General features: G+C 36.9%; 1 protein-coding gene across 2 annotated transcripts; it reads left to right on the top strand.

Annotated features, from left to right (window-relative positions):
* Nucleotides 1-7575: 7575 nt before the first annotated feature.
* Nucleotides 7576-79291, top strand: LOC132111388 (leucine-rich repeat and fibronectin type-III domain-containing protein 5-like). 2 transcript variants are annotated; one of them, XM_059518628.1, is made up of 4 exons: nucleotides 7576-8404; nucleotides 14374-14476; nucleotides 69057-70464; nucleotides 76931-79291. In XM_059518628.1, exons 3-4 carry the CDS (start codon nucleotides 69077-69079, stop codon nucleotides 77904-77906), a joined length of 2364 nt encoding a protein of 787 aa, XP_059374611.1. In that variant the 5' UTR covers nucleotides 7576-8404; nucleotides 14374-14476; nucleotides 69057-69076; the 3' UTR covers nucleotides 77907-79291. The 2 variants fall into 2 exon arrangements, with proteins under 2 accessions (XP_059374611.1, XP_059374610.1); XM_059518627.1 differs by lacking the exon at nucleotides 14374-14476.
* Nucleotides 79292-144179: the final 64888 nt, after the last annotated feature.

Genomic DNA, 144179 nt, shown 5'->3' on the forward strand with positions numbered 1-144179 from the left:
TAAAATCCTCAGGTCTTTACTCATTTTGCCAAAACTTTTTTTCTTCTTGTCTTGGACAGTGGCTGTGCGCGAGGGCTGAGGAGGATATGATGTGACTCAAGGAGATTTCTGCCTGGTTGCTTTCTGCAGGCTGCGTGGAGGGGGAGGTAACCAGCAGGTGGGCCGAGGCTTAAAGGAATTTTCCCGCACATGGAAGAAATAGAACAAAATAGTTCCTCTGTGTCACAGTGAACAAATAGCAATCTCAATCAGAAAGCACATGACCTGTCACACATTCTGAACTTGAACATAAACAAACACACCTAATGCATCTGTACTCATGACATAAATCCCCTTCTTAGCCCTGACGCTGATGCTATAGTGGTGCAGTGATACCACTGACATTTCATGCCAGCAACACCCCTCGGCAACAAGAAGAATTTGTTATATGATATAATTGTATGTACAGTATGTATGTATAATTTAATTAGTATGTATGTACATAACCCAAAATTAAATAAATATGTATAAGATTTTAAAGTAAAAAATAATTGTAATAATAATAAGTATTAAATATTTTTTAGTATATTATTCATTATTAAATTAATTTAATTATCTATTTAAACACACACACACACACACACATACACACACACTCACACAAATAGTAATTCTTTACTAATTTATCTTTCTATCCATTTACAAATTAAGTAAAATAATTGTATTATTCATAAATAGATAGATAAACAGTTAATAGGTTATAAATATTAATAATATAATTGATATAATTATAAATAAAACACACACATACACTAAAATGTATGTAGACCTATATAAACCCCCAAAAATTTTAAATATGTATATACATTATTATTAGAATATAAATATAATAATAATTATATATGGAATTGAAGCAAAAATATTTTTAATTAATATTAAATATTTTGGATAAAACTAATATCTATCTAACTATCTATCTATTAGAGATGCCACAATCTCCATATAATTTTGAACTGCTCGGTATGACATTTATGGTTCAATACGTGCTTATAATTTAAACAAAAAATGCATATAAATCATTTCTGTGACCATAAGTCTATGCTCTGAAAAAGGAACACATACCGATTATCTTCTGCTGTAATGACTTGTAATGAGAAGCATTTCTAAACCTGTTGTCCAACAAAAGAGACAAAGACACACTTAATTATTATAAAAATACCCTAGATGGCTTGAAAAACACAGATAAACCATATATTGTCGAAGGGGTGTGTATTGCCTTCATGTTTAATTAGTCAAAACGTTTCTATCTCTTTTTATTCAGATACAGCTATAGCTGGATGCTTTATCCATATTAGCGATTTCCTGGAGCGTCATCATTTCTGTTACTTCTGTGATCCATATGTGGAGTTTCTGTGCAAGGTTGCCCTCCGGCTTCCAGTATGAATGAAACAGACATTACAGTACATGTGTTTTTAGCACTCAATAATGGCCAATCCATCCTGATTGGGGTAAAAATAGGAAAACAAAAATACTTCTCTTGAAAGAAATTTTAAGTAGAAATATAATAATCCATGACTTTCTTCAGTGTACAGAAGTTTACAGGAGTTTTCTGTGGTTATTTTGTTCTAAAAAAACAAAAAACTTTTTAAATTGCAAGACACTGATGTGACAAGTCACCAGAACCGAACCGAAAAACGGTGGTTTCATATATATATATATATATATATATAATGCCATTATTTCCGCATACTGATGTCTTCTGTTTGGTGCTTTCTCCCTCTGAACACAAAATACTCTTGGGAAATCACTACCATGTTGTATTTCATTTAGAAAAAAATCAAAATCAAAATCCTGTGTGAACATTCGAAAATAAAATAAAATAAAATAAAATAAAATACTCTTTTAAACTGCACTGAAGAAAAAAAGTTTGTAATAACATAAGGATTGAAAAAATTACAGAGGAAACCTTTACAGGAGAAAAATAGCTCTAACATGTAAAGAAAGAAAACCTAATCTTAGACTGTATACTTTTTTGTCCTATTCATGCTGCATAAAATTAGAGCTAGTTACACTCCATTCAGAGTTATTAACATCCTTTGCCTGTCTTTCTAAAAACAGAATATTGTACTGTGCAGATGCATAGCATGATTACTAGAGAGGCAGTCTCAGGAGAGCAGAAGCTCAAATCAGCAGCGTGAAAGCGTCCCTCAGGCACTACAGCAAAGGTGTTTTATTCCTTCTGATGATGTGACAAGATATAGCACTAAAGAGTGCAGGTTATGCGTGTGTAAGCACAAGCACATGGGTTTTGAGTAGAGAACTTCTCACATCTGTTTTTGGATGAAGCGGGGAAAAAGGAGAGTGTTTCAATTATCATATTAGTCATTAAAAAAGAGACCTTGTCTTGAGGGAAATTAAACAGTTACTGATTCTTTCCTTTCTAGCGAAGGTGACCTTCCATTTTTTTTTCTGTCCACTAGGTTTCTCTAATTTGTCCATTGCATCAATTACTTTAGTTTGGTTCTGACAGATGACAGATTCCCAGCAGAAGACACATGGGAATATGGTGAAGATATTTATCAGTAAATTTGTATTCTGTAGAGAGCTGATAATTAAATGAGAATAGGTGTTAGGAATTGACTGCATAGCAACCTACTACTGCCATTTTAACCCTTTGAAAACTCTTTTTATGCTATATTACCTGCTGGATTTAATCTTTTTGGTCAACTTGTTTTCTTTTAATTAATAAAGGTTTTGTATTTCCACTTTCTTCACACCAGTTTTTGAGTGAAAAAAAAAACATAAAAAAAAAAAAACATTTATATAATTGGATAATTTTGGTGATCACAGGTGTATAAGCTCAGATCAGTGATGCCTCAATCAGTTGTAAAGAAAAATACAAAACCTGTGCTAATTGAAAGAAAACAAGAGGATCAATTATTGAATCCAATGTTTAGTAATAATACAGCATTATAAGAAATTTATAATCAATTTTGTAGGCCGGTAATTTTTGACCAGGCACACCAGAAATGTAACAAGGTGGGAGAAAGAAAAAAAAAAGCAAAACTTACACAAATACAGTTTTATTAATGTTTTTTTGGGAGGTTGTTATACCCTGTGTGAACAAAGTCAATAGGTTTTAGTCCAATGCAAAAACATTAACTAGCATTTTCGGGAAAAGGAAAATCTTTTCTGGTTCAAAATGACTGAAACACTATATGAGGGTTAATTAGTCAGCAGTAGCGGCTAATGGGTTTTAAAATAGAGGAGGCACACTATTTGTATTGGACTGGGGATCCCTGCCGAATATTATTATTGTTATTATTATTATTGTTTGCTTATACCCACTTTATAATATATATATATATATATATATATATATATATATATATATATATATTTTTTTTTTTTTTTTTTTTTTTTTGTGGCTTTTAGTCGGAAAACGTAAAGAAAATGACCCATACATCAAGATAATATAACTTCACTTATCTGTCTTATCACTAGACGCAAACATTCATCCCTTCTTAAATGTCTGTGTTAAAAGGGATCTGCCTGTTGTACTATTTAATTAAGACGAAGCTGAGCCTCCCCTGCCTCCCCCAACGGGCTGCCACTTTCAGCCTTTTCAGTAGGCTCCATGAGTGTTATTAGACCTAAAACTTCAGTCCATGTCATTTTACAAATTCAGATCTATTCAATGCAAATTTTAATAGCCTACCTTGAAATGCAATGTAGCTTTTATAATTTCAGTGTTTTGATAGATCGGTCTGCAAACATGGCTTGCATTGGCAAATCAGAATCCTCATAATGGCTTTCAAAGTGAAATAAAGTAAGTGCTAATTCAGCTAAACAAGAGCCTGATTATGAGATGATGAGCACAGGGGCATTTTGTTTTGCAGGCCAGATGCTGATGGACTGGTTAATGCTGAGTGGAAGTGTTTACACTGGAAGGAGAACACCCACAATGAGAGGTAATAAAAAAAGTACAAATAAGGAGATTTCATTGCCATTTTGTAATTCACCCAGTAGAGAAGGCACAACGTGTTTCGCCTTGCTTCAAATAAATGACTGTACTTGAAGTGCTGGACTGAATAATCCATAGCAATATAGTGTTCAGTTCAACAGCTCCTCCATCTTAACAGAACTCATGCATGCACACTGCTTCAAAATAAATTGATCCAGCACATAAAGCAATTTTAATGATATGTTCTACTTTCATGCAGTTACACTGAATGAAAAAAACGACTGGTCATTATTTTACAGAGCGAGCTGACAATAAAACCAATAGTAAATTGCTCAGGCAATCACTCGAGTGAAAAAGTCAAATACCTGTCAAACTCTTTTCAACCATGTACAAATGGTTTTAATGAACGCATGGTGGTCTTATGTAAAAGAAGTGAGCGGATCATTTACGATTCATAAAGTGTTCCTTGAGGACTTCAATGTGAGATTACTTTGTAAGTTCAAACATAAGTTCAAACATAACTGCATACAACTCTTTGTGTTTTTTTTTGGGTGGTGGTGGGCAATTCTTTGTAGTAGTAAAAAAGTAGGCTATTTATACCATTGCTACTGGGGTCCCTATATATAGTATTTTTCATGAGTCCCTTATTAAAAGATACAGTTAAGTTAAGCTGCCAGCGTATTTGAACCCTTTCCAGCAATGGCTGTATGATTTTAACATCCATCTTGTCACACTAAGGCCAACTGAGATACTCATATGCAACTATTACAAAAATGCAAAGTGTTTATTAATTTATTTAATTTATTATTTATTTAAAAAATGTTTTGGGCATTTTTGAACCTGAAATATTACATCAAGACTTAAAACAGTCATGGGCTATATATGGTTTCAAAGTTATGAACAAAAACTGTCGAAATCGCTGTCCATGGTACTGAATCACCATTACCCTTCACACAAACCCGCCTTAAGTGGTTTGTAGCGAGTATTTATGTTTGTAGCAGCTGTTAGACCTGTATTTGCAAACTCGCTTGTAGAAATCCTGGTAATAGTCATGATGACATAGCTTTTAATGGCCATGAAATCAGTGTTTTAAATCAAGGCACATAACGCAAGAGTTGCATGATCCATATCGACAGCTGAAATGTCAAGCAATATGTAATGAGTGAACTCTTGACGCAGAAATAAATGAAGCGTTGACGCTTTTATTGGCATGATCTTAAGTAATCGATCTCCTGCCCCACACAAAACACAACACGAGTGTAGAAGCGGTATTTCAGTTGCAGCTACTCAAAGCTTTATAGCTTAATCAGTTGCAACTACATTCACTGCCTGCACTTCATTCACTGCTTGGAACATCCCTGCACGCGGACCACGTAAGGTTCGTTCTTAATCCCGACCATCTGCTGGATTTCTATGGAAGGGGCTGAGGGTTTTGCATTGAACCGGTAGTCAGAGACAAACAGTAACCTGTCCATTTATGGCAAGCCATTTAAATGTTTATTCCTTTAAACTTACTAGTAGTCCGTCTTTTTTATTTATTTATATCAATAGAAGGCTACTTTCTCATTATACACAATTAGGCTATGTATTCCTTTGCTACTGGTCTATTCCAATGATGACAAGTAACTATTTTTACTGATATTTACAATAAATAATCCAAGTAATGCTGTCAATCTGTGATTTCAACTACTCAGAATGTAATGTATTCCAGTTTAGGCACTTATACATTAAGTAACAGACCTAATGTGAATTGACAGTATTCTAGCTTTACAAGCACATTTTCTACCACTGTAGTCACTATTCCATTAAATTCTGGTTAAAAAATACAAAATTAATTATTGAACTATATAGACACCATTATGAGTAATTATAAATGCCAAGTAAACAGCAATTATATACCAAACAGCAACTGTATACCAATTATAACAAATATGTTATAATGAATTGGACCAATGATGATTCTTAAAGAAATTGCCGGTGTCATTGTGGGAAATTATGGAAATTAAAGCTGGTTTCATAAATTCCATTAAACTATAATGAGGATGCACTTTATCATTCAACTAAAACTCCAAAAAACAAACAAATAAATAAAAAAATCGCCTTCATGTGAGACTCCTGATCACCTTCTGTTGGAATTACTGGGTTTCATCTGCAAGATTTCACCAAGCAACAAAAAATGTGACTCCACCTTAAAGGATTAGTCCACTTCCAGAATAAAAATGTCCTGACAATTTACTCACCCACATGTCATCCAAGATGTTCATGTCTTTCTTTCTTTAGCTGCAAAGAAATGACGGTTTCTGAGGAAAACATTCCAGGATTTTTCTCCATACAATGGACTTAAATGGTGGCCAATGCTTTGAATGTCCAAACTGCAGTTTCAATACAGCTTCAAAGGGCTCTACATGATCCCAGCCGAGGAATAAGTGTCTTATCTAGCGAAACGATTAGTAATTTTCTAAAAAACATAATAAAAATGTATTTACCTTTTAATCACAAATGCTCATCTTGCACTTGCCTTTGCGTTACACATCTGTAAATTCACGCATTACGTAATCACGTTGGAAAGGTCACGCATGGTTAGATCTTTGTCTGTGTACTCTGGTTTTAAAAAGATAGAGTAGGATGAAAATCTCCATCATTTTCTTCTCCAAATTCAAAATTGTCTGACATAGTCGTGAGAAAATGTGCTAGTTAAAATGTGCATTTACCTTTTTTGTAAAGGTCATTTGACTTACTTCCGCCTACGTTACGCTTGACCTTTCTAATGTAACTACATAATACGTCAAGTCCAGCCAGTGCAAGATAAGCATTTGTGGTTAAAAACTATATACAGTTTAATCTTTTTTAGGAAAATTAACAATCGTTTTGCTAGATAAGACCCTTAAGGCCTGTTCATTCCAAGGATGATAATTATAAAGATAACGATAAATATATAGTTCTAAATATTGTTATCAATATCAAAGAATAGAAGAGTCCACACCGCAACTATAATGATAAAGGTACAGTGAAACGATATTGTTGGAATCACTTTCAGAATATTTAAAAAAAAAATCTCCAGCTGATGAACGATAAATAAATTGACAGCCAATCAGAATAAATCCTGCTGAAATAAGATCGAGAATTTAAAGCAGCAGAGGAGCATGTGCTTGGAATAAAAAATGATATCCACTGGTGTGGATGCTAATATAGTTTATCTTTATAGTTATTGTTCTAGGTGTGAACGGCCCTTTATTCCTCAGCTGGGATCGTGAAGTGCCCTTTGAAGTTGCATTGAAACTGCAGTTTGGACCTTCATCCCGTTGGCCTCCAGTAAAAAATCCTGGAATGTTTTCCTCAAAAACCTTAATTTCTTTGTGACTAAAGAAAGAAAGAAATGAACATATTAAATGACATGGGGTTGAGTAAATCATCAGGATTTTATTTTTATTCTGGAAGTGAACGAAACCTTTAATAGTATCAAATGAAAAGTTAACTAGTGAAATTAAAGTTCCCTAGTATAAAACAAAAAAATTAAAACTCTATGAATAAACGCTAAAGCAGCTTGCCATAGTTCGTGGTTTTCTTTACTTTTTCCGTCGTCGAGGGCTAAATCAACAGCACTTCTTACTTCTCAGTTACACACGAATCAAGTATTGCGAGCGTCAGTCTGAGCCAATCCGTCATGACGTCCTGCGTTCCCTCTCCCAATCCAAACAGCAGGGGAGAAAGAACAGCCGTACTGATGATCCCAGGCAGTGGCTGGTGCAAAACTAGTTTGTTTAAACAGCTCGACCGTTATGATGAGGAATTCGCTCCATATTTCCGCCTCATGGGCAATTAATTAGACCTCTCCTTAAATTTTCAGCATCCTATGTGTGTTGTATCGACTTGTATGAGACATTTCGGGTAATAAATCCATTCTCAGTCGCGTGTGGAGAGCGTACGCTGCCTGAGGAGAAGACACTTTTGATACCTTCTGGATGGAGGGTCGGCGCGGAAAGCAGTCGGTCAGTGACTGTGTGGATTAAGCTGGGAGGAAGTGCTTGTAAAGGTGCGGTGGTGAGAAGGTCTGTCTGTTGAGATTTGATTTGACTTCTCGGTTTTAATGCGGACGAAAGCTCGCGCTCGAGCGAGGTGCGTCGACGGGCGGGAGGAGAATGGCACGAGCTTCCGCGCTTCTGAGGGGAAAACGAGTACTTGGCTTTCTTGAGGGGCGTCGGGCACCTTGCGCAGGAATTTGATTGTCCCTTAGAGTTCGTTTTTTGGAGATATCTATCCATTACGTCGAAAGGGGGGAAAAACATTGGATTTTAGTGGTTTTGGAAATGGGCTTTGGGGAGTTGGATGCCTTCATATCACGCGCACCTTTTAATTTAGTGTGAATCCAGTGGAACACAACATGGAAAAATATGACAAGTGAGAAGATTCGGTTCCTCTGACCCTCGGTGCTTCAAGCCGGACTGGCGTTCCTTCTGCTAGGTAAACTTTTCTGTCTGAATATTGAGTGGAATTTCACATTGAACTGTCCCTTCTCGACCTCCTTGAAGAATAGGTGCCGAGAGGCCAAATACCTTTTCAGAGTGTCTGGATGTGTTTTTATGCAAGGTCAATATGTATCTTCAGGAGTAGAACATTTTATTTTGCTCTCAGAAATGAGAAATAAGTGCATTGAAAAGCTTCATAATACCGTATTGTGGAGCATCAGCTTCATGCATATAAGATATAGTCATGGTTTAGTCTGAGTGCTTGTATTGTGGAGATAATGGTATGGATGGGTTTGTGTGGTTGTTGGGCGGTAGAGGGGGTTGTGTTGAAAGACTAGATTGAAATCATTTCTTTCATATGCGTCCACATCCGTAATCTGCTCTGCTATAAGTATTGGTGACAAGAAGAGTGTCAATATCAAGGTGTTTTTGTGGGTTTAATTTTTTTTATATATTTTTTTTGTGAAATATTGACTAGCAGAAGTAATGAAGTAATAGTCTTCATCATTGGCACAGATCCAATCGATGATATAGGAGGCGTATCACAGTCAGAAAATAGCAGCGCTGAAACTTGTATTTTATATTGTGATTTTTTTTTCACTGTAAAAATGTATTTTTTGTGTGATGTACAGTAAATGTTTCATTTGTCTGCAAATGGTTTAATTCTGAATTCCAAGCATGCATAGTTAATATTAATGTAAGAGGGAAGAAACACTTGCATTGCATGTTTGGGGATGTGCACAGCTTTTTGATTATTCTGAATACCTACATAGTAGAAAAATTCTTGCTGCTTAGGTTTTATCGTCATTTGCCGTTCACCTGATACATCTAGCCTGCAGCAATATGAACGGTCTCTATCAGTCTTCATCAGCCTGTCTGTTACCAAAAAAAGAAAAAAAAAGATAAATTAACAAATCATTGTTGTAAATATATCCTTGCATGCTTTACTCTGCAACGCGCTAGAGCATTTAGATTTTTCCAAATGACTTATTTGACTATTTTAATACTTTAGATATTTGAAGTATAAATTATAAATAATGTTTTAAAATTATATTTCAGAATAATAAACCAAAAATGTATATTTTATTTTAAACTGAGTCCAATTCCATCAATTGCTTTGACAGAAATCCTCAATTTGTCTTGGATTATTTGAAAAGAAATGCAATTACTGTTGTATATGTTGTTTCTGAGTAAACACAAACATATGAGATATGTTGTTTGACATAAAGCTGCTGTATATTTTTGGCCACAGTGTTTGAGTTTTAACATAGAGTAGATGGGTAACTGAACTGCAGCACCTCTTCCACTGGCTGGTGGTGCTATAATTCAATTTATGGCTCAAACAGCAGCTCAGAGGCCCAAATGCACTGTTTTCCTGGAGAGGGGTGTGGGAAACTATGGTTTTATCATGCTGACAAGACATACAGAAGGATATTCATGTTTCATGTTACAGAACCTCTAAGGAGCTGCATATATAGTGTTTTTTTTTGTGGAACTGCTTGTATGTGGAGCTCATGGTTAACTGGAACTAATTATTTTAATGTGTAAAATGTGTAACACAGATTCCCCTTAACATAACATTGAAATTAGCATGTTTTCTAACATTGTTGACCGATCCTAGATCTCCTGTGGCTGTCTGTTGTGTTGAATGTGGTGCCAGGATTACAGAAAGTCCTTCAGACTTGTTTAATTACTCTTGCTGAGCTTAGACCCATGATATGATGAGATGGAGCCAAGAAGCCAGCAAGAGCGCAATGATTCCTACAGCTTGTGTGATTGTTTGAGTAAGGAATTGGAAAGGTAAAAATAAATAAATAAATAATGCTCTTGGGTTATCACAGTCATTATTTATTAGGATGATCACACTCATTGAGTAAAACTGAGATTTCCTTGAAATGATGCAGGCCACAGTCACAGCAGACCGGGCAGGTTGTACAGTAAGTGAGTTATAATGGTACAGTAAGCTGTAAGCTGCATGTCTGAGACAGATGTTAAGAAAAATTTAATTGATCAAAAGTTACATTAAACATTAAATTAACTAATATTAAAGAATAATAATTGCTTACCAAATCAGCACATTAGAATGATTTCTGAAGGATCATGAGACACTGAAGACTGGAGAAACGGCTACTGAAAATTCAGCTTTGCATCACAGGAATAAATTACATTTTAAGATATATCTGAAAACCAGACAGACGAATGTAAACATGTCAGAACAGATTAGATACTGTATATGAGGTCAAATCTCAAACTTAAGTGCACGTTAACTATGAGATACACAGCTGATGACCACTCAAGATGTTTGCAAATATTGTCCCTTAAAAGTTACACCTCAGACTCCCCAGACTTTTCTTTTTTACAGGTCCGCACAGGTTAAAATAACTGTGAGGCACCACCTGAATCTTCTGAAAGCTATTTTTGAGTCACAGAGAACAGTCACTTGGATGTAAAATGCAGCCATTCATGGAACATTTGGCAAGAGACATAAACTGAAACAACTCCAGTCAAAACAGTTAGATTTTGAAGCTGCATAAAATCACAACACAGCCACAGTGAGGTCTTGATCATCTCCAAACATCCTGAATGTGGGATTCAGGAGTGCTGGTATACGGAGATGGGGAGAGTGTGGTTGTTTTCGGACTGACAGGAGAGGCAGCGAGGTAAAATGGCAGAGGTTCGAGTGTGAGTCACTTTAGGGGGTGTTTGTCTGTGATAATGAGCTGTCACTGAGGCACCGGTGCCTTGTTTTGATCTTGCCACCCTGCTGCTTTAAGCAAGAGAAAACTGACAGCTGTGGATAGAAATAAATTCTGTGTACAAAGGCCAATGAGGCAATAATGCCATTAGTTATGTGTATGTGTTGGGGAATGGAGGCTTTCTTCTGTGTTCAGACTGCATGTGTGTTGCCCTCTGTCTGCAGCACTGTTGTACTGGATTGTGGTTGATGTGGTCTACTGAGACATGAACACAGAAAAATGATCATGAATTAGAGGCCATCAAGGGTAAAAATAGGGAATAAATCATCAGAAGGAAGAGGAAGTGACAAAAGATGAGTTATCTTATCTAATAATATCATAATAGCATTATCAATACTCTAGTGGATTCGCTACCATTTCCAAGTGCTCCAGCTCAAATGAAACATATGGACTTTATCAAAGCATAATTTTAATGATGTTGAAGAGTATTTGGTAGTATAATCAATATTAAAACCATGCACCACATCTAACTGTGAGATGAATTGTCACATTTCACCCCCAAATTATGTGGATATACAGTAACAGTACATATAATATACTTTGAATTAGGAAAACTTGATGTTTTTAGGAACATTAAAGAGATAGTTTGCCCCAAAATAAAAATTTTGTCATCATTATCATTATCATCAGTTACAAACCTGAATATATATCTTAAAATCTTTTTGACTGAAAGAAATTAATATCATACTAAATGGTTTTAAATTTGTTTAAACGTGAGTGTGTGTGTGTGTGTGTGTGTGTGTGTCACTTGCTTTCAGATGGAAATTATTCAGATGCATGTAATACACAGAGCCGTAGATTACTGACAAGCTGCACAATATGAATCACATTCGATTATGAACACAATTTTGTGTAGCTTGTCAGTGTTAGTGTTTTTATTAATGCCATTTATGTTTTTGTTAATATAGTGTATAGCACTACTCAACTAAATGAATGTAACATGGCAAAGATGCATGCACTTTTGCAAGTTGAATGTAAGGGAAATGTCATTTTGGAATTTCTGTGGTCTAATGTGATATTGTTGTGCATGTTGTTCATGATGATATTTTATTTTATTGCTGTAATTAATTTATCGCATTAACAAGATGACCCGGTGAATTCGTTTTGGAAGCGATAACTGATGAATGTATTTTTAGTCCAGTGCCTTTATACAGTATAAAATTAGTATTGACCAAGTTCAGAGGCTGTCATTTTCGGTTTCAATATGAAAAAATAACTTTCATATAGATTCAATAGATTTATTGCATTTTGAGAAAAAAAGAGAAAAAAGGGAAAAACGTAGGCCTATCACAGATTTATAGAATACTTTTTTTTAATTTTATTATAACCATTAAGATGCTATGTCAAAGATTGAAACAGAAAATAGTGGGTTTCATCTTGCCACTTTCTTGGAAAACAAGGAAAAGGAAAACACATTTTTACTCAAATTGATCAAATGGATTTATTGTGAACCATACTCTTCATATACACATGAAACGAAATAACAATCTAGTATAACGTGGCCACAGTTTACTATTTTGAATCTTTATTATTTATTTATTTATTTTTATTCCTGCATGTCATGCACCATGCTCTGTATAAAATAATTTTATTTAAACAAAAATGAATTACATTCAAAAGAAATTTGAGGGGTTTTATTAGCCCCCGGAGCCGTGTGGATCACTTTTTTATGATGAATGGACACAGTTTATTGGACTTCTATTGGACTATTGAATATCACCATTCACTGCCATTATAAAGCTTGAAAGAGCTAGGGCATTTTTAAATATAATGCTGATTGTATTGGTGAATGAAGAAAGTCATCCTAGTACATCTAGGATGGCTTGAGGGTAAGTATATGGGGTAAATATTATTATTTTATTTTTTTGTGTGAACTATACCTAAAATTAGTTTAATGGGTTTAATTGCTTTGAATATGCCATAACACATCAATACAACTTGTCTTAAATAGAATCTGTTACAAAATATAATAGTATTATTGTTTTTATTTTTATGTAGGAGTGAAATATTCCTCATATTTTCTTTTTAAATATGGGGTGAAATGTGATCTCTGGGTGTATTCTTGACAGATTTCATGATTTCGCCCACATTTGTGTACTCAATTAACACTGACTTCTAAGAAATGTGATGGAGTAGACCATAAAATGAGAATTATGATCAAAAGCACTAATGGAGTCATAGACGATTATAAGATTGTTGATATTCTGTGCAGTTTTTTTTTTTTTGCAGTACCACTGAAAGTCTTTGGTTGACTAAAGCTTCATCAGGCCTCTCCGATCTAGAAATAAATCATCAACGTGAATTAGCTGTCATCTACATTAGCAAATCACCACTACCTTCTGCTTTCCTTTGTATGGAGCAAAACCTGTGTCATCCATAACAAGCTTAATATAGCTTAGATAACCAAATATATCTCTTTATAAAGTAGCCAGTGCATCCATACTGCACTTATTTTAAGACTCGTTTAACAGAACTGGCTTGGAATGATTTCATAAAACATTTCATATTTGTTTTCTCTGATCCTTATTATAGGGCCTTTCAGCAATACCAATCCCCTGTCTAATCTGTTTGCAAATATTAGTTGTGTATTTGCAAAGTGAAAATGGGATAAATATTAGGGTTGTTTTCAGAGAAAGGGAGTGCATCAGAGCGTTAGACCTGATTTTATCTGAACCGATCAGATTACAGACATAGAGGAAGAGCCATCCACAACATAGATGGCCTTAAGCTAGACCTGAGTACCTCATGCTTGGGCAATCTATCAAATGAATGCTTAGGTTCACATGTCAAAGCAGCATAAGAGTAAACATTCCAGAAGTTTACTTGGCTCTGCATATATGAGCAAAACTGAATTGTTATTTAGTATAAATGAGTATTTGATACTACTCTCTAGGGCTGCATTGAACTGATAATCGCAAATAGTTTACTCAGAAATTATAATCATGATAACTAATCATGATTATTGTCATTTTTATTATTATTATTTTAGATTTTTAAATAGGTTTGGCTTCCAGTAAGCAGGGCTTACTGAAGTAAGCAGATATTGAGTCATAAAAGACTGCAGATATCTGCAGCAGATATCCTGTAAAATGAGACAGTTCCACCCAGCATGCTTTTTATACTTGCTTAAGTGGTAAAGAGCGCATTAAAAGTTCTTGCTGTATCCTTGCACCAGTTTCTGGTAATGGAAATGGCTGCTTATCTACAGGCGTACACAAGCACAAGCTGTAAAGAGCAGCTAGGCGATGTGCCCTACGCAAGAAGACCCTAATTGCACTTCACTTGGCACGGCTGATGAAGATAAAGATTCGGTAGGTGCATTTATTACGTCTATGATTACCTCCTCTGGCCTCTGTCTCCTGTGCATATTGACACTGAATGATGGAGTGAAATTGCTGTATGCACATCTGTATTCAGGGTGAACGGCAGACTATAATGGCTTAATGCAGTCTCTCGCCCTCCCTCTATGGCCATAAGAGGCTCAAAGCAGATAGATAGTCTGCCAACAGCTGGGCAGAATACAAATGTACCACCACCTCGCTCTCTCTCATTAGCCAGTGATTTATCACACACCACAAACTATTTCAGGCTAATGTTTAATAGGGGCAACGCCACTGTTGTTATTACCTGTGTGGATCAGGGATTTTTACTTGCATATTTATCTGAAAATATAAACTTTAGGCACTTTCTGCATGGAAAGCTCAAGTTAGGGAAAAGGAACCATGGGATGGCATAAGATTACAGCTAATGAAATATGTTGGCTTAAAAGAGTCATATGATGTTTTTTTAAAGATCATTATTTTGTATATTTGGTGTAACAGAATATGTTGACATGCTTTAATGTTCAAAAAACATTATTTTTCAAATACTGTACCTCTCTCAAATGCGTTGTTTTCTACGAAGTCCCTCTTCCAACAAACGCAGTCTGCTCTGATTGGCCAGCTGACACAGTGCATTGTGTTTGGCCAAAAACCGCAAGCACTCATCAGAAATGTAATGCCCCTTTCCATAATCGCGAGCTTCCTCTTTCAAAATAAATGTAAGACAGTTAATAATGTCCTTAGTTTTACCATCATTTCAAGCCTGAAAGGGGAACAGAGTCACGTGACACAGTGATGAAGCTTGTTTGTGTTTGCAGTACACAAGCCATGGACGTTAAGACAGCTGACTCCACTGTGTGACACTCTCTCTCTCTCTCTCTCTCACACACATAAACACACACGCGTGCATGTGCACACCCACACATGCCTAAATGCAAGGCAAGGCAAGTTTATTTATATAGCACATTTCATACACAATGGTAATTCAAAGTGGTTTACATAAAAGAAAGTAAAATAATAATGAAGAAAAATAATAACAAAAATAAAACAAGCAATTTTAAAACTTTTAAAATGATTAAAACATTTACTTAAAATGCATTTAAAAACAGTTAGAAAATGATTATATATATATATATATATATATATATATATATATATATATATATATATATATATATATAAAAAATGCATCTACTTTCGAAGGCCAAATAAAGTGCTTTTCCTTTTTTTCTAGACACACACAGCATCTCCCTGACATTGCTGCTTCAACACTAACTGCCGTTACTGAAACCACGACTTCTTTCTTTGCGTGAACATGTGGGTGGCATTACGCAAATATTTCCACATAGTGACATAGACATATGGGGGCATGTTTGAATGAGCCTTTTTAGAGGGGTGTGGTAGAGTGTTAACTTTGATAAAGAATATCTCTGTGTATTTGAGACTTTAGTTTTTGCAACTTTACAGATCTTCTTCATGCACCAAGAGCTTGTAACACTCCAAAGAAATCATGCAACACGTTCTGTCATTTGCATAGAATACTTTTTTTAATTAAATGTAAATGTATTATTATTTATTATTTTATTTATTTATTTATTTATTTTTGATTCTATAAATTGTCAAAATAAAATTAAACTACATATAAAAATAAGTTTAGGTACAAGAAATTTAAACCAACACGGTCTGCATTAAATGCTACATAAATCTGTAGTTATATATATACTCACATCATCTTTTTTTTCCTTTATTGAACATTACGATTTAAGATTTTTAGAACTTAGAATTTAACAGCAAGTGTAACTCCACATTTAGAAGCAAAACATTTTATGAATGAGCACTTGAAATAGAGTTTTGGAAAACAACACAATTTAATATGACTGCATGTTTTATTTTTTTTCATTTATTTATGTTTTTTTTTTTGTTATAAAGTTTAATTCAAATATAAAATAAAGAAATAAAATTCAAGCTACCTTGTATTATTGCCCAACAGCAATTACCTCATAGCACCATCCGTAGTATTAGTATAGTAATTCTGAACATGAATACTGCAGCGGTGTGAAAATAATGATATTGTGACAAGTCTAATAATGTGTTGTTTCAAATAATTTTAGGTAAAATATGGCTTGTCACACTGCAGGTCACTTAAAATGCCATGTCACTACACAAATACAATAAAAAGTATAGTTTGCATTGTTTGACATTCATTCCCACTGTACTGCAAAGAGAGAGAATCATGTAGTGGAAGACAGGAAGCTGGAGTTTAGAAAGGCTTTGATGCTTTGTTGATTCTCATTAAGAAGCTGAAAGGTTCAATAGCTGTTTTAGACGAAGCACCTGGGAGGCCTGAATGTAGGCTGTCACCGTGATTACATATCCCAGCATAGGCAGGCTCATGAGCTGAGCAAAAACTGTCTGTCACTCCAGAGGTGACACTCACCGTCTTTAGAGATGCCACAGAGCACAACGAGCACCTAGGAGGATGTAGAGATCCGAAAATGTTTCTGTCAAAGCACTCCCAGAGGTTAGCCAGGCTCTAATAGAGGATAAAAAAGACATCAGATGCTAACAAGCTGTTCTTAATTTGTAAATGATGAGGTTGTAGAACAAAGACTGCTGATGGATCTGCCATTAAAACGCAACTGACTCCGCAAGCGAGTGGCAGTAGACAATATTTTTTTTGACATAAAGTAATAGCATACCTTTTTGGGGAAGTCGTGGACTAATAGTTAGAGATTCTGACTTGTAATCCAAAGGTTGCGAGTTCGAGTCTCGGGCCGGTAGGAATTGTAGGTGGAGGGAGTGAATGTACAGTGCTCTCTTCACCCTCTATTCCATGACTGAGGTGCACTTGAGCAAGGCACCGAACCCCCAGCTGCTCCCCGTGCGACGCAGCATAAATGACTGCCCACTGCTCTGGGTGTGAGTTCACGGTGTGTGTGTGTGTGTGTGTTTGTGTGTGTGTGTCTGTATGTATATATATATATATATATATATTCACTGTTGTGTGTGTGCAGACTTTGGATGTTTTAAAATGCAGAGCACGAATTCCGAGTATGGGTCACTTTCACTGTCACTTTCACTTTCATTCAGAGGCATATAGTGGGGAATACACTAAAAAGTTCCAAACCCAACCCTGGTTCAAATAAAAATCTGCTAACAAGGCTCTTTGTTAGGGCTCAGAGAATTGAGTGAGGGTGAATTTCTAATCAGCCAGGCAGGTGTGAAATCGTTCAAAGTTCACTTATGTTATTCTGCTTGCTTAAGATGTGTTTTTTTGTTTGTTTGTTTCTACATGTTATCTTAAGGGTTTTCCCATTATTTTAATATTAGTTTTTGGATAACATTATAATACTATTCATTTGTTTACTTTTTATCATTGAAAAAAGAAATTAATGTATAGTTGACATTTGAGGCTTAAGTTAATACTATAGAAAATCACTAAAAGTTTTTTTTTTCAGTTAGAGTGTTTTCAGCTTGGTTATTTTCATATAAAAATATGGTATGGCAGTTGCATCAAACAATGGTATAAACAACATTTAATGTAAATTGTGATAATCGTGATTAAAATTTCAAGGGAATTATCGACAATCATGATTTTTGTCATTATCATGCAGCCCTAATGGTGTACCATACTCCAAATTTGTGCTCTGTTTTTAACCAATCCAACTGGGCACAACTGGAGCAGTGGGCAGCCATTTTTGCAGCAGCACCCATGGATCAGTTGGGGGTTCAGTGCCTTGCTCAAGCATCTCACCTCAGTCTTGGTATTGAAGGTGGAAGACAGCACTGCATTCACTACTCCCACCTACAATTCCTGCTGGTACCAAGACTCGAACCTGCAACGTTTGGGTTATAAGTGTGTCTCTCCAACCATTAGACTATGACTACCCATGGAAGTTTAACTTTGTTGTTAGAACTGGTTAGAAGTAATAATAGTGTGTTCAAGTCAAGTTGGAAAGTTGAACGCATGTGAACACACCAACAAAGTTGTAATTATTAATGGGGGACTCTGAACTTTCTTTCATTACAGAGTTTAAAAAATCTTCCCGAATTACGACTTCCCAACTCATAAATACAAAATTTCCTGGAAAACTTGAAAACTCTATAACTGAAATTGCATATAGCCAGCCAATCAGATCAGATTTTGTTATTCTTTACTTATCTCGCCATTTACTGTGTGCAGTATGCGTTAAACGCACTGTAGGCAGTCCTGAGTGATTAACGTTGGTCCAGTAACTGTGAAATAACAATTAAAAAGAAGTGAAAGGAATTTGAAGCATCATAATTACTTTCACGGATGAAGATCTACTGTTTATTATGCACAAATCATACTAGGAACCATTTAAGTGTAGTTGTGAGTGGCAACTGTGTTGCAGTTTATTTCTTCCCCTCAGAGCAGAAAACATTTAATTTTCTTGGTTTCTGCATTATTCTTAGATGTCAAGACATATAAGCTAAACACATGTGAAATGCCTTATGTGCAATATGGCAGCAAGGTACTGAAGTGTTTACTTTTGATTGCTGTGTTTTCTGGATTGTATGTGACAGAGATGGTATGTGATTGTTGCATTACTTTGAGCTGTTTTTGAGCATTAGCATAGCTTTGATGCCACACTTCCCGGAGGAGGTGTGCCATAATATATGCATTGTTTTAAGGCTTCAGGTTATTTTCTCTTCTCCTCTCAGGCTTTCTTTCTCTCTTATATTTTATGCTTTCTCCATTTTTATTCTCTCCTTGAGCCACTTTCCACATTGCTCAGCTGATTACCTTATTTCTTGATTGCTTTATTATAGTGCTTGAATGGCCTCAAAGTCTTATGCAACGTTTTCTTTTCCTTTAGCTTCAGACATATTACATACATATTTTATAGCTAATTTAGATAAGTCATGGATAAAGATAGTGGACTGCAGTGTGATTTCACCTTTGGAGAATAAACTCAAGGTTTGAACAATTCTGTCATAATAGAAGCAGCAAAAACCTTCATCTGTGTTAAAGCAGTGTTAAGTTTAATTGAAATCCACTCAAGGTTTTGCACTTCATGGCTTCTGCCTTGGTTACTGTGGAAACTGTCTTGAAAGTCTGCCCACTTCAGATGTTTCAGTTATACACACAATCACACATGCCTGTTTATCTAAATTGAGACGTATGTTGTTCTTAAAATTTAAATATACATAAATATGAAATTTTTATATGTTTAAATTTTTATAAATATGAAATCCAATTCATTGCATCAAATGGATTAATTGTGCGTTTCCTTAAGGCATTGTTATTATGTTTTACATTTTAGCTTCAGAATCAAATTATATTTTGTCTTCATTATGAACACTGTATCTATATTGTTTTATCTTTTAAGATCTAATTAACTTTTTTTATTAACATTTTGACTGAAAAGTATATAATTTTTCTATAAGATAAATGCCACATTTTCATATTTTAAGGAATAATATTTTAACTCTAATGTTTTATCTTAATTTTGAACACTATATCTAACTGTTACCTTTTATCTATTATCTTTTAAGACCTAACAAACTTCTTTTTGTGAAATTTTTATGTTTTTCTTACAAATAAATTCTACTTTTTTATATTTTGTTAAACTATATATATTCATACATTAAAAAATTTGGCTTACGTTACTATATTATTTGTAGTTTTCATTTTTGACACTGTATTTATTTTTTATTATTATTATTAATATTTTAACTAAAAATTTAATTTAAAGAAAATATTTTAATATTTTCTTTAAATGCACCCTTTCATATATATAGTTATTTAATGCAACGATATTCATACTTTTTAAAGTGTTGGGATCACTGCATGTCAGTATAGCATAAATCAAACTCTGCTAGAACTTTTGGCATCTTACATTTTTTTGTTTTTTTAATTACTTATTTGTGGATGTATCCTCATAAGGATAAAATTAACTGACCTCTGCTGTGTTTATTCAGAGATGTACCACAGTGTCATCTCTCCTAGCCCCATGTGTTTTATACTGTACAAGTAGAAGCAAAATCATTAGTATCATTAAATCCTAATGACCCTGTAATTATCTCCTCACATTTATTGGATAAACCTAGAGGGCATTCATCTCCAGTCACTCTCCATATAGTGCTATGTTGGCTTGATCACCCCTAATTTGCAGCTTGTTGTCTTGACCTTCAGAAGAAGCAAATCATTAGGATGCTGCAGCGTATTGATGATTAAGGGTTTCCTATATTCTGTGTCCTCTGATACCCTCCTCGTCCTGCATATGTGCGAACACATGTATGTGTAATGATTTGAAACTAGAGCGCTTGTGATATGTTATGATGGAAAACGTCACCATGGGAGCGAATGCTTTTAGCTTGTGCTATTTGTCTGATTGTTATGTATGACTTACCAGAGATTTTCTTCAGACACCCACACAACACACACACACATACCTACAAGAATACATGTAATTGCTGAGATATGTCTACGCTGTAAGCCATCAGCTATTACGCAGGAAACACAGAGACTGTGATAATAAAGAAGCTACAATGCACCAAGCAACAGCAGGAAGCCCTTTAAGGGGCCGGTATTTGTTTGTTTTGCCTTCTTGAAAATATACCTCTGTGATTTGTTCACTGTCTAATGGTTCTAGCTTTTCATGTTGTCAGCATTTCCACACACAGTGGCTGAAATCCACGTGGACCCATTCTTTTTGAAATACAGCTGCAATACTGTCCACATGCAGTCTGCATACATAGCATAATCTATATTTTATAGGATTTACAAAGGGGCGGATTGTTGTATTCCCGCGGACAAACATCCCAGTGCGTATTGCATTTGGGAAAGGTAAAGCGTCATCAAATTTGATGGCTTTTCATACATATACAGGGACGGTAAGTGAGCTGAATGTGGATCGTTCATCATCTCAGACCAAGGGCTATTTAACAGTTTCAGTATTAATCATGGGCAGCACTTCATAGCATAGAGTGGCCTATTCAGAGTCAAAAATATGACTGAAGAAAGGCTAAGAACACTGCACTATGAGCCTGATCAATACGCAGTATGATTTTTGAGCACTTTGTGCTGGTTTTTCCCTTGCAGTTACCATTAAAGATGGGCCTTGAGATGCTAGGGCTAGTAGTCATTATAGCAACATATGAATGCGACTTATCGTCATTCACAAAGCAGTGTAAATAGCTACTGTAAGCTGTACTGTAACTTGGAAGCATCAAGACCAGGGGTTTTCAAACTGGGTCACACAAAAAGGTGGTAGAGTGCTGGTGGAAATTTTTTTAGCATAAATTGGTACTATTTTTATATAACTGCTTCATTCTGCTTTCTAAAGACTGGTTGGAGCCATGGAGGTCATGAGTTTAATCATGATCATTTTTAGGGCTACAATGACTAACAATAAAATTGATTATGACACTCATTATTGATTAGTCGGGTCTGCCCACAGTGCATGTACAACTGCAGCTGGTCGCATCAAATTACAGCACTGAATAACTGAATAATTTCTATGGGCAAAATGCTTCTACAAATATTGGAGGAAACAATGAGCTCCTGCAGGAAAAATATGTGATCCAAGCTGCCCAAAACATGATAAATCTATTTTTTATGCTATAATATAATTATTGCAGTTATTTGTGAAAGAAGGGCAGAAAAAAATTGTCAAGTGCTTTATAGTGTTTTTTTTTATTTATTCAGATAACCAAATAGTCAAAAAGTACATAAACAATGCCAGCAAGCATGTGAGGCCATTTTTGTTATTATGTGAATAAATACTATCGAGTTGTTCCATCTTGTTATTTGTCCAAAAAATACAATAACATCTTTAGAATATATAGAATATTCTATATATATGTGGATATGTATATATATATATATATATATATATATATATATATGTGTGTGTGTATATATATGTGTATATATATATATATATATATATATATATATATATATATATATATATATATATATATATATGTATATATATATATATTTAAATCAGATTCCTAAAATATTTGTGTTTTGTCTTATGATAGGTGGTCTTATAAATTGTTAAGCACTGTATGTTTCCATAGCATTCAGTTGGCACATTTGTTTTAAGGACATTGGGCAGAATGTGGAATAGTGTCTTTTTGTCAGTAAAATTAAAATAAAGAAAATGGGAAAAAATAATCGTTAGTTGCAGCCCTAATGATTTTAATTTCAATTCTGTGGACAGCAAGGAATAATAGATACATAAATATATAAAATATGTATAAGAATATAAATATATAAATAATATATGTAATATAAAATAATAAATAATAAATGTACTATAATAAGTAAAAACACATTTTGTGTACTGTGCAGATTTAGTAGACAAAAGAAAACATATCAGGGTTATTATAGTTATTATATTATAGGGTTATTATTAAAAAAAAAAAAAAAAAACTATTATAAACTTACAAATCATTTAAGGCCACTATAATACTATCTTAGTGATACTAAAATAAAGCTGTTGTAACCATAAAAATGTAAAGGTGAATATTTATTTTAGGAACGTGTCCTTGGCATCAAAATTTTAAAGCCCCTAACCAAGACAACAGCAAAGAACAGAATAAAGCAGGTGCACTCTCAGAAATAAAGTTACAATAATGTTCACCTTTCAAGGTACTGAAATGTACCATTTAGATACTAATATGTACACTTTAGGAACCAATATATATCTTTAAGTACTAATATGTAGCCTTTAGGGGTAAACGAGGTGCAAATGTGTAGCTTTTGAAAAAGGTACCACCTCAGTAACAGCTTTTGTACCTTTTATTCTGAGAGTAAGGTAGGGTGACCACCTGCTAATAAGCCCATGGGGGGACAAGGGGTACGTTTCTGAGGGACAATGTGGGACACCCCATGGGCAGACTCACTGATAGTGGTTTACCCATTTCTAGCACATACCACCTTACATGGTATATTAATAATGCCCTATTCCCCTAAACATGTGTAATTGTTGATGTATGCTCATGACAGAATTGACAGATGCACTTCCACTTACGATTTACTTTAGCTATTTTATTAATTTTTCATTACAATTTATTCCCTTTAAATAAATTATAATATAAAATTATAGGATTAAAATGAATTGTAGTTGCTCAACACCACAGGAAAAGTAAAAAAAAAAAAAAAGTCTGACATCACAACTCAAGGGAAGGGAATTCACTCATTCACTAATCCCTATATAGTGTATGGCAGTTGAGTTCACTATATCAGGAAGGAGTGAATAAATAAGTGAACGGATTCGGACAGTGACGTATAACCTACACTGCGCGTGAGACTTGGAGCTGTTGCAAAAACATTGCCATGTGTACTTTTATATTACATCTACCTAATTTTAGAAAATAATACTAATAGCAATAATACTCAAAATTACTTTATATTGCAGTTATACATACCTCCCGCGTCAGCTTTGTGGTTTCATCGATAGTAGCCTATATAGTAATAATAATAATAATAATATATATATATATATATATATATATATATATATATATATATATATATATATATATATATATTGTAATGCTTTTATGTTCATAATCATTAATTGCTATTAAAATAACGTACTGAGAACAAAAATAAACATAAACGTTCATAATTATGTATTTATTACTTTTAGTATCTTGACACTTGCTCAAGCAGCGTTTTGAGCTCAGATAAGATGGTTGTTGAGCGTCCACAGGCGACTGTTAATTTTACATCGGAATACACTATCTGTTATTAACGGAAAAATGTCAATTATCCACCAAATTATCATTTTTGTAAGTTAACAAAGATGCCACCTCAGTAAATTAGTCAAATAGTAAACGGAGTTATTGCCTACATAACATATTTTAATATAAATAATGTAGGAAAAACGTTAAAACAGAAATAATAAAGATGTAAACTTCATCTCTCATTCAAACTCGCTCGCTCCCGCTCTCGCAGTAGCGTGCTGAACTTTCAAGTAATGTTCGTTTGGCTGCCTGGGGCTCGAGGATATAGAGCCATCAACTTTTTTTGAGCAAGCATTGATTTTGCGTGACACAGTCTCAATTTGCGGGACGCATGAATTGGGCTTCAAACGCTGTGCGCGCACGCGCTACGCGGGACGGGTGGTCACCCTAGAGTAAGGTGAATCAGCACAAATTCTTGTTGTTGTTGTGGGCTGATGCTGTTGCTTCCTACCCTTCTCTTTCAAGAAAGCTTGCCTTTTGTATTTGTAAGCAGAGATGCAATCTCTGAATGTATAAGAGCTTTCAGACCGCTAGGTGAACAATCAGCCAGTGAATTTGCTTTTGTACTTAGGCAAGTAGCTCTAATGGACCATACAAGTGATCTGAACGAACCCTTGGTCAGTATGTGTGGGACGGTGACTGGTGGCTCTCACAACAGGATCACTGAGACAGACAAATAATTAAGAGCGACATCTTAGACACCTGTCCTGGCTGACTTCTCAATCTTCTGAGAGACCAATTGTAAGTGGTGTAAGCTTGAAATCCTAAACAAACAATTTTTCTCTCTTTCCATGTCCCAGATATGGGCAAGATATTTTGCTTTTTGTGTGAGCCAGTGGTATATAAACTGTGACCTACTTCTCTGAATAATGGGATTTGCATCATTTAGTTTGGATTGCAGGAGGGAGCACGACCTAAGTTGCACCACCGGCACAGTTGGTGTAAGGTTTGTGCTTGTTAGTGCATGTTTTGTGAATGCCACAGGCAGGTTTAAAGTGAAATGAGTGAGGAGCATTGATCAGAGAGGCCTCAACCTCGTGCCTCGAAGCCAAACTTTGCTGATGAGGAACTAGAGGGGAAACAGTGGGGAATGTATGAGATGGATTAGCCAGACATAGCTATGTGCGATTTAGATTCAAGTTGGAGAGTTGCAAGGATGAAACCTCACCAGGGAGAGGAGGGAGAAACTCCATCTGCAGAGACCCCAGGTGCAGCAGACACAGGTGCTGGAGAACCCAGAGGAGCTGAGACAGCCGGCTTAAGCAGACCTGTCTAAAAAAAAAAAGAAAAAGGAAGAAAATACCAACAGTGCACAAATGGCGACTGCAAAGCTGGATGGACAAAATCATCAATTTTAAAGTGCAGAGTGAATCATTTTTATGCTATTCCCTAAATCGTTTTATAATGCTCTCTTTTTAGTGAGAAATGAGCTAAACATTTTATTTGATCTCTCCAGGAATAGACAGCCAAAAATGAACATTTTGTCATCGTTGGCTCACCCTCATGTCAAAGCAACTCTATTATATTTTCATATTTTCCTTTCAGAAACACTAAAAGAGCTTTAATGCATAATGTTCACAATTCTTTTGTGTATAAAGCAAGTGGATTGTCAAGCTCCTTGACTTAACAAAAAGCAGTGCAAAAATGTAATGTATGTCTCAAATTTTCAGCAGAATTAAATTCAAAGAGTGCAATAGCTTATTATATATATTTTTAAATTTAATTTAAATTGTGTGAAAGTACTGCTGAAGTCCAGCTAAAGATACTGAAGTACATGAGATGGTGTTAAATCAGAAATATTGCAAGTATACTTCAGGTACACTTTGAATATGTTGCATGTAATCCTCATCAATAATGACATTCAGTAGCGTCAGGGTGTGCAGGTGCAGTCTGGGGGCCTGCCGAGCTGGGGGAAACTTTTTAATTGAAACAAGGGAACGAATAGAGCCCTGCATGGGCTACAACTTATAAGAGATCTCGGCCCGAGACCGACTGGATCCCGTGTCTTTTTTCTTTCTCTCTCTTCTCTCTCAGCTATTAAAATAGTTCAATTTATTTATTTATTTTTAATGGCAAAGGGGTCATATTTCTTTTTGTTTCTTTATTAAGTTAATTTAGAAATATGTTTGTAACAGTGTTAAAAAGTTTTTGTTTTTTAAAGGAACAACCAAGCTGCAGTCGCAGACAGAGAGCTGAGCATTATGTTTGATCAATGTGTGCAGAGATTGGAAGCTAAAGCACGCTTTGCAGGACATGGAGGTGCCAGCGAAATCATTTGCGCATTATTATTTATTTTTTTTATAACATTGGAAACTTAAAAATACGCTATCATTTTTGCTCATAAATGTAGGAGTATATATCAATCGGAAATCGCAAAGGGTTTACTTATATTTTTGTGCTCTTACAATACCAAAAAAACCTTGTGCTTTTTTAAACTAAGGAAAACAAACGCTTTCTGTCATCTTGGTCTTAAGCAGGAGCGCTTCACCGATATGATAAATATATCAACAGTGCTTTAAATTACTATTTTAAAACAAAATAATTCAAATCTGAAAAAAAAACTATATCATTATGGTACGGAGCCCCGCACATGACAGAAAAAAAAAAAAAAAAAAATTAAGCGCACAATTTACTAATTTGTTCCCTCGATGTACTAAAACGTTCACACGATTACTATTTCGTTCCCTCAATTTGCTAAATCGTGTGCACAATTTACTTATTCGTTCTCTCAATTTACAAATTGTGTGGATGATTTAGCAAATGGAGGGAATTAATTATCCAATCGTGTGCACAATTTATAAATCGTGGGAATGAAATAGGTTAGTAAACTGTGCACACAATTTAGCCTACTATTTTTTTTTTTTGTGAATGCCACGTGCAGGGATCTTTTATAATGTAATCCGTAAAGATGCATTTCTTTTTAAAGGCATGTCCAATGAGGAGATGGTGAGTATGGTGACAGAAATTTTCAAGAAAATCTATACAAAACTTAGTCAACCAGACGATGAACACTATTAACAGCAATTATTATATGATGCGATCACACTTGTAGCAATATTTGTTAGTTCTGTATGTTGTTTCAGGGTTAGCATCATCTAAGGTCCTCTGAGGGGTCAGCATCATCTCTGTTCTGGATCCAGACTGGAGCTTGGGTAAATCTACATCCCGTGGCAAAACAGAGAAACTAATAGAGACATAATTAGCATAGGTGCTAATTAATCTAGATTTAAACAGAGAGAGTGTGTCTGAACCCCGAACATTATCAGGAAGGCTATTCCATAGTTTGGTAGCCAAATGCGAAAACGCTCTACCTCCTTTAGTGGACTTTGCTATCCTAGGTTTGTTTTTTAATTTAATAATTTTAATATATTTTAAAATCATGTTACATTATGTGAAGTTAATGTGAAATTTCCACCTATAGGCCTATTCCACCAATAAATAAATAAATAAAATAAAAATTCTGTGGCATCCATCATTCTTTTGACTTTGTTTAAAACTCTGACTGATCGATTCATGAGACATTCATTTGTATCAAATTGTTCAGATTTTTTTCAACATGCATTCAAATATTCATGTTTATTTTATGCTGCATATATTAAAGAGGAAAATATTAGGTCTAGGCAAGTGTATTAAAAGACTTGAACTATACTTAGTATGAAATAAATGTACATATTTTAAAAGTATTACTTTTCACTAGGGCAGAGCTGTTATTTTTAACTAAAAGTATTTAAAATGTTTTTTGGTAATTGAAATGAAGCTGAAATTAAATATAAATATTAGACCAATTTAAATAAAATTACAGATGTTGTCTTGGCAACTATTTGAATTAAGTTATAGTACTAAGCTATATAGAAATAGAAGTACTATGCACAAAAAGGTATATAGAATAAAACAGTAAGTGCATAACAAAATGACTAAAACTTACAAAAATTAAAATGAAATCTTAATATATATATATGCTATATGCTAATATAGATGATTCTAGACACCAATTCTGATGGACATTTTGTGCTTGAGGACCATCTTGAATTTTCAGCTCTTAAGGAATAAAGACAAGCCAATGATTTGCCAGAAACAACAGCGAGCATGCTGCAAAACAAACTGATGATAGATCTCGGTGGTCCCTTCCTCCTGATGCCGAGAAGACTGAGAGGGAGGTGGGGTGCTATTCCTACTGATTGTCCATTAGACTCTGCATTAATGCTTAAATGCAAAATCAATACAGAGAGGCAAATAAGATCAAAGCACTGCTGGAGGGAAGGATAGGAGGGAACAGACCCTAAAAAAATACATGCCTGTGCCAGTCATGCTCTGACCAGATATTTGTTCATTTACTCCTCCATGTTCTGTTCTAGCCTCTTCAGAGAAAACAAGAAGACATCTAAAAATGCCTTTTGAGACAGACACAGAGCTTGCTTGAGAGCCTTTTTATACTGTCGTAAATACAAATGAGTATTGAGAGTATAGGACAATGGGATGCTTTGTAGAGTTGTGTGATTTTCAAATGCAGGACAAGACACTGAGGCGGATCAAGAAGTAATGAGCTTGCAGAAAGATGTTGTTGTTGTTATACATTATGTGCTTATTTACGCTTATTTCTCTGAACCATGAGTTTGTTTGTGTACTTGTCCTCTGTTTGACAGAGCTGTGGCGTATCCATCTGTTGTAGGTTTTTATGTCTATTCACGGCTGGTGCGGATAGCCAAGGGTGAGTATCAAACCACATCAGCTCTCACACAGATGGCAATGATCAACTCCACAGAGACATTTAGGGTTAAGCTGTCCTTATACCCGCGAGGAACCATGTGACCTATGCATTTCAAACGCTCATTCGTGAGACAAGAGGATTTAGGGATCAAACAAACAAAACTAAAGCACGATGTAAAAAAATGTTGGATTGTTAACATTTAGCCATCCTCATCTGTATCATTCTGTGAAACCAGATCTATTCGTTGTGCACACGATTCTATGCTTGTATGTGTCAGTGTAAACACCTGCTTCTTTGCATGTACAGTAATTTATTTATACCCAAAGAATTATGATATCTCACCAAATACCACTTTTAGTTGTGTTTGCTCTGGATTTATCGTGCATCATGAGCATTTGGATTAAGCTCTTTACCCTTTGGTGTGTCTATATAAGGCAGTTTGTTTATTTCTTAAGGTCTGGCACACCTTGAGAAGTTCTTCTGGGTCCGGATTAGGATCCTGCTTATTTACATTTCCTGGGGTGAAGGTCAGGAGAAACAATTAGCGAGTCCAGAGCTGCTGCTCGATCTAGCCAAAGCCAGACTTTTGACTATTGGCACGAAGTCTGCTCCATATTGTAGCTTGTCTGGCACAAGATCCACTCACTTATACAAAGCTGATTGTGGTAAAAATAAAAAATTGTTTTTTTTAAATCAATACCCTTTGCTTTAAGATTTAGGGACGAATAGAGATAAAATCAATGATACCACAATAATAGAACAATGTGCAAACTCATTTAAATAAAGTAACAACAGTCTACTGGAAAAATTGTCTAGACTTTGTGTTCAGAATGAAATAAAACTCATGAATATCTTTATGTGATAGCATCAACTACTACGGAACTTCTATGGAATCACTTATTATACATTGCAAAATATACAGAGTACTGCAGTATACATGCGTTTTTGTCTTGTTTTCCAGCATACATTTTTAAGATATTTTTTTTTTACAACATTTTATTGAGATACCTAGCAATTTTTTCCCTATCCAACACAAACCAGACAGTAGTAGATAAATGTCGGTGGAAAAATTATGTGTATTAATGTCTTTCTGCAGTTGAACAAGATACCTTCTGATATTCTTCTGATGTTCTTCCGATGTCCTTCTGGTGTTTATTTCGTGCTATAACTATTAAAAAGAGGAAGGTATGATCGGTTCATGTGCTGCTTGAACTGAGGCAATACAGTGATATGTCACGACACATTAAAGAGTCACAAATGGGAATGTATTGTTTGAATTTCCTAAAAAGTTAAAAAATTTGAAAGCAGAGACTTCATTTCATACCAAAAATTACTTGCTTTGTCTTGTCTGTCGGCTTGTTGTCAGTTTCCTCTTTGCTCTGTAATGTATTTTTCACTGCGTGAGAACATGAAGTGTGGTGTGAGAGTATCATGGCTTGTCAGATATAGCAACTAAGGGGGACGGGTCTTTGTGAATGATCATTTGCAATTTTTAAGTATAAATTTTGTTAGATTTCTTAGTAAATAATATTTAATATTCTATGTTGTTTAAAAAAAAAAGATCTTGAAAAATATCTTAATCTAGGTTTTTATACAATACATGAGTCAGTTCACTGCATTCTAAATTTGTCTATTTTTTTAGTTAATATAGTCAGAGACAGTTTATAAGAGACATGCCACTTCCTCAATACATTTATATAAAGAAAACCCGTAATGGCAAAGATGGCGGTTGTGTGCACATGTCCCACCCCTCCCACTGGAAAGCCAATCATCTGCTTTTAACAGTCAAGCTGGGAAACATTAAGCCTATCGTCTGGTTCCACTGACGTATGCGCACAGTTGAGGAACCCTTGCGCATGCGTAGTAAAGGTATAACCCGTGGGGAAAAAGGCGTTTTAAACCTTATTTTGGGGCAAAGTCATCAAATTTTTTCAGCGATTTTTATCATATTTCACTGCTGTTTCTATACATGCTGTTTTTATGTCCCAGTGACCAGTGAAAGTGCAGTTCTGACTCTCTGCCCATTCGTTTAGATAGGAGCTGGTCTTGTTATTCTGAAATAGCTGCCCGGAGGCGTTGCCAAGATGGCGGCCGAGTGGCACGGCTTGCCTGAAAGGACTTTGATATAGTTGATATATATGTGCTTAACTTGATTTTAGCTTCTACTTAATTGTTAGCAAGTGAAATCTGACAATTTATTCAGTGGATAAAAATAATTATTTGTCACATATGCATTTATTTGTAGTGTAGAGGGTTGAGGTAAATATATATTGTTTAGAGGATGTTTAGATTTTTTTTTTCAACTGGAAAATCATGCAAAAAGGTTTTTTATTTATTTACTTTTTTGCAGTTTAGCAGCCTTGTTACATACATTTAAGCTTTTGACTGGCACATCTGTTATTCATAGTATACATATTCTTTCAAAAGCTAGCCAGTTAATTTTCTTAACAACCTATTGTGATTTTCATAACGTTTTTCTGTTTTTGTGTGCACTCTGCATCATACAATCTGTGGGCAGTCTGTAAACATGGGTGCCTTTTTAAAAACTAAGCCCTACTAGACCATATTGGTATTTTTGTATTGTCACATAGCCAGAGAACTTTTGACCTGTTCACCATTACTTCAGTGGTGCAGTTACATTTTATATTCCTCTTCAGATAAACCACTTTATGCATTTATATTCTTGATCTTAACCTTTTGTAAAGGCTTGTTAGAGTTCCCACATTCTCTGATGGATTGGACCCAGTTATAATATTTACAAATATTTGTGTATACGCTTGAAACAGCATTAGTTCAAATGTCACTGGCGACAAAAGAAGATTCCCTCCTCTTTAAACTCTCCTTTGAGGTGCACAGACAGTTATCCTCTACTCATCCTCCTGTTTTCCACTGGTATTTTCCGGTAATCCCATAAAGCTTTGCCTGGCTGAAAGGGTGATGTAAACGTCATGCATGAGGTAATCACCTCACGTGTTTTCTTTTTCTTCACTTTGAGACCGAGTAAAGCCAAAGAGATAGAGTGAGAAAGGGAGAGGACTATTGATCTTCATAAAGCCTAGCTTTTCCAGCTGTGTATGCCAGGTCTCAGCTCAGAGATGAGATGCTTGCTTCACTTTACATATTTACAGACACTTTAATGGCAAGTACATTCAGGCGAAACACCAAACAAGCACACCCACCCGTGAACATTACAAAAGCAAAGCTTGTTTGGAGGCTTAGAAGTGTGTTTCTGACATAAACTTTGCAATACTGCCTAATTTATTCATTTATGGATCACATGCAGTGGGATCGAAAATTCTGAGCTCACTAGTGAAAATGCTCTCATTTAGTACAGATTTTTTTTTTTTTCAGTCCATAGTTAGGTTTGCATACATAAATAAATTAGGGCTGGTAAGCGAATAAAATTTTTAATCTAATTAATTACATGATGTGGTGATTAATTAATTAATCTAATTTAAAAAATTTTGCACATCAAATTTGGAGAAATTACTATGAAGAGATAATTTAAAGTCATCGTTGTGCAAAGCATCAAACAGAGATTACAAAAAGTAGGTTCAGCGAGAAATATATATATATATTTTTTAATCAAATTTATTACATATACTCTTTTGGACCCTGTGAGTAAATGATGAGAGAATTGTAATTTTTTTGGTTGGGTGAACTGTAACTTTAATCATTCATTTTCTTAATTTTATTATTATTACTATGAAAATATTAAATTATTTCTTTAATGAAATGATAATCTAAATAATAAACTAAAACTATTTGTTTGATTTGTTCAAATGGCTGATTCATTTAGGAGTGAAGTAAACGTGGTTCATTGAATCATTATGCTTGTTCAACTTGAAGCGGATCATCACCATCAGACCGATCGGTGTGTGACATCAAAGAACCGCAAGAGCTTTAGAGAACAGACAACTCCTTGTGTTTTTGAATCGCTCTCGCGTTACTTTGATGTCATACACCGATCGGTCTGTGCACCACTTCAGAGCCAACGCGACTATGGCCAATGGTTCAATGTGCCAAATGGTTCACCCAATTCGTTCAAAACATGGATTAAGGAATGAAATGCTGCTGTGCGTTGCTCGGGGATGAACAGTTCATTTTTGTTTTATATTTTGGTTGGCAAAATTGAGCCAAATGGACAACATGTGTCTAAAATAACACAATATTAACTTCTTAATGAACTGTTGTATAAGATGAGTTTGCACTCGTGTGATACTGCACTGAGCCTACAGCTCGTGTTATACTTCTTAACTATATGATGTAAATATGAGACAAAATTTCAAACAAGGGCATTTTGCACCATATCCTGGATTTTAGGGATATTCTCTAGGCTTCATCACGCAGTAAATTGTTGCCCTGCAAGTTGTATGAAATGGCAGATGATCCACACAGGTCTGGGGCGGGGCAAGTGCGTTAAATGGGTTAATAATTTTAACGCGTTATTTTTCTCCATAATTAATTAATCTAATTAACGCGTTAAATTACCAGCCCTAAAATAAATAAATAAAATCACTTAATAAAAAGTTAAAAAAGTAAAAATTAAAAATAAATAAATATATGTAATTACTATAAATGCAAAAATATTTGTGTTTTCCTTTAATTTGATTAGCAACCTAGTGCAGAATCTGAAATATTTATTATTTAACACCATAACATTTGTTTCTTTTAACTGATCAAAAATATAATACATTTATTTAATTAATAATTATAAAAAAAAATAATAATTAAGACCTAAATTCCCAGATTCTCAATTCACTCATTTTTTCAGAACCCACTGTATTTTTACGGGATTTTGTTTTGATCAGATCTGTCAGATGGGATTTTTATACTCATTTAATATGACAGATTAGTTTTGATTAAAACCTTCAAAATATTTTATTAAAAGCATCTTGGTTTATTGGCATTGAGCCTATTTTAGTTCTTAGCGGTGATTCGATTTTTGTATCTATAATGGATTTGAAATACATCTGCTTGACAGATTTAGCAGAGGTTATGATGATGCAAAGCATTTTCAGTTGTAAGCACTCTTGGTGTATTAGTGATTTATATAACATTAGCAGAAACGCTTACATAAAATCACTGATGTTACACAATTTAAGCCTTAGTGCATTATAACATTGAACAGTGTCTGATGTGCTGTGTGGCTTAAAGCTTCCAAAAAATATTGTCTATTAAATAAAAAAATATATAAAAAGGCCCAAATCTGGATCAATTACTTTGAGTTCTGGGAAAGAGAGATATCTACTGTACACTGCTAAGCCCTGGTGCAATGGATCTGACAGACAGCTCAGGTGGGAAGAATAAAATCCTCATCCCGTAATCGTACACCAAATGGCAGAGAGAGTATTTCAGCCCTGGGTGGTATGTTGGAAAGTGCACATCACAAACATTTTCATCTTATCTACCATTGCCGTTTTGCCTTTGATGATGGTAAGGGCTGCCATATATCTGATTGCACTGCATAGGAGTGCAGGAAATTGAGTAGTTTACTTATTATAGCTACTTTGTAGTAAAAGTATCTGAATAACACTAATAAAACTAAACAATAAGCATTTATGTAGTGAAATGTTAAGATCAATGTCTTTTCATTCTTTGTTGTCCAGTGTTGGTTGATAGAGAGAATGCTATTGTCTGTGCAAATATCCAGATTTCTCGTTTTGTAAAATGAATCATATGATGAAATTAGCATTTGCTCCTTTGGACGGTATGCCTTATTGTGAAGCATTATACTTCTTACACCTTAGGTTGAATCCACTAAGCAGTTCCTCTTTAGAACATGTTAAGCACAAAAATAACTGTTTATTTAGTAAATGCACTTTAATAGCACAGTGATTCAAAACTATATATATTAGGCGGGTTGCAACAATACTCAGTTTGCAGTTTCTTCTGGCACAGACCTCCCCACTTACATTGTAAAAATAATTTTTCGAAGATTATTGAAGTATGTTTTACATGAAATTACTATTTCAGTCTTTCTACTTTAAAATTGTATGCCTAATTTAATGTTACTTTACAATTTTTTGTATTTATTTTTCTTCCAGTGTAGATGATTGATTATCTCACTTACTTGTAAAGCAACCAGCTGGTTTGTTTTTACATGCGTGTAAGCATATCAATGTATATATAGATATATAGGACATTGAACATTTTAAGTTGTCACTTAAAAATGTATTAATTTTTTGTATTAGACACAAAAAATCAACCAACTTTGCATCTGCAAACATATGACTTTAGAGCTTTTCACATAAACAACTTGGCTTTTTTTTCAGCTGTTAATTAATATAAACATGCTCCACAGAGTTTAACAACCAGAAAGTGTCCAAGACATTTGGTCTTCATTTTGAACAATGTATTATTTCATATTTTCAAACATACCAAATATTTTTATTTAGAAGGGTAAATGTCACTTATTTTGATATTTTGTGATATAATGCTAGTACTTTTACTTTTAATTTTGGATTAAGCATCCAAATGCTTTTTCGGGACACTGTTTGTAGATAGATTATAGACAGACAGACTGAGAGAAATAGAGAGAAAGATATAATTTATGTTCATGGGTATGTAGTCTACAAAATTTGGAACCACTAACCTGACAAACTTTGGCCAATCCAGTGGATAGTTTTTCCTCAGAAGTGTGAGTTGTATTTTGTAAAAATGACTTGGTTCATTGAAGCCAGCCAATCAGAAGTGAGCTTGAGGTTTTGCCATTTATGTGTGCAATCAGGTGGTCAGTGAACAGATTGTGGGCGGTCAGTGAGGCTAAGTCTAGTGTCACAGTAATAAGGTGAAGAGGGATTTTAACCTATCACCTTCTGGTTACCAATCTTTTCACACTCGTTTCCCCGCGGAGGTGCTACAGATGCTCTGTTACAGATCAAAGAGTTCTGGGTCCTCTGTTTCAAAAGCAATGGGGTTGTGGTGGCAGTCCAGCATAAGTATCTGGAGGCCTTTCTGTCTGTCCACTCCCGCTGGCATCTCTCCCCTCTCCCAGCTTGAGCTGATGATGCTGGCTCTCTACATCAGTTATGATCAGTGGCCAAGGTGGGCGGAAGCCCAGCGGGGGGTGAAGGATCTTTTAACGAGCTGTGAGAAGCAGGTTACGGGGGGCCGCAAGAAGCCAGAGAGTCACCAGAAAAGGGCACGGGATGTGTGTGTTTTGTGTGTGTGTACGGATGCACTGGGTCAAACAACAGCCAGACAGAACAGAACAGCTCCTGCTGAACTTCAGTCATTTGACACATGATGCCACACATAGACCATATTAACATATGCCAACATGCACAAGCACACGCTTGTCGTCATGTCAAGATGAGTATCAGGTTGCTCTTGGCATACAGTGTTGGCTCAACTGTTCTATGCTTCTAAGTGGTTAGATGCAGTTTCCAATTTAAATCAACAACTCTAAGGATCCTCTCAGGAGATTTAGCGGCTATCTCCATTATGTTTAATTGAGGTATCAACTTTGTTTCTCCTACATTCTTAACAATAAATGTTCTTTTTTGGCATCTATGGTTCCATGAAGAACCTTTAACATCCAATAAAACCTTTTCCTCCCACAAAGGTTCTTTATAGTGAAAATAGGTTTGTTAGGGTGCATTCACACTTGTAGTTCGGTTCTCTTGGATCATTTGGTCTGTACCAAAAAAAAAAAAAAAAAAAAATTTGGTCTGCTTAGCGTTAACAGTGGCATTTTTGACACCTAAAAGGCATAGTGATACGTTCACAGAGATACGATTGGTCAGGTTGAATGACATATATTTCTTAATGGAACTCACTGAACAACTCAACCAAAAGGTGTGTTTGACTTAAACCGGCGCTGCGCAGACTGATTGGTATATGACATCAAAGTACCCAATCGGTCTGCTTAGCGTCGCTTTAAGTCAAACACACCTAATGCCGTCTTCTGGACTAACACACTCATTGCTGCGTGTACTTCGGATTTTATTTTCACCACCTGCAAGCTCATAAGAGCTCATAAAAGTGCTTTACCTCCTTGTTGCTCCACATTTGCCCTCTGCTCATTTAGGGATACAACGCTTGTTCAACACCATCAAATCATGTCGCATAGTGTTGCTGTGTTGATTTTTGTCATTACATCATGTTTTTGGTTCGTTTAGAAGTATTTGGTCCATGTTGTGTTCAGATTCAATTCAAACCACACCAGAGTTCGTTTGGAAGCCGACCAAGCCTGCTAAAAAGATGGTGTGCACCAGGGTTCGGATGGAATATTCTTCTCTGTAACACCGTGTCTACACCTGACACAAGCGTTGTGGTATGACAAAATACAATAGAAAATTTTATGCCATCTACATTGGATGTAGACACGGTATAATAAAGGCAGGAATCTCTGTGTGTCTGTCTGTCTGTCTGTTTGCATTTTTATTATGTCGAGAACTGTTCATCCAATTGACTTCACCGGGTGTGTTGCTGTGGACCCAAGGGAGTACAAGGTCGCATTTTGATGCAATATGGACATGCGACACATGTTCAGAATGAAGAAACTTTTAATAAACTATAGAACATCACGAGCCAGAAGCGGCTTGCCTCACGCGAGCAGGGCTTATATGCTCAGAGAATGAACACTGTTCTAGTGATACAAAACACACAGGTCTGTTAAAGGGGTCATATGATGTGATTTCAATTTTTCTTTTCTCTTTGGAATGTTACAAGCTCTTGGTGCATGAAGAAGATCTGTAAAGTTATAAAGACTAAAGTCTCAAATCCAAAGAGATATTGTTTATCAAAGTTATGACTCTGCCACGCCCCTCTAAAACGGCTCATTCAAACACGCCCCCACATCTCTATGTCATTATGTGGAAAAATCACAAGTCAAAAATAAAAAATCATTCAAATCATATTCACAAGTATTTTCCATGTAAATTAAGTGCACATTTTTTATCATGTGTAAAATTACTGATCAACATGATGGATAAAAGCAGCTATTTTTTTACACCAAAAATATACTATAGGCATACTAACAGAACTCAGGTGATTTCTGATGTGCTGATGTGGTAGGCCAGTTTCAAATCGCATATTTGGCACACTGCCTTTGTCTTGTCCTCACTCAATTTAAAGTGCTCCCACACAGCTGAGGTCTTTCCATTTTTGTCTTCTCTTCCAGATGAACTGAATCATGATGTTCACTCATGGGCGATTTATATTCAAGGGCGAATGAAAAACATTTTGTGGGGGATGCCAGGTGTTCGAGAAAAAATAAGAGTATTAAAGTTTATCATTTGCACATGTTTGGTCTTACCAGTTTACACATTCAAGCAATTTTAACTTGCACACTGTTGTCTGTGTACTCAGCCACTGCCGAACACACCCGAAGCGTGCACATGCAGAGAGAGACACACCGATTCCTCTTTCACATACACACAAAGATATGTTAAAATACCTGATTTGGCTAATTTTCTAGTAAACTTAGTTATGTCTTAAGTGAACGTAAACAGCTGAGAAAGAAACCGAATGTGTTTAAGTATTAGGTCCATGCATTTGGTCTTAAAGAGACAGCAGCCAATACCTGTTTCTTTCTGCTAATCATATTACACTACAGCTTTAACTAAGATGAATCTGTATTTAACTTATGCATTGAGCACTATTGTGTTATTTTACACTTAATTATTGCATTTCTGCACCTGAATGATACTGTTAGTGACTTTATTTGTTACTGTGTTTTGTTTTATTCATCTATGCTTGTAAATTGTAAAAGATATACTGTATGCACACCTGTGACTGCACATCAGTCAAATACGATAGAAATGAGCCAAGTTGGTATGTTGCTCGGCAACCATAAATGTCCTATATTTAGGCTAATTAATTATTTAATTATTTGATAGGAATTTAAAATTAGGAACAGTATTTCTCATTTGTGAGTCATTGGTGAGCTGTTTTTATATATTTAGCCTTTCATTTATTTATTATATTAGAAAATTATGATTTTAAAGAATGTGTTGTGATAGTTATTTTTAACAGAATAATTAAATCATGGAACATTAGTGTTATCATGTTGCTGTGGCCATCATTATATAGCAGGATTTTATGAAAATTAAGGGTAATATGGTAAAACCACTTAAGGCCTTCAGAAGAGTTTTTTTTTTTTCACAGGTCTCTGACAGACTAAAGTGTTCCTGATCATACTGTCTGATGGTATTGACACCTACTTATAATAAACAGCTAGAGTGGCATTAAAATGTTCAGTGGGCCTAGCTGCATCTGCTCATGCTAATACACCAGGGACTGCACAGAGACCAAAAGAGAAATGAGATTCCCCTGATAGGATCTGTCCTGTTACACAAGCTTTATTAAAATTCATCCCATCGTATGCAACGCCAAATTCATTTTCTCATCCAATTAAGTGACCTGCGTGCCAGCTCTCTTGCTGTCAAGCTGTTGTTCCCATCTACGACACGCACACACAGTCACACAGTCTTTTCCTACTCAGGGTTTGATCAGTGCTGAACAATAGGTTATCTTACAGAGCACAGATTTATCATGATTGCTGCACTATGCTCCTCTAAAGCGTAACTCCAGAAAATTGGGTAAAGTTGGCAGAGCAGCAAAACATCTTTTTGTACAATGGTAGAAGAGACAAAATGGGGGGGGGGGGGGGGGTGTTATGTACTAAATCACTTAGACAAACTTAGAGGTTGTTGACTTATAGTATTTATGAGTGTCTCTCATAAAATGTAACGTTATGTGGATATTGTAGCTCCGAACATTTGGTTTTGAGAAAGTTTAATGAAAAAAAGGGAAGACAACATTGTTTAACTTTTTAATAGCTATATACTTTGTTCCAGTTTACAAATGGATGAAAAATGTATTTCATTACAATCCTATGGAAGTCGATGTACCCATAGAAAAAAAAAAAAAGTTAAATTCTGACTTTTTTTTTATTTTTCAAAATTACTCGATATAAACACAATTGTAAGATACAAACTCTCTCTCTCTCTCTCTCTCTCTCTCTCTCTCTCTCTCACACACACACACAAACACACAAAGAACTTTAGATTTAGAATTAGAATTAGAATTAGATTACTGAGGTCTTTTTTTCTCAGTAAAAAATTCTGACAAGCAGGAGACTTCAAATTCATAATGTAATCTTATTGCCATCTACAGTAGAAGAAACTGTTGAGAAAACAAAGAAAATTATTATGATTTCATTTCTCTATTCTATGTGATTATTGATATATACCCTTACTTCATAATATAGAGAGATTATAGGGTATTTATGTCAAATAAAAGATCTATGTTGTAGCAGATGTTAGCAAAGCATTTATTTGATGTCTAGAAGAAGTACCCGACATATTCGAAAAAGATCTCTTTTTTTTTCTTTTTTTTTCTGTGGGGGAGGAAGCAAAAAGTTAGTAAAGGCTAGAAAATGAGTTGAGGAGAAAAGGCTAAACAGAAGGAAATTATAGAAAAGGACGTAGTGAATGCAGTAAGAAGAGATGTTTAGTATGGATTCTGTCTTATTGTGTTTCTGTGCATGTGTGTCAGTGGGAGTGATGCTGAGGCTGGTCATTGCTCCAGGCAACTACTGTGGAAGTGTTGATGTTTCTTTTTTCCCTTTCTCTATTTCAATTCATCTCGCTTAGTCTGTACCCTTCTCTCTTGTATGGAGATTTTAGCACTCTGTTTTGCCATTAGGTGCTGATTAATCTTGAATAAGCAGCCTGAAAAATGCCGCTGCCATCATTTAACGTGAGGAAAAAATGCAGCTCAATTTCTCTTCCTGTTGAAGTCTGGATCTACATCCTCTAGAACAAGTCAGCCTCCCTCCCAGCCGTTGGAGAAAAAGCCTCCACATTTTTCATCAAAAACATCTTTAGGCTGACATCTGCAGTGCATCACTGTTCGTAGTGCAAATGGCCCCGAAATGGGATTTCACATTGTGCCCCCATTTTGATTAGTGGTGTTGTAAATACAGTAAATATCCAAATGGCTCTGATTTTTTTTTAAGATTATCATCTTGTGCAAACTTAGATGAACCTGTAAATAGCTAGAATTTACCCTGCAAAATGGGAGGTAAGCAGGCCCATCTTTTATGACATAAGTGAAAGTGGGAGAATGTGTACTGTATGTTTGACCAGTAAAGATTTGTCTTGGATTGTCCTCTTGGATCAAACATAGACAATGTTTGTTTTACATAATTTCATTTCATATAAACAAGTTTTTAAAAATTCAATTAAGTAGATTTACAGTGTTCACTTAAAATTGAAAACCACTTTAAGTTGTTCCAAACCAGTATGAATTTCCAACCTAACAGTTGCTGGTCCCTACTGATTTCTATAGTATATAAAAATAAAAATAAAAACCCTATGGAAGTCAGTAGGGACCAGCAACTGTTTGTTTGCATACATCACTCTAAATATATTCTTTTACGTTCTATAAAAGATAGAAAATCTAACAGATTTTTAATTTTAGTGTAAGCTATCCATTTAACTAGATTGTACTCTGTTTTTGAAAAAAATAAATAAACAATTGAAATTATTTTGTAAAACTGTTATGTCATCCATTCATTATGAATGAAGTATGGATGTTATACCTTTGAATGAAGTATGGATGTTATACCTTTACGCAGATATCAAAAACCTACTTAATTGGAACAAAAGACGATCATACATAAATCTTTGTGATTTATATGTTTTTTGCTGCTACATTTTGTTAGAATACACAGCTACTTATGAATGGCTGTCAATGGAGAAGCATGTTTCTTGAGTGCATTTATGTCATATACCAGCAGGGATTTACTTACATTTTACATTTCTCTCTCTCTCTCTCTCTCTCTCTCTCTCTCTCTCTCTCTCTCTCTCTCTCTCTCTCTCTCTCTCTCTCTCTCTCTCTCTCTCTCTCTCTCTCTCTCTCTCTCTCTCTCTCTCTCTCTCTCTCTCTCTCTCTCTCTCTCTCTCTCTCTCTCTCTCTCTCTCTCTCTCTCTCTCTCTCTCTCTCTCTCTCTCTCTCTCTAATTATCCTGCTCTGCATCTCTGCTGTGTTGACATGTCTTTAATATTTATGATAATATTTTCAGAGGAAAACATTTCCTTTTAGAGCTTTTAAAAATGAATGTGTGTAAAATATGACCAGTGTGAATTATGGAGCAGTTTTCATGTTTTATAATATGAATGATGCATGATAATCATGGAATTCTGTATCATGTCTTTCTCATTCTCGCAGTCTCTCTCAGGTCAACACATAGTTGTTACATATACAATACCAGGGCTCCAGACAAAATAAATTAATAAATAATAATAACTTAAGGAGCCCTTGGCTCCTATAGAAACAGAAAATAGACCAAATTATTTTTTTTAATGGCCACAGAATGAACATGTTTCATTTATAAATGTATTTTTTAAACACCTTAACATTTCAGTCATTCAGTCTTTTCCAACTTGAGAACTATATACAGTCCTAAAGAATTGTTTATTACACAGAATATGTGCCTATTTCATGGACCATAACTATGTCAGCATCACTTGCCCATTGAGTGTAGTTTGGGCTCCTCCTCAATACAAACTATAAATAAGGGATGCACCGAAATGAAAATTCTTGGCCGAAGCCGAACAAAATGAAACACTGGGCTGAAGGTTGAATACCGAACATGGTTTTTCATGTTTTCCCTCATGTAAGCCTATTTTACCATTTCTTTCACCACTGCATAAATCAAAATGTGCTTTTTAAAGTTTTATCATGCTTTTCAAATAAAAAAATCAATCACAAAATAACAATTTAAAAAATATTTGCTTAGCACTTTTTTAACATTCTAGCAGACATTATACCAACAAAGCACAATTTTTTGAGGCTTGAATCAAGTATGTATTTTTTACTGTACAAATAGTCTGGAGCCCTGAATACACATACATATGTAAAGGGGAAAAAAAGAACTCAACAAATTGGCCATCCTTATTCTCCGCCATTTTCTTTTTTTTTCTATCCATGGCAGCAGTTATGTTGTCAGGGTAATGTTTAGAAGTTTTTATACAATTCAGGACATACTCAATTAATACAGTATTCATTTGTGGGAATTGTATTTCTGGACAGTATACAATCCACTCCAAATCACCCTCGATTGAAAAGTTTTTTTTAAATGGTCCATATTTTTACCTGAATTATTATTATTTTTTTTCAATTTTCATTATTGAAAAGTACTATTATGAATTGTGAAAAACAAATGGATAGCATATTTGTTTTTTTATCATATAAAGTTTTATGTCCACTATGTTGGATATTTGGAATAGTATGAAAGCTTTTTTCTGCCATGGTGTGTGTGTGGGGGGGGGGGGGGGGGGGGGGGGGGAGGGGGTATTATGTGACTTTTTATCTGACAATTCAGACTTTTTCCTTAATTCTGATTCTTCATTTACACTTTTTCTCTCTCTCAGTTCTCATGACTTTTGAGATAAAAAGTTGTAATATTAACTCACAATTATGAGAATGTCTGAATTAAGAAAAACATCAGAATATTTAAGTGCCAGTATTATGGATTTTTGAAAATTACCTTTCATGCAGTGTGTAACAGAGCTAGCTCTAAGTGAATGAAAACATCCTGCAAAATTTAAAATCTGAAAGTGCACCGTGTATAAAGATATTGTCTCTCAAAAGAAAGAGTCGACTCTGAATCATTGAAACGAGTCATATTTGAAAGGAATCCCTGAAGTCAACATGAAACATTAGTATATTGTCCACCCACAGACACATGAAATCTTGCCCTGCGTCTCAGTGTTCATAATATCCATCCTAAATAGCATGTGAGATTAGAATAAATAGTATCTTGAAAAGAGTATGCCAAAAGTCCTCGGATGGTCTACTATTTCAGGTCGATTTTTGAAGTGTGGATCTATGCACATTCTAATGGCTAAAAATGCCCACAATCCATTGCATTTTGGTGAAGGATTTGGTCCAGAACTACGAACAGGAATAAAACGCGTTTGAAAAACTACAAACGTGGTTGATGTGCGCGATTGACGGTTAGGTACAGAGGTTTACAAAAAGGGGTTTGAGTTAGCCTACTAATCAACATTTAACCTTGTACAAAGGTATTTGTTTATTTATTTATTGTTATCCATGTTATATTTCATCTGCTACAGCTATGTGAACTTTTATAAACATTCATTTGGTCGTTAACTTTTAAATGCATCATTATGCAGAAGAAATGAGCAGAGTTCTCCGCATGAAAGACTCGCGACTGGCAGATCAACAAGCTACTTCTTTTCTCTCCAGTATGGTAGGAAGTTAAATGAAATGAAATGTGGAGGAAGTTAACTGTGACAAGATGATTGACAGGTCAGTCTACAGTGACAGGATGCATGTAACAGGTGCGACAGAGCGGTCGTTTAAACACGCAGTTGTGTGACGTGATAGTAGGTTTCAAAGCTTGCCTACTCTTCTACTACACACTCAAAAGTGTGTACTTTTTCTTCACCAAAAGAGTACAATGAGCACAATGAGACACAGGGTTAGTCTGAAAATGCAAATACATTTTTTACCACTAGGTGCCACTTTTGGAGCTGTAAAAATAACGGTTTCCCCGGTAACGCTGTAAACAAAGCAGTACTGCACTCACAAACACTTAGGCATTACAGGCATGATGTAATGGACATCGACCAATCAGACCAATCACTGCAGATTAGCATCACAACAGGAGGGGTTTGAAAAAATGAATAGTTGAGCAAATCGTTTGAGAGTCATTGAGCAAGTAAGGTAAAAATAAATGCATATTATAAGATAATGAAAGTGTTTTTTTGACCTTGCATGCATGTCAACCTGTTGTAGGGGACTCCCAAAACCAAAATACGAACCTTTAATTAGCCATATTAAGGGCACTTTAAGATAAAAAATAACAATTACCTTTTTTTATTTTAGTATTTTTTCCCCACAACAATACATTAAAATACTGTAATAAGAAATATCACTTTGCAATGTCAAGCAGCATAACAAGCTTTTTTATACAGCTAATAATAATTAAAAGCAACTCACACTGGAAGCTTTGCACACTACAAGTTACAAATGGATTAAATACATTTTGTTCATTAGTATCGCTGCCTACGTAATCATAAAATTATATTATAATATATAAATAAATTATAAAGTCATGAATATAAAAAATTCTATCAGATTTCATGTGCAATATGAATGATTGCAATTAGCTATTTAACATCCAGAAATTGTGAATATTATTATTATTATTAATCATAATTAATTACTAACTAACTAAACATTATTTGTAAAGTTTCCTATCTCTTGACTGAGGTGGATTCACACCCCTGCATAAAGAACCACAGAGGAGCTGTGGGGCGTATGTGTTATGGTTTAAACGAACGCCTCACTTCATTAAGAGCTGTGGTGGGGTGAAACATCCATACTCTCTCAGACATGCTTGATTAGCGTTTGTTTGTCTTGGGGCTGCTCTTTGCAGTGAAGTACATGGCAATTGCTTCCTGTCAAAGTGACTGACATCACTCTTCAGCTTCCTCATTACAGTAGCTATCATTATGCTTTTCATAAGTTTTTGCTGTGTGTGGCATCGAAAAGGTGAGTTTCGTTATTCTGGACTCAATTATAATTACAACACCGACTACGCCACCCTGGGAATTTCACCCAGGGAAATTATCGTCCAATAAGGACACACAGGTTCGTTCCCACAAAGACACAGCAGAGACGTGAATATAGAAAATAACAATAATACTTTATTATAATAACTAGACTAAAAGCTCGACACACACACACACACACTTCCATACACCAGGGGTTAATGTGGCTTCAGAATCAAAACTAAAGAAAAATAACAAAAATCAAAAATAACATGTCGGATGGCAAGGAGAAATAACAAACCTACCCAATTCCATTTCACTACAAGCACTTCAAACGTACAGTAGTGTACTCACTTCACCACAAGCACACGTGCATTCAAGTGACAGGGAATTCAAAAGACTCAAATCACTCAGTGAACAAGGGTACCCATTAACTTGGACCTAGAGTGGTCAGCACTCCTTCTCAGCCGGTCCAACAAAGTTAACAAAATCAATGTCAAATTGTCACAAATCAATAAACAAGAAAAAAAAGTACAATAATCAAAATGATCAAATCAACAAACAAGAAAAGAAAAATACAAGTTGATCAACAAAATACAAAACAAAAACAACAAAATAACAGATGCAAATCACATTACACCTTGTCCACTAACAATACACACACACACACACACACACACACACAGGATGCATTTAAAATCACACAAACTCACAACCATTAATACTTATTTCTCACGCTCGCACACTCGTACATATACACGCTCACACACACTTTCAACAATAAACAGCACACTCAAACACTCACATCAACTTTGAATTCATCCACACAACCATACAAACCCCACAGACACAATCTTCCAGTTGAAACAGTGCGGAGGTGGCCAAACGGCCACACGGATTAATACTCGGGTCTCACAATCTCCCGATGTCAAGTTCACTTGATGTGGACAGGTCAAGCAGGCGCAGTTGAGTTGAGGCAAGACGGAACGTCACGGCAACGCACAACGACAGTAGTCTATTCAAGACAACGAAGGAAAAGACCAAACAGGAAGGAAGGGGAAGCCCGGTCACAGTCCCAATCAGCTGTCATCACACGTACATATTACCGGCTCTTGGCCTCTTTAGCTACAACAGAAGGGAACACGATATAACAAATCCTTTCGCGGATATCCACCCATTAAATCAAATCATTTACCCACCTGATTATTAACAAATAAGCCCTTCCAACGTCAGACCACGATAGATAAACAGCCCAGGATGCATACCAAATACTGCGTGGCACAGCTCGAAGATCCCCATAAGGGAATAACTCGAAAGAACAGCTTTCGAGCAGTCAAGAACAGTTTGCAGCAGTCAACGCACGCCAACAACGCAATAGCTTCCTTATACACACTCACGCACCTATAGCGCACCTGTATCTAATTAGGTGATTACCATTCATTTGTACTAGGGTTGTACCAAAATTAACGAGGCAACTATGACTACTACAATCTACCCCCCCCCCCCCCCCCGAACTGGATCGACGTCACGGCGATCACATGACAACTCATATCCATGGCCTAAAGACTGCTGTGACCGCATTAACTGCCCCACTTGGCCCAATCGCTGCCCTAGGGAGGCGATTCACGTTAGAATGCTGGCCCGCCGTAACTCGACTGGTCTTTCTAACCGTATTTACAACCTCACCAGGTAAATCGACTGGTTCAGGCCTCACCTCTCTCTCAACAAACACAGGGGTTTCTACTTGCACCACATCTGTCCTCAGAGGTGGAACAATATTTCCCAAGGGATCCTGGGAATGACCTTGGCCCGCAAGCTCGGCACTCCCAACGCCTACTCTAACAACCCTCACCAGATCAACATCTTCCTCCTCCAGATGAAGGGAACTTTCCTCTAGAGGAGGGGGATTCTCCTCTGGATCTGATCGGTGCTCACATTCATCTGGGGCCTCTGCCTCAGACCCCAATCGACCCTTAATCAAGGAACGATGTACCGTTCTTACTTGGGTCAAGTCATCAGCAGGAGCAATAGTGTACACTACACCACCTTCCTCAGGTGCTCGCAGGATCTGAAATAACACAGGGCTCCAAAGATCACTGATCTTATGACGCTATCGGACCCCATAATTGCGAAGATACACCAACTGCCCTACAGTGAGCGGGGCATCCCGAACTAATAGATCATGCTGCTCTTTACGCTTCTTTGCTGCAACTCGCAACCGTTCTCGAGCTCCCTCAAAAGCTACCTGTAGTCGAGTTTGGTGCTCTAATACCCACTCATGTATTTCACCTTCTATGGGCTCCGGAACGCTACCCAGTAAGAAATCTACAGGCAATCGTGCCTCCTGGCCAAACATTAAAAAATGTGGTGACTCTCCTGTAGTCTGGTGGAGGGTGGTGTTATAACAAAACACCACTTGAGGAAGGCATGCTACCCAGTCTCGCTTTCTTGAGCTTGGAAGGGTCCGCAAAAGATCGTGGAGCGTACGGTTAAACCGCTCGCATTGCCCATTTCCAGCTGGATGGTATGGAATAGTTTGTGACTTAACAATCCCATAAAGGGCACATAACTGGCGAATTAAACCGGACTCAAAATTTTGACCCTGGTCCGAATGAAGACGCGCTGGGACACCAAATTTACAAAACCATTCAGTCACTAGCAGTCGTGCCACTGTCTCTGCCCGCTGATCCCGAGTTGGGACAGCAACTGTGTACTTACTAAAGATGTCAGTTATCACCAGCACGTTCTCCACTCCCGAACTAGATGGTTCTAGAATCGTAAAATCAATAGCAATGATCTCATTAGGGCAGGAAGCCAACAAATGGCCCATAGGTCCCCGGGCCAGTGGCCGTGTATCTTTCGCTACTTGGCAACGTTCACACCGCTGGCACCAATTTGCCACCTCAGCTGCTTCACCAGGCCAGTAACATCGTTGCCAGGCAAGTCCAAGGGTGCGTTCCACACCTTGATGGCCATGGTTTTGATGGAGTTGGGTCAGAACATCAGTCTTTAAAATGGTTGGCAAAACCAACTGCAGTGCCTCCTCCTTACCATCGGGACGCATCACCCTTCGGTACAAAACCCCATCTCGCTCTACCAGACGTTTCCACTGCCGTAACAGGACCAAACCATGTCTCGACAGCTTCCGTCGTTCTTCCGGACCAGGATATCTCCTGCGTTTCCAGAATCCCAGGACTTCGCTAATCACTGGGTCAGCAGCCTGCAAGGACGCCAGCTCCACAGGCGAATGGCCAGGGAACATAGACATGGCACACTGGGTGGCCGCAGCTACAAGATCCACCCCCATTGCTCTCCTCAACACAGATGGTATCGTGGTGCCAGAGCCTAAGCCCCCTACTTCCACTGGAGAATGCAACCTAGACAAGGCATCTGCATTTGTATTACTCTTACCTGACCTATACTTGAGGTCGAAGTCAAAGGCAGCTAATTGAGCAGCCCACCGCTGTTCCGTAGCACCCAGCTTGGCAGTGGCCAAGTGGCTGAGGGGATTATTATCAGTGTACACTATACACCTATTTCCCAACAGATATTCTCTAAAGCGTTCGGTCATAGCCCACTTGAGTGCTAAAAACTCCAGCTTCATGGAGCTGTAGTTTGACAGGTTCCGCTCATTAGGTCTAAGACTACGGCTGGCGTAAGCAACTGGTCGTACCTTACCATCCCGCTCCTGTGAGAGGACGGCCCCGAGCCCTCCATGGCTCGCATCCACCTCAAGGACAAACGGTTTGGCAAAATCAGCGTATGCCAGAACAGGGGCCGTGGTCAGCCTACTCTTTAACTCCTCAAAGCGGTCTTGACACTCTCTACTCCAAGCACTAGAGAATGCCTCCTCTTACTGCCTTGGCCTACACTTGCTTCCAGTCAGCTCTACTACCAGCCGATGTAAAGGGGCCGCCAACTTTGCGAACCCGTCCACAAAACGGCGGTAGTAGCTGGCGAAGCCGAGAAATGAACGCAACTCTTTAACGGTAGAGGGCCGAGGCCACTGTATTACCGCCTCAATTCTGCAGGGATCAGTAGCGACTCCCTCACTTGAAATAACGTGGCCTAAGTACTTTACCTCGGGCTGGAAAAAGGCACACTTCTCCAGCTTCACCTTCAAATTCTCCCTCTCCAAACGCCTGAACACTACGTCCAACCGCTCGAGGTGCTGGCTAACAGAAGACGAAAATACTACAATGTCATCCAAATACAACAGAAGAGATTGATATTGTTGGTCTCCAAAGATCCGCTCCATTAGTCGCTGGAATGTGGAGGGAGCATTGCAGAGCCCGAATGGCATCCGATTCCACTCAAATAGTCCAAACGGGGTGCAAAAAGCGGTCTTTGGCTTGTCTCCCTCACTGACGGGAACCTGATTATAACCACTGGCCAGATCTAAAGTGGAGAACCAGCGGGCTCCCGACAGTGCATCCAGCGACTCCTCTATGCGGGGCAGAGGAAAAGCATCTCTCCTGGTTTTAGCATTCAGTTGACGGTAGTCTACGCATAAGCGTAGACTACCATCCTTCTTTTTCACCAAGACAATAGGGGACGCATATGGACTGCAACTCTCCCTAATGACTTGGGACTCCAGCAACTGATTTATATGTGCCCGGACGGTCTCGTACTCGGAGGGTGGAATACGTCGGTGTCGCTGCCTCACAGGGGTTTCATCTATAATCGGGCCGCTACGAGCAGATGGAACACGGGATGAAGGTCTTTGCAACCTTGTGACGCTTTGGGTGAGCTGCTCGAGCTGCTTCTGCTGTGCCTTAAACATCTCTCTTAATTCACTCAATTCAGAGCGTGGAAGTACACCCCCAACCCCCGTATGTGCACCTCCCCCCACTCCATACTGGAAGCCTTGAACCGACGGAACTGAATGGCTACGGCCTCTAGCGCCCCCCGGAGTCCCTTCTTGTTCCCATCGTATAGCTTCACTTTGCACTTCCAGCAGGGTGGAATTTGGCTGACGACGAACGAGCTGCTTTAATTCTCGACGGAGGCTGCTCCCATGAGTGCCAAAGAAAACTCCAATAGGGTTTCTCCCTCATGCTGTCTCCTAGAGAAAAATGCTTCTTGCAAAGCCACATAAGACTGGGAACAACCGTACAATTCGCGCAATGCAAAAATTATCTTCTCTGGGTCTTCCCGCTCTATCGCTGGGCGATATCGAATTTCTTCCCGAGCTTCCCCTTCCAAATGATCGAATAAAAAGAATGCGCGATCGGCAATGGACATATGACGAACCCTCATACAGGCCTCCGCCTCGTCAACCCATTCGTTTATACCCATTCCCGCCCTACCATTAAATTTAGGACACTTACGATCTCGTGGTATAAACACAAACCTCTCTGCAGCTGAAATACCAGCATTTACAGGCGGAGGGTCAATAGAGAATGATGACGCATTAGACGGACCAGGTCTGGGTTCAGCTGCATCTGTGATCGCCCGATCCTGCCTCAACTTCTCATTTTCAGCCCGCAGCTGTAACACTAGATCTCGTAGGTCACGTAATTCCTCATCCATCCTTAAGAAATTAGTGAAACTTACCAAAAAAGAGATAGGACGTTCAGTACACAACACCGCCCTGTTTCAACAAAAAAAAAAAAGAATAAAGAATCACAACATTCACCCCACACAATATAGAAAAAAAAACAAATTCACGTCTCAGCCCAAAATCAATGTGGAACCCTGCCGACTACGCCAAAATGTGGCATCGAAAAGGTGAGTTTCGTTATTCTGGACTCAATTATAATTACAACACCGACTACGCCACCCTGGGAATTTCACCCAGGGAAATTATGGTCCAATAAGGACACACAGGTTCGTTCCCACAAAGACACAGCAGAGACGTGAATATAGAAAATAACAATAATACTTTATTATAATAACTAGACTAAAAGCTCGACACACACACACACACACACACACACACTTCCATACACCAGGGGTTAATGTGGCTTCAGAATCAAAACTAAAGAAAAATAACAAAAATCAAAAATAACATGTCGGATGGCAAGGAGAAATACCAAACCTACCCAATTCCATTTCACTACAAGCACTTCAAACGTACAGTAGTGTACTCACTTCACCACAAGCACACGTGCATTCAAGTGACAGGGAATTCAAAAGACTCAAATCACTCAGTGAACAAGGGTACCCATTAACTTGGACCTAGAGTGGTCAGCACTCCTTCTCAGCCGGTCCAACAAAGTTAACAAAATCAATGTCAAATTGTCACAAATCAATAAACAAGAAAAAAAGTACAATAATCAAAATGATCAAATCAACAAACAAGAAAAGAAAAATACAAGTTGATCAACAAAATACAAAACAAAAACAACAAAATAACAGATGCAAATCACATTACACCTTGTCCATTAACAATACACACACACACACACACACACACAGGATGCATTTAAAATCACGCAAACTCACAACCATTAATACTTATTTCTCACGCTCGCACACTCGTACATATACACGCTCACACACACTTCCAACAATAAACAGCACACTCAAACACTCACATCAACTTTGAATTCATCCACACAACCATACAAACCCCACAGACACAATCTTCCAGTTGAAACAGTGCGGAGGGGGCCAAACGGCCACACGGATTAATACTCGGGTCTCACAATCTCCCGATGTCAAGTTCACTTGATGTGCACAGGTCAAGCAGGCGCAGTTGAGTTGAGGCAAGACGGAACGTCACGGCAACGCACAACGACAGTAGTCTATTCAAGACAACGAAGGCAAAGACCAAACAGGAAGGAAGGGGAAGCCCGGTCACAGTCCCAATCAGCTGTCATCACACGGACATATTACCGGCTCTTGGCCTCTTTAGCTACAACAGAGGGGAACACGATATAACAAATCCTTTCGCGGATATCCACCCATTAAATCAAATCATTTACCCACCTGATTATTAACAAATCAGCCCTTCCAACGTCAGACCACGATAGATAAACAGCCCAGGATGCATACCAAATACTGCGTGGCACAGCTCGAAGATCCCCATAAGGGAATAACTCGAAAGAACAGCTTTCGAGCAGTCAAGAACAGTTTGCAGCAGTCAACGTACGCCAACAACGCAATAGCTTCCTTATACACACTCACGCACCTATAGCGCACCTGTATCTAATTAGGTGATTACCATTCATTTGTACTAGGGTTGTACCAAAATTAACGAGGCAACTATGACTACTACATGTGCATACATCATCTACGTGATATTCAGTGTGGTCACTTGTCATTTAGAATAATGCAAAGTGGCTTTTTGTTTGGTATGTTTAAAAAGACTTAAGAGGGTTTTAGTAGGATGAGTGATTTTTTTTACATCACTATGTGTTTGGATCAGAAGCTTGCATTTTAGGAGGGATTGTTGTTTCATTAGATTAAAGATTATGTAAGACTGTATGTATGCCGGATCCCATTCATGGTTTATTTAACCAAACAAATGCAGATTACACATCTTCAAATAATGTTCAACCTTACAATATGTATATTCTTAGAAATATGTATTGCTAGCACTATTTTTCGTTAAATTATTGTACATAATAGACATTTAATTTGCATTTAGATTTTTGTGTAAACATGTCTTAACATTAGGTCTGATAGAATGAGTCAAGAAAGACATGCATCACATCTGATATTACCACTGATTCATCCATTACACTGGTGCATTGTGGGATGCAGTATTCCACACAGTTGCAAATGTAATGGATCGCCTGGGTATTCTATGCATACAGAATGTGTGTACTGTGCACAGTATGCATATTGCAGGAATATGCAGCATTGGTAGTATTATGTTTATAAGCCTGGAATCAATTCCAAAATAAAAGTCATCACTCTATTCAAGATATTGCACAATGACTCCGTCCAAAATCACATAATATCTCAGTGGGCACTTCCTTTGAGTCAGTAATTGGTTTGTGACCGTTAAAAGGTATGATTTATAAGAATGTTTGAAGTATGAATGTAATCCGGATGTACTACAACATTCATAGTGTTCGTAGTGTCAGTCTGCTACTACACGTAGAAGAGTCAGTTGTGTCACTTCACTGCCATTCACAAATCCTCTTCTGTGGCCTCATAGAATAGTAAAGTGCCCATCACATGCACACTTCAATATCTGACTGGAAATAGTAGGTAATCCAGGTGCTTTTCATCTACTCTTTTTTGAAGAATAGCTGTGTCCCAAATGACGCACTATACAGTATGCACTTATACACTATATACTATGTTTATATACAGGTCCTTCTAAAAAAAAATAGCATATTGTGATAAAGTTCATTATTTTCCATAATGTAATGATAAAAATTAAACTTTCATATATTTTAGATTCATTGCACACCAAATGGATTTCAGTTGGTGTGCAATTAATCTAAAATATATAAAAGTTTAATTTTTATCATTACATTATGGAAAATAATGAACTTTATCACAATATGCTAATTTTTTGAGAAGGACCTGTACTATGTATAACTATATGTATGATTATTTTTTCATTCAGCATCAGAGTCTGATAGCCCCTCCCGCTTTGCAGCGCAATTAAAGCAGTGATAGTTGAATGCATGAAGAGTTTTTTTTAGTTCGTAAACTGCCTCATCCAGGCACTTTTTTTTACTTGCTGGAATTTTCAATATGAACACACTACTCACACTGTTTATACTACAAAATGGCATATAGAACAGTGCATAAGTACCTTAATCGGGATGCACCTTGTGAATTCAGACATATTACTATTTTCACATACTGTTTCTCACCTACTATTTAGTAGGGATGCAACGATGCCATTTTTTAGAACCGATCCGATCCTGAAAATTCTGCCGAATATCTGCTGAGTATCTGCCGAAACTGATCCATTACGATAATGGCACAAATTTTTTTTTAAACAATGTATAATTTCTATATTAATCTGTGTTGACCTGAGCACCACTCTTTTGTATGTTTAACAAAATGTACTACATATAAATAAGTTCATTTTAATGAAAAATAACAAATGAAAATATATAATCAAAATCTATGGCAAAAAATACTATTATAAACTAGGTTAGTGGATAATTCAGAAGCAAAAGATACTCTAGAGTCTAAAAAAATCATGGGTGCACATTAATTTTATAAAATCTAGTGAAATATTTTATTTACAAATAAAAGTGAATAAGTCTAAAATCTGGTCAAATGTTACACATTGCTCTTTGTATTGTTGTAAAATACATTCGTGAAAAAACAAGTATATACATCTATATAGAAATGTAATAGACGTTTCTTTTAAATGTATAGAACAGTAAAGGTAGAAACATTTGATAGATAGGACAGAATAAGAAAGGCTAAGGCAGAAAATTATTATAATACTAAAGGCACCCATATAGAGTGGCACAGAGCGCTTATGCGCATCCTGTGTGCAGAATTATGAGCTTGAAACAACACAGTGCGCAGGGTGTGCAGCCCTCCAAGTCCACATATAAAAGTTAGTACAACGCCCATGCTGCTCTGCTCGTGTCACGGCTTACGCTGCTGGAAGGAACACGGAGCCGAGGGATAAAAGAAACAAGGATTTATTAAATCAAACATAGGCAAGGTAAGTAGCAAATAACAGGTGGCAAGTGGCAAGTGGCAAGTAACAGGTAACAAGTGGACAAGTAGACAAGTGGACAAGTAACAAGTAGACAAGTAACTAGTAGACGAGTAGACCCGACAAAACAGAACTGAAAGGACAAGGCTTTTATACAACGGATAATAGGGAAAACACAGGTGGATGGAATGACTAAATTAACAGGGACATGGAACACATGGGGAAATAGAATAGACACACCTGGGAACTAATCAAACCGAACACGGAAGACAGAAACTGGGTCAGAGGGGCAAAAACACACAAAATGAGTCCAGGTATGTGACAGTACTCCCCCCTCCCGGTAGGTGCGTCCTCGCACCGTAGAAAAAACAAAGGGAGGCCAGCAGACAGGGACCACAGAGGAAGGAGCCAGGGAGGAGATGACGGAGGGAGGAGACAGGAAGGATCTGAAGCAGGAGGCACCCAGCAGGACCCAGGCCACAGCCATAACGGCCCAAGGTGGGGCCGACGGAGGAAGGAGCCATGGAGGAGGAATGGTCACTGACTCCAGGGACTCGACCCACGGCAACGGAGCAAGTGGAGGAGGAGCCCGAGGCGGAGACGGAGAGCCGAAGAGCCAGGGTGACGGGGAGGAGCCGGAGGTCCTAGGTGGAACTGATGGCTCTGGTGACTGACGCGGCGATGTGGATCCGGAAGGCCGCGGTGAGGCCAGAGTGACCGAGGACTGAGGTGTAGCCGAGGGGATGAAGGAGCCTGACGGAGCCGGAGGGACGGAGGGATGAGGCGAAGCCGGAGGAGTGGAGTCCCGAGGCATAGGATGGACGACGCCAGACCAAGGCGGAGCCGGAGGGACGAGGGAGCCAGGCAGAGCCTGCGGACTGCCGGGCCACGGCGGAGAGGAAGGAGCTAGGAGCCATGGTGGAGCCGACGGGTCAACGGGCCGAGGCGGAGTCCAGGCCTCAGAGGCTGGAGGCGGAGGTGAGGGAGACGCCGACCAAGGCGTCGCTGGAGGATGGCGGTCCCGCTGAGCTCGCACCACAATGATGGTAGGCTGAGGGCGAGCAGAGGGGCAGCCAGACGACAGCGGAGGAGGAGGCAGGAGTGGGTGGGAGGGTGGGAATTTTGGAGGAGCAGGCATTGGAGTAAGCTCTGGGGCTGGAGCCCTTCCTGGGCTTAACGGAGGATCAGGAGCCTGTCCTGGGCTTAACGGAGGATCAGGAGCCCGTCCTGGGCTTAACGGGGGTTCAGGAGCCCGTCCTCGGCTTAACGGGGGATCAAGAGCCCGTCCTGGGCTTAAAGGAGGATCAGGAGCCCGTCCTGGGTTTAACGGGGGAACAGGAGCCCGTCCTGGGCTTAACGGGGAATCAGGAGCCCTTCCTGGGCTTAACAGAGGATCAGGAGCCCGTCCTGGGCTTACAGGAGGATCAGGAGCCCGTCCTGGGCTTAACGGAAGATCAGGAGCCCTTCCTGGGCTTAACGGAGGATCAGGAGCCCGTCCTGGGCTTACAGGAGGATCAGGAGCCCGTCCTGGGCTTAACGGGGGATCAGGAGCCCGTCCTGGGCTTAACTGGGGATCAGGAGCCCGTCCTGGGCTTAACTGGGGATCAGGAGCCCGTCCTGGGCTTAACGGAGGATCAGGAGCCCGTCCTGGGCTTAAAGGAGGATCAGGAGCCCGTCCTGGGCTTAACGGAAGATCAGGAGCCTGTCCTGGGCTTACAGGAGGATCAGGAGCCCGTCCTGGGCTTAACGGGGGAACAGGAGCCCGTCCTGGGCTTAACAGAGGATCAGGAGCCCGTCCTGGGCTTAACGGGGGAACAGGAGCCCGTCCTGGGCTTAACGGGGGAACAGGAGCCCGTCCTGGGCTTAACAGAGGATCAGGAGCCCGTCCTGGGCTTAACTGAGAAACTGACATAGGTGAATTGGAAACCCCCTCATTTTGACCCATTTGGCGCTCCACATTTTGCTCCCTCGTGGTGGGCAGTGTCGCCGGCTCTCGCACCTGGTCTGACGGGTTGCTCTCTGGCTCTCCGTCATCGGTGGGCTCGGGCTTATGCCTCGTACCGTGGGGAGATTGTAGGCTGGGCTCTGGGTCCAGAGTGGACCTGGCGAGATCCTCCATTGGGCCGACCGTGAGAGGTGACCCATTTCTCACCAGATTCCACTCTATGAATGCGGCGAAATCCTCCCGAGGACCATCTTCGGGCGACAACGCTCTGCACCTGGAGTTCAGGCTGGCGTGATAAAAGGTGCAGAGCGCGTGGTCCGGGTAGCTGGTGGCATTAGCTAGCCAGAGAAACCATCTGGTATGGTCCTCGAGAGACAGTCCCTCCTGCTCCAGCAGGAGGAGGAGGTATTCGGGGCGATAGAGGGGATCCATGACACACTACGGAAAGAAAAAAGACTGTGAAAAAACGGAAAACAAAACGGAGGGAAAACACGCAGTTTTTAACTTTTTTGGTCGGGTCTTCTGTCACGGCTTACGCTGCTGGAAGGAACACGGAGCCGAGGGATAAATGAAACAAGGATTTATTAAATCAAACATAGGCAAGGTAAGTAGCAAATAACAGGTGGCAAGTGGCAAGTGGCAAGTAACAGGTAACAAGTGGACAAGTAGACAAGTGGACAAGTAACAAGTAGACAAGTAACTAGTAGACGAGTAGACCCGACAAAACAGAACTGAAAGGACAAGGCTTTTATACAACGGATAATAGGGAAAACACAGGTGGATGGAATGACTAAATTAACAGGGACATGGAACACATGGGGAAATAGAATAGACACACCTGGGAACTAATCAAACCGAACACGGAAGACAGAAACTGGGTCACAGGGGCAAAAACACACAAAATGAGTCCAGGTATGTGACAGCTCGAGTTCATCTTCATTTCTCTCTTCACAGCAGTTGAAGTGTACTGTTGAGTAAATGAATTACTCCGGGATATTGGTTCATTTCGATTCAGAGAGAGTGTCAGCCACGTTAAAAAAAGTGAATATTTTAAGTCATTTGTGTATTAATGCTTACTGGAGACACGAATTGGTACAAATGATTCAGTACGATTTGTTGAACTAGTTCAACCGGTTCACTAAGAAGAACCAGTTAAATCTAACGATTCATTCGCGAACCGGACATCACTAGTACAAAGGGAAGAGATATGGATACGTAGTGTATTAAATCTGTGCGTTAGTTTATTGAGCCTTTTCTTTGAATGGTTTTAAACCTCAGTTACTGTGCACTTTTGAAGTGAGTTTCATGGATTTGATTATTGAATGGAGGATGACAGAGAGCCTCAGCGGAAAGAAGAGTTTATGTGAACTGAATTTAATGACTTCACTATTAATCTGTACCTCACTTTGAACTATAGAACAGCTTCAGAACACTTGAAAACTTGAAATATGTGCACGAAAACGTTTTGGTGCTTTATAATGTTTTTTTTGCCTTTCGTGGGGCTCAACTATAATACAGAATAGCCTAGTCTATGCACAATACCGGATTTGGATCTGTCTCATCTGACTGATACCTGATCTGCAGAAAATGCCAGTATCAGAGCCGATACCGATCCCGAGTATCGGATTGATGCATCCCTACTGTTTAGTAGGGAAGTATGAGCTTTTGGATACAAAATAGTGTCTGTAAATGTGCTAAGAACCCTCCTCATAAACATTTACTGATTCAACAGTTTTATATGTGAGGTGAAATAAGTTATTAAAAAAGTGAGTTTATTTGGGTCATCCAAAAAGAGGGATTCTCTTTGTGCTTGGTAAAGTATGAAAAAAGTTTTTAAATGGAAACTATTTCAGGTGAAAGTTGTGAAGCACTCATCAGAACGTATAAAATGAAAATGCTAAAGAAATGTATTCAAAATGGATTGGAAGAAAAACAAAGTATTAATGTTTTTGTTGTTGTTGTTATTGTTGTTTTTAGGCTGGTAGTATTTTGTTTTTTGAATATTTTTATCACTTAGATGCCCTTAATGAAGCATGTAATGTGCAGAATAATTAGGCCTATTGTTCAGTAGTTTGTCTCTATTTAAGTTTGTAAAACAAATTTAGTATTCATAAGTGATAAAGAAATGTAATGAAAGAGAAGATTTCTGTGTGTTGTAAGCTTGGATCATAAATTAACACATTTTAGCTAGTCTTTGGTGCTCTTTACGAATATTTGAAGAGTTTCGTTGCAAAACGAGATATATCCATTTTGAGAAATGTTGGTTATTTGACATTATTATTTAAGACATCAACAGTCAAGTTCATTCACAATTTTTTGTACATTAAACTATTACTTGAGCTCAGTGAAGGCCAGGGACACAATATTCTTCAAATCCAGGATATTTTTTAATTAAATTTTATGTCCATAAATAGTTCATAAATAAGTCAAAAACCATGCCAAAATGCAACATATTGATCTTAACATTGTCAAACATCTTAAATTGGTTAAAAAAACAATACATCATAAATATATGGAATAGTATATACAAAGATTGATTAATAATAATAAGATTCTAAGTTAGTTTTGGCCAGAACATACACACCATAACATTTTTTATTTTTTTGCAAAACGCTATATATCCACCTTAGGCTATATTCTACTACTGTAATACCATTTAGAAAAGCTAGTGAATCAATGTTTTGTTTGTGTGTGTGTGTGTGTGTGTATGTGTGCTTGTGCTTCACATAGGGACAGTGGGCATTAGAAAAAAAAAAGCACCAGATGTTTATCGTTTCAACCATCCTTAAACAGCTTCGTACTATTTGTGATTAGTTACTGTACAATTTAGATAAGTAAGATTAAGTTAGTTAGATAAATGACTTGTAGCTTGTTACAGAAAGAGTGGATCATACAAACCTGTATGATCAGAGCGGGCGGAGCCGCGGTGTCAAAGTTCTTGTCTCTGTTGCACCGAGTCCGCGACACAAGCTCGCCTCGCCCCGTCATATTTAATTAATTATTTCACTGTAATAATAATAATAATAATAGCCAATTAAATGGTAAACGTTTTTTTAGTTAGCCTATTGAATCCTCTTTTTAAAAATATATGTTTTTTGTTTTGATATTATCGTTAAATCACTGAGCAAACTCGGAGCACTTCACCGGCGGTGACTCTCTCCTCGCGTGACATCCTGAGCTCGCGCAGCATCCTGAACGTTCTATAGCCTAACTGTTATATCGCACTTTGTAAAGAAACTGGGCTGGCGGATATCGTGTTTTGTGAAAAAATACATTTTGTAGTAGGCTTAAAATGTACATTTTTAAATCTTATTAATGGCAGAAATTCACACATAGATTAAGGTACATCTGAACAGTGATTTCCAATAATAAAATCCAAATGTCAAAAAATGGCGTTTATCGCGTTTTGCAACCGAACTCTTCATTTGTCACAATTTAACATGTTTAATCAATGTCCATGATAAAGTTGTTATTTTTAACAGGTGATGCCGGAAAAACTGGCGGAACAGCATCTTAGATAATTGCTGTTAACTACTGGGATTTGCAAGTACCTTCCCAAGCTGCTTTAGATTCCCATACAATCTGTGATACTCTAGTTTAGGATTTAAGAGCATATAGGAAAAAAATATTCTGAAATATAAGAATGAGACTGTGTCCTATTATTTCATAAAGCAGTAGAAAAAGTAGAAAAAGACACTGATCCTTGCATAACCATGTGGCTTGAACACATGATTCAGTTCATCTTGAGGCAAAACATAACATACATCTGCTGAGGCCTCTTATGCTTTACTGGTGAAGAGTCAGGGCTCATGAATCAGATCTACTGGCATGAATCACACTCTACATACTATTCCCTGTTGTTCATATGCACAGCACATCAGTCTCCATTACGGGATCATATTTCTCTGTCTCTCTCACTATTTTCTTTTTCTTTCCCTTTCTATCTTGCTTACTCAAATCTCGCTGCTCCGGTCTGTCCACAGAGTGGAATGAAAATCAATAGTGAAGACTTGCAGTGTGGGAAAGAACATGATCTTTGCATTTGCTGTGTGACTGGGTGGCAGCATCAGTTTTGTGGGACTCTTGTAAGTTTCCTTTGTGCTGAAGATAGTTTCACTGGATGATTCTTTCACATGAAAAGGAGTATTTTATCTCATCCAGCCATGTTCGAGAATCATCTTTCCATCAAATTTTTCACTCAAAGGAATGCCAAACATAAACTCAACCTCATGTTGTTTCAAACCTGCATGATTGTCTTTCTTCCAAGAAGCACAAAAGATGATGTTAGACGTGATATTGACACAAGACTAAAAACTACTGAACAACGATTTTGTTAGCTGAAATAAAAATAAAATATTGATTAAAAACTTTAAAATGTTAGAAATGTTCCTTTGGCAACTCAAAAAGGTGAAGTACTAAAATTGCACAGACTAAATAATGTCTGAAATAAATAAATTAAAGCTAAATAAATATATATAAAGATTAAATATACAAAATCATATTTACTAAACAAATGGTTAAACTAATATTAAAACGAAAACTGAAAATATAAATATATATTAATAAGTAATATAATAGTAAATTATGTAATAGTATAATAATATAGAAATAATTATAGCACTTTCTTGTTAGTAGTCCTGTTCGTGATTATTAGTAGTAACTGTAGTCCTGTTCCTCATATAGCTACATACTATGTTATTATAGTAATTACAATGTACTGAACCTATCCCTAAACCTAACCCTACCCCCTGTAGTTATTCCATGTACAACCCGAATTCCGGAAAAGTTGGGACGTTTTTTAAATTTTAATAAAATGAAAACTAAAAGACTTTCAAATCACATGAGCCAATATTTTATTCACAATAGAACATAGATAACATAGCAAATGTTTAAACTGAGAAAGTTTACAATTTTATGCACAAAATGAGCTCATTTCAATTTTGATTTCTGCTACAGGTCTCAAAATAGTTGGGACGGGGCATGTTTACCATGGTGTAGCATCTCCTTTTCTTTTCAAAACTGTTTGAAGACGTCTGGGCATTGAGGCTATGAGTTGCTGGAGTTTTGCTGTTGGAATTTGGTCCCATTCTTGCCTTATATAGATTTCCAGCTGCTGAAGAGTTCGTGGTCGTCTTTGACGTATTTTTCGTTTAATGATGCACCAAATGTTCTCTATAGGTGAAAGATCTGGACTGCAGGCAGGCCAGGTTAGCACCCGGACTCTTCTACGACGAAGCCATGCTGTTGTTATAGCTGCAGTATGTGGTTTTGCATTGTCCTGCTGAAATAAACAAGGCCTTCCCTGAAATAGACGTTGTTTGGAGGGAAGCATATGTTGCTCTAAAACCTTTATATACCTTTCAGCATTCACAGAGCCTTCCAAAACATGCAAGCTGCCCATACCGTATGCACTTATGCACCCCCATACCATCAGAGATGCTGGCTTTTGAACTGAACGCTGATAACATGCTGGAAGGTCTCCCTCCTCTTTAGCCCGGAGGACACGGCGTCCGTGATTTCCAACAAGAATGTCAAATTTGGACTCGTCTGACCATAAAACACTATTCCACTTTGAAATAGTCCATTTTAAATGAGCATTGGCCCACAGGACACGACGGCGCTTCTGGACCATGTTCACATATGGCTTCCTTTTTGCATGATAGAGCTTTAGTTGGCATCTGCTGATGGCACGGCGGATTTTGTTTACCGACAGTGGTTTCTGAAAGTATTCCTGGGCCCATTTAGTAATGTCATTGACACAATCATGCCGATGAGTGATGCAGTGTCGTCTGAGAGCCCGAAGACCACGGGCATCCAATAAAGGTCTCCGGCCTTGTCCCTTACGCACAGAGATTTCTCCAGTTTCTCTGAATCTTTTGATGATGTTATGCACTGTAGATGATGAGATTTGCAAAGCCTTTGCAATTTGACGTTGAGGAACATTGTTTTTAAAGTTTTCCACAATTTTTTTACGCAGTCTTTCACAGATTGGAGAGCCTCTGCCCATCTTTACTTCTGAGAGACTCTGCTTCTCTAAGACAAAGCTTTTATAGCTAATCATGTTACAGACCTGATATCAATTAACTTAATTAATCACTAGATGTTCTCCCAGCTGAATCTTTTCAAAACTGCTTGCTTTTTTAGCAATTTGTTGCCCCCGTGCCAACTTTTTTGAGACCTGTAGCAGGCATTAAATTTTAAATGGGCTAATTAAGTGGATAAAAGTGTAAAATTTCTCAGTTTAAACATTTGCTACGTTATCTATGTTCTATTGTGAATAAAATATTGGCTCATGTGATTTGAAATTCCTTTAGGTTTCATTTTATTAAAATTTAAAAAACGTCCCAACTTTTCCGGAATTCGGGTTGTAGTTACCAGAACTTTCTCTGATGTCTCGATTTTGATGGAAGGAAAGATTTACAAAGATTTCATGTGACTTTGAATGTAGCACGAGTCGTATGGACGTCTTTTACTGTAAACGTATTATTCTTTTTGTCAGTTTTGGGCTGTAACGGCCCCTCACCACTATTCACTTTTCATTGTATGGAATGTCATGAGGATACATAAACAATAAATAATTGGCATATTTGAGATATACTATCCTATTAAGAATGTCACCACCAAGAAGATGACATAATCAATTAATGATCATGCTTCTTCAAGTAATTACAGCTCTATTGCTCAGACAGTCTCCTCATGATTTCATAGTCTGATGTCAGCTTCTCTTACCATTTAATGATGGCTGTTTGTAATGCAGAGTTTTTAGACCCCGTATTGTGTCATTACACACTCAACTCAGCATAATTATATAATTAAATATAAAACAGTTGCCCCATGTGTCAGGGTCTTGTAAAACCATCCCCTGTTCACACACACAGTCATTATGAAACAGCTCTTCTGCACACCCACTCAGTTCTACCGGAGAGTGAAGGACTCTACAGTACAGTTTGTGAAAAAATACATTTTGTAGTAGGCTTAAAATGTACATTTTTAAATCTTATTAATGGCAGAAATTCACACATAGATTAAGGTACATCTGAACAGTGATTTCCAATAATAAAATCCAAATGTCAAAAAATGGCGTTTATCGCTTAGTTATTCCATGTACAACCCGAATTCCGGAAAAGTTGGGACGTTTTTTAAATTTTAATAAAATGAAAACTAAAAGACTTTCAAATCACATGAGCCAATATTTTATTCACAATAGAACATAGATAACATAGCAAATGTTTAAACTGAGAAAGTTTACAATTTTATGCACAAAATGAGCTCATTTCAATTTTGATTTCTGCTACAGGTCTCAAAATAGTTGGGACGGGGCATGTTTACCATGGTGTAGCATCTCCTTTTCTTTTCAAAACTGTTTGAAGACGTCTGGGCATTGAGGCTATGAGTTGCTGGAGTTTTGCTGTTGGAATTTGGTCCCATTCTTGCCTTATATAGATTTCCAGCTGCTGAAGAGTTCGTGGTCGTCTTTGACGTATTTTTCGTTTAATGATGCACCAAATGTTCTCTATAGGTGAAAGATCTGGACTGCAGGCAGGCCAGGTTAGCACCCGGACTCTTCTACGACGAAGCCATGCTGTTGTTATAGCTGCAGTATGTGGTTTTGCATTGTCCTGCTGAAATAAACAAGGCCTTCCCTGAAATAGACGTTGTTTGGAGGGAAGCATATGTTGCTCTAAAACCTTTATATACCTTTCAGCATTCACAGAGCCTTCCAAAACATGCAAGCTGCCCATACCGTATGCACTTATGCACCCCCATACCATCAGAGATGCTGGCTTTTGAACTGAACGCTGATAACATGCTGGAAGGTCTCCCTCCTCTTTAGCCCGGAGGACACGGCGTCCGTGATTTCCAACAAGAATGTCAAATTTGGACTCGTCTGACCATAAAACACTATTCCACTTTGAAATAGTCCATTTTAAATGAGCATTGGCCCACAGGACACGACGGCGCTTCTGGACCATGTTCACATATGGCTTCCTTTTTGCATGATAGAGCTTTAGTTGGCATCTGCTGATGGCACGGCGGATTTTGTTTACCGACAGTGGTTTCTGAAAGTATTCCTGGGCCCATTTAGTAATGTCATTGACACAATCATGCCGATGAGTGATGCAGTGTCGTCTGAGAGCCCGAAGACCACGGGCATCCAATAAAGGTCTCCGGCCTTGTCCCTTACGCACAGAGATTTCTCCAGTTTCTCTGAATCTTTTGATGATGTTATGCACTGTAGATGATGAGATTTGCAAAGCCTTTGCAATTTGACGTTGAGGAACATTGTTTTTAAAGTTTTCCACAATTTTTTTACGCAGTCTTTCACAGATTGGAGAGCCTCTGCCCATCTTTACTTCTGAGAGACTCTGCTTCTCTAAGACAAAGCTTTTATAGCTAATCATGTTACAGACCTGATATCAATTAACTTAATTAATCACTAGATGTTCTCCCAGCTGAATCTTTTCAAAACTGCTTGCTTTTTTAGCAATTTGTTGCCCCCGTGCCAACTTTTTTGAGACCTGTAGCAGGCATTAAATTTTAAATGGGCTAATTAAGTGGATAAAAGTGTAAAATTTCTCAGTTTAAACATTTGCTACGTTATCTATGTTCTATTGTGAATAAAATATTGGCTCATGTGATTTGAAATTCCTTTAGTTTTCATTTTATTAAAATTTAAAAAACGTCCCAACTTTTCCGGAATTCGGGTTGTAGTTACCAGAACTTTCTCTGATGTCTCGATTTTGATGGAAGGAAAGATTTACAAAGATTTCATGTGACTTTGAATGTAGCACGAGTCGTATGGACGTCTTTTACTGTAAACGTATTATTCTTTTTGTCAGTTTTGGGCTGTAACGGCCCCTCACCACTATTCACTTTTCATTGTATGGAATGTCATGAGGATACATAAACAATAAATAATTGGCATATTTGAGATATACTATCCTATTAAGAATGTCACCACCAAGAAGATGACATAATCAATTAATGATCATGCTTCTTCAAGTAATTACAGCTCTATTGCTCAGACAGTCTCCTCATGATTTCATAGTCTGATGTCAGCTTCTCTTACCATTTAATGATGGCTGTTTGTAATGCAGAGTTTTTAGACCCCGTATTGTGTCATTACACACTCAACTCAGCATAATTATATAATTAAATATAAAACAGTTGCCCCATGTGTCAGGGTCTTGTAAAACCATCCCCTGTTCACACACACAGTCATTATGAAACAGCTCTTCTGCACACCCACTCAGTTCTACCGGAGAGTGAAGGACTCTACAGTAGGAAAGAATGAGTCACACCTTTGTGAGAAGTGTGAGAAAGTGAGACAAGGAAGATGCCCTTGAAATCAAAGATGAAAAGAGCATATTGGGTTTTGAATTAATTCATGTAGTTCTTAATTTAACGCTAATAAACTGAAGTGTTCCTATATGAATAGTTCCTGTAGTATGCATGACGTTTGTTAGTCATGTGTTTTGCGTGAAATAAACTCTTTTAGAGACTTCACTGATATATTTAGAGCAGTGCTGCCATGAGCACTTGTTATAAGCTACTTTGGGCCTGTATTTTTATAAAGTCGCTTATAAATATGGGCAAGTGGTTGCATTTTTGGGCCTATTTCCAGTCATGTATTTGGACTAGCTAGTGATTTGCTGCCATATCACAGTAAAGTATGACTAACCACTAATCATAGTTGTCAAATCTCCCCACTTGCTGTTCAAACCACACTTTATAGCATTAATTTTATCATCATCGAATATATATATATATATATATATATATATATATATATATATATATATATATATATTCATACATTTAAAAATTTGGCTTACGTTACTATATTATTTGTAGTTTTTATTTTTGACACTGTATCTAATTTTTACTACACACACATATATATATATATATATATATATATATATATATATATATATATATATATATATATATATATATATATATAATTGTTTCAGGTTAATTTTCAGGAATATATGGCCTCTTGGCCAATAGTCCCATAAGATTACAATGACATGGCAGATACGTTTTTCTTCATTTCATGGTGTATATATATATATATATATTCAATGCCAATCTCCATGCATACTCTGAATCACAAACACTTGACACATCAATACAAGGAGCAGTCATACAAGAAATGCTTCTCATCTTCTTTGTTTCATCTGTTTTTAATGACCTAATGGGAAGCACATCAGTTGACAAAAGTTGTAATTAATTGTGCTATATAAATAAATTGTCATTGTCACTGTCATTGTCTTTCACAGAAATATTTGATGTTAACTTACAATAATTACTGATTCTCTCTACCGCTGGTGTATACCAACTCAATTTCCCTGTTTCTATAGCTAAATGATGACTTGATAATAAATAAACACAATGTAGCTCTCTTGTACTAATAAAATTTGTAAGATTGTAAATATTCTTATTATTTTATATAACTGATGTATACCATGCCTTGTGTGCTTTTTCTGTCAGTTGTTGGTTAAGAATAGCTGTGAATGTTCTTGTATCACCTACACTTTAAGCTTCCTAAGCAATAGAAAAAACATAAAAATAATGCAAAGCTCTAATACGAGTAACCCATGTTTATCTACCCACGATAATTAGACATAGACACTAATTTTATCCAATACATGATACATCTTTTTATATAAGAAGTGGACAGTGCAAATCTACCCAAATCACCCAAAACTGCTACATTGCTCACTTGCAGCTAATTTTATGATTATTAACAAACCTTGCTAAAAGTTGTTGTGTTTTCCACCCTGACAATTTTGGTGTAGACTATCCACCTATTTGTAACAATTAACTTCAATCTGCTCACCAGTGAAATACCATTTTTACAATTTCACTCTTATACCATAAAGATTACAGAATTTTTCCAGCTGTTCAATCTGTTTCTGTAACCTTCCAATGGTACAACCAAAATAGTCTGTTAGAAAATTGGCTGTTATTACACATGATTTAAGTTTAGAATACAGTACATGGATCTGAATACACTAAAAACCTTTCCACCAATGCCATTCTTAATGAGAGTGAAATGCAAATGACTATGCTAGACATTTTCAATAAAGCTTTAGAAAAATATGTAAATATACAATGCATCCTTCCTTTTCACTTTATAATATATTTCTGAACAGCTGACTGTAAGGTAAAAATATATATTGTGGAATAACCTGACATATACCTTGGTTGTTCTTCATAAAACCTATGATTTACTTATACATTAGAATTAGATACTAACCCTCTGTTCAAAACCTTTGTACAGAATTTATCAAATATCAATGAGATCCCTCTATATTTCCCTACATCGTTTTATCAACATTATTGTCGATCACATACATGTCGAGCCAAACTTCTCAAGACAGCCACGTCATCAGCTTGAGATCAGTTTTATGAGATCGGCCTTTTCAGAGAATTCCGATCAATCATCCCAAAGCGATTATAGGCCGATTGTGATCAGTAGCCAATCAGTCGGGCCATCCCTAATATATATATATATATATATATATATATATATATATATATATATATATATATATATATATATATAAATTTTTTTTTACTACATTTCAATTTTTAAAATATTGACTCTGATTCTGAACAAGCATGCTCTTAATTAAATAATGTTTATTAATTAATGTGGCAAAAGAATGATCTGACAAAAATTGGTTTGCTTATCTTTAGTGAGTCATTTATTTTGGACTTTTGGACATTTATTTTCTTTTGAGATCTAGCAGCACCGATTTTGAGACTGAGAATGTTACTGCTGTGTTACAAAACTGCTGATTTCTTACATCTGACATGGGGTTTTGTTTGTGCAAGATGAACTGTTTATCACAGTTCCTGAAATGACTGGGGGATAACCAATGACCTGCTGTTATCACATGCATTCTGGCTGTACTAACCACTAACCAATGATAAACATCTACAATTGCAATTATGCTCTAACTAAAAAAGGCCTGATTTGCTTAAAATTGTAGTTCAAAGGCACAGTAGTATATTAATCAAACCCTTTGTGTTTTCCACCCTCTTTTTCCTAGGTGTAAAAACCTGATTTACAATGGAAAAACTGCTTGTCTGCTTGTTGGTTATCGGAATGGCAGTGAAGGCCCAGATCTGTCCAAAGCGCTGCGTCTGTCAAGTTCTGTCCCCCAACCTTGCAACACTCTGTGCCAAAAAAGGGCTGCTCTTTGTTCCGCCCAACATCGACAGGCACACGGTGGAGCTCCGGCTAGCTGATAACTTTGTCACCAGTGTAAAACGGAAAGACTTGGCCAACATGACCAAGCTGCAGGATCTTACTTTGTCAAGGAATACAATAAGCTACATCACTCCACATGCGTTCGCGGACATGGAGAACCTACGAGCCTTGCATCTAGACCATAACCGATTGACACGAATAGCAAATGATACCTTCAGTGGCATGTCTAAGCTACATCACCTGATTCTGAACAACAACCAACTGACCCTCATCCACATGGGAGCCTTTAATGACCTACTAGCCCTCGAAGAACTGGATTTATCCTACAATAACCTGGAGACCATCCCCTGGGAGGCCATTCAAAAGATGACCAGCCTACACACACTTAGTCTGGACCACAACATTATCGAATACATTCCTGAGGGGACTTTTTCCCTCTTACAGAAGCTCAACCGCTTGGACGTGACCTCCAACAAGCTCCAGAAGCTTCCGCCAGACCCACTTTTCCAGCGGGCGCAGGTTCTGGCCACATCTGGTGCATTGAATCCCTCCTCTTTCGTTCTGAGCTTTGGAGGAAATCCTTTACACTGCAACTGTGAGCTGCTGTGGCTTCGGCGGCTCAATCGAGAGGATGACTTGGAGACCTGCGCCACACCTTTGCACCTCTCTGGACGCTATTTCTGGTCCATCCCAGAGGAGGAGTTCCTCTGCGAGCCACCCCTCATCACCCGCCACTCTCACGAGATGAGGGTCCTGGAGGGCCAACGGGTAGCATTGAAGTGCAAAGCTAGGGGAGATCCAGAACCTGCCATTCACTGGATATCTCCTGATGGGAAGTTGGTTTCAAACTCGTCACGCACGCTGGTTTACAACAACGGAACTTTGGACATCCTCATAAGCACAGTAAAGGACACGGGCTCTTTTACATGCATCTCCTCGAATCCCGCTGGGGAGGCCCACCAGACTGTGGAGCTGGTCATCATTAAGCTTCCACACATTACCAACAACACTAATAACATCCAAGAGCCTGACCCGGGCTCCTCTGACATCTCCACTTCGACAAGGGCAGGAGCAAACGGCAGCAACCACACAGGCGATGCCAAAACCAGCTCTGATAAGAGGGTGGTTATGGTAGAAGCCACTTCATCCACAGCACTCATCAAATTTAACTTCCAGAGGAATATACCTGGAATACGCATGTTTCAGATTCAGTATAATGGAACCTACGATGACTCTCTTGTTTACAGGTGAGCAGTACTTGTTACATTTATGCATTTACAAGACACATAAAGGGCGTTTACCACCTTCTGTACTCCTAAAGGGTGCATAATAGTACCTTAAAGTAGTAATATGTACTCGTATTGCACTTATTATGCACCCATCAAGGGTAAATAACAAACAAAGGTGTCAATTTGAGGGTACTGGCCCAGTGACTAGCAGTTGTACCCCTAGAGGTGCAACTTTTGAAATTATTTACTGAGAGTGTACAAAAGAGATTTAAGAGCAATTTGTCAAAGAGCCAACAATATTCATAATATATAATGCCAGGTTTATTAGAAAACTAGATTAGGAAGCAAGCTAGTTGTTTAGCCATTTCTTGCAGTGGATTTTGAACAGTTATTGTTAGTCATTGTTTTTTGTTGTTGCTGTGTCTATGTGCATTTTGCTTGTTTGGATTTGGTGACTGAAGCCCCACCACCATCATTTAGAGAAAAGTTGATAAGGACAGTTAGCTTAACAATGACAACTTATTCCCACTGTGAAACGACCAAGGAGTAAAACTTAGGAAAGAACTGAATTAGAATGTGTATACTATACAGTGAACTTAGTATTCCACACATGGTATGACATTGCTTTAGATCTATGAATGAAATGGCCACAGCTATGGTTTGGCTAAGCTTATAGACCCCTTCTCGAACTCCTCTCATTTCAGATCGAATTTCAGATGTTAGCATTTCTGATTTAAATTATAGTACACAATTATTATAATAGCAATGTGAAGTAAACACTGTCAATACTTCATCCAATGAATCCATCAAAATTTCACAAAATGTGTACAGTTCTGAACATCATGTTTATCACGTAAATAATACAGCTCAAACATTTGGAAAAAAGGGCTGATATATCAGTATATGGTTTGAAATGAGTTGTAGATTGTAATTTGTAGATTGAAATTTAAGAACCTATCTGACAATAGACTCTCAGACCAACCGGCAAGAGGAGAGCAAACAATCTGATTTAAAAGGCAGTTGAAAAATACGATCAGTCTAGATGCATGATTGAACTGACTTTTGCCCTTTAAGTCAACAGCAAGGTGTTAAGGGGGCCAGCTGAAAAAAAAGGACCTTATATTTTGTACATTAGTGAAAAATCCATCACTAGTTTGTGTTGTTCTAATGGATGGGTGAATCAATGCTGTGCTGTATGTCCATGTGAAATGGTAGAGTAGAAATCCATTTCTAATGTTCTCTTAAATGAATAATGCTGGTGTTTTTCGCCGTTCTAGTTTTTGCAGCCTGGCTTTTAGACTGTGCAGTGCTTTTGTCTTTTTGTGGTTGTGATTAGTCATATTGTAGCCCAGCTTTTTATTAGCATTACATTTTAAGTTAAATTAAATTAAGTTTTTCAGTGTTTATATCAATAGTGTGAGTTTGGGGCAGGACTGACCAATGACCAACTGACCAGTGGCAGACCAGGCAAATGTTTGGAAGACTTGGGCACCAGAATATTGGATAATATGGTGCTATTTTGTCATTTGTTTTCTATTGCAGCTATTTCTGCTGAAAGATACTGCTTAAACCAGCCTAAGCCTGTCTTTCCTGGTCTGGTTTGATGGTTTAAAAAAGTTGAAAGAGTGCTTGGGAGACTGATCAAATTTAATAATCACTATAGTTTATAGTGTTGATAATATTCAGAAACCATCATGTGTGTTAGTCGATCTGTTTTAGTACTCTCAAACAGTATTTCATTTCACGTACAGTCGTGGCCAAAAGTTTTGAGAATTACATAAATATTGGAAATTGGAAAAGTTGCTGCTTAAGTTTTTATAATAGCAATTTGCATATACTCCAGAATGTTATGAAGAGTGATCAGATGAATTGCATAGTCCTTCTTTGCCATGAAAATTAACTTAATCCCAAAAAAACCTTTCCACTGCATTTCATTGCTGTCATTAAAGGACCTGCTGAGATCATTTCAGTAATCGTCTTGTTAACTCAGGTGAGAATGTTGACGAGCACAAGGCTGGAGATCATTATGTCAGGCTGATTGGGTTAGAATGGCAGACTTGACATGTTAAAAGAAGGGTGATGCTTGAAATCATTGTTCTTTCATTGTTAACCATGGTGACCTGCAAAGAAACGCGTGCAGCCATCATTGCGTTGCATAAAAATGGCTTCACAGGCAAGGATATTGTGGCTACTAAGATTGCACCTAAATCAACAATTTATAGAATCATCAAGAACTTCAAGGAAAGAGGTTCAATTCTTGTAAAGAAGGCTTCAGGGCGTCCAAGAAAGTCCAGCAAGCGCCAGGATCGTCTCCTAAAGAGGATTCAGCTGCGGGATCGGAGTGCCACCAGTGCAGAGCTTGCTCAGGAATGGCAGCAGGCAGGTGTGAGCGCATCTGCACGCACAGTGAGGCCAAGATTTTTGGAAGATGGCCTGGTGTCAAGAAGGGCAGCAAAGAAGCCACTTCTCTCCAAAAAAAACATCAGGGACAGATTGATCTTCTGCAGAATGTATAGTGAATGGACTGCTGAGGACTGGGGCAAAGTCATATTCTCCGATGAAGCCCCTTTCCGATTGTTTGGAGCATCTGGAAAAAGGCTTGTCCGGAGAAGAAAAGGTGAGCGCTACCATCAGCCCTGTGTCATGCCAACAGTAAAGCATCCTGACACCATTCATGTGTGGGGTTGCTTCTCATCCAAGGGAGTGGGCTTACTCACAATTCTGCCCAAAAACACAGCCATGAATAAAGAATGGTACCAAAACACCCTCCAACAGCAACTTCTTCCAACAATCCAACAACAGTTTGGTGAAGAACAATGCATTTTCCAGCACGATGGAGCACCGTGCCATAAGGCAAAAGTGATAACTAAGTGGCTCGGGGACCAGAATGTTGAAATTTGGGGTCCATGGCCTGGAAACTCCCCAGATCTTAATCCCATTGAGAACTTGTGGTCAATCCTCAAGAGGTGGGTGGACAAACAAAAACCCACTAATTCTGACAAACTCCAAGAAGTTATTATGAAAGAATGGGTTGCTATCAGTCAGGATTTGGCCCAGAAGTTGATTGAGAGCATGACCAGTCGAACTGCAGAGGTCCTGAAAAAGAAGGGCCAACACTTCAAATACTGACTCTTTGCATAAATGTCATGTAATTGTCGATAAAAGCCTTTGAAACGTATGAAGTGCTTGTAATTATATTTCAGTACATTACAGAAACAACTGAAACAAAGATCTAAAAGCAGTTTAGCAGCAAACTTTTTGAAAACTAAAATTTATGTAATTCTCAAAACTTTTGGCCACGACTGTACACTGTACCCATTAATACATTATCATAATTGCGTGCTTTGCAGACTCACTTGGGGGAATCAAAAAGAGATTCATTTTTGGGCTTACTTTATCTCAATGGGCTGTTTTTAATGAGCCACAGTCAGCTAATTGCAATAACACACTGACCATGAATGTTCACGTTCAATGAGACACACTGCAGAAGCAAAGCCATTACCTCATCATTTGTGTAAAGAGCACATTGTTTGGGAAGCTCTTTTCACAAATGATGAAAATGAAGCCCACAAAAAAAGACTACTGATATATCTCGACCTATTTTCTACTAGAGAAGCAGCTGGCTGATACCCCATGTTGTTATCAAGTTCTCCCTTCTCAGTTAACACATTTAGCAACAGACCGGTCGCAGTGAAACACGCACTATAATCAGATTTTCGCCACAAAAACTAGGCCAGTGGAATTTGTTTCTGTGATAAAGCTGCAGAAAAGTGCCATGAACTTATAAAAGAGACAGTCCCTTTTAAACCTGGGGTTAAGTTTCTTGCTCATGGGCACAATGATGGCTGTTATCTTGATTCTTCGAGTTCCATAACCTTCCGACTACCACTCCTGAGCTTAAAGTCAATATGAAATGTCATTCACATCTTACACAATGTATTTCTGAGTTATACAGAATATTCAATGAGAGATTGATTGGATCTCGCAATGTATGTTAAGTAGTCTGGTGTAAGTGTCGAAAAGGAATGCCATTTCACAGGAGAAGCATTTTGATAAAAGGATTTGGACACTAATAGTAAAAACAGAATTTTTACTTCGTCAAGTCACATTGAACATTAATATATTCACTCAGTTACATTTGTAAAGGCAGATAATCATGCTTTTTTAATCCTTGTAAATTCATTTAGACCTTCAATTTACAAAGTACACAATTCACTTCTCATTAGAATCTGTGTTAATTTCTCAGATGTGTAAAATACTTGAGTTAATTGTGCTTAATTATTTTATGGGAAACTGTTACTCAGTCATATTTCTAAGGCAGAAAATCATACTTTTAATCCTCGTAATTTAATTTATACCTTCAAAATATAGGAAAAAAAAACATTTCACTGCTCATCATGACACATATCTATACTCTTTTTGAAAAATAAGTTCTATTTTGTCTGTCCTACTGAGTTAGCAAGTCCAGGCAGTCTCAATTTTTTGAACTTCAAACTAAAAAACAATCTGGGTAAAATGTAATTGGCCAAAACTGTGGACATTCATCCTTGAGATGAGACTTTTTTTTATTTCAGTCAGTGTAGAGTTTTTAATCTAAATCAGTGCATGTTATAACCCTAAGCAAATCTGGTTTGAGATGATCATCGATCAGTCCAAGAAACACTAAAATATCAACAAGATTGTGATTAAAAGGAATGTCCTGCAGAGTTGAGAATCAAAGTTACTTTAATGAGAAATCCCATGCTGGTTTCATCAGTCTTTTTCAAAAACAAAGTAGTACTCTTTAGGCTACTATTAAATATTAAGTACAGTTAAAAAAAAATATATATATATTTTTTTTGGCTGAATACTTTGACTTTTAATTGTGTAAAACATTGACAATTTTCTGGTAAAAATACCTTACCAGAAATCTCTCTGTATTTTTGTATAATCTTTTTTTTTTTTTACCCAGTATTTGTTGTCATTGCCAAGCATTGTAAACTTTTCAACCTCTTCACGTTAACAATGCCAACTGCCGGCTAGTATCAAGAACCTCCTCCACAGAGGAAACTTATGCTATCCAGACATAGTGACACTAATAGTGTCACAGCAGTGAGCTAATTAGATGTACATTTAACAATAAAGCATCCAGAAATGGGAGGATATATTCAAGTCTCACTTCATAAAATCAGTAGTTACTCAAACAGTAGAGTCATGCAAATATCTTCAGCCATTTTGTGAAATGTGACCCGAGCAACTTAACACCATTATACACACATTCAGTTACTCAGAGCAACCCTGCAATTAAAATGCTTGCCTCATTCATATATATGTATTACGGCAGACGCTCTCACCCAGCATACTGAAACACTTTGACTGGCTGTGGCACGAGACCACTTCTACTGAGAACCTTTGTGCTCCAAATCCAGTCAGTTTGCATGGGAAATCACAGAGCGCTTCTTTCAGCAGGCTGAATGAGCTGAATGTTTGCCAGGCTGCAGAGGAGGCAGGTGGGGCACACGGGGGAGGATGATAAGCGATTCTATTGTTCACGTCTGACGCAGACCCCAGGCTCCTGCAGGTACAGCAGGACTTCCTGTAGATACAGAACCGAAGAAGATTTACCACAGTTTCACAATTACTCTCTCTGGATTATGTGATTAAACATGACTGCAGCAGAGTAGACACGCTTCAGATAAGAGATAGTCCTGATATCAGAGTTTGTTTTACGTGTTTATTGTAACATGCTCAGAATATTATAATACGTTCTCCGCATGTTCCGTGCTTGAGCCTGCTTAACACATGAAAAGTATACTTGAATATTAGCAGATTTATCAATAGCTTAGTACTGGGGTACTCTGTACAGAGCCCTGTGAAATCTTTTACATTTATAATGTTGCAAAGTTGTTGTTTTTTCCAAAATAAATGGTGTCCTGAAAATTAACAGTGCAGTTTTAAAGAAATATTAAGCAGCACAACTCTTTTCTACATTGATAGCAAGGTCCAAATCATCACATTAGAATGGTTTCTGAAAAAAATAAAATACAAATAAAAAAATCTTGCCACTGACTGTTGTAATAACTGCTGAAAGTGCAGCTTTGCAATAGATAAATGAAAAAAATTATTAAAATGAATAAATATTTAGTATTTTTGAACAGATAAATGCAGCCTTTGTGGGCATAAGAGACTTCTTTCAAAAGCATCAAAATATATTTTATGAACTGTAACTTTTGAACGGTACTGTATGCATATAATATTATGCATACACTACCATTATCTATAAGAATTGACAAAAAAAAAATGATTATGTAGTATGTTTTTCTTATGTAAGAATCTATTACACTCTCAGGGCTGCTGCTGAGCTGAAAAAGATGTAAATTAAAATTTAGCAGGAACTCGTACCACTCATGAGGTAGATACCAAGCCTTACGACTGTTTAATAAATGAATGATGAATGAAATGTATCATGATTTATTCTAACACTGTTCTTTCCTTCACCCAACAGAATGATTCCCCCAACGAGTAAAAACTTCCTGGTGAATAACCTGGCTGCTGGGACACAGTATGACCTCTGTGTGCTGGCTATTTATGACGATGGCATTACCTCCTTGACGGCTACGCGGGTTGTGGGCTGCGTGCAGTTCACCACTGAATCTGAATATCTGCGCTGCCACTTCATGCAGTCCCAGTTCTTGGGCGGCACTATGATCATCATTATCGGGGGCATAATTGTCGCCTCCGTCCTCGTCTTCATCATTATCCTCATGATCCGCTACAAGGTGTGCAACAGTGGTGCCGCCGCCAAGGGGACCTCGGTCACCGACGTGCACTCTCAAACCAATGGGGCGCAATCCCAAGGGTGTAACGTCACACCATCTGTCTCCAAACAAGGTGCTTTCAGCTTAGAGGAGGGTGAGGGGTGCAAAAAGAGCTCCGCCGCACCTCTTCCTCCCCCTCCAGATTCCCAAACCCACACCTCAGAGACCTCCATCCAAGACTGCACCACCTCCACTTCCCTGGTAAGCCAAAGCTGGGCAACTCCTGGCTCTTCAGGGTCACTAAAGCCAAAGCGCAAACCAGCGCCAAAGCCTGTCCCGGCGTCCGGCGCCGAGCCCAAAGTAGAGGCGCTACCCAGTCTAGAGACGCAAAACACCAACCGCAACAACTCCACCGCTCTTCAGCAGCCAGTCCCAACCCCTCCATCATGCTTCAAAGACACTCCAATTTTAAGGAGGGCTCGCCCGTCTTCGTCCAAGTATATGACACTGCCCGTGGAAGGAGCACGGGCTAAACGCAGGTACTCTTTGAATGAGAACCTGTCGAAACATCACTGCTACAGTGGCTCGCAGAAGCTGGGCAATGTGTTTTACAAACGGAGTATGTCCGTGAATGGAATGCTAGTCCAAATGGCGAACTCAAATCTAGACAGTGAGAAAAATGCCTTTTCCAGTTCAGAGTGGATCCTAGAGAGCACCGTGTGAATGTACGACTGCTGGAGACAAGATGGAGTGCCTGCATCTCATTGTGTATGTGCATTCGTGTGTGTGTGTATGTGGGTGGGTGGGTGTGGGTGTGTATAGGTGCTCAGAGTATATAGATGTGTGTGATCGTATGAATGTGCACATTTTGCACCATTTCTTTTGTTTCCATCTGCAAATCACATTTTCTGCTGTCTTTTTGTTAATGTTTTTTGGAAACCCATGGATTATTGTGGATGTTTGCTTTGAGGGAGGTGTTAGAGCCACTATGAGCAGGATCCACCACACGAGAGAGACACACCTCCATCTTCACTGCACACAGCGAGCATCACGGTAAGAGGAAAGCATTGGTGCCTTCCTTTGACCTCTTACCAGGGGCTCCTACTGGATACAAGCTTTGTGTCGGTTACCCGGATGGAAGGAAACAGGAGATTTTACAAAAAAGCCTTTCTACTCAAGGAAATGACATTTCCTGCATATTATAGAAAAGCTCTTATTGAAAAAAAAACACTATATGAGGACTTGATACTGGGACCTGTTATTAAATTGATATTTTTAAAAGAAAATCAAAGCTTTTTCTTTTCAGTAACATTGATTTTGCCTTTGTTTTAAGGCACAAAAAATCCATGTACAGAAAGACAACATATGCTGTGTTCTTATGTTGTGTAAAATAATAATAATAAAATAAAATAAAAAAAAAATATATATATATTCCAGTTGTGGCATTATCACCATGAAGAAAAAAATGGTCAGGATAATGAACACAGCCCTGGAAGGTGTTTTTTAATGCTTTGAAATCCCCCATACTGCCTCAATCTGTGTAATCAACAAAAAATACAGTGATGTTTGAGGTATTATGGAATGACATTGTAGGATCTGTATATTTTTAAGAGTTCATAGCCATATTCAATGTGACCCTTAAATGTTGAACTATAAAAATCTTCTTTGAACATGCATTGAAAAAACTTCTTTGAACAATGCATTGACAAATGGTCAAATAGATCACATGATTACAGATTGTCAAAATTGACCTTTGCAAGAACCACATATCAGAGAAGCAATAAATGCCTCTAAAATAATGCAGTAAATTACTAACCAAATGTAAAATTATTGTATACTTAACAGATAATAAAGATTAGAAACCGTATCTAAATGAGATAACCATTTGATTTTGCACAGACATCTGTCGTATTGCTGTGCAATAATAATTATGTAATCTAAACTATAATTTTAAAATTTTAAATATAGATTTTTTTTAGCATTTTTATATAGTTTCAATGTAAAGTAAATCAATAAATGTTTTATGTAAATTAATATAATTTTTCTGCATTATTTTCCACTAAAATTACTATAGGCCTATACATTGTTTACTGTGCAGCTTTGCTGCCAAAACAGATATTGTAGTGTGATGGTGCTTTCAGTCTGTTATCCTCTCATTGTGAGCTTCAATCCAGCTCAAGGATAATGTGAGGAAATAATCACCTTGGTAACAGAACCTAATTCTCTATGGTTCATCATTCATTAAAGCATCTGCATTATAAGATGATTAAGATGACAACGCATCACATCATTTTCACACTGGCGTTTAAAACGTGTCGGGAATGTTTGCACAAAAAAAATTAATAATTGTAATGTGTTAATGACATAATTTTTTATAGGGAGGACACACCAGTTTTTCAAAAGGTAAGTGACATCTTATAAAAACTTTAATACATTAAGAATTGTCCTTTAGGTCTCTGATCAAAATGAAAGCCAAAGTAGAATGGCAGTTGTAAAATGTCTCTTTCACAGTTCAAACATAACTTAAACATTCATATAAAGGGTTACAGTCCCTTACAACGGATCTATAAACTATAAATAAAATTGTCCTTGCTCTAGCTCTTTAAGCCCTAGACTCTTAATGTTAAGTAGCTTTGGGAAGATCTCTTTGACCACATATGGTCTCCGGTTGGTGGGTCCAGAGGCGTTACGACCTTCTCCAGCTTTATTGTCTCGTAGAGAGACTCACAAGTCAGAGCACCCATGTGTCTCTGCAATCAAGATTTTAACAACCCTCGCTCCACTTTTCTGTCACGAGTCTTTAAACGACATGTGTCAGCTCATTAGAGGGAGGAGGAAAGGCGAACACACAGAGAACTGCAGCTAGTCTACACGGGAAAATTAAAGCACAGTCATTAATCACAGGGATGTCTACTCAACTTTGGCACAATGAGCACAATTCACTATTTTATTATGTAATACAATATAAAAATATGTTATTTACAACTAATATTTATGATAAACTTACTATAAAAACATTGTTTACAAATTGTTATATATTCATAAACATGGAAATGAAAGGTTAAAAATAGAGTTGCATATCATCTGCATACTGATAACAGATGGAATGTCAAGAAGTATTTTTTATGTTTATAATACATACATAATATATACATAATTCACTCTGACGTATGTAAATATGTACATTTCACTAAACCAAGAAAATTCTGAATTACAAATCAACAGATGTCTTTATAATCCACAGAGTCGTTTTGGGAAGATGTGGGATGTTTATTGTCCTTTGTTGATTTTATGAAATAATGTTCGAAAAGCTGGATTTGCAATTTTGATGATGTTTATTTTACAGTTCCACTGAAATTTTAAAAAAGCAAGTCAAGTCAAGTCAGTCAAGTCACCTTTATTTATAAAGTGCTTTTAACAGTACAGATTGTGCCAAATAGGAAAATAGTGTGTCAGTGCAAAAGGACAATAGAAATCATTAATACATTTTTAGTTAAAGGCAGTTCATCATTTAATTCTGTGATTTCATTGTCCTGCTTAGTTCAGTTTAAATAGTATCTGTGCAATCAAGTCGACGATATCACTGGAAATTCAGTTTACCCAACTAGGGAAGCCAGTGGTGAAAGTGGCAAAGAACCAAAACTTCATCGGTGACAGAATGGAGAAAAAAAAAAAAAAAAACCTTGGGAGAAACCAGGCTCAATCTGGGGGCCAATTCTCCTCTGGCCAGACGAACCAGCAGGTTGATCCATGCTGCAGCAAAGTTTTATTGTGCAGAGGCCTCATCTGGTTCCGTGGTCTTGTTCTGATGGAAGGTAATCAATGGGGATCCGTCTCTGGGGCCCATCTAGTTGTCGTGGTCTGGGCTGGATATGGACTGGATCTGGTGGCTATACAGTGACCTCGGAATCAGAAAGAAACAGACTAATATTAGTGTAGATGCCATTCTTCTTACTATGTAACAAGAACATTGTGTGTTATTGGAAGTGTTCCCAGTTCCGGGTGACTTAATTAATGCAACGTAACAATCCTTTAATGGATTTGAATAATAAGAAATGAGTGTGTCTGCCTCCTGAACAGTGCTAGGTTGATTGTTCCAGAGATTGAGTGATAAATAGGAAAAGGATCTGCCGCCCAGAGTTGATTTTGATTTTCCAGGTATTATCAAATGGCCAGAGTTTTGAGAACACAGCAGACGTGGAGAACTATAATATGATAAGAGCTAGCTGAAGTACTGAGGTGCCAAACCATTTAGGGCTTTATAGGTAATTAGCAGGATATTAAAATATGCATGTTTAATAGGGAACCAGTGCAGTGTTGACAGAAGCGGGCTAATATTGTCATACTTACTGGTTCTAGTAAGAACTCTAGCTGCTGCATTTTGGACCAGCTGGAGTTTGTTTATTAAGTGTGCAGAACAACCACCCAATAAAGCATTACAATAATCTAACCTTGAGGTCATCAACGTTTCTGCATTTGACATTGAGCGTATAGGTCACAATTTAGATATATTTTTGAGATGGAAAAATGCAGTTTTACAAATACTAGAAACATGGCTTTCAAAGGAAAGATTGCTATCAAATAGCACCACCTAGGTTCCTAACTGATGACGAAGAACTGACAGATGCAGCCATCAAGTGTAAGACAGTGTTCTAGGTTATTAAATGTGGAGGTTTTAGATCCGATTATTAACACCTCTTTTTTTATTCAGAATTCAGCAGTAAGAAATCACCCGTCATCCAGTTTTTTTATATCGACTATGCATTCCATTATTTTTCAAATTGGTATGTTTCGCTGGGCTACGAAGAAATATAGAGCTGAGTGTAATCAACATAACAGTGAAAGCTAACACCATGTTTCCTGATGATATCTAAGGGTAACATGTAAAGCATGAAAAGCAACAGCCCTAGTACTGAGCCTTGAAGTACTCCATACTGCACTTTTGATCAAAATCAAAATCATCTTCATTCACTGCAACAAATTGATGGCGGTCAGATAAATACGATTTGAACCAATGCACTTACACTAATGCCAACATATTTTTCTAGTCTATTCAAAAGAATATTGTGGTCGATAGTGTTGAATGCAGCGCTAAGATACAGTAGCACTAACAGAGAGATACAACCATGATCAGATGATAAGAGCAGGTCATTTGTAACTCTAATGATAGCAGACTCAGTACTATGATAGCGTCTAAATAATGACCGGAAATCCTCACAGATACCATTTTTCTCTAAGAAGGAATATAATTGTGATGATACTACCTTTTCTAGTATTTTGACAGAAAAGGGAGATTCGAGATCCATCTGTAATTAACTAGATCTTTGAGGTCAAGGTAAGGTGTGTTTTTTATTTATTTTTTTATGAGAGGCTTAATAAAAGCCAATTAGAAGGTTTAGGGGATATATCCTAATGACAATGATGAATTAATAATAGTCCGAATAAGATCTATGACTTCTGAAAGCACCTTTTTTAGGAGCTTAGATGGAACATGGCCTAATATACATGTTGTTGGTTTAGATGATTTAACAAGTTTATAAAATTCTTCCTATCCTACAGTAGAGAATGAGTGGAATTGTTTCTTACGGTATCTATAGCACACTGAAAGCAAGAAGCAATAAATAAATAAAAAGCACAGTAGAGTACAACACAGCCTTTTAATGCATGTCAGCATATACTCTCAACAACATAAGAACAAAAAAATATGTATTTTGGTCCAGTCACATATGTTAGGTTTTGAAATTCTGTCAAGGCTTGTGTCAGATGCATTTTATACAGCATCTCTGACATGAGCCATCCTTGACTGCAATTCGTTTAATCACAAATGCACAAACACCAAGGAATCTCTGCTAGCTGCTGGAGAGCTGAAAAATTCTCTCTAATTAGAGATTCAATGGATCAAAACATAGTCTAATTCAGACTCTCTGTCTATATGCCAGCTTTTTAAGAAAATGGCATATAGGCAGCTATATGCAAAAACGCTATTAAATTGCATGCCAAGTTGAAATAGCTATTGTGTAATAATATGTAGGAAAATGTCAGTGTGCTTTGTCTCCTAAATAGTATAGCATCCTTACATAAACTGTTTTAACTTAACCGGGAATGGAGGAGAGATAGGTCTGGCTTACGATAAATGATTGACAAATGTGTAAGCTAGATTTAAATTCTCTATAGCTATGTGCCCTATATTACTGGACAGAAGATGAACTCTGCCATCTGGATCCTTAAAATCCACATGCATATTACACTCTGAGCTTTGTATCTGTATCTGTGCATCAGGGAATAATGAACCATACACATGCAAGTGTACATGCACACATTAAGAGTGGCATTGTAAGGTTTAAAAAATCTTGCTTTTCATGGTTAAGCAACATTAAAATAATTGCTTTGTATTTTCATAACAATTAAGGCAAAAAGGATTTGGGGATGAAATGCATGGAAGCTTGCTTTTGCCATTGAATAAAATGTTAAACGTGCAACTTTAACTTAAACCATCAGTTTATATCTCATAATTAAGACAATTTTTTTTTTTTTTTTTTCGGAATTAAAAGAAAAAAGTCTGAACTAGAAAGATATAAACTTACAATTCTGAGAACAAAAGTCAGAACTGCAAGGAAGTCAGAATTTAATATATTTTATTTGACTTTTCTCAGAATTACAAATTTATATCTTGCAATTCTACCTAACATTGCTAATATTTTACTGCATGCCTTTAGTAAATCCCGACGGTAGTTTTTTAACGTCAATTAAGGATTTGCGCTGGTGCAAATCTGGCCCTTGTGTTTTTAATGACGTTTTTGGTAAGAGTGACAAGGGGTTTTTATTAGACTTGGATGAATGCATTTATTTAAAAAAATATATATATTAATGAACATTTGGGAAGCCCAGACCAAACTCCCAGTGTACCTTATCAAATATGCCAAGGCTATTAACATGTCTGAATAATGGTTCTTAATTTCTGAATAAAAACATATCAGCACATATATATATATATATATATATATATATATATATATATATATGTGTGTGTGTGTGTGTGTGTGTGTGTAGTAAAAAAAAAATAGACACTGTAGTGACAAAGCAAATATGTTTTCCATTTATTAGTGCGGCTGAAAACCAGAAGCTGCTATGTGATGATTGTCCCCAAAGCTTTGACTGTTTAAAAGCCCCCTCTTGCACACTTCAGCAAAGTAGTTTGCTTTTTGTCTGGTGTGTCGTGTCCAAAGAATAGGGAGACTAATGAGAATAGATGCATGTAGGCGGTCTGATTCCTCTCCATTAGCATTGATTTGCACTTTAAGGAAAGTGTAATTTAACCACATTCTTCTCCATAGTCTGTCTTGCGTGGAAGGAATGGAGGATGCAAACATCAGGAAAGGATCAAAGGCAAGAGAGCTCTGTGCGTCAAAGAGACCTTCAGCATGAACACACAGGATCCACGTTTGGTGAAGTATGCCAGACAGCTGAGGTGTTGCACTGTCAGTTCCTCAACACAGGAATGTAGTTATGGTGCAAGTCAGAATTTTCTGTTCTCAGGGAGTCAAAAGTAATCATAAAAATATATTAAAAAGAAAAAAAGGTTAGACATACAGTCTTAAAATACAATAGCTGAAACACATCTAGATCTTTCTTCATTTCATATTTATTCTATATATATACATATATAGTACAGACCAAAAGTTTGGAAACATTACTTATTTTAATGTTTTTGAAAGAAGTTTCCTCTGCTCATCAAGCCTGCATTTATTTGATCAAAAATACAGAAAAAATGTGATATTGTGATATATTATTACAATTTAAAATAATTGTTTTTAAATTTATTATACTTTAAATTATCATTTATTTCTGTGATGCAAAGCTGAATTTTTAGGATCATTATCACATGATCCTTTAGAAATCATTCTAATATGATGATTCATTATCAAAGTTGGAAACAGTTCTGCTGCTTAATATTTTTTCAGAACATGTGATACTTTGATGAATAAAAAGTAAAAAGTAAAAAAAAAGAAGCTATGTTTTTAAAATATCAATATTTTGTAATAACAATATACACTACTGGTCAGTAATTTGAAATCAGTCGGGTTTTTTTTCCAGTTTTTTTTTTAAATAAAATCAATACTGTTATTCAGCAAGGATGTGTTAAATTGATAAAAAGTGATAGTAAAGAAAATATATTATTAGAATATATATTGTTAGAATTTTTATTTTATTTTGAATAAATGCAGTTCTTTTTAACCCTCTATTCATCAAATATATTAGACAGCAGAACTGTTTCCAACACTCATAATAAATCAGAATATTAGAATGATTTCTAATTGATCATGTGATAGACTGGATGTTACATGTAACACTGAAGGCTGGAGTAATGATGCTGAAAATTCAGCTTTGCATCACAGGAATAAATTATTTTTTTTTAAGTATATTCAAATAGAAAACTATTATTTTAAGTTGTAATAATATTTCACAATATTGCTGTTTTTTCTGTATTTTTGATCAAATAAATGCAGGCTTGATGAGCAGAAGAAACTTCTTTCAAAAACATTAAAAATAGTAATGTTTCCAAACTTTTTGTCTGTACTGTATATATATATATATATACATAATGAAAGAAATGGCCAGCCTTAAATAATTTGTAAGTTCGTTACATTTGGTACTGTTAAATGAGAACAATGATAGTTGTTTTTTAATGAGCAGACTTTAATTAAGGTGGAGGGAAATGAGCTCTTTCACTTGAAGAGCGATGAGTCATAGACTTGAGTCTTGAGATGCAGCAGACTTATATGTGATATACGTGATATTATTGCATGTGCACCATCTCAACGTTGAGTGACTATATCACTGTGACACTGCCCTTTTTTCTCAATGCATGCGTACGTCTACCGAAGGGGAAGCATTTCAGTGCATCTGGATTACTGTCAATTTTGATTGACATCGTCAATAATCCTGACATAAGCCAACCTCCCAGTGATTGGCATTAAGACTGCTGGTTTGGAATCTGATGAGGAATCTCCTGACACAAATACAGTTGAGGCTGTGAAGACTGTAGTGCTGTTCTAGGCTTATTACATCACTACAGTTATTATTTTATGACCACTAGAGCAGTCAGTTATCCATAGTGAACAGAACTTTCAATTAATAGTTTACAGTTTTGAATCTGCCTATGATGGGGCAACTTGTTAACTTGTTTGTTTACTTGACAGTTACCATTACTTTTCCAGTTACAAGTATGTTCTCAGTAAAGGTGTTAAAGAGGCAGATTCAGCATCAAGCAAAGCTGTTTTTCTGTCAGTGACACTGCAAAAATAGAAACAAGCAAATTATTATGTTGTGTAACCTCGCAGATGCTTAGGATAACTTTACACTGGTCTCTGGTCTCTTTGTTACAAGGTTGGTCAAGGTTGTAAACTTAAATTAATTAATAATAATAATAATAATACAATTAAATAAATACAAATTAAATAAAGTAATACATCAATATAAACTTTTTTTTACATGGTAAATATAGTAGGTCAGTTCACAGCATACATTTCATAGTTTATCCTTCCATTATGACATAAAAAGCACTGGAATTAGACTTATGTACAGTACGTCAGTTGTCGATGTTGATTTCACAGCGGTTTGCTCATCCGTTTGCTCATCCAGTATGAAATACTGTATTGACAGGAGAAATTCAAACTGCTGATGAATGTCTGAAAATGTCTGAAAGAGTTTCGTCCTTGCCATTTAAAGACATACAACATGAATGAATGTCATGTTCTCTTATCAAACCCCACAGTGGGTCAAATGCTCACTTACAGAAGATTCATCTACATTACCTCAAAGCCAGATATGAATCACCAACTGGAGCCAAAGAGAAGCAATGCAAGTCATTAGAGTGGCTACAAAAGCAAATGCTCTCCATCAGTGTCACTGCAACTTCCCCAGATGCAGTTCAGACATGCAGTCAGGCTGTGCTTGATTTTCCACTTCTGCTATCAATCACATGCCACCAGCCTTTTTCTAGTCAGACAGTTGTCACTCAGCAAGGGAGCGATGCATTTATTGCGGGTGAGGGTTTATCTGTCAGTTATACACATTTGATGAAGGTGAACAGGCCATCATGGACACGCTGCAACTTTTAGATACACGCTGTCTCAGAGACAAGTGAAGATGATAAATCCATTCAAATACAGGAATCACTGCAAGACCATTACTCTTAAGAAAGCTGTTTCTTCATCCTTACATATGTTAGTCAAGTCAACCGAATGAAAACCTGAGCTTGGTGAGGAAGCATAATGTATGTTTTTCTTGAGGTTATTTACCATTCTTTTATCCTCTTTGAAGTCGGCAGCATTTATACATGTTGAAGATGCTTCTCTGTTATTATTTTTATTTTTAATGTTTGTTATCTTAAACCCATGATCTGGGTGCTGATAGTGCAGCTAACACTATGGGATAAAATAATAATAATATATTAAAAATGATGAAATAATGTGCAGTTTGCTTGTGCAACTGCCACTATACTGCGATAAATAATAAAACAAATTAATAAAATAAATTAAAATATTAGAATTAAATATAAAATAGAATTAAATATAAAATAAAAAATACTAATATGAATGTGAATTGTGCAATAAAAAAAGCCTTCAACTATACTACAGACCTATTTTATTTTTCAAGATGGTCAAAATGTAGCCTAGTTAGTCCTATGTTTCTGATGTTTCTCTGTTTTGTAGGACTAAAGGGCTTAGACAGTTCTGGGTGGAGATCAGGCCGTCCCATGATGTACTGGGCAGGATTAGGGCCTGAACACTGCCAGCTGTGTTTCCATTTGTGGAGATTAAGTGCTAAGGCTGGAGGTTAGGTTTGGACTTTGAGTTAGTCTCAGCACAATCTGTCCCAAGCTCAAGCAGCTCAGAGAGGTTACGGGCGACTCTGGCAGTCCGTTTTCTAGGGCTGGACGATTAATCGAAAAATAATGAAAACCGAAATTCATAACCTCTAACGGACGTAATTTTCCCATGTCGGTTATTTCGGTTTTTTAAGTCAAGTCAAGTCAAGTCATTTTATTTGTATAGAACATTTAACCGAACAACAGTTGACCCAAAGTGCTTTACAGGTTAAAACAGAAAAAGGCAGAAACAATATGCCTTGACAATACGTAAAAATGAGTACAAGACTCCTTGAATAAACTTAAATAATTGAATAAAACATAAACATAAATTATAAGGCTATAGAATATAACATATCAAAAACAACAACAACAAAAAAAAAAATAGATAATAATAATAATTTTTTAAAGAGAATTAAAAGCAAGAGAGTAAAAGTATGTTTTCAGATTTGTCTTAAAACTGGCAATTGTATTACAGGACTTAATATGAAGTGGGAGGGAGTTCTAGAGTTTAGGAGCTATTACAGAAAAAGCACTGTCCCCTCTGGTTTTAAGACGTGTCTTGGGGATAGCAAGTAGCTGTTGGGTTGTAGACCTATTCTTTTTATAAATAAAATAAAGATTAATCAAGTAAAGTTATTAAATATATTCAGTCAAGATCAGTGAATGATTTTCTTTTGTTCTTTGATTAACATTAATGCAGGCAGCGCGTTTAGGCTGTTGTCTCTTTAAGCAAAAATACTGCACATGTGTGTTTTCTTTCTCATCTGTTTATGTTCACGTAAGACAAAAATGGCTGCGTTTATGATGATATACTGGTGTAACGTTATTTTTTTTTGTATCGTAATTTCGACTGGGAACAACCTTTTCTACAGTTAAAATACACAGAACAGTCCGAGAACGGACACAAACTGGGAACCCGCAGCGCGACCGCCGACCGCTGCTCTCTGTGCACGCGCTTGTGCTTCATGTGCGCTGCACACAAACATGCTATAAGTTTTGAGATTCTAAGCTACTTTAGTGATAAATCACAGGACAGCGCTGAAAACTAGTTTCTGCGTTCCTCTGTGCACTTCATAGCTACTGTTTATATGAGTTGAGTGTTCGTCCCACAATGCAGCTGCGCAAACATGGTAGCTCGATATAAGAATACACATTCGTTCATCTAATCGCTTGAATGTCCAAACCATAAAACAAACACAACTGACAAAGTTTAGTGAAGACGCAAGGCTCACCGCTCACACCGCTTTGCTTTTATGCCACTGACTGGACGGGGCAGAGTCATGTGGCTACACACGCGCTAGTATGCTTTTAATGGGGAAGTGTTAATAGGATTAAAAAACGAAATAACCGACATGGGAAAATTACGTCGATTAGAGGTTATAAATTTCGGTTTTGATTTTTTTCGATTAATCGTCCAGCCCTAATCATGTCACTTTCATCAAATGTACGATACAAGATCACAGATTGGACTAATGACATGCAACATTCTAAACAATAACAGGATTCAGTGACGTAAACGTAAACATAAATTAAATTGACTTATTTCATCAGGCTTCCACAAGCAAGTATACATCATCTTTCTGAAAGAGGCTCTCAAAAGACAGGAAGAATGCTATTTTGGTCTGTAGTCTGGGAAATCTTATTATGATAGATCTATCTCTATCTCTCGCAGTCTTTGAGATGAAATCCTTTTGAGTGGCCTGAAATCATTTATTCTGTGTTTCTCAGAACTTCAGATGTGTAGTGAACACCATCATCATGAGATGTGACGGGAACCCAAAACTCCCATTCACAGTTACAGCGTTTCTGTAAAAAAAAAAAAAAAAAAGAAAAAAAAAAAGCCTTATTAATAAATAATTGGGCGCAATCACATAGCTTTGAGAAAACTTTCATGTAAAGTTATTTGAAAAGAACATTTAAAAGTTGAGCTTTTGGAGTAGTAAGCACTTTGAAACACATTAAAAAAGATATGCAGGTGTGCATTATGCAAATAACTTCTTCTCTTAAGCTTTCGGAGCTCTGAACTGTTTCAGCCACTGTAATGGCTTTCAAAGGAACCCCAGAGGTCCATTATACAGAATATAATAGTCTATTTGTCCTATTCTAAAACCAACCTAAATGTGACTTTTTGCCATCAAACGGCATACTCGTTAACAATGACTTTAATAGACTGTATGAATAAGTCTTAAAGTGGAAATGTTAAAATAAAAGCATAAAAGTTTTGATTCACAAATTTACTCTGCAGTTGGGCATTTGCATATTCCATTAGCACCAAATTAAATGAGATTGAATCACCACATGGGTGTTTCACTTGTAGCACATGCACTCGTACTGTATGTGTGCAAATGTGCTCATCATGGTATTTTAAGTGCTTATTGAGTGAAAGTTATCAAGAATGTAAAAAATGAAAATCTAATTCAACAAGAAAGTGTAGGGTACGTTCTAATCTGTTCTGTTTGGTGGACTTTGGACTTTGGCGATTGTCAGTGAGAAGCCAAATTAAAGGAAGTGCTTATGTTTAGTCTGAAGGTTTTCAATAGGCATCATCAAGTGAATATCAATACATTGCCTCAGAAATTAGACAGTCAAGTTCAAATTCAGTTGCACAAAACATCAATAAAACACAGTTTGAATGAAATAAACATATAGACATGGACATACATAGGGAGGGAGGGATGGATGGATTTTTATTTATTTTTTTATTTTTATTTTTAACTGAACCTATCTACTAGTTGTGAAATGCAAGCCAATCTTCAGTCTTCTCTATCGAACACTGTTATGAGCAGCCTATCTTTGAAGGATATCATATGAGTGGAAAAAGATAAATAGATATAAACAAACAATAACTATATATACATCACATAATAATTCTATAAATTACTAACATAAAAGTATGTATTGCTTCAGAGGCTTTTCTTGTGTAGAAACTATTAATTAAGTTGTTGTTTGAAAAAAAGAGTGTAAAGACTAAATTCCGTGTAAACAGCAACACCACATGAGGTGTTAGGCAATAAAATGTTTAAACTAAAAGAAATTTGTTAATCGATATACATCTTTGAGAGCTGGGAATGTAAGTTTGCAAATGTGGTGAGATCCAAAATTTTGCGCATCCTGTAGTTGCAAAAACAAACACAACTTGAGGACAGTAGTGTTATTTAATTAACATATGACTCATTTGAGCTGATTCTTTTAATGAATCATTTTCTCTTACATTGCTGGTTCGAAAATTCTATCACTGAATGAACTGAACTGTTACTGAATCTGACTAGCTTACTGATCTTTACTAATGCTGTCGTGCAAGTATCCATATACTAGATAAAAAAAAATATTTAAAAAAGTAAGTAAATAAATAAATAAATAGCTAAAGTTAATAAAATTCATTGTCTGTATGTTTTGCATGCACTGTGTTTCTTCCTCTAGAAAAATGCAAATTCTTTTTTAGGATGAGAGACAAAATGAGTTTAGAAGTGTCACATACAATGACTCATCTAAAAAAGGAACTAAACATGAAATACATTAATAAATGAAAGAAACTAAATTTGTGCAGTGCAAATAACAGGACATAATGTAAAACATCTTAATCTCTGAGCTGTCATCAAAAGATACCGCTCAAAACTCAAAACAGACATCTATTGACTGATGATGGTCTGCATCTAGGTCTCAACATAATTTTCATAAAGTGTTTTTTTTTTTTTTTTTTTTGTGAAATAGAGAGCAAGCTGCATTACAGTGTCACAATGCATGACAAAGAGCTGACATGTATTGCAGGTAACTTTATCCAATCTATTTTATAAAACTTAAGTGAATCCATGAAAAGGAGAGATGACTGTAAAGCACAATAATGAGGCAATAATTATCAAAATTATGTAATTAAAACCAGTATTTGAATTGATGTGTATACCTTTGTCCTAAAGGAAAGACAGGCAAGGAAGGAGCTCATTACTCATTCATGAATGCGGTATCAGTGAAGGGTGAGTACATTTTACCTTTCTCCATTAATTATTGAAGCGCTTCCTTATTACGCCGTGCTGACAGGTGTCATTCTCCTGTGCAATAACCCGGGTTTGAATACCTGGGTCCTGCTCTAAAAATATCAACCTGATTTTTGAATATATTAGTATTAATGGAGCTTATAAATATACATGATCTATATTAAAGGAGATCTCCTGCTTGGCTAAATGTGCTGAGTGACCGTTGGTAGAGCATCTATGGTGCCTCGGCAGGCCTCTGCATCTTTCAAAGCCTTTCTAACAATAGAAACATTTAAGAGGCTTGTTGGCCTTTAGATGAAATACCTCATTGATATCCAGTGCTGTTTCTCAATGCTGCAGTGACATTTGACAGAGCACCTCTGTGTTTATTGCTTCCACTAAGCAGAGCCTCAAGAATATGTCAGTCTTAAAACATTAATCTCCAAGATATAATAATAACTTTGATCAAAAACAAGCATTATTAGTCATGCTAGCAAAGCATATATTGCTCATAATGTTACTTTTCTTGTGTTTCGGCTCTATAAACACAAATACATTGTATTTCTCATAATAACATTGATTTGTTATATAAAATCTTGTTTGCGTTTTGAGACATAATCCATCACATTCAGTCTGAAAATACAGCAAGTGTTTAGATAACTTTTTAAGGACACTAATATAACAATGATCATCATTAAGAATTTGTCATTCTGTCCTACGCAGAATGGTGTTTTATGATGGGGTACAGCAGCTTTTGGGGGTTTAAACAGTTCCTTTATAACATTTATTAAGGACAGCTAATATTGGAAAGTACGCATTCAGAATGCCCAGTTATCACCGTCAATAAATGAAAATTTGCTGAAAATGTATTCTCCCTCAGGCCATCCAGTTTGTTTTAATGAAACTGATTTGGAGAAATTTTAGCATTACATCACTTCCTCTGCAGTGAATGGGTGCCGTCAGAGTGCGAGTCCCAACAGCTGATAAAAACATCACAATAATCCACTAGTAATCCACACCACTCCAGTCCGATTAATGCCTTGTGAAGTGAAAATCTGTCTGTTTGTAAGAAACAAGTCTGTCATTAAGATGTTTTAACCTTTAAAGGGTTAGACTACATAATAACACTTCCTCCAGTAAAAATCCACTAACATATTTGTTTTGAACTGTTTTTGCTTGTAAATCTGCATATTTCAGTCGTGATTTAGATGAGATGACTTTTTCACTGGAGGAAAATAAGTCTTATGGATAGAGGACACCTATTTTTGCTGGAAACAACAGGTTGAAAAAAAAAATTGTGGATTTGTTTATTATGGAGTTTGTGGATTGTTGTGATGTTTTTATCAGCTGTTTGGACTCTCATTCTGATGGCACCCATTCACTGCAGGGGAATAGTGAGCAAGTGATATCATTTCTCTAAATCTGTTCTGATATAGAAATAAACTCATCTACATCTAGGATGGCCTGGGAGTGAGTTCTTTTACAGTAAATTTTCATTTTGGGTGAATTATTCCTTTAATATTTAGTTACAGTCAAGGTGGTCGAGACCTCTCAGGTGGGACAGGCCAAAATCACATTTTTTAGGATTTGTTTATATACCAGCACCTTGGCATGTTACACCAGGGGCTCTGCCAGGAATTTTGGGCCCCATGACAAAAAAAATCTAATTGGGCCCCCTCTGTGCAGCTGTTGTCACCACATCTCTAAGACCTAACTGTCCCATCAAAAGCTTTACAATTACTCTAATCAAAGGCTTGCAACTGTCTTGCTGCTTGTAGTTCAATACTAGTACTAGCACAATATTTACTGCTGGTGATTTGTAAATGCAAATCTGCATACAGTATGCAGTTCTCTATTTGATGCAAGATTAAAAGCCACCATAAAAATGTCCTTAAAGCAACACTATATAACATTTTTACCTTAAAATAATGTTTCCAAAATCATTTCAGTGGATCATCAAGTTGTAACAGGGTGAAAGGCACTTATGCCTCCCTGGAGTCCCTGGAATGATGCCAAGTCATTAACACAGTGGTAGCTAATTTGTATGTAGTTTTCAAATTAAAATAATCATTAATTCTTCTCTCTTTAGACCAAATCAATTAAGCTTATGAGAAATTTGAATCAATTAATACATTTGGAAAATCTTTAACAAATTATGACAATTTTCATTTTTTGGTGAACTATCCATTTAACAGAAGTGAAAAAGGAGCAACTTATATAATATATGCATATATGTATATATATATGTATATATATATATATATATATATATATATATATGTGTGTGTGTGTGTGTGAGTGTATATTAAGAAGCACAATAAGACAAATACATTAGAGATACAAATTAAACTCATTTTTCAGATACTTTAGGTTTTACTTAACATGTATACATTTATTTAACGTCTTTTGTTGGTTAAAATAAATGACATAGGTATTTAATTTGGAATGCGGTTCTTTTCAGACGGAAGGCAGGCATCAAATACTGACTCACGTTCAGTTTTCACACACCTGTTCACGTTCACTTAATACATAACCGACTGTATTTACGTGAGATACTCTACACAATAAACATCTGGACTGTTGTGTGTGTATTTGAGCGCTGAGAACTGATCGTGTGCTGTATATGAGAACTCAGGAAGCGCGCGAGAGAGAGCACTTATATCAGCGTGATTCCGCCTTCATTAATTTGAAGTTAATCGACCACTAATTGTGACTCCCGGGAAAAACGGGTCGTCTGGTCACCTCATCCCTGCCCCTTCGGGTGCTGAGGCCATTGTTTCAGATCGCTAGTTCGCGTTTTATTATTTATTAGCGCGCCGTGCATTGATTGACTGTTTGCAACTAACTAAAACACCGTCACTCACTGATGAGTGCAAGTGCGCTAAGGCAGGATCAAACCATTTCATGCAGATACAGGGAGGTGGTCAGTCAATATGGATGTTTTATTTTTTGGTCAATGGTGATATTTAACTTTTATTGCCAAAATAAGTAAAATCAAAGACATCATTCATTTTATTATTATTAGAAATATACTCAATGATGATGGTTTATATAGTGTATAATATAATACAAATTTTAAATTAGTTTTTACCTATTTGTTGGGCCCCCTGTCAGCCAGGGGCCCTTGGATTTGTCCTAACTTTTCCTCCCTATACTGCGCCCATGTGTTACACTCTTAAAAATAAAGGCGCTTCACGATGCCATAGAAGAACATTTTTGTCTAAACGGTTCCATAAAGCACCTTTAACATCTTAAGAAACTTTCTGTTTCCAAAAAGGTTCTTTGTGTCAAAAGAAGGTTCTTCAAATTATAAAAAGGTAAGAAATAGATGTTTTTTTAGAGAACCTATGGCTGAATGGTTCTTCGCTGTGAAGAACCTTTCAAGCACCCTTATTTTTAAGAGTCTTAAGTTAGTGTTATATTAGATAATAGTTTATCTAACAGATCTCGTGTAAAAAATAAAAATAAAAAAATAAGACAAACGAACCGGGACACCAGATTGGACTATATTGGAGTAAAATGCCATGTGTAAAAAGCACAACTTAACTATTGTGGCCAATCTACACATCAGTGGGCCTTGAAACTTTGAAACTTGAAACTCATTTGAGCCCAGGATCAATTAAAATCCAAATATAATCTGTGGCCTTCATTTTAACAATCCCATGTGCTGTGTTTGTTGAGATATTCAATTTAAACAGAGGAAACCAAAAGCCCTGCACACCCACTCTCATCCACCTACTAACAGACTCACTTCACAACACATTCACCACTCATTATACAATGTCCAATTATTCTTTTATTCACCGTTTCAGAAAACACTAGTTCAGCGACACAAAAAAAGGAGCTGCCAGGGCCTAATTATAGGTGACTGCAGCATAGTTGTTTCATAACTAGCTTCTTGCTCCGCAGCACAGGTTGTTTATGCAAATTATTAGCAATTTGTCATTCACCTGATAGACAGCAGCATCTAGTATCAGTAACACTGTTGGAATGCACAAGCCCCTTGTGTTGTTCTTCCTCATAGACTCTGTATCCGGTCTTTTGAACAAGTAAATAATCTGCTCCCGTCTCTGCTCTCCTGGTGAATCTTAGTGTTATTTCTTCCATGGTCAAGATATAATTTATAGTGTCACCTCTCATTTTATATCATGATGGCCCAAAATATTAAATGCCTGAAGTAGGACATAGGTGAAGGTCACCACACACCAATTTGTAGTAAATAGACAAATAGACAATTAATTTGCCTATAGGCTGACTGACTATAGGCTGTTTGTGTTTACAGTACACTAATGGCAGGTATAGGACATCCAGTCAGAATTTAGAACCGGAAATACATGATCATGCTCAAATTTTATAATTACATTATGGTAGTTTGAGTCACATTCTGCTTTGTCTAAATATAAGCAGATGAAAAAAACAAACTGATCAAAAATACAATTTGTGTCTAGTTTAGAAAGAAACACATACACACTCACACACAAACAAATTTAAAAATTTTATAATTAAAAATAAATGAAGACACACACACACACACCTTTAAACAAACATGAATTAAATTAGGTAAGGTTTCTTATACAATTAGTTAGTGTGATGGCTACGGCCAAACTTAATGAGCACTTAGTTTACTTTGAATATGAAGTGTTATTTTGTTTGTTTTAGAGGATTAATGTATTTGTCTGTTTATTTACTAATTATGTTGTTTCTTTAAATGTTATCTACCCAAACGCATGTCTCTTTGGTGCTGTAAATCCCAATGAGCAACAAAGTCAATCACTTATTTCTAGAGTGCACGCTAGTGAGTAAATGAGATCACAATCAAGCTATGGGTTTAACATTTTATTTAAGTTTGTTTAAATGTGTACATCTTACCCGTGGCTCCACCGAGGTTCATGACTGCAGCATGGAACAAAGGTTTGGAATTAAAAGGGCGCGGCCTTTCCTTGTTTCCCTTATATATTCAGTTGGGAATTATGGGAAATGTGGTTTTTGGGACAATATGTTTTAGGGGATGGTGTGTTCATTTGAATGTTTAAAAGATGTTTGTGTGTGTATGTTTAAGTGTATTCTCACTATGGCTTTATGATAAATGTGATTTTTATTTTGTTTATTTGAGTTTGTGTAGAGATGTATTTCTTTCTTTCTCTCTTTAAGCTTGATGGAATTGAGAATTTGTGAGACCCCGGTAATTAGAAGAATGGTTTGGTCCAGCTTGTTAAAAGGGCTTCATTTTCTATGGCTGAGTTAGTTCTGGTGAGGGATACCTGTGAAAACATCTGAGACCCAGAACTCAGTTGTGGGTTGATGCACAATTTATGAGTCAGGGTTTATTTTTATTTTTATTTTTTTATTCTGCACAAAGTGTTGTCCATACGTAAGTCAATAAAAGAACACCTTGTTGACTTCATGCATGTCTCCTGAAAATTTAATGGAAGAACCCTTACAGTTAGGATTAAGGTCATTATTCCTACCTGGGCACATATGTAACAGTGAATTAGAATAGGAAGTATTGTATTTCAATAACAGAAATGGGCCCTATTGAAATGACTTTTGCAGTATTCATACTGCAGTTTGTATATCAGTGTGGAGTCTCTAATGGTTAGTGTTACATAATTGCTCTTTACACAGTATAATCTGGAAATGCTTTAAAAGCTTTTAAAGAAAAGCACTGCATGTTTAATGCATGAAGTTTGATAGTTATGCATGCATACAGTCTTATCATCCTTTCACCATGGCCCATTTATGTAAACATAGCATCTTTGAAGTCTCTAATAGCCAATCACACATTTCACAGTTTTATGAAAATATGATTTGCATTCAATTATTATTATTTGATTTACATTTTACATTTTTATTGTACAATTTTATACTATCAATGATATTATAATTCTGTGTATAACTGTGTGTGTGTGTGTGTGTGTGTGTGTGTGTTTGTGTGTGTGTATGCATGTGTGTTTATTATACAAAATTACAATACTACTAATATTATGAAAAATAATATTTACAATTTAAACTAAATAAGAAATAATTTATTTAATAACATTTTTAAAAGATGATATAAACAATAATTATTTAATCAAAATATGTAATTATTAATAATAACATTTTACTTTTATTTAAACAAATCTAGAGTTAGAAAAGTATAATTATGTGAGCTTAACTTTAAAAATTTAATTAAATACACTCGTTTAAAATAGTAATTAAAAGTTCATCATGGTAATATTTTAAAAGAAGGAAACTATTTCAATAGTATATGACATAGTAATAATAATATAATTAAACATTATTTTAAGTTCAAATCATTATGACTCTTAAGTGTATTGCATATGTATATCTCTAAATATACATCAGTACTGAACTGTTAAGCATTATATATTTCAAATATTATACAATTTTACCAAAAAGTTGTTTGTTCAGGCTTGGGGTAAGATGATACTGCTTTCATCTATTAATTACATGATGCTACATGCGCAGCTATGATTCAGTTTCGGCTGGAGGATAAACCCCCTCCCAAATGAAGTTGGCTCCATATTTTAAAGCCCCTAACTCCCATACGGAGCGTGACAAATACCGCTGGGCTGAGGAAGTCCCCTGAAGAATGGGCTGTAAAATAGATCACTCGAATATTCATTCTAGCTCATCTTCTCTTCCAAAACACTATTAAAATACAAACAGTTTAAACACTTTGCCACCTACCATTAAAACTAAATTATATGCACAGAATGAAGTGGCCGGCTGTTCTTGAGTGTGTCTTTCCAGGATCATATTCTGTGATTTCTCTAGAGCATTCTGCTAACCCTTTAGTGGACATGATTGAAACTCTAAAGATCCAGCTGTAATCTGGGCCATGTTCGATGCAGAGGTAGTGTTCAGTTTGTTCGTGTTGCGCCATCGTAGGGTCACATTTCCAATTGCATCAGGCTCGCAGTGCTCACTTAACAACATAGTTTTGCACCCATGGCTGGATACTGGATACTCATGGCCAGGAAGGGCTGGAATCAATCAATGGTATCTGTCAAAGGCCTCTCAGCCACCAACTGTATCTTCTCATTTGTTGTCAATTGTGTTTTCTTACCGTATAGCACATAAGCTGCAGTACATTATGAGCATTGTGAATGCTGGGATTAACATAGACTGGTTTCTAACTCCTTGATTGAGGCTCTTCAACCCAAAACACGTCGATATGTCGTTATAAGTGGGAGGTGAAAAGAAATTAGCAGAAAATGTGATTCTGTTGGCCATCGTGTAGCTAAAGAAATCGCTAAATGACATAAAAGAAAGGTCAGTCATTTAGAGGAGTGTGGAGTAGAGGTCTTCACAGTGCACCCGAGACCCGTCGACCCAGGACCCGTACGGGCTCGGGTCTATATTTTAAATGATCAGCCGGGTCCGGGTCCGGGTCGGGTCCGAATCTATTACCTCGGGTCCCGGGTCTGTTTAACATTGTGTGTAATACTAGTGCGATCAGAGTCATCGGAAACGGAGAACACCCGGCCGTGATCAAAGACTGCTTGTGTTTTTTGTAACTTGCAACTTGTTAAATTAGGAAAAGAAAAGAGTGAGCCAAAAAAAGTGATCTCTCTCTCTCTCTCTCTCTGAAGCAGAGCGTGCAGACTCAGAGTTAATACAAGTGCACGCACGGTATTAATGCTTGCAGACATGACACACTCATATTTAATATATTTCAAATCAGCACCACAATCTGAGGTGAACTGTCACATGAATGTTTTCTATGACGCTCAAATTGCGTTAAAGCATTTTAGGTTGATACGGCTAGCACGCATGTGCAGTCTCGAGCGCATTTCATGTTTCTATGGCAACCAGTGAGGGACACTTCGACCTCCAAACCGCGTTTTACATTTTCTCCCATTTTTATAATATTATAAATGAACCGTTTAATTTTAAAGTTTTAGTGGTCAGATTCAAACTCGATGCAGAGCAGAGAGCACAGAGATCAGATGATAGCAAATAAATAACGTCAGTGGCCATGGCATTGCACGAGCGATCATTATTATAGTTCAAAAGGGCAAACAGTCTAAGTTATTATGCGAATTAACTCGAGTCAGAATGTACATGTGCACAATTGCATTTGTCATCCGTCACCGTGACATCAAGTGGACTTTTGAAGCTGAAATAATGAGTGGATTCAGCTTGGACTTGGAATAACGAGAGGAATAACATGAATAACTTTCTTGTCGGAGGATTGTATATAAAGGTAAATCAGTAGGAAAACTCGAGAGGTTGAAGATCTGATTGTGAGAACTTGTCATATTAATATTTGTATTTGTAAGTTAAAATTAACACTCACAGCTCTGATGTGAAAAGTTGAATCTTTCAATTTGCACACACAGACAATGATCAAAACACCCGTGTTTTGAATTGGAAGTTGTAGATTAATAGTCATAGTAATAGTCATAGTAATAGTAGAATGACATTCACACAAAGAAAATGACATACACACATGTTTACGACATATTTACTTTTGCACTTTACTTCAGTTTGGCTGCACAACGTCAAGTCGGCACTTACAACCTCTCAGATCTGGAAGTACAAGTTCAAATCCTAGCGCTCTGACTTTTGCTACTCTTTTTGCGCTATTCTGTTGCAAAATTCACTTGTGCACTTGTATATGCAGATGTGAGAGAGCAGAGCTGGGGGCGGGGCTTTGGTGCGAATGAAGACATTTTATTGGTCGATGCCCGACCAATGAACAACGCCAATTGTTTTCACTGAATATCCTTAGCTTTGACAGGATTTTAAGACACTGCATTCATTTTGCCATTCAGGTATTATCTAGTAGACAAATAATGCAACATATTTTATATGTATATCCCACTGCATATCACTCTACCAGAGTTGCAATATAATGCTGTTTTTATTATTTTTATGTTTTGTAAAAATAATTTTAACTTCTTCATTGGGTTAAATTCCCAATTTGCTTGTCTGTAATGAACCTTTTTAAAGGCAACATTATTATTATTATTTTTTTAATAAAAATTGAGTGTTTAATAATGTCTAAATGTACATTAAACAGCAAACCCTAAAAAATAAGCACTTATGACCAGAAATACTGTTTTGAGCAACTAGTAGAGCTAAATACATGTATTTATTAAACATCAACAAGGCCATCTAATGTTTAAGCAATGGAATAGCATATGAATATTATCTTTCTGGCCACCAAATGCCTCTAATTTAAAGCGTGCCTCTTTGCACTGCAATTTAAACCTAAATACTACAGTTATTGTAGTATAAATAATAACCATATTAGAAAATGTTATATTTCAAATGGTCATTCATGGATCATAATTATTGCGCATATTATTTAGTACCATGATCTCTTCAAATTAACTAAACAGGACTGAGTTAACATGTAGTACAGTTATTTTATTGGTTAAAATTTACACTTAATTGTTTACTTAGTCACATTTAACTGCCAAGGAGGAGTATGAGAACATAATGCTGTTCCATTTTCCAGTATAAAATGCTATTGTAACGCATAGTCATGAGTCAATGTAGTTATCCATGCATAATCAATGCACTTTGTGTGTTACAAATTACTAGAAATCGCTGCAAATATAATGAAACTGCTGTCTGTCCCAATTAATACATTTCAAGCATATTGACAAAACGTTTAGTTTAGTAGCCTACTATTGATAGCTCCATGAACCACGTGACCGCGTGGCGGTGAGATCAAAGCAAGCTCTGGTACAGCAAGTTTACTCTGCAATATGCAGTGGGATATACATATAAAATATGTTGCATTATTTGTCTACTAGATAATACCTGAATGGCAAAATGAATACAGTGTCTTAAAATCCTGTCAAAGCTAAGGATATTCAGTGAAAACAATTGGCGTTGTTCATTGGTTGGGCATCGACCAATAAAATGTCTTCATTCGCACCAAAGCCCCGCCCCCAGCTCTGCTCTCTCACATCTGCATATACAAGTGCACAAGTGAATTTTGCTAGGATTTGAACTTGTACTTCCAGATCTGAGAGGTTGTAAGTACTGACTTGACGTTGTGCAGCGAAACTGAAGTAAAGTGCAAAAGTAAATATGTCGTAAAAATGTGTGTATGTCATTTTCTTTGTGTGAATGTCATTCTACACATTTGTGACTATTAATCTACAACTTCCAATTCAAAACACGTGTGTTTTGATCATTGTCTGTGTGTGCAAATTGAAAGATTCAGCTTTTCACATCAGAGCTGTGAGTGTAAATTTTAACTTACAAATACAAATATTAATATGACAAGTTCTCACATTCATATCTTCAACCTCTCGAGTTTAGCTACTGATTTACCTCCATAATTGAAATGCATCACAGGCAGTCAGGGACAAGGAAGAGAGACTACGGCACTTTAAATTAGGTAAGACAAAAAGCTGTATTTTTCGCAACAGGTTTATTGACTTGTAATAGCAATTTATGGTGGAATATGTGACGGGTCTGTGTCTTCCCGGCGTGTTCGGGTCCAGATTTCAAATAATATACGGGTCCGGGTCGGGTCTGGGTAGGCATTTCTCGGATCTACACGGGTCCGGGTCCAGCTTTTGAAATATTAGACGGGTCCGGGTCGGTTCGGTGTAGTACATTACGGGTCTCTTTAGGGTTCGGGCACGAATTTTTGGACCCGTGAAGACCTCTAGTGTGGAGTGCATTACATAAGGCTGCTGATAGCCACCTAATAGAATGTCAAACAGAATATAATTAACATATTGATCTGGAAGACATTAAAGAAATTACTTATTTCCCTAGATGTTCCTACTAACACTAAGAAATTAAAGATAATCAATAGACCTGATTTGGTTTACTTTCATTTAAATGCTTTTTAAACAGACTGTTTTTTTTTGTCTGTGTAGATACACAAATTACATTTCCAAGACGTCAATCTTTAATTGCAAACATGGAAACTTAATGTGTTAATGAAACTTTTTCAAAACATTTTCATTATCTGATATATATATATCTTTCATTATATATATATATATATATATATACATAAAAAGAATATAAATTAAATAAATGTAAAAAATATGGAGAAGTTTTTATTTCAACTAGTCAGTATTTCTTATTTTAAATAAGTTTAACATTTACAGACAAAATCAAAGAAACAATTAAAAGCTGTATTATGCATGCCAGGCCAGTAGTTGGCGATGTCACTTTGGAAAGAATCACTGCCTGCACACAAACCTACTGACTGAACATGAAATACTGTTTTCACAAGTTCACGTATACACATTTGTGTGCAGTATTATAGCAGAATGAATTCACGGTCATTCTTTAGCTTAAACACGCTCATATGTAAATTAGGCTCATTATAAAATTAACCTTACTTATAGAACTCTTCACATTTGTCCCTGGTGTAATTAATGTCTTGCTACTTACAGCACACAGAAAGCAGTCGCTAAACAATTTTATTTAAAAGAGATGTTTATGTGCATTTTCTAGAGATTATGGAGAGGGTAATTTACCAAATGATGATCAAATGATGGAGAAGACAACATAACTGGGGATATATCCAGATGTGTGATGTATTTGAGTGCATTTTGTACATTGGAGAGATGCTGGCAGTCATTCTGGCGGAAAGTGGTAGTCTGCTGGATCCTTCACAATGTACAACTCATGTGAGATTGGGAATTGCAAATTGCATTCAGCTCTAAATTTTTGTGGCATTGTATGATTTGCATAATTCCTTCCACGAATCGGGTGCTAAATTAAGGTAATATGCATGTGCGGATTAATTGATTTTTAGCAAACTCCCCACAAGACTTCTTTAAATTTTAACATAACAAACATTGTGTTCACACATCCAAGCTTAATCTGCTGTTCACATGACTAGTGAACTAGAAAGAAAGAAAAAGTCCATTCTTATCTTCAGAGGGCACAGGCTCATTTCAAATAAAAACATCTGATTCCAGAATTTAATTCAGCTGCACTAGAGCACAAAGATGTGAGCATCGTGTGCATAATCATCCACCTTCAGAGTGAGAGAAGACCTTCAAAGAAATCGCCTTTTTTTCTCCCATCTTGGTCTGAGATTGCTTTTCTGAATGGATGTGCATATGAAAGTAGGTTAATGAACTGTGAAAGAAGGTCCTAGCAGAGATAGGGTGCATGTTTAAAAAGAGATGCTTCGCCATGTGGTTTGTCTCTCAAATCACCTTTAACTATAAACTTTAAGAGTTTCTTGTGTTTTGTTTCACAAAAAAGGTCCTTGGTAAACAGTGTGTACAATGGAAAGTATACAAAGGCAGTCATTTTCAAAATAGGTAATTGTTGTAGTTGTTGTCATCAGGGTTGGGACATTGTATAGGTCATACAGACAGTCAACATAAGTGTACTACAGAATGCTCTATAAAAACAAGCATATAGCTATATATTGAAATATAGCTATGTTTAACAGTAACATTGTAAAATGACAATAATTACACACAATATTAAAAATACTACAATACAGTATTACTTTTCAAATGTTAGCTTTCACTGAATGTTTCTCTCCAGAACTATTTCTGCAGGTTCACACAGTGTGTGAACATTAAAAATTTCCACAAGCTAAAACTACTGTAAATGCTAGGAATGAAATGATGTGATATCTGATATCTGCCAGTTTGTTCTGTGTTAATATATGCACATCTTTCCCTCTGATGGCTTCACATTACATGTTCCATATTCTAGTACTTTGATTTTGTGATAAAAAAAAAAGTTCCTTTTCTGTATCATGTTATGTTAGTTGCTGTAATAAAGCCCACGGCTGCATGTGGATGACGGGAAAATCTGCTGAGGTGTCAAGCTACAGGCCTGACCTTGAAAGAAGACAGAGAATGGGAAAGAACGAGACAGAGAGAGACAACAGTGGTCTGGTCAGCATTCATCTGTAATACTATCACATCAGGGTGCCACTGAATCCAGGCAGTTTTTTTTACGTGAGGGGCAAGACTTAATCGGCTTTGTATAAATATAAGAATCAGTTCCCTGGTGACTGAAGCAGACGGGTTAAAACCCTCTGACATCCTATAGCCCTTCCATTAATGTACTGTATGACTGTATGCAGAAGCAGGCAGCTGTCAATGTAATTTTCAAGAAAAGTATTTTCATTTCAATTAATTAATCAAGCTAGTGCTCTTGACTAAAATAGGTTCAAGATGTTTACTAGATGATTGCTTTAGATTAAGTTCATAAAGCAGTCACATAGTATCTCTAGCAAACACTACTAATTTGATGAAAATTCCATAAATAGTTCCATTATTTGTGAAATGGTGCCATCCAATTAAATGTGAAAGAAAGAAAATGTAAATTATATATTATTATTATTATTATTTAAGCAGTTTAGGAAACTTTTTTTTGTATTTTATCTTAAATTACTATGATAAAAAATCTTATACATACAATTCAGCTCAAAGTGCATTACGTGACAGGGTCCTCCATTGTTTTTGTTTGTTTGTCTTAATTATTGGTTCTCATGCATTTGTATTAAATATAAATAATTTAATTAATAATCAAATTTTATATAAATGTATACTTTCATTGGAGCACGTAACCCCACCCCACTCCACTTAGAATATTAATATATATATATTTTTAATAAATCATGATGGTAGTTGTATCTGCCCAATATATATTGTGTATTATTCACAAATGGTAGGTTTATTGGCAGGGGTTGGGTTACCTGCTCATAAATGTGTCAATAGTGTAATATATATAAAACTGTTGTGACTGTTTACATTGAAAAATCTCACCCCAACATATATGCAATATTTGCCCAATATATAATTTATTCATGACAATAAGCCTTTTGCTTTGGCATATTGACGCTAAGGGAATCTTATTTAAATCAATAGAGGACCGTGCACATCGAAAAAAGCGACGCCAAAGTGTCCTGACCAAGCGTCAATATGTGATAAGTTGGAGTGAGACCATGTTGCAATATACAGGAACATAATACAATATATATTTTTTAATATTTGTAACAATATACATATTATGAAAAAAAATATTAATGAAAATGACAATGCTTCTCATCCATCCGTCTTAATTACCTATAATAATTCAATTTTATGGAAGATTTTCTTAGAAAATAAATCAGCTTAAAGGTACAGGTTTTAGGACCTGCCACTAGAGGGCGCACTACCTAAACAATGAAAATTGCGTGGTTTGATGACGCTAAGAAGGAGCGTGGAATGATGGGATTTTTTGTCTTCTACTCAACTGCTGACGTCCATCAATCAGACGGAAAGATAAATCATTGATTTAGCGGATCAGGTAACGTTTTATAAATGTTGTGTTTGATGTCATAATTTTATTATATTGAATTAGACTCGAGTAATGGAAGGTTTACAACTAAATACATAACAAATGCGAGTTCAACGATTTGCGTGAGTAGATTAATGTTACATATGAAGTCAATGCAAAGACGCGATCAGACTATGGATCAGACGCGTCGTCACGTGGGTCTAGAGACGCGATGCACCGCGTTTGGTGTGTGTGCCCCATAATACTAATTTTGCTGATCGTTATAATAGCATACGTTTTCTGTAAAGACACGAATCAAACAACTCACCTGTCGAGTAAAACACAAGCGAGATCGGCATCTCTTTCTAGTTGAAGTTTGTCGTGAAGCTCTCTCCATCTAGAAAATGCAACACCGATATTGATCCTCGCTCTTTCTCTCCTCTTGTCCCAAACTCTTCTTTGGTCGTTTGGTTGGCCCGTATGCTTACGTTTACGGGAGCTGTCGTTGTCGACAGAACCAGCGGCAGATGGTAAACAGTAATTATGTTCCATTAATAAGTAACACAATCCACCATAAAACGTGCAAGAAGTAAATAAGGAACTGCTTGAAGCAAGCTAGTGGTTTGCTGGACGCTAGACACTACTTCCGCATTTGTCCATGACACTGTTGTCATGTGGTTGACAACAAAGGGTAACTAACATCATTGACAGGCGACTGCACTGCCCCGTGTCACTGTTAAGAAAGGTAATTTTCTCATGATTTACAAGTAGTTGAAAACATCAGACATATTGTTAATAATCAGTTGGACAAAATATATAACACTAGCCTAGTGGTTTTTGGATATTTTACTGCAAATATCTTTTGTACCTTTAAACAAATTGTACCTTTAAAGTACAACACATATACACATAAAATAATTAATTAAGAAAGAAAGAAAGAAAGAAAGAAAGAAAGAAAGAAAGAAAGAAAGAAAAACAATTTTCCAATTCATTTTTTTGTAAATAAAAATCAGAATTTTTCAATATTGTCTCAGACATTTGGTTCACAGTGTATCTCTTATATTCCAAAGGAGATGATCTAAAGATCCTTTCAACACCGAACCAAAGCCAAACATAAAACTATAATTAGAAGAAAGCAATAAAAACATGTCTGAATCATTCACACATCCCCCTATGCTACCCCCCTCAAGATGTGAAGGGTATCATCCCATGTGTCATACTTGGAAAATAAGGAAACCCCTGCACAGAAGCCTGGTCTATGGGCTTAATGAGAGGAAAAGAAGTGTAGCTTTCAGAGGAATAATCCTAGAACCAATGATCAGTCATTCAGCAACTCTGCACAAACCCACAGACTCATGGCTATATTTAGCTCAAGATCACTGCACCTCCTGTTGAAGATTAATGGCCTGTAATGGCAAGAGAAACTGCAGGTGAAGACATGGCTGGGATGGATAGTGAACAATTGTCACTCCATAGCGCAAACAAACATGGTTCCTCATTAGAGGCTTGATCCAGTTCCTGTTCACATCTCTAACTTTGATAAAGACCCATTCAAACAAGTAGGTCACATTCCATGTTCTGATTAAGGAGACTATTTGTCAGGTAAAGCAGGTAACACCTGCATGGGAGGTTATTACAAAAGACACATAGGAGATTGAATATTGTACAATGTATATGACACTTTTCTTAAGTATTTAGCTCACCTCTGAGCACCGTTTGTTTCGTGGCATTTCTCAAAGTAAATTTAAAATAACTGTCAATATAATTTACGCTTCGGGATGTATGCATATTAACTTTTATAATACATGATTCTACTGTTCAGAAGTTAAGATGATTTTTATGCTCAGCAAAGCTGCATTTAGTTGATCAAAATACGGTAAAACCAGAAATATTGTGAAATATTACAATTGAAAATAACTGTTTTCAGTTCAAATATATTTTAAAATATAATTTATTCTTGTGAAGCAAAGCAGAATTTTCAGCAGCCATTACTTCAGTAGAAATAATTCTAATATGCTGATTTGGTGTTCAAGAAACATTTCTAATTATTATCATTCTATGTGATACAGTTTTTCTCAGTTGCTTTGGTACATTTCTCGAATCATCCTTGAGATTTGTAAAACAGTAAAGGCATTTCTCAAAACAACTCGTTCAAATAGCAAAACACCATGGATTACCTGCAAAAGCCAGTCTCTTGCTCAAAATCCTTAGTTCATCTCTCAAAAATAAATATCTGTGTCAATGAACATGTCAGTGCCATCGAATGACAAGTCCTTGTGTCATAGTTTACGGATAAGACAGTCAAAATGCTTAGTCATGTTGTCAATATAACAGTGTACTCTGGAGGGATGTTCTGATGCAAACTATGGCAACATTTTAGATGACAGTCACTGTATTGAACAGTATGCCATATGCTTATGTATGCCATATATCCATTTCAAAAGTACACATTTACACATTACGGTATGTGGGATATTGATTGAAAGAGACTGGATAGAATTCCCAGTTACACTTTTACTAGTGTTCTAAAAAATAATAATAATAATAAAAAAACCTTTACAATGTCATTGTAATATAGAAAAGGAAAAAGAAATATGGGCACAAAGATGAAAATAAGACAATTTTCAGAATTCATAACTCGTGTTGTCCTCTGTCTATACAGTATAAACTTTCCAACTGAAGATTCATGAGATGAACCTTTGAGCTATTTCAGAGAAATGGTTTATCATTGGTTTATCATCTACATTCTCTTCATTAGTAAAGATTCACTTGCACAATTAATGCCAAATTGACAAAAAGTCTAATAATGTGTAAAAATAAAAATAAAAAGTGTGCTTGGCAGTTTATGACAACTAGATTAACCATTTTGCATTTAATGACTTATACGATGAACTAAAGACTAGATGTTTTGAGGGGTAAGACTATTGCACAGAAAACTGTATAATACATTTTGAGCAACATGACATTAGCAAATGATAATGTAGGTAACCGCAGATAAATGTGCAAAATCAATTACATGAATGTACAAAAGCAATCGCAACTTGTTTAAAAGAATGAGAATCGTCTCGGTTACGTACGTAACCCTCGTTCCCTGATGGAGGGAACGGAGAGTTTATGTCGAACGACATATGGGGTCTCACTTGGGAGGCCAATCATCTCTGAATTTAAGAGAAAACGCCAATGAAAATTGGCTAGTGGATTAACACACCTGAGCCACTCCCCGAGCCACGGGTATAAATAGGGCGACAGGTGCATCCACTCATTAGGTTTTACGCTGAGGAGCCGAGAACGTGTCCCGGCAACAGCGAACGGTTCAAGGTTGTGGCATGGAGACATAACGTCTCCGTTTCTTCCATCAGGGAACGAGGGTTACGTACGTAACCGAGACGTTCCCTATCTGTCGGTCACTACGAGTTATGTCGAACGACATATGGGGTCCTATGGAAAACGCCACAACCTGAACATCGTCACAACCCTGTGGCGCTGCAATTGTCGACAAGCCCTGGCGTGCCACAAAAGCTACGCTTAAGGTCGTAACCTTCCCAAAGCCCCAGCGCAAATTCACTGACCTTGGTACCGAAGGGGCCAAAGGGTGAGTACATCGCTGCTGGAGAAGGCCACGCTGCTGTTCCGCCCACATAAGTTAATGGAAGGGATTTCAACCTTCAGAGAAAGATTGCTTCAAATCTTCCCTATTTGTTCTTTCAGCTTCGGCAAGACAATGGGGAAGCGAGCCTAGGAAAAGGTCGCTACGGAGACCACATCCTACCCGTAGGGAGGTGACATGTGGATATACCGATATGGACTGACCCAGGAGGCAGTACTACATATGGAAGGGGTCTCTGAGGCAGGTCCTACCTTGGAGTAGGGATGGAACGGCTGCCAGAAGAGACTGACAGAACGGGTCTGTCAAGGGAAGACACGGGTTTGCCAAGAGGGAAACCTTACCGTGGAAGAATACCCATATGGGATTACCCGTAGGGAACCAAGCCATATGAACACCTAGCCAAGTACAGGGGCTGACCGGAACTCCGGGCATGCTAACACCAGTACTGGGCCTGGCGACAGACTGCTCCGCCAAGTCTGACTGCCGAGGGTGCTGGAGGATGCTCGACCAGGGTTCGCCAACCGGGGAACTCTACTGGGAGAAGAAAGGCGCTCACATCCCCGTGTTTGGGAGAATGGCGCAGCAATTGTGACACCCAGCCAGCCCTTCCGGCCAATTACCTGTTACCCAACACACGGGAAGAAACTGGCTCCACACGGAGGTTGTAAACCTCGCAAAGGTGTTAGGTGTCGCCCAGCCCGCAGGTCGACAGATGTCTGCCAGAGATGCGCCGTGCGCCAGTGCATAGGAGGAGGCCACACTCCGTGTGGAGTGGGCCATCTCCCCCCATGGGGCACGGCTCGCCTTGGGAATGGTAAGCCAATGGTAAGCCATGCCCATCTCGAGACTCGGGAGTGCAACCAGTGCTGAAGTGGCCTCATATGAAGCAACCCGAGCGGCGTGACTGCAGCATGTCCCTCATCTCAGCCAGGTTCAGCCAGAGATGCCGCTCCTGGACCACCAGCGTGGACATCGCCTTCCCGAGGGACCGCGCCGTGACCATCGTCGCCCATAAGGCGAAGTCAGTCGCCGTGCGCAGCTCCTGCATCAACCTCAACCTCTTCATGCACCTCCGGGAAGAAAGGCACCGGAGCAGAACGAGGTTGTGAGCCGCGTCCCGCGCCGAGAAACCAATCATCCAGCCGCGAGGGCTCGGGACTGGGTGGTGTAGTCACCTCCAGCCCGATACTCACGGCTGCCCGGGCAAGCATGGCCGACAACTCCAAGTCAGATTCGGCAGCAGCGACAACACCCGAGGGGGGCAGCCCCGCCGAATCCTCATCCTCAGAGGTCGATAACCCATCCCCCGATGCAGCGATCGACATCTGATCTTCGGGCGGCGCACCGAAAGACATGCTGGGACCGCCGTGAGACGGCCCAGCAGAATCAATCGGCAGCTGCACGGGACAGGCGCTGCGGGAGGAGTGAGAGGTCCGTGGGGCGTGGCCCGGCGGAGAAGCTCTCACTGTAACCCTCAGATCTCCCAGAGCGCCAGCCGGCGGTCCTCTGCTCGAGCCAGAGAAACCGGGACGGGTGGCGACAGAGGGGTCTGCTGCACTCCCCTTGAGGAGTGAGAGACGCGATCGCAGCGCTGCCATGTTCATACGCCCACAGTAGACGCATGAATCATCCACGAGCGCAGCCTCAGCGTGTTGGACGCCCAGACACTGCAGACAACGCTCGTGACCGTCCACCGAAGACAGGAAACGACCGCATCCAGAAGGACACGGACGAAACGGCATCTTGAAAAAGACGCGAATCGCCCGTGATTTGCTCTTTTAGAAAACTGTCTATTTTAGCCGAATCGCCCAGGGGAATCGCCGTCAGCGCGGACACCGCTGTACCGCGCATTCACACCGACCAGGAACAGCTTCTTTAAAACAAAGATGAATGGCTTTGTAGTGACTGCTCTCATTACCTACTCGGCTCCGAAGCAAAAATCTAATGAGTGGATGCACCTGTCGCCCTATTTATACCCGTGGCTCGGGGAGTGGCTCAGGTGTGTTAATCCACTAGCCAAATTTCATTGCCGTTTTCTCTTAAATTCAGAGATGATTGGCCTCCCAAGTGAGACCCCATATGTCGTTCGACATAACTCGTAGTGACCGACAGATAGGGAACTAGTTTTATGATGCGTATAAATGACTAGATGATGTGGAGGTTGTACAAGTAGTTTTGAGAATTTAATTTCTGATTTGAGAAATGTACCAAAGTGACTGAGAAAAACTGTAAATAGTATAATCATAACTTCATATTTTTTCAGGATTTAGAACAGATTTATTGCTCCATGTAAGTAATTATATTCAATACGTAAGATTTCATGCCAGTTCTTTGAATGAGTGGCATTGCTAATCCATGGGCAATTAACCAGCTGCTTTAGCTGTCAGTATAAATCATCTAAACAGGACTCCAGTAACCAACAAGCTGCATTCCATACAAACTACACATAAACTCAATGATAAAAAAGGTTGTCAATCTTTCTGACTATGTACCCAGTATATGTTCTGCGGATTTGTGACTGAAATTCTCCTTCCTCCCAAAATGGATATGCTGATAGCTGTCAGAGCTTTTTCTCTGCTCTCTGACTCACTGCCACAGAAAACCTCAGTAATTAGAGATTCACAGAGCATGACATTAATTACAGTTTAGATAGGAAAACAAACTTTCTTTAACTTACTTGTCTTTAAATGCCCATCATCGATTTTGTATTTTAAGCAGCATAAGCATTACAATTAGTCTGTATTCTGTTTTATATTCATCATGGTAGAAATCCTAAATGCATGTAAAAGACATTTAGGTAGACAGATAGATAGATAGATAGATAGATAGATAGATAGATAGATAGATAGATAGATAGATAGATAGATAGATAGATAGATAGATAGAGATAGACAGACAGACAGACAGACAGACAGAATGTCAGAGAGAATGACAGAATGATAAATAGATATATGGGTCAATAGATATATAGAAAGAAATGGAAAACATCAAACAGAAAAATCATCAGACATACAGTAGAAAATATGGTACTTTGTTCTATCACATGATGTCACAACAGATCTGAAAGAAACAGCTGGTGCTTTATGTAATTTTAATGATATAACTTTATGAGATCAGATTTACAATGACAGGCCTTTTAAAGTAAAAAGCAGACATGCAACCACATCCTCGGCTATTTCTATGTAAATGACTACAAATGACTTTGTAAATCCTAATTCTTCGTTAAAATACAGTATACAAAAAAAAAAAAAAAAAAACACTACTCCCTGCACTATGACGAGCCCCCTGCAGAAAGGTTTATATTGTATGCAAAGCTGGAGTTTAAATCACGTAGGGCTGTAAAACCCCAATGACTGCCAAATGAGAACATTTATAACTGCAATTCTGAGTTAGAAAAGTAGTATTACAAATAATTCATATCCCTGAGGGGCTTGTTAAAATGGACTTAAACAGCACATCTACAGGTGTTTAACTGAGAAAAATTTGAACAGCCTCTTTATGATGTGGCTTTATATTTAAAGTTTCCCGTTTTTCGTGCTTTTTTGAAGCTTTGATTGTGTTTACAGTGTGCAATATAACATGTGTTCATGTTTCGCGTGTAAAACAACACAGTATTTTTCACACAATTCACCTATCTGTATACCGCTGTTTTCACTGTCATAAAAACCAGGCGGCAAGGAAGTCGACCGGAAGTTGAAGTCGGCCGCGTGCCGCCATCTTGTACACGACAATGTATAAAGGGCTCCATTACCTTCTATGTTACATTATGGCCCCGTAGAAACAGTTTTTGTAAAAATAGGCTAACGATTGCATCATAACCACTCGACTCTCTGTCGCATTACCGTACAGACAGGAGGAGAAGCTCGCAGGCAATTAACTTAATATGGCATACTGGCGTTACATTTTAAAATACTATACAAAATAATTAATCAGAATACTTACTCCTGCTCACTCACGCCAAAGAACTTCCCGCTCAAGCTCGCCGTCTCTGCCAGATTAACGATGGCAGTTTTCACGCACAGCTACTAGAAGATTTACATCTGTCAGACAGGTTGCTGACGTCATCATGCTTAGTTTGAGTCTTCGCGTCAGAAACGGAAGTGCTAAAAAACGCAAAAAATGGGCTTCACTTGTCTCAATTGAGTTCCAGTGGGGTCGCTGTGTCCATTTCTTTTACTGTCTATGATAAAAACGGGCTGATGACTTCCTTGTTCGATAAAGTCCCTCCTTCAGAAATACGTAACGAGTTCTGATTGGGCCAGCGGTTCCTGTGTTGTGATTTGACACCAGCTGAGCGCATGCTGTCCTCCTGGAAACGCGCGATTGGACTAGTTTTGAGAAGCAAGTGGGCAGGAGCATGTGCTGGAGATGTACTTATAATCACAGGAGCGTTTTTACTGACAAGTAAAACAGCATTGCCCTTTGTGTAATAAGTTACAGAAACTGTTAAACGCACCAACTTAAATAATAAAATACACTTACCGGTTGTGGTCCATAAACAACGCCTTCTCCTGACAAAGAGGGAACTGCTCCATCTTTCAAGAATAACCTTTGTGCGAATCCAGCATTAAACTGATTGAGATTGAGGAAGTTGTCCTCAGCAAGCTGTCCTCAGCAAAATGTGCTGCACATAGTTTTACATGTGGATTATAATTTTCAGGAACCGAGTTAAACATAAATTGTAACCATTAATCTCCAAGTACAGTGTCCCTGGGAAGCCCAAACAAAGATGATTGAACTCCGAGAGGAAAATAACAGCATTTCAACGACATGGCGACAAACACAAATGCAGCTCTTCCTCCTTCTCCGTCGGAGCGCAACAAGACCACGCCCCTCTTTTTGTGAATTCATGTGGGCGGAGGTTAGTCAAAAAACTGGTTTAGTGACGTCATTACTGCAGGAACTAGAGGGTTGTAGTCCAAACGGGTGTTTTTTGTAGGCGAATTCTGTTAAATAAAATATCTCACTTGGCATTGAACTTTGAGCTTTAGAATTTTACAGATATTATTTATACTCTAACAAGAACATTACACACTAAAGTTTAAAACATGGGATCACGAAGAAGGGGACCTTTTAAAGAAAGACCTGCATTCTTTGTGCAGTGATGTATAGTGACATATAATGAGCTTGTAGTGCACTACAAAGAGTTTATTAAATAAATCATTAAATGCAAGTTTTATTATTTATTTGAATAACTAACTTCCTCTTAGGAGCTGCATGAACAACACTATAGTTATGGTCTACAGAACAAGGTGTTGAGAAGCAAAAGAATGCAGTCAGTGCTCAGCTCAAGTGTGCCTAATTAATGTGCATGGATCAACGAGATAGATTGGTGAGGGAATTTTTCATCCCCAGACAAATCTGCATTCATATAAAGTGAAATAAAAGCACTCTTGGGTCAAACCCAATGGTCTTTAAATCTGTTTTTTTGTATTGATATCAAATTAATGCAATGGCTGAACTGTGCTTAATGACTTGGGATAATAGTCCATTCAATATGGCTCATAAGTTTTAACATCATTGTAACCACAATAGAGCCTTCTTTGGATGTGGGATACAGTATGTAGAAGTTTGTTAATGATGTATTTTCCAACTATCTGAAGTGTCTATTATGAAGATAATGAATGCTTATAAAGAGTCATTCTTGATTAGAAACAGAGCCCACTAACAAAGGCTGTATGTTGAAATGATTAGAACAGCATTTGGGTTTGAACCAAATGCATTATCGGTGAGATATATTGCCGAACAATTGCTGCCCTGGCTCTATGCTGTTTTTAACCTGAATAATATTCGGATTTATGATTAATGGAGCTATTTTAGAATCTATTTAAATTCACTTAAAATAAGTCCTTGAATAGCGCACATCTGCAGTTCTTCATAGAGTTCCATAATCTACCTTTAATACAGATATTTATACTTGAAGCAAAATCAATTTTTACAAGTTTGGAGAGCTTTCAAGCAATAATCCACTAGAGGAAACCCACAAATGGAAAGAGAACAGTCTGGAGGATGAAGATTAAGCCTTTTGGTTTAAAATAAATAATTCATATATATATATATATATATATATATATATATATATATATATATAATGTGTAAACAACCTTGGCTAAACAGCCAAATCTTGACCTTTTACTGTAGTCAGTGCTGATTCACTTTGATTGTGCATGAACATTTTCATTTTACTAAATTACATGATTTTCGCCCAGTTGCCAGCTGTCTTCTCAAAACACCTAATACTGAAGCCACGTCATTTATACTCAGAGAACAGCAAATAAGATGTAGTTCTGCTCAGCTAGTGAGTTGCAAACATTTCATTCACACTGTTTCCTTGTAGCCTTCAGTACCTGCATCATCAGCAAGACCTCATATTAAGACCCCAAATTAGCAACCCATGACAGTGCTTCCCATGAGCAAGCTCTAAAGTGTTATGCCAGTGGGTTATTTCTGTCTTTGTCTGATAATGCTGTGTCCCTGATGAGCGTAGAACTTTACAAAGGCAACATACTGTAGGAGGAACTTGTGTGTGTGTGTGTGTGTGTGTGTGTAGGCAGCACTTCTTGTACAAGAAAATGTACGGAAGTCATAAGATGACTGAACTTAATTTAAATGAAGCATATCACAAAAATATCATATCTTTTAAGTTAAAAATGATCATTACACAATGAAAAAGTAACTTTGAGAACTTAAAAGTTCTTAAAAAAGTTGCTTATAAAAAAAAAAAAACTAAACTAAAATCTGCTGTTTTTGAAAACTATTAAGATATAATATAACTATTAAGATTATGTGTAGGCTTAAATAAATACATTTTAAAAAATGTAATTCAATTGACCCCTTTAAATATGTGGAATTTTCTATTTATTTTTCAGATATCCTCTTTGTAAATGTCAGATTACAAATTAAAACTTTAAAGAAACAGCTCAAAAAAATAAAATAAAATAAAATTGCTGAAAATGTACTCAGGCTATCCAAGATGTAAATGAGTTTGTTTCTTTGTCAGAGATTTGGGTAAATTTAGCATTATATCACCAACTGATCCACTGCAGTGAATAGGTGCCTCTTATTCTGACGGCACCCATTCACTGAAGAGGATCCATTGTTGAACAACTGATGCAATGCTAAATTTTTACAAATCTGTTCCGATGATGAAACAAACGTATCTGTATCTGTGATGGCCTGGGAGCCAAAACATTTTCAGCAAATTTTCATTTTTGGGTGAACTATTCACTTAATACAATTAATAATTACAGTTCTAAGTTCTAAATTTCAAATGAGCATGCTTATTAAGAGCTGCCCACTTCTTACTCTGAGTATTTTTGGTGGTGATATTTCACCCTGCACATGACACAAATAGACAATGAAATGTCATAGAGAGTGACGATGTCCCATCGAGTCTGGAGGGCTGAAGCATCAGGGTTAATAGACTCATAACATTTAAATTAGCACATCACAGCCTTGTTTCTATAGACCGCCAAAGCCTCATTTGCCCTAATCTCTGATTGAAAATACTTTCCCCCACAAAACTACACAGATCTAAACTCAAGAAAACTCAAGTGGTAAATGGTTAAAATACAAGTGCAGTGGGGAAATTTGAAAATATATGAAACCATCATTAATAGTGCAACATAAATGCACATTTATCTTGATTGACAGCTGTTGAGTTCAGCTGTTGAGTTCAGCTGTTGCAAGATACATCAGCTTACACTTTTACTAAGTAATGGCAAAACATAACAGATTTACTGAGTAATATGATGTTTATTCTGATGCTTTTGGCAAAAACCTGTGGCTTTAAATGTAACGTTTACCATTTAACTCTCTGCATGTGACAGTTGCAGCTCAGTTATGATTAGATTTTCCCAAGCAGTATCAGTGTCTTTGTTCCTGTGCAATAGAGCATCATGGATATTAATGAGACTGGAGATATTGGAAGCATAATGCATTCGTGTATTTAAAATTTCTTATGCCTAGGGAAGGTAAGTCAGAAGGGAATCTACTTTTAATACATTACCATTAAAAATTAAACTGACATGGGTAAATTTTGTTTTTTATTTAAATTTTTTAAGTATTAAGTATTGTATGTATATATATATATATATATATATATATATATATATATATATATATATATATAAACTCTATTAAATTGAGCATGAATCTGAAAGGAAGCTTTGCCCTATTTGTCCTTTGTGCCACAATTAACTGATCTGCATAGAGACTCGTGTGAAATAAGGAGTTTGAGCTACCGTTAAATCCTTCAATTCAATTACGTGAAAAAAGAAAAGAAAAAAGAGAAGCTATTTATGTATAATCCAGTGGAAATTAAGCCCCATAAAAGCATTATGGCTTTCTCTGCAATGTCAGTGGTGGTAATCTGCTAACTGTAATTTATACAACAGTTAATCAATCATTTACAGAGAGGAGTAGGGCAAGTTTTCTAATAGAATACACTAAATAATAAATAGAAGCACTTCTTTTCTCTCTCTCTCTCTCTCTCTCTCTCTCTCTCTCTTCGGAAGCAATGCCTGACCAGCTGGAATCAAAGATGCAGAGTGTTGTCCAAGAGTGATGAAAGATTGAAAGCAGAATTACTGACTGTATATGTTGTCAAATAAGTGCTGACTAGACATGTGCCGGCATTCGGTAATACGATATATCACGATAATGAACATGCAAAATATTGTTATCGTGGGCACTTCAAAATACAGTGAATAATTATGTATTACCCATTATCCCATCAACTGGTCACAATGCACAACACCACTGTGCTCTGAATGAAAGCGCACATTCACTCTCTGACAGCAGGTGGCGCTGAACAGCAGAAATGCAGCTGTTACCATGGAAACCCTGTAAACAAAGCAGTTGCACAGCTATTTTCTTTCCATTTTCTCCCACTATTAAGGGACATAACACCATTTTGAACAAAAAAATGAAAACTTTTTATGCGTTTTGGACATTCATTTAAATGACAACATTGTTTTGGGGGCCTGAAAACACAAACTTTTTTAAAGATGTATTTTTGTCTTTTTGCTGACAGGATCAGAAATGTCTGCGAACCAGAACTCGAACTCAAGACATCCAAAATGTGACAGCGCTATATGTTGGTATATGCTGGCATGCTGTCCACAAGGTTATCGGCACCGATAACACAAACTCTTGAAAATGAGCTTCAAAGTGCTTGTTTTTGAAAATTATATCGTTATCGTCTCAGTGTAAACAGAGAAAATTTGTGGAAATGGTGACTCCATTCATGTTTTTTTCAGTCTGTAGGTGCATAGTGTTTCTATTCAAAGTTATATCATGGCGTGACCCTTCATTTATTTGTTTAATTAAGATGAATTTGTGATGAAACACAGTGAAGGAAGGAAGCCAAAATGATAACGGCATTTCACAGGTGACGACACATTTATAAGAGTGAAATGTTGTTCACGAAGTGTAGACAAAGAGAAAATTATTTCCAACCTCCACTGGCCTTTGATTAAGTAAGACTGAATTTGTTATCCACCAAGTAATATTTTCCCAGCTTGTTTCTGACTGTATACTAAGAGCAACAGTATACTGTAGATCATTAATAGGATCACACACTAAGTACAATAACTGAAAAACTAGATTCAGTCAGTTTTTAACTACATAGTTTATTTCAAAAACCTATTTTCTGAATACACGTATAAAATGTTACATTTTTGTGGGTTCTCGGCATAAACTGCGTGGCATGAACAACTTTACTGTATGATTACGGTTATCACTGTTTTCTTTTTTAAGTTTTGCTTTTTGTTGTAATGTTAAGAGTTGAACTTTCTACATTTATTGACAAGATTCTAAGACTATATCTCAGATATGTGTTGCTTTGTAAGGTGATTGAACCTTCAGAAACAAACATAATTAAAGCTGCAAGCAGCGATGAAAGGGCCCTCGCACCCGGGCTCACCACCACCCGGTGCCCATAGAAGGAACAGTGAACGTTGGGCCATATGCTTATAAAATAGTAAATATTTGTGCCACATTTCCTACTGCCAACAGGTGGCGCTATGATTATAACTGAATATCGGCATGTAAATGTCTTCCGGCCAGGACTCCTACCAAACATGCAAAGTTTCAGGCAGATCAGACATCTCATGATTAAGTTAGTATTAAATAAGTCATTTCCTGTTGCCAGCAGGCGGCGCTATACTTATAATACAATATTGGCCTTTAGTTATGTTCAGGCCAGGACTCTTATAAAACATGTGAAGTTTGGGTCAGATTGGGAATTGTATGCATGAGTTACAACAACTTCCTGTATCATAGTATTAATAGCATCCTTTAGCACATAGTAATTGTTGCTAGAATGTTTGAAAATATTTCTAGCATGATTAGCACACAATGGCAAATTTTACTGTGTTGCAAATAGTGCATAAAAGTGTTAAACATGACACTTCCTGTTGCCAGCAGGTGGCGCTATGACTATAACCGTATCTGGGCATGTTGATGTATTCAGGACAGGACCCTTGTCAAACGTGTGAAGTTTGGGGCAGATCAGACATTGTTAGCCTGAGTTACAGCACCTTCCTTTTTCACTGCATTAGTAGCATGCTTTAGCACTTAGCTAAGTGTTGCTAGCATTTTTTAGTATGCTTCTAGAATTTTGCCAGCCTATTTAACACTTGTTGATGCCTTTTATTATTTTGTAAGTAGTCCATAACCATGTTAAACATGCCACTTCCTGTTGCCATTAGGTGGCGCTATGACAATAATCTAATATAGGCATGTTGATGTGCTCAGGACAGGACTCTTATCAAACTTGTTCAATTTGGGGCAGATTGGACACTATATGCCCGAATTACAGTAACTTCCTGTTTCACTGCATTAATATAATGCTTTAGCATTTAGCTAAGTGCTGCTAGCATGATTCAGTATGTTTCTAGCATGTTGACAGAACATTTAGCACTTGCTGACGCTTTTTAATATGTTGCTAGGAGTCCATAATAGTGTTACATTTGATACTTCCTGTTGCCAGTAGATGGCGTCATGGCTATAAGCAAATACGGGCATGTTAATGTGTATAGGACAGGACTCTTGTCAAACGTATGAAGTTTGGGGCAGATCGGACATTGCTTGCCTTAGTTACAGCAACTTCCTTTTTCACTTCCTTTAGTAGCATGCTTTAACACTTGTTAGCATGTTTTATTATGTTTCTAGCATGTTGCCAGCCTATTTAACACTTTTTGACACTTTTTAATTTGTTCCTAGGAGTCCATAACAGTGTTAACCTTGTCACTTCCTGTTACCAGCAGGTGGCGCTATGACAATAACTTTATTTGGTCATGGGTGTTTGTTCGGAGCAGAACACCTATCACACGTGTGAAGTTTGGGGAAGATCGGACATTGCTTGCCTGAGTTACAGCTACTTCCTTTTTCACTACATTAGTAGCATGCTTTAGCACTTAGCTAGGTGTTGCTAGCATGTATTAGTATGTATCTAGTATGTTGCCAGCCTATTTAACACTTGTTTACACTTTTTAATATGTTCCTAGGAGTCCTTAACAGTGTTAACCTTGTCACTTCCTGTTACCAGCAGGTGGCACTATGACTATAAATGAATTTGGTCATGGGTGTTTGTTCAGGACAGAACACCTATCACACATGTGAAGTTTGGGGAAGATCGGACATTGTTTGCCTGAGTTACAGCAACTTCCTGTTTCACGGCGAAACAAAATTTGTCAGGCCACCACGAACACACCCCTTGACGAAAACTCAAAACCTTCGCAATTTAACATCACAAAGGTCTTATGATGACCCTCACCAATTTGAAGATAATCCGATTAAAACTGTAGGAGGAGTTCGTCAAAGTACGAGGCATGGAAATGGCAAAAGTAGAGGCCGGAAAAGTTAAATGTACAGTACATATAAGGAACAGCTGGAGGACCAATTTGCAATAGGGTTAACAAATTCCCCAAATGCTGCGACAAAAAATAGTGGTGCAATATCAGAAAGGAGTTTCTCAGAGAGAGATTTAAAAGAGTTTGAAGGTATCATCATCTACAGTGTATAATATTATCCAAAGATTCAGAGAATCTGGAACAATCTCTGTGCGTAAGAGTCAACGCTACAGGAATGCTACTGTAATGGAAATCACAACATGAGCTCAGGAATACTTCCAGAAAACATTGTCGGTGAACACAATTGTGCCACTCACCGTTGCCGGCTAAAACTCTATAGGTCAAAAAAGAAGCCATACCTAAACATGACCCAGAAGTCCAGGCGTTTTCTTACAACATCATGGCTGCATAGAAGAAGGATCCGGGTACTGAAATGGCCAGCCTTGCAGTCCAGATCTTTCACCAATAGAAAACATTTGGCGCATCATAAAGAGGAAAATGCGACAAAGAAGACCTAAGACACTTGAGCAACTAGAAGCCTGTATTAGACAAGAATGGGACAACATTCCTATTCCTAAACTTGAGCAACTTGTCTCCTCAGTCCCCAGACGTTTGCAGACTACTATAAAAAGAAGAGGGGATGCCACACAGTGGTAAACATGGCCTTGTCACAACTTTTTTGACGTGTTGACGCCATGAAATTTTAAATCAACTTATTTTTCCCTTAAAATGATACATTTTCTCAGTTTAAACATTTGATATGTCATCTATGTTGTATTCTGAATAAAATGTTGACATTTGAAACTTCCACGTCATTGCATTCTGTTTTTTATTCACAATTTGTACAGTGTCCCAACTTTTTTGGAATCGGGTTTGTACATATTTTGTATCCTTATAATGTATTTAATGTCACTTGTGATCAATTTAATGGGACCTTGCTAAATAAAAATGACAAAAACCCTATGAATTAAAGTGTCTAAAATAAATAAAACACAAACACACACACACACACGCACGCACACGCTTGACCCAATGATCAAGACTGTTATATAATTCATAAGGATATTTTTATGGGCAAAACAGCAGACATTTGGTCTACTTGGTTATCTAAAAAAATAATACTGTCATCATCAATATTCGTATCTTTCACCACCACCTCCCTTTACTCAAATAACATCTTTTTAATTGTGTGGAGGTGGGAGTATTTTCCCTGCAGCCTCCAGTGGCCCCCAGTAGGTGGGTGTACGACAGGAGACATGACCACTGAACATGAAGGAGACAAACAAGTGTCTCTGTGCGTGCTAAAGCAGAGAGACCTCGCTGAGTGAAACAGTGTGAAGGCAGAGTACATGCTTAGTTCAGCTGCTTAAAGCCTCCCCATCATTATAATTCTGTACTTTTCAGTTTCACTTATAAAAATTTGAGGAGAGTGGATAGAAATATGGCATGCTCAATCCGCCCTTAGGGAAACAACTAAACAAGTTTTCACTACAAAGCTGTCGGACTTTAGATGTCTCAAGGTTACCTACATTATTTATACACAAGACTTCATCAGGAATCGGGACACACACACACAGACACACACACACATATATATATATATATATATCTGCAATTCTCCAGCTGTGATCTTTGGAGTGTTTTTGACCACTCACACTCTCCTCACTGCGCATCAGGACAATATAGACACAGGAATTTTACCTTTGTATTCCTCATATTTATTATCCTGTGGAACAGGAAGTCATGGCTGGACAATTTCAGGCTTCTAGTCATCCCGGTATGCTAAAAAAGTTTAAATGGGAATATATTTCAGAGATATTTTACTCATAATAATTTCTAAGGGTGCCAATAATTGTGGCCAAGATGCATTGGAGAATAACACTTATTTCATAATGAGAACACCAACCCCCTAATTAAATAAAAAACATTTAATTAAAAAAATTAATTTAATAAAAAAAAATAAAAAAAAATTAAACACATTTACTCCCAAACCAATTTAGCATTTAAATAATGCAGTGCATGACCAAATTTTTTTAAATTAAATATTAACTAAGAAGGGAAAAACTTACTAAAAAGTTATTATATTTAACAGTGATAGAATTTAAATGAATGCTTTTTTTAATAGATTGCATCAAGAATATTTCACAATCAAACTATATTAAAAATTCAAATAAGTAAATTAAAACATTTATTATATTTTATATAGTTATATATAAGCTAAAGAATTTAAAGATATGTTAATAGATTGCACATTTAATATTTCTTAAAGTATATTCAAAATGTAAGTACTGTAAGTAAATAGGGTCAACTGTGATATTTATGTTAAACAACCCATTCAACAAGTCTGGAACAAATAAATAATTTTTGTTTATGCTATTTTAAATCTGTATCAGTAAGGCAAGTTGTTTTTCGGCCTTCCTCAGAAAGACCATTGTTTACTTAGACACATAGAACACATCATTAGTAAAGAAGAATGTTAGATATTGTCTCCTGAAGAGGCCTCTTTCATTCTCAGATTGCTTATTTCATATGCTGGAAAAACTGGTGAGCAAACGATTGAACAATAACAATCTTCCAAACTGTCTGAGGATAAAAGACCTCTCTAATGGCTCACATCCTGCCTGTCCTCATGGTACCTCAACCCACTCAAACTGAATAAATGTACTAAATCGTAGGTAGACCGGTATTTACATTTCACTTTATGAATGTTGGTGGTCTGGGTGAATGGAAAAAGTTCCCTCATTAGTAATCATGACTTATGCAGTCAACACATCAGCAAAAGCAACAGCTATTAGCATATTGCCAAGCTAAAAACAAAACCAGGACAATAAAATATGTCACAGTCAGAAATATCAAATGTCAACAGCGCTCATCGTGAACATTTACAGAAAGCTTAAGGCATAGTTCAACCGTAGTCCAGCAGTTTAAAAACACTTGAGAAAACCTGACACTTCAGAATGCATAAGATGGAGGAAACAATCTATCCCAGCATGCAGTTCGTACAAGTTCATGCATTTCACTTCACTGGCCTCCTTTTTTCTCACATTCATCTTCCCTGTCGTGATTGACAGGTTGGGAGCTGTCAGTCAGCTCAAATGAGAAGAGCCATCTGTCTAAATCAAACAGCTTCCAAAGCACTGGCAATACATGACGCACAGAGAGGAAGGAGCAGCGACAATGCTTTCCACCAGGAAAGAGCAGTGAGAAAGTGCCCTGTCAATCTGTGCATTAGAATCACATTATGTTCGATACACCTTTATTGATGTTTCTATCATAGATGAAGTTGTAAGTTGATGGGAGAAGTCTTTTTTCCTTGAAAAGCCAAAAGTATTTTTATAAGCTTTTCCAAATCCTAACTATGTTATCATTTACAATGTTGGTTTTAGTTTCTTGCACTATATTTATTAGGTCGTTAATTTACAAATTAAAATATTAATCATAACATTCTCCATATAAGTCAGTGTTGTTATTGTTAACAAAAAACTAAAACATGTTGGGTAAATAAAATTAACGAAAAGAAAAGAGATTAGATGAATAAATAAGATGAAATGAATAAGTTCATGTTGAAGTAGTCAAATTGTTAGTTAAAATAAAAATAAAGATACAGAGAAATAGGAAAAAAAAAACCTATATAAAAAATGAAATGTATATATACACACACAAAATAAAAAAATATATTAATATCAATAAATATTACAATGGTTTACAAATAATATAAAAATAACTTACATGTACTGGTCAAAAGTTTGGAATAATTTGAAATAAGTCTTCTATGTTCATCATGCTATGTTATGTTACATCAAGACAGCATTTTTAATCAAGAATACAAACAAACAAAAAACATGAATAAATAAATGAAGCAACTAATACATCAATCAATCAAATAATCAATCAATCCGTGTGAAATACTGCAACTGATAATAACTGTTATATGGAGTAATATATTAACATATAAATAAATTATATATTAAAATATATTATAATAGAAAATATTTCAAGATACGCAATGGAGTAGACCAAACTAAACAGGGAGGGAGGGCAAAACACTCATGCAAACAAAACATATCGGCCGCGTGATCAACTCACTCATCCAGATGTCCAGTCCGCCCCTGAGCGCAACTGCCCGAGCGCTTTGGAAAGAAAGTGTGTGTGTGTGTGTGTGTGAACTCACTGGGCGCGTTGACACCATAGACAGTAAAAGAAATGGACACAGCGACCCCATTGGATTCAATGGAGACAAGTGAAGTCGTTATCTCTTTATTCCCGGGACAACTTTGCCATCGGAAAGGGTGTGTCTGCCACGGGCTGTCCACAGGCTGCGCTCCAGACTGACCACACATCGTGACATGTTACATTCCTTAAATAAAAATTGAAAAAAGAAATTATCGCGGCCGAATTATCGAGCTCATTTTTTTATAGTGCGATTAATTGATTTATCGACTATCACGACAGGCTATTTACATCATTAAATTAAAGTTTACAGAAACTCGTTTTTCCTCGTCAATCGTTCTCCATTCATAAACATTATTCAAAAAGGGCGCGTCTCGTGCACGGTAAAACTCTCTCCAATATATCATATGATATATTTACATTATAATGCTTGATCTCTAGATAAAAGGCTGTGGATTTGCATAAAATGACTTTATTTTGTGTATTTGTATTTTATGTTTGTTGCTGTTTTTAAACGACTCGCTACCGTCTGTCTGTTAGATCACACACATCACAAGGACTATGAATCGGCATCAAACGCACAATAACTGGAATTTAAAACTGTGAAGAAACAAATGATCAATAAACTGTTGGATAGATATACATTAGGATTTGTGCGCTCGACATTTCTTTGCTTTGTGCCGTGAACTTTTAAATGCCCACTTGAGCAGTGCAGCGCTGCACACCGTGACTCCATGTTGCTTTGAGCACATCATTCTGCACAAATATGGATTTTAATAGTTCTATTGAAATATTACTTAATTCTTATTATTGTTACTATTAATCTTGTTTGTGGTGTTTTAGATGTTATTGTTAATTTTGTTTATTTGAAAAATTCAAACATTTAAATGTTCTATTTATTATTATATATAATATTTTATTTAAATGTTATTCTATTTGCTCGATTTCATTTAAATTATATATAGGCTGTTGTTTGTGCCTCTTAAACTCTGGTGTCAATTAAAAATGTTTCTTTGAAGGTCAGTGAAAATCACTTTATCAGTCTTCTTATTCAGCAAGTTCATCAGTGTGTGTTCGTTGAACTGTACTGCCATTCAGCTCAGTGGTATCATAATTTTCCTTTTAGACATCAAACATGGAACTCAACTCAAGAACTCAAGGTCTTTTATTGTCATTCTGTACATGTTGCCACATAAGAACAAAATACTTACTCAGGACCAGCAGCGTAAAAAAGATAATTAACATACAGCATACATAGAATAATTTAAACATAATTTAATAGACTAAAAAATTTAAAAATAGGGGGGGGGGGGTGATTTGTCATGACTATCATGCCCTTAACCATGGTAAAATTAATGTAGAATCACTTTATATTGCAGTATGCATAGCTGTGAAGGTTTAAAGTGAGTACATGTCTATTGGACACATGCAGTCCCACCAATAAACCATCTCTGCGGCCTGTCTTGCGTTTCTGAAAAGAACCCTTGTGAATATTCTGTTGACGTGTTTTCCATGCTTCTTTCACACTCGCAGAACTCACAGCAGTCACAGCAGTCAAACTCCTTAACAATGCTACATAATTAATCACATAATAGTGCCCATTTATCCAGCAATTGCAATCATCAGACTGCCAGCACACAATCACTTTAATTAGCGTGGTCTTGGACTTACTAGGATCATCTGCTGACTTCTGCTGGTCTATAGAGATGCTGTGTATATAATTGCTTTCTTTCTTTTTTTTTTTTTTGATTAGATGATTACACCTTGATCGCTTCTTTCATGTTTCAGAAAAGTGTGTGACTTGCTTTTGTATGCCATTTAGTAAAAACGAAAACAAACAATCTGTGCACTGTAAGTTTGAAAACAGCTTAACCCATCATTGTTTTCTCTAGAAACCACACAAACAGTGGAAAATATGGGACCAAAATAGTACATTACAGTAATTGTATATTACAATAACACTATGTGTCACAATGTAAAGAAGACCGGAGATAGTTGTCACATAAGGAAGAAGTTATAAGGGCTATATCTTACTAAGTAGAAGGATTTGTCAAAGGTCTGTACCAGTTTTGTTGTTTTGGCTCCACATTATTCTTAATTTATTTGTTTATTTATTTTATTTTCTGAGAATTCTTAAACGTAAACATAAAACCATGTCTGCATTTATGTTTGGAGAAACGACAAACTGCTCAAAATCTACACTCCTCAAAACTGGTGTTTGAATCGTCAGTGGCAAATTCTTTTAATATGTAAACGTACTTACAGACTGTGAGTCAGAACAGTCGGCATTGTAGTCTACTTTCCCAGGATCAGGAAACAGTCTTCCATAAAATGCACTGCACACATCTAAATATTTGGGTTGAACTGTTCTGGAACAGTGTTGTAAATACAACTTGACCACTGTTTTCTAGTTGTGTTCTCTTTTGGAAGACCAAACAAAGTATTTTTGCTTTCTCAACAAAACACTCAGCATCTTCACAACATGGCGGCGGTGGTTGCAGCAACAATAAAGTTAAGTTTTTTTATTTATTTGCGTGGACCAGTATTAACTTTTATTTAAAAAAAAAAAAAAAAAAAAAAAATAGCTCTTTGGGTTTTAGACTTTAGTCTTTGCTACTTTAGGGATCTTATCTATTCACAAACAGCTTGTAACACTCCAAAGAGGAATATATTTTTAATATAAAAAATGCATATATTTAAAATATATATAAAAAATTTAGATTTATACAGACAAGTGAATTTAGACATCACAATTCTTATGTACATTATTTAAATTGAATAATTTGTTGCATTTGCTACTGATTGCATTCAAATTAACTGTAAGTGAGCATTAGATGTTAAATGAATGAATGAATGAGGTTCTAATTCAGTCTGATATAATGACATCACTAAGCACATGGCGCTGCTGATTGGGTTGTTTTCACATCAGCAGCCCATGAGCTTGCTGTTTAACATTGCAGCACTCTTCAGAAAATCTCCAGCTGTATAGTTCTGCTATGGGGTAATTCATGACTGATATATATGGAGGTTATTTTATATATGTTATAAATGGAGCAGGAGTATTTCTAACATGCTCATAGCAGCATGTTTGTGGATGTATTGGCAGTGTAAATATATATACCGTGCATCCCTAAAACAATATTTTGTCTTGGTCTTTACAACTCTTTCTCCCCATCTTCACAATATCAAAGCCATATGAGCTTCTCTTGTGATTTAATTTCAACAAGGAATTAAATGTTTGTAAAATGTGGTTATTGTAGTGAATGAATAAAAAAATGGATGAAGAATGGTAACTTTCTCAGGAAATTAGTTGTCTTGTGTTGACGGAGACGCCATCTGTTTGGGAAACAGAAAGTGAGGTAAACTAATGAAGTGAAGAGCAGTGAGCTGGAGAAATCTACTGTAGAGAGCTGCCATGTGTTCCAGTGTGGTGTGGCGGCACCTTTTCTTTTCCAAGTGAAATATTCCTGTGCAGCTTTGTTTTTTAGCACATAAGTATCACAGCTTGAATCTATCTCACGGTGTATAAGCACAATGCTCAACCAGAACATCACCTCAAAGTGCATGCCAACACCTCATGTTGTTTTTGGGATAATTTCAGTGAAGAATCACGCACGGCTCATGGGTAATAAAAATTTAAGTGTTAAACAGCAGTTCGTGAAGTTTATTATATTAGCAAGCTTGTGAAAATAACTCAAAAACATTATTGATAAGCAAAGCACTGACTGGAAAAAGTGGCTTTAGATGTCAATACATTGGTGTTTTATTTCAGTGGCATTAAATCTAAGTATTCTTACCAGTCCAGGTTAAGTGGCATGATTAAAGGAATCACAGTCCAATGGTTCAATCAAACAGGGGTGCGTTTCCCGTACAACGACGTAGCTCACAGATTAACCACCATAGTACGATGCATCGTTATGAAAACGAACGACCTAGTCACGACTGTTTCCCGAAACCATGGTACCGGTGTCGCAGATCCATGGTTCAAACTACGGCCCTGTCCCAAATCGCGCACTTCATGTGGACTTTCGGTCTCGTGGACTTGAAATGCGCGTGCTCGCCGAGTCTACGAGCCCTAAGGCCGTCCCATTCAGCATTTTAACGCTCCGAAGTGTGCTCAGCAGCGCCCCCTTTGTACCCTTGAAGCGGTCTTCCGCGAAGCCCGCATAGAAGCAGGCTCCACGCACTTCAACTACCCAGGAATCCTTGCGAAAGACCAATCAGACAACAGATGGGAGGATATTTCGCTCACGGACTGTAAACATGGCTGAGAAGAGAATATTTAAGTGTAAAGGTATCAATGTTTTTTATGACATAGGCGTACATTTTACCAGTTGTTACTTACAGTTATACAAACATTATCGACCAGTTGATATCTCAAACATAATCATAGCGCGTTAAATAATACGATCGCATTATGATTCATTACATAAATAGAACCGAATGTCATGGCTTTATGAGTCATATAAACGTAGTATGAATATTGAAACCTATACATTTTTCTTAAACTCATTTTAATTTTGTGTTAAAATTTAACATTATGTATTATTATGTACAAATGTATTTATCATTTAAATAACCATGACATCTATTCTAATGCCCAGGTGGCATTTACAATTATAGAACTGTAAAAGCAGGCCCTAACCCTAAACAACAACAACAATCGGCAGCATATCGACCTGCAGCTCCAACAACAACAACCAGACCTTCTTCCTGTTTCCGGCGTGACGATCGAGTCTGTCCCAAAATACCTCTCAATGCACCCTCGCGGACTCGCGCTAAGGGCCCTATAGGTCTGCACTACATGACGTCACCGAAGTGTGGACTCTGAGGAAGTCCACAAGTCCGGAGTGTGCCATTCGGGACAGGGCCTACGTTGGTTTGAGCCGTCGTTCTTCTTCTTCGATCTAATGGCAGACTGGAGACATGAGCACATACCGCCACCTACAGTAATTTGGTTTTATTTTCTCTTTTATTCGACTCGACCAAGCGTGCCGCACAAGCCCTGAAAAGTGAAGCCAAAACGTCTCGATCGCCCCCTGGTGAGTGGTCCTAGTATAGGTCATAAACCCCGCCTCCCCATGTTATTCAATGGGACGCGAGACCAACTAAACAATTAAATTACCCTTCAAATATCTTTTTTCCGAAGCTGTTTTTTGTCATTTACTGTAGTTTGTATCACGCTAATGTAAATTCAAGTGTTCGTTTTTAAAATAAGTTGTTTTTTAGATAGTTATTTAATGCTCTAAAAACGGTGGTGTGACGTCGTGATTGACAGCTGTGATTGACAGCTCTCGAGGAGGCACTGAAGCGTCAACAGGCTTTTTTCATGATCTTCGGAGGACTGAGGAGATTGTATTTACCTTATTTTAATGAGATTGGAGTGGAACGGAGCAGACAGAGTTCACAGGAGCAGGACTCCACTTCCAAAACAGTGCAGATTACGGTATGTGCATTCTGCGAGGGAGAGTGAGGGCGGGGCACAGGGGCGGGGCCGTTGATTTCGCGGCTTTAAGGCTTTACTTCCTGCTTGCTACTGCGCATAGCTACTGCGCAGAACTGGTCCCTAGATCGCTATCTGCGCAGGCGCAAGTCCAAGATGTCAGCGCCATATCGGGACACTGGCGGCTTCAGTTTTGACCAATGGAAGAGAGCGAAGGCGAGTCGTCCATCTTTTTTTACAGTCTATGGACTCGACTTACACTTTTGAAATGACGTTACGTAGGAGTCGGGTAATAACGAATCATTCATTTGTTCTGCAATACATTATATACACACAGTTAAAATGTGCTCTTTTCTGATCCCAATGTCAATAATTTCACAATTTCAGATAAATACTATTTCTTATGTAATATTGATAGGCTACTTAACCACAATTGAAAAAAGATGGGTTTTGAAAAACAGTAATGTACTGTTGTGGTTTGCTTATTTTGCTCAATCTTTCCTATTTATGTCTTATTGCCATTCTGACGTGTTAATGAAAATGACACGAAAACCCCAATTTTCATAGCTTGAAATTGCAGTTCTTTTCGAGGAGGTGGAAAATAGTAAAGTCCTGCTATTTTCAAAGCTGAAAAATAGCATTACAAATGCTGACAAAAATAAAATCTGGGCAGAAATCACTCAATAAATAAACGATGCTAGCCATGGATATGGACAAAGCCCAGACGAAGTCAGGAATAAGTGGAGGGACTTTGCAAGTGACAAAACAGAGGGCTGTGGCACGTAAGAGGGAAGCAGACAAGACTGATGGGGTATCAGTTCAGTTCCTCCTGTCCCTACAGAGGAAAAGACAGTTTGGGCCATCCTGGGGCCTGTTGCAATGGTCATCAACCAGGCCTTTGCCTTCAAAGTCCAGGCCTCCAACATCAGGCCCTCTCCAGTCTGGCCCTTTAAAATCAGGCTTCACATCTTCAGAGGGCAATAAGAAGAAACACCGCTTTAAATTCAGTTGTTAGCTACACTGCATTATTATGATGTTGGAAATTTATGGAGGTGGTGGGTGATGGCCTAATTGGTGAGTGATGGAAGCGCACAAGACTCTTTTGTGTGGGCCACTTCTGCAGTTTGCAGGTGGCTGAAGAGGATGCATGGCTTTGGTGATAGCTGGCTGCTGGATACATGTCCTGTCACCAAACCATTTGTTTAATCTGACATAATTTCTGTTAAATATTTGGTTTCTTTGCCAATATGCATTAAATGAACACTTAAAAACATAAAAAAAACTTTTGCAAACAGTGTATACGGTCTCTCTTTCCATATATATACACACACACACAAACACATTTGTAGAGTATTCCATATTCTAATTCTGTAAACTCATTTATACATTTTTTTTTTACTTCATTTAGGTACATTCATTTAAAATTAAGAATTAATTTACTATAAAAATACTGTAATTTGAGTTGTTACCAATGGGCCTCTTCCTTTAAACAAGGGGAGACCAAAAGAAAATGAACTACAATGTTCCCAAAAGATTAAACAAATTTATTGGCAAATAAATCGATAACTATACATATAAAAAAAAGAAACTACATTGTAGAACAAAAACTCATTCCCCCCACGAAAGATGTAAATAGCCAGCCAACCTCTTATGGACCCCTATACAATCCCAACTTTAGCACACACCACAATTCCAAGTAAAGTTACAAAGTAAATGACACAAACCCCAAAATCATATTAAATAAAAATAAAACCTACTCAGACCAACACCAAGAAATCAAGTCCACTGCAAACTTAAGTCTCATGCAAATAGATAGTTTGTGTGATTTAAAGCATCAATATAGTACAAAGAGTACAAGAGTTGGCTGGCAACACGAGGCTGGGAAGTGAGGTTCAAACAAGAAAAAAATAAAAAGAGGAAACAATCCACTAGCCAGTACGATTCACAACATCTATACACTCATAGCGCTGGAGGCATACAGTGCACACCTATCGGTACTGGCTAGATGGGGAAATCAAAACAAACTCAAGAAGAACAGCGATCAACTAAACCTAATACAAAAACATAATTAGCAATACAAATTAACAATACACAAAAATAACCACAAAACACATTTCTTTAATCTTGTTAGAAAATAAAACCAAGACACTTACAAACACTATAAAAAACCCTCAAATGACCTGCAACACCACCACTAATCCTGGACTAACTTAAATAATTAAATAAAAGTCTTCATAAATATGAAACGAGTTTCGTACAAAAAACAATCAATATTTGCTTGGACTACCTTCTCAACCAGACCACGTCTGTACACCAACACACCAGGGAAGGCTACAAAACAGCACAATTCCACACAACAGATTGGACCTCCTCTCTAGGCCTCTTCTTCTTCTTCTTCTTCTTCTTCTTCTTCTTCTTCTTCTTCTTCTTCTTCTTCTTCTTCTTCTTCTTCTTCTTCTTGTTGTTTGGCCGTTCACTCCATAGGAGCATTACCGCCACTCTCTAGGCTTCCCTAGAGGTGCCCGCTTAAAAACCCTCTACCTACCTGGCCACGCCCTCTACTAATTGCCACCTCACCGGCTACAGAGTGTTAACATTTTATATAAGTGAAAACCTCTAACACACTGTTTTACCAATATTGTTATATGAGACGTGTATTTTGGAATGTTTTTACAAAGATAACTCACTTGATAAACTCACCGTTTCTTCGCACAAACGAAACAATGACTGCGTTCTAATCGGCAAGATTAATGCTTTCAGAGGGCACTTCGAAGGGAGAATAATCGCAAGGGCCACGCTGCTATATAGTTTCAAACTGAATTTGTAATAATAATTAAAAAAGGCGAATTATGTAATAAACTTAAACAACAACTTTAAGTCTTTTAAATCACTCAAAGTGGATAGTGAAATCTTCTAAAGGAATAGGGCATAGGGTCGATAACTGTGAATAGAACACAGCCCAGGTGCGGCGCAATCAACGACGTCGACACAGCAAACTAACAACGAACTATGCTTCTAACCACAGATGGAGAGCTGTCGTTCCAACGACACAAGTTTGCGAATGTTCGTTTGAACTATGGTTTCGGGAAACACCGAATCGTTGAACTACGTTGGTAACGACGGAACTTGCGACGATAGTTGGCTAACCATGCTTTTGGGAAATGCACCCCAGTCCAATCTGAAAGCACTCTGATTCGGTACACAGTTCTGCATACAGTGTTTGCACAGCAGGAGTTTGTGCTGTGGATGCTATTGATTGCCACACTTCATTTGCAGTAATAATCTCTGCTACGCTCACAGCTGTTAGATCAGTCATGATTGCAAACATTGACTTTCTCTTACAGGGTAAGATGAATGCAAGATGGGCTTGGTGTTTCTGATGTGCTTTTCTAAAGTCTAAACCGTCTATTTTAGCTTTCTTAAGATACATTTATTATGGCTGTAATATGAAATGAAAACATATTGTACATAATATATAAAATAACATTTTCATATGTATTTGTAAATATTTTATGTAGCTATATTACAGTACCAGTGTATATAATAAGGATTATTTTTTTTTCAATTGTTTTTGAAAGATGTAGGCTATTTGATAAAAAAACAAAACAATAACAACAAAAACAGTAATACTGTGAAATACTGTTAAAGTGTTTTCTATTTGAATATCTTTAAAGTATAATTTATTCCTGTGATGACGAATTTTCAGCAGTCATTACTCCAAGTCTTCAGTATCACATGATCCTTCGGAAATATTTTTTGTGGAAAATGTGATATTTTTTTCCCCATGAATCTTTAATGAATAGAATATTCAAAAGAATAGCATTTGTTTAAAAAAATATATATATTAAATGACATATTAAAATATATTTTATGACATTATTATAAATGTCTTTACGGTCACTTTGGATACATTTAATGCCTTGCTGAATAAATAAGTCTTTCTTTATTTCAACAACAACTGTTTTCAACATTGATAATATTAAGAAAATTTTCTTCAAAACCAAATCGTTATCTGTGTCCAAACACATACACACAGAGAGAGGGAGAGAGAGAGTATTAATTATATAACAGCTAAATAATAAATGTACAACAGTGTCCTGATCTTCTCTCAGATTTTGACTGGCCAGCTATAAACCCATAAAATTATAATATTGAGCCAACAAAATGAAAAAGGTTTCATCTGGTGAGAGTTAACCATCATCCACAAGTCTCTTTTAAAGAATAAAGCCGCGTATTTGTCCTGAGAGTGGATTCATCAAAATATGTGGGCACCGGGTGAAATCTAATTAGATTATGTTTTGATTACAATTATATAATTAGTCCCATGATGATTATGAATGAAGGAGATCATTCTGAGTTTAACGCACTGTGTGTAGGATGCAATTTGATGTGAAGAAATGGTTTTTATGAATGGGTATTGCATCAATCCTGCCCGGGCTGTAAAAGAGCAGAATAATCAGAGAATCTTGTGGTCTCCACTGTAATGTGTTTTTCATCACCTCCGTCAAAGCGAAGTCCCCTTATCAAAGACTCATGAAATTCAGATACGCCAGGCTTCTCATCATAGCCACATTATTCCCTGTAAAGCCTCAGTTGATTTCACAGAAAGACTACAGTATGACTCCTTGACACATTCACATCCGCTGCCTGTTTCCTTTGTTAATCTTCTTGGCAAATGTCACCATCTGTCAGTCTTTGTGAATCTACTGCTTTGATGGATGTTTTTCAGCTCAGAAATGAAAATATGATTATTCATCCATATATTGAAACACACTATAAAAGTATTTACTCTACTAATCTAAGCACACAAACTGTGAACACTGATGACTCACATTTGGAATGCAGGTTTTGTTTTCTTTGTCTCGAAAAAATACAAATAAAATAAAAAACGAGCGCAATAGGTTTTGGAGCCATAAATACTACAAATTATATTAATGAATATATTGATTATATTAACAATTACTATCCATACACCTATTGACTACATAAAATATGTTAACAATATTGCCACAAATGCTGTTCCAACTTGTGTTCTTTGTATGTAGTTAATGTATTACATGTTTACAGCTTCTACCATACATTGCAGATTTATTTTTTTATTATTATTATTAACAATTATCCCATTTTCCAACAGTGCTAGAAAAATATATATAAATAAAATAAATTACCTATATGCCATGTGTTCTGAAATATAATTTTGATAACAGGTTGATTCTTCTTTTGTTGTTTTATAAATGTACTGAGGCTAATTAATTTTATTAAGCTCAGTGACTGTGATGCAGATAAGTATGCTTTGTTATGGTTTTCTGACATGGTGCATAGAAACATTGCCTATACGACTGACATCAAATCATTTAAACAGCTATAAATTAACTTTGTTCTCATTGTTGCTACAGTAGGGCGTCATTTTAAGTTTGATGATGATGAATGTGCTGGCTTTTAAAAGCATGACAACAGAAGTCTAAAGTGTAAAGGAAGTGTAAATTCCCTACTTTGCTTTTTAATTAGCTGTCAAAAGAGGTTAGAGTAGAGACAAAGCATTTCCCCTTTTTTAGTGTAGGCTCTATATGAAGGAGAAACAGCAAGCGGTATATTACACACATCCTTTTTACATTTTTTGAATAATGACGATATGCCATATGCTCCAATTTTAAATAACATTGTTCTACCTTATTGATTCTAAGGAATAGTTCACCCAAAAAGGTAAAATTTGCTGAAAATGTACTCATGCTCAGGCCATCCAATGAGTAGATGAGCTTATTTCTTTTATCAAAACAGATTTGGAAAAAGTTGCATTATTTGCTCACCAATGTATTTCTTTCTTTCATTCTTTCTTTCTTTCTTTCTTTCTTTCTTTCTTTCTTTCTTTCTTTCTTTCTTTCTTTCTTCTTATAAACATGCATCTTTTCACTTCAAAATACATTAATTGAAGTTGTGTGGAATAATATTGTGATGTTTTTATCAGCTTTTTTGGCTCTTATTCTGACGGCACCCATTCACTACAGAGGAGCCAATGGTGAGCAAGTAATGTTGAATTTCTGTTCTGATGAAGAAACAACCTCATCTACATTTTGGACAGCCTGAGGGTGAGTACATTTTCAGCAATTATTTATTTTCCCCCTTATTCTTCTTGTTTGCATCCTTGAAAAGTCTTCCAAATATTCAGTTCTTTCTCCAGTTTGCTTTTCATGGCCATAGCAAGTTGCTTTTTCTGTGTTCCTCAGAACTGAGCACAACTATCTGTTATTATTTGCTAATTTATACTATTGCCAAATAAATCAAACAAAGGTTCAACATTGCTCTGATTCTGGAATAACGAAAAACAAAGAGTTATGATGTATTAGTACTGTATTTCTACAACTCATCAGTTCCTCCTGCTGTTCTGGAGACCTGGGCAAATGCCCATATCTGTTCACTGATGTAAGTTTTTATCAGGTGGGAAAGTATCTCAGCCGTAAGATATAATAATCACAGAGTTTGTTGTTGAACTGTAATATGAGTTGTTTTGAGTCTCACCCCGGCACACATTCAGGCAACCATTTGCTTCCTAGCCTAAAGACTGCCCTGTAGATGTTTACTATCAGATAACGCTAAAAACATCTCACATCAAATTCCCCTCTTAAAACCCTTGACTTTTTTTTTTTTACACAGTTTGGGAACCCCTGTGGTCTACTTTACACCATCATTGCATGTCCTTAATGGCGAGTGTGAATGTGTGTGCTAAGTTTTTATTATATTATTATTATTTATTTAATTGTCTACTCTGTTGTTCTTCTGTTCTATGTTGTTGGACATGATCTTGAGGACCCCCATGAAAAGGAGATGTTTCATCTCATGGGGTTGATCCTCTAATAAATGTTTATAAATATATATATATATATATATATATATATATATATATATATATATATATATATATATATATATATATATATATGTAATCCGTTTCTTTATATATATAATAAAACAAATAATAAAATAACAGTAAAGCCTGAGCCCCCTGCTGAAAGAACTAGCTATGGGTTTAGGAGAATTACAATTATTAACAATTCTTCACATATTATTTTTGTACTAGAGGAACAAGCAGTTTTATACTGCTTATGATTTCTTTCTTTTCTACTGAAACTCAGCAGTGAATCCACTAAACAGTTGCGGCATGTTTGCGCGTATTTCAGCACAGAGACCTGCTATCTATTTTTCACCTTACATTAAATCCTATGGAAGTTTCTGCCAGAGAGAGAAAGAGAAAAAAAGTTACTTTTTATTTTATATAATTTGAAAATGAATAAATTAACATACGTACTGAATCATAAATTGAAAAAAAAAATTGTGGACAATGCATTTTATTCATGAAAGGCATTTTGTGATTTTTTTTTTCATAATGGAAAGTATATTAACCATAATGTTTACGTAATGCAGGGAATATTTATGCATGAAGTCTTCTTTAGAATTTTGTACACAAAATGACTTAAGATTTCCATTTGATAAAAATCAATTGGATTTCGTTTTTCTGTCTTCAAACTACATAAAATTATCAACAGCATTTGGTCATTAAATACTTTTAGAATTTTGAATTACTTAATTCATTCACTACACAAAATGACTCTGGTTATGCTTGGCTCTTCATATAAAACAACACAGAAAGGGCTTGAGAATAAAATGTCTTTGCATTCATGCATCTACACAGGGTCTTTTCAGTTCAGACATAAAAATTCACATTCAGTGTGTGTATTTTATTGAAAGGAAAAACACACTTGAGATATCGTGAAAGGGTGCTTTGAGTGGTAATACAATGCTGATGATACCATCCTGTGCCTTTAAATGCTTTCAATATACAATGGTCAGAGCAAGAGCATGCATAAATGCGTGTACACATACTCATAATGCATGTGGAAAAAGCACACAAGAGACATTTCATAGCTGATTAGGATGGAAAAGGCTTTAGGGTGATATATTGATAATAACTCTTAGAGTTCTATTTGATGGATGTATTCAGTCTGACATATTTCATGCATTTAAATCATAACTGCACTGTAACGATCCTTCAGAAATGACTCCTGGTGGTCACATTTAATCAGCCAATTTAAAGACCGGGGTGGAGAAGTTCCATTCAAATGATAAATAATTATTCCACCCGATTATTCAATAAAATCAGTATTGCCAGATGCAGTCTGTTCAGGAGCGAGGAACCGTGCATGTTCTACTCAAACCAAATTATAGCTATTGTTTAGTTATGCAGCCAAAGAAAAATGAACCAGGTTGCTTATTTACATGCCGAAAGGGTTTATCACCATAAATTTCCTAAACCATGACCTAAACACAGTCCTCAGGGCCCACCAAATGGTTTTCCACATTATACTCTTTTACGGTTCACCCATATGGGAGTTTGTCTGAATAATAAACGCTTAAATGCACAATCATAAACTGATTTATAATGCAATCTAAAAACATAACGTGACATAATGTGCATGAAATACTGCTGACGCAAGTCCTCTTCGTGTGGCTGACACCTCACGCAACTGCTGACACATTCTCTGTGATGAGTGAGTCGGGCCGAGCAGCTGGTGTGACTGAATCACCGCTTTCAGTGTCCGTGTATCTACATAGATCGCAACCTTTCAACCTCCTCCTACCAACACGCATCCCCCAGCCCAAACAAACATAGCCCTGTGACACCAGCGCATCCAGTTCAAGGACACTTTTATGCTGTGCATCAGCAGAGCTGGCGATCCCTGTTGTCATTTGTATGCTGTTCTGTTGCTGTAAGGGTCATGGTTACATACACAACACATGTCATGCATTAACAGGATAAATGACATGTTTGTACACAGCACTGCCTTGAAGGCACTGCTCTATTGCCTTTAAAGGGTCCGTATTCTACACCTATATAGCATTTTATTGCCCACTTATAGGGTCTCTCGCACTTGCACAAAAATTCAAATTATACTTATTATGTTGATCAGTTAAAAAACATTAATTCAAAGTAGTAATTAAAACTAAGATTACTGTAGTATGTTTTAGAAGAAAAAGCTATTTCTGTCTTTGTACAGTGGGAAAAAAATCAATTAGAGGTTGTTAGTAAATTTCTGAATTAATTACATAGAAACGGCAAGTAGCATTTTGAAATAAACATAACATTTTAAAGTGTAAAGACTTTTTTTCATAAAATAAAATAAAATTAGAAAGAAATTTAATTTAAAGTAAATTTCACAAATAGTTACAAAGAATCTGCACAAGATATGACATGTATACATATATGGCTTACATATATTTTCCTTTGAACCAGTGTGACACCTTTCTCTGAGGAACGAAACAAACCTGGCAAACATGTTTCAATGCACTATTATGGAATTGAACACAATCATGAAACTGTTGTGAGCTACGGCAGATGGGAAGATTAAAACCCATTCTCACTCCAAAGGCGTCAAAAACCGAAGCATGGTCAAGCGCCCCTTGCGTCACTTTTATGACGCCAAATGTGCCTCTCGGCGTCGAAATATCGACGAGTAGTGTAAATACGGTGAGGTGAGTAGTCGTAAATACGCTCTTTTAATGCCTTTTATAAAATGTATTCTGTCTTCTTTATTACTCAGATTAGCGCCATATGTTTAATCGCTGTATTATATCGGTCATCCGCGGCTGTCTTTGAGTTTCATTGCGTTTAACTAAATGAACACGGCTGCTAACTAGTGTGATTAAACTCTATCGGTCACGTGACGTGCCATAGACCTTCGATCCGTTTTATGTTAATTTCAGGTTCAATTATGTTGTATTTGTAGTAAAATCGTGTTTATCACGACACTTACAAAAGTAATAAATGAAATGTGAAGTTAAACACAGTAAACGGGACATTTACCATGTTTTTACCACAGTAACTGTAGTTTTACTATGGTATTAGTAATCAATACAACAATACAATAATCACCAAACCAGCTATGTTCTGTAATGTTAGTGTTTTTATGTGCTTTATATGACAGATATCACAGTTATCATATGTTCTATACCATGCTTTTATTACCTTTTAATGTAAATCCAAAAAAAATCAAATAAAACAAATTAAAACTAAATAATACAAAAAATTTATTTTTCCATCTTGCAGTTCATTCATATCAGTTTATATCTAAATATTTTGCTCACAGATCATTATTAACAATCTGTATATAATTCAATTTTATTTTCTCTCCCCTTTTTTTTATTATTTTTATTTTTAGCTGAAAAGACGTAAAGGAAGCAGTCAGCCCAGTGGTGTTTGTGGAGAGGTATTCCTTCAGAAATTGAGAAGACAGAAAGCTGCTGAGGCAGACATTTGCAGCAGTAAGTCTGTGATAGTTTTACCCTTTTATCAAACATTCCTGCTGTTATAATTTGTACAGCATTTGTTGTTTCTTAAACTGTTGCACTGTCTAAATACCCACACTTGCCATCTTTGCACTTGACCACTTGATTAATTATTTGACGTCTTTCCTGTATTTGGCCTAGGTTTTCATGACCTGATGACTGTGTTTCCCAATCCTGATCCTGGAGAGCCCCAACACTGCACGGTTTTGCTGTCTCTCTTATCTGACAAACACACTTTTGAGGTCTTGGAGACTTCACTGATGAGCTGAATCAGGTGTGTTTGATCAGGGAGACATCTCAAATGTGCAGTGTTGGGGTTCTCCAGGACCAGGATAGGGAGCCACTGCCTTATGTGACACTTATGTGTTTACAGAGATTTTTAATATCTAATTATCAATATTTCACATACTGTACATTGAACAGCTTTCCGTGACCTCTTGTGAGATCTCGGCAAAAAGTCTGATGATTTATTCCAAAACATGATGTATGATGGGATACACTAAGCGTTGTATAGCGCTCCGGAGCAGTATTGGAGAGGTTTAGTGTGTGTTAAGGACGCTGTGCTTTGGCATTATTAAGACCGGGGACAGTCTTGTGCACACACTGTTACGTACACACACTCTCAAGTGGCCAAGACTGCAAGTGTGGGTATCTGGAAAGGGTCAAAGTCTTAAAAAAGAACCCTAAACACAGTTGCACATCACTTGTATGATATTGTACAAGCCCCAGGACTGTCTCATCTGACACTATCAAAATAATTCATATGACTATAGCTTGATATTTATTACTTGCTTTTAATAATGCATGCATTTAACATTTAGTTATAGAGCATCTTTACAGAGGCTGCTTTTGTGTTCTAAACAAAACCCAGTGTAATGTATAAGTTGAATGTAATGTAATATTTCCTTCCTTTCTGTCTTACAGGATTGTTTGCAGATAACACTGTAGTTCTCCATCATGCACAAGGACTCACCTCGTTAACTCTTTATCCCCCACACACACAGAAATGGTCCCTGGATCAGTGATTAGACTTTGCAGTGGTTTGATTTTTGCAGAAGATGTAACTTTGTTTCAATTATAAGCTCATAATGAATACATTACAGAACCAGTGATGAAAAGAATAGTTAAAAATAGTATTTTTCGTATTGATAAAGCATTGTGTTCTCTTTTTCAAGCTTCAAACAGTAAACTTTACTTGGTGTCTTCCTAATGCTTTTATCATTAAAAAAAGCATCAGTTCTCATCAGGAGTTTTAGTAAAGGAGATATTCATACACAGTCATCCCCTAGTTCCAGTCATGAAGTGAATTAATGATGTTATTGTCAAAGGTAGCAGGTGTTTGTTTTCCTGAACACTTTCTCTGTCTTCCATTGTTCAGACAATCAATTGTTCTTCAATTGTTCAAAACAATCAGTGTTTATTTGATGCTGTGCTGATAAGAGTTTTATAGATGATATTGCACACTTGGCATGCATGTCTTCATGGTGTTATTTTGTGAGTTTGAAACATTTACATTGTGTTGTATAACATTTTTGTCAGCTTTTTCCAGTGTTCTCTGAAAGACATACTGTATTTCCTGTTTTGTTTTTTAATAAAAGCATTTTCATTTGCATACTGAAAATAGTTAACGTTTACAACATAACTGCCTTTTTATTCTTAATTTGGGTACGTCTTTAAATGAGTTTGACATATCAATAAATAATGGAAGATCTTTACAAAATATGCATGTTCATTATGCTTTATGTATTTGTTTGTTCATTCATTCATTTATTCTTTTTTGTTTTTATTCCTTCAAATGGTAGAGAAATGGTAAATCACAGAAACACAAATGTGAACAATTATAACTTTAAAACACAATGTAATATACAATGTAAATTTTAGAAGCACATCATTTGATTAGTAAATATATTTTTCTTTGGTCAAAAAAAAAATTAAAATCTTAAAAATCTGTTTTATATTTAATGAGAGGAATCTATCTGTTGGGTGCTAACTGCGAGTGGTGGGCATGTGCACATCAATATTGCCCAATTTTTGTAAAGCTGAACAACGGAGGAAGGTGTAGACATTAATAAAACAGAATCTAATAAGTAGCAAATATTATCTATTGTTAACCGAATCTATCCCTTCAGCCGAAAAACGAAAGACATCTGTCATTAATGGATAAGGAAGTGTGACGCCGCTGCTCAGCTTTGATGTCATTGGCTGTGAATTTTCAGGACAGTCTGTGGTTGGACTATCTTTTAACCCATTTTAAACAGCGCATCATGTTAAAAAGTATGTTTTGCTGCTAGCATCACATTAGTAATATATTAAGTCAACAATGAAGTGTCGCTATCTTGAGAAAAATGACATCTTTAGCGAGATCCTATCCCTAACCCTGTGCATAACTTCAATGAACTACAAAAAAACAGCCCCCTAGTGTTGCCTTTCCATAGATAGAACGATGGAGGGTTGTGGGTAATGTAGTTTAAAACTTTTTATTAACGAAACAAAATAAATTATTTATTTTAAGG

This window comes from Carassius carassius, chromosome 31 (genome assembly GCF_963082965.1).
Source record: "Carassius carassius chromosome 31, fCarCar2.1, whole genome shotgun sequence".
NCBI lineage: Eukaryota > Metazoa > Chordata > Actinopteri > Cypriniformes > Cyprinidae > Carassius > Carassius carassius.

Bases quoted from the DNA above. Each gene is read 5' to 3' on its own strand.
- LOC132111388 (XM_059518628.1), top strand. From the start codon at position 69,077: ATGGAAAAACTGCTTGTCTGCTTGTTGGTTATCGGAATGGCAGTGAAG. The intron at 70,465-76,930 runs GTGAGCAGTACT...TTCACCCAACAG, and splicing joins GATGACTCTCTTGTTTACAG to AATGATTCCCCCAACGAGTA.